We start from the raw sequence: 114,351 nt of genomic DNA, 5'->3' as shown, positions 1-114,351 counted from the left end.
GTATATTCTAAAGCACACACAGGTGTTCTGTGAACTGCAGTATCAGTAGCTGACACAAGGCCACTCCAAGGGTTTGATGAAATCTAACGAAGGATACAAAGGGAAGCGAGGCGGGGACTTTCAAGGCCTAGGCGCACGTGCGCTTGCCACGCACACTATCACTTCCCAGTGGTCCTCCCGCAGGCTGCGCATTAGAGAACGCGTTGGCTGTTTGTGGCACCGCAAGGCCACCGTACGGCACCAAAGGTACGGCATTCCAGCAAGTGGAACCCGAAAGCCTGACAATAGGTGTGATGGATGACCCTACACCTGCCCTGCCGCGCCGAACCGCTGCCAGGAGCTGGCCGGCGTCACTCGACCCTCCGCGGGTTTAGAGAGAGGCGGCGCGGCGGCGTCTCCCTCACGTGACCGGGCTCGACGGCATAGAGCGCGTCACGCTCCGCCCTGAGCTCGGGTCGGTCAAGGTCTGCGCCTGCGCCGGCTCGCTGGCTCGCGGGCTCGCGAGCTCGCCGACCTGCAGGCGGGCCGTAACCGGGCGTGAAGCCGGGCGCCCGCGGCGATGGGTGAGTACAGGAAGCGGCCGAGAGGAAAGCACGGGGCTCCCCCGGCCTCCGCGTGGAGTGAGTGGAAGCACGAAGGAGGGTCTGAGGAGGCCGCCTGCACGGCCCTCTGGCGCGGCCGTTGAGGACTCACCCGCCCCCTCCGCGCGCGCGCAGTGCGCCCCCCCGGTGCGCCCCGCCGTTCCCGCGCGCGCCATCCCGGGTGGGACCTGCAGGGCCCAGTTCTTGCCTCCCAGCTCTGCCGCCCGCTGCCGGGCTTCGCTGGGCCGGGGGCGCCGTCCGACTGCCGGAACGAGCCTTTCCGGCGGAGGAGGCAGTGCGTTCATTTGGGCGCGCCCCGGGAAGGAAGGTGCCTCGCGCCTCGAGAGCGGGGCGGGGAGGGGCCGGGCTTTGCCTGCGGCCCGGGAGAGCGGCGTTGGAACCGCGGAAGGGCGCCTGCCCTCTCGGGGTCTGGGATTCCGGGACCCCTGGCTCCGTTGAATGTCCGGGACGGAAGGGGCTTGGTCGACCCCGTCCGCCACCATCCCCTCCCCCTTACTACAGACCGGGGAAATGGACGCCTGGAGAGCGGTTAAGTTCAGCCACACAGTCAGTCAGACAATGGTTATTCTGCGACACCATGTTGCTTCGCGTTGTGGGAAACTCGGTGGTACAGTGCTTTTTTCGGAGATGCGGGGGGCATTGTTGTTAATTGAAAATCTCTGTACCAATTATTTAGTGTTAAGCTTATCTAGGTGGAGCGTGTCGATGCCTCAGCTATATTTACCCTTTTTTTTTTTTTTTTTTGCTCCTTAGAGCTGTACACGTCTGGTCTTAATCCCCACCTTCTGTTTCTCTACCTGCAAGCTGTGAAACAGAAAACCTTAAATAACTGTGTAGTGCCCTTGCTAGTCTGAGCTTCCTCTGACCTTGTTTCGAAGGGATTCCATAAAATCAAAAGGTGCTAGGACCGGTCAGATCCGCTAGTGGTTCCAGAGCACAGGTCAGGCACTTTGGATCTGGAGTCACCTTGAGTGCATCTCGGGGAAAGATCACAAGCTGTTACCTTTAAGAGGAGTGGACTTGTCTGGTCTCTCCTTTGGTAGATTAAAGTAAGCCCAGAGAAATGGATTTTTAAATTGTAGACATTGCTTTGTATTTATAGTAGTAAGATAGTGTCCTTACTAGGACTAGAACCCAGTTTAATCTTGTCCTGAATGCTGACTCAGACCTGCTGACTTGTGGGAGTTAACATCCTTTGAGAATTACAATTGCTTTCTCCCCAGTTTTTGCACAGAGACCTTTGTGATGGATCACATCTCGGTCTTATCCACGTGGGCTATAAATTACAGTGAGCATTTAGACCTTACACTGTTTTCTTACGCCACAGAAGTTTGATTGACTCTTGGAGTTGCTTGAAAGTCAGCGTAATTAACTTTGCTTCCTAATGTTAACATAGGTTGAGTGTTTTAGGTAGCAAACAAATGTAAAGTTATGGTAGATAAATTTTGCAATAAACTGCAAAGAATTATCCATGTTAAAGAATTTAAATATAGAGGAAAGTTTAGCAAAGAAATTTAGTCATGTTCACAGAATAAACATGAAAAATTTTAAAGTCCACTGCTACAGAATACTGTGCACACTAGCCTTTGTTCTCTTGCCAAATTAAGAACCTATTCACACGATCCTGGTGTGTAGGACAAAATGAGGGGGAAAGCTTTAAATCTGTGAAGTCTGGAAAGGTTTCATTACATTCCTTTTTTCTATGTCCCGGCCTCTTTTTAAAAATCTGAGACCCTAAATGTACACTAATGTTCTTTAAATTTCTTAGAATAGTTCAGTACAGCGGTCAATAAATGACTGGCTAACTTCTGTTAGCCACAGTTTTCTATCTGTTTAATAACAGACCCAAAGAGTCATGACAAAACTAGTTGAAGTAACTTTAATTTGCAAAATTTTGGAAAGTAACGCAAGTGCCATTCCAGTAAAACTTAAAAGTGAACATGGACAAAATTTTGTTGTTCAAGTGTTTAAGTAACTTGGTTTGTGTTATCAAGGAACATATATTGTTAAACAGCTGGTAGGTAGTGACTTTATAATTTAAAATATATTGTTATGTGTTTAGTAGGTAAAAATGAAACTTTTTTACATTCATAAATTGTCACAACGTGTGTTATGGTATAATAACACATACATCTGGATACTTCTGTTGATTTTAACATTTAGTCCTGAAACTGAAGAAGAGCAAAGCATTACATAAAGTATTTCTATGCTAAGTTGTTTTTTTTTTTTTTTTTTTTTTTTTTTTTTTTTTTTGCGGTAGGCGGGCCTCTCACTGTTGTGGCCTCTCCCCTTGCGGAGCACAGGCTCCGGACACGCAGGCTCAGCAGCCACGGCTCACAGGCCCAGCCGCTCCGCGGCATGTGGGATCCTCCCAGACCGGGGCACGAACCCGTGTCCCCTGCATCGGCAGGCGGACTCTCAACCACTGCGCCACCAGGGAAGCCCTGCTAAGTTGTTTTTAACTGTTGGTTAATCTTAGATTGGCAAGTATAGTACTGATGAGAGTTTAAACTCCTGTCTGGCAGCTAAAATGATAAGAAGTAAGTATGTAGAAGACTGATTAATAATTATCAAACTTTGTACCCTGGGGAACTTCTCAAGCATTTATAAAACAATTTTTCTTAAAATGCCATTGATTCCTTTCACTGGTTAACAGCACAAAATGTAACAGACAGAATGTCTGTTTTAAACAAATTAAAAAGCTGTGGGGTTTTTTTTTTGTTTGTTTTTTCAATTCTCCCTAAGTCAGACTTATGCATACCCACAAAAGCTGTGTGTGAAGGACAGCTGTCATACATAAGGAGTTGTTGCTGAATTAAGGGAAACAGCTGTTGAAAGGGGAGTTAGCACAATTAGTCAGCAACAGGTTAACAAGTTTAAAAATTGAGTCTTCAGATGCTCCTTGGCGCAATGCTCATACTACATGAAGTACTTCAGGTGTTGAGGAAGTCTATACAGCTTTTAGGAAAAACGCTTTCCTAGAAAAGCACGTCAAAACAATGGGATCAGCAGGTTAGGGAGGTCCCACCTAGATATCAGAGCTACAGCTTCTCATATCTGTGCTGGAAAATCCTATTTTTCCTGGATGGACTAAAAGTTCAGAACAAAACAGGGACATTTTTAACATTTCTTTCTTTCTTCATTTTAAGATCTCAGTTTCTTTCCCCCTCACCCTGTATTTCAGCATGATCTAGCAGAAAGATGGCTGCTTTTAGAAGTGGCTATTTTATTTTTCTTTCTGGGGTGAGACTATTATGGAGCCTGGATACTTCAGGCTCATATGCATCCATGACCAGTGTCCTGCTGTGGTCAAAAAACTTAGCAATGGACTTGGTGAACTTGGCTGCCTGCTGCTGCTTTGTTCTGCCACTGATGAAGGTCAACCTCAAGGTGTATTTGTCATCAAACCTTTTAAGACTGGAGGCCAGTTGCCAGATATCAGGGTCCATCCCTGCAGGATCTTTCCTGTGGGCCACGAGAAAGATGCTCTTCCCCTGAGCGTAAATTAAGGATATGCTGCGATGTACGAAGCCTAAACAGGCTTGGACTCTGGAAAGGGTGCATATCACCCCAGGTCAAAGCCACTGGGGTGAAGAAACACAAGATGGTACAGATGGTAAGGTGACTGCCAATTAGACCAAAACTCTCCATGGAATGTCTTAAAAAGTAATAGTCAAGGTTTTGCTTAAAGCAAAATATATAGCCTTAAACACTCAAATTATGAAACAAAGAATAAATAAAAATAAGAAATTTCCCTTCAATAAATTAGAAGAAAATAAACCCAGACAAAGCAGGAGAAATGAGATGATAAAGAGGAAAAAGAAATTTAAAAACTGAAAAATAGTAAAATTGGTAAATTTAAGAACTGGTTCTTTGCTGGGATGAGAGGAATGTGAATTAGGTAAACTGACTACCCTGCTCAAGAAAAAAGTGAATATCGGCACACAAGATTAGAAGTGTTTTTTTAAAACAGCAAGTGCTTTATAAGACTATATAAACAAACCAGACTTTTTTTTTTTTTTTTAAGGAACTCCAGTTATCAAAGTTGACTCCAGAAGAGAGAACCTAACAGACCTAACAATGGAAGAAATTGAGAAAGTTATCAAAAAGCTACCATCCCCCAAAACACCAGTCCCAGATGGTGTTTCAGGTGAATTCTTTTAACTTTCAAGAAAAAGATAATTATAAGATTTAAATTGTTCACCAGCTTAAAGAAGGAAAAATGACAGATTTCTTTTACAAAGCCAGTGGAACATTGACACCTGAACTTGACATGAAGATAGTACTGAAATTGGAAACTTGGTATGTTATGAATAGTGATGTGAAATTTTAAAATTTTTAAATAAAATGTTAGCAAACTGTATTTAATGACACATTAAAGGAATATTTCACTGTGGCCAAGTGGGATTCACCTCCATATTGCAAGGGTGAGAAATACACTAATGTATACACCAAATGAATACATCAGAAAAGAACAATAATAATAGTTTATCCTTGTTGAGCCACCTGCTGTGCTGTAGACTACTTTCCTGGGTGCTTCACATGTATTAATTCAGTTAATTGGCCGACCTATGAGGTAGGTAACATTCTTATTTTATAAACGAGGAAACTAAGCCACAGAGACATTGAGTAACTTGCTGGAGGTCACACAATAGATGTGTAGTGGAGCCAGAATTTGAACCCAGGCAATTAACTATCTGTTAAATGTTACACTGGCTCTGTTTCCAGTATCCGTATGATCTTCTCAGTAGCTTCCTAAAAGCATCTGACCAAAGTTCAAAATAGATTCCTGACTTAGTGGCAGTGGAAAGGGGTGGAGGTGGTAGTAAAACAGGAATCAATGTACATCCCTCCCGTATTTGGAAATTCTAAGAGACCCTTATTATCAGTTGACCATTAGTACTAGAAAAATGGAATCCATTTTTAATGGGAAACACAATTTCCTAGTAAATAACAGGGGACAGGGGCTTCAATTATAATTGCAGATATACTGATTCTTAGCATGAATGCAGAATGAAGTTTTGGGAGTTATAGTGTAATTTGTCAGATGAAATTATGATAGCACTGGGAAGACATGCTCCACTTCATGTTTGCAGAACAATCCTAAAGATGGGCAGGGATAGATGGCAAACAGGAAATATTACTTGAGAGGGAACAAATTTTATATGGGCCAGTTGATCAGTGAATATTTTTGTGTCATGATGACTTGTTTCCCTCTGTAAACTTGAAACTGCTAGGACTTGGATTATGAACACTCAGATGACGAGAACTTCCTCCTCAAACCAAAAGCCAGTGTCATGCTTCACAGTTAATCCCTGTGGAGTTGTCACAGATGTCAAAGTATAAGGATGTTTACTATTACCATAATTTAATTATGTTCAGGAGGTATATGCCAATCCAATAAGAAGAAAGAAAGATGCATACTATAATGGAGAAGGCAAAATTATTTGTGATATATAGTAGAAACAAGCAAATCCACCAAAAAACTGAGAAATACAGGACTATTGGCTGCTTCTAACTTTAATACACAGGAATTGGTAGCTTTTTCATATGCAGACAAGAAGCAGTTAGAAAATTAATTGGAAGAAAACAACCCTTTCATAATAGGGACCGAAAAGGTAAAATACCTTTCAAGGTCTATATGAAAAAAAATTTTTAATGCTAAGGTTTGTAAAAAGAAACAAGTAAACAGGAAGATATCACATCCTTGTAAAGTAGGGTACAATTTTTTTTTTAAGGTTCAATTTTGAAAAAGTGACAGTACTTTAAATTTATAAAGTCAATTCTGCTATCAAATACCAAGATTTTGGGGAGGAATATGACAAAAATACACTAAAGTTTACCTGGAAAAGTGTAAGAGCCTGGAAAACTGATGATTCTGACAAGAGTAAAAGGGAAAGCCCTACTAGTTGATGAAATCTATTCTGATGCTACAGCAGGTTAAAATCAGTTGGACCTAGAGAAGAAATACAAGGCTACTGTGGAACAGAGTGGAGTGCAGAAATAAATGCAGATGCTTGTGAGTATTTAGATGATGCTAACCCGTGAGGAAAAGAAGGCTCATCAGTCAGTTTCTAGGCAATCTCTTATCTTTGCTTCATTCCTTATACTGAAATTCCAGAGAAATTAAAATACAGATGGTAAATGAAACCATAGAAGTTGTAGAAGGAAGCATGGATTACTTGTTTATAATTTTAGAATAATGAAGGCCTTCTATGAAGGACAGAAAACCTAGAAGCCAAGATCAATAGATTTCATATCCATATTAGGAACTTCAGCATCACAAAAATGATACAAAGTAGGGAAAGTATATGCCACAACTTGATTAATATAACTAGGATTGATTTTCTTCATGCACAAAGAAATTTTCCAAATCAACAAGGAAAAAAACAAAGTGCCTACAGAAAAATGGATAATGTGAAATTTTACAGTACTAAAAATTCAAATGGTCAATAAAAATGAAAAATGCTGAATTGTATGTATGTATGTATGTATGTATGTATGTATGTCTGCGTTGGGTCTTCATTGCTGCGCCTGGGCTTTCTACAGTTGTGGCGAGCGGGGGCCACTCTTCGCTGCAGTGCATGGGCCTCTCACTGCAGTGGCTTCTCTTGTTGCGGAGCACGGTCTCTAGGTGCACGAGCTTCAGCAGTTATGGCTCGCAGGCTCCAGAGCGCAGGCTCAGTAGTTGTGGTGCGCACGGCTTAGCTGCTCCGCGGCATGTGGGAACTTCCCGGACCAGGGCTCGAACCTGTGTCCCCCGCATTTGCAGGCAGATTCTTAACCACTGTGCCACCAGGGAAGCCCCAGAAATTACTGTTTAATACCTGGTGCTGGAAATGGTAGGGCAACTGGGACTGGCATACACTTAATGGAAATATAAATCACAGTAAGTTTTCTGGGGGCAATTGGCTGTAGCTATCAAAATGTATTCCTGGGCTTCCCTGGTGGCGCAGTGGTTAAGAATCCTCCTGCCAATTCAGGGGACACAGGTTTGAGCCCTGGTCCGGGAAGTTCCCACATGCCGCGGAGCAGCTAAGCCCGTGAGGCACAACTACTGGGCCTGTGTGCCACAACTAGTGAAGCCTGCGCACCTAGAGCCCATGCTCCACAACAAGAAAAGCCACTGCAGTGAGAAGCCCGCACACCGCAACAAAGAGTAGCCCCCCCTTGCCGCAACTAGAGAAAGCTTGCATGCAGCAACGAAGACCCAATGCAGCCAAAAATAAATAAATAAATAAAATGTATTACTGTTTGAGCCAGCATCCATTCTAAAGATTTACCCTACAGATAAGCTTGTGAGAGTTCACCAGGTGTAGGTACAGAGTTGCCCATTGCAGCATTGTTTAAAAGGAAAAAAGGAAAAAACAAAAACAGTGACCATAAATAGGAGACAGAGTAAATTACATGTAATATATCCATTCAGTAGAATACTAGGTAACCATTCAAAACGTTGTGATATCTGCTGTTATTAGCAGGTTTTTAAGCACATTGCTGTATACCTTTTTCACTTAGTAGTGTGTTCTTTTTGTGTATTTTTTAAATGATGGTTAGGTTGGTGAGGATGGGATGGAGTGTGTGACTAGAGTCGGGCTTACTAGTAAGGAGCCTTTGGCAGTAGTCAGGCAGGAGATGAAGAGGACCTGGGTTGGGACAGTGAGCCTGGAGGAGAGGATGTATGTGTACTTAATTAATTTACAATTTTTCTCTTAAAAAAATACATCTTTTTTAAATGTCTTTTTTTATTTTATTGAAGCATGGTTGATTTACAGTGTTGTGTTCATTTCTGCTGTACAGCATAGTGATTCAGTTATACATATATGCATTCTTTTTCATATTCTTTTCCATTATGGTTTATCACAGGATATTGAATATAGTTCCCTGTACCATAGAGTAGGACCTTGTTGTTTATCCATTCTCTATATAATAATTTGCATCTGCTAATCCTAAACACCCACTGCATCCCTCTCCCAACCCACTTCCCCTTGGCAACCATAAGTCTGTTCTCTATGTCTGTGAGTCTGTTTCTATTTGGTAGATAAGTTCAAGTTCATTTGTATCATATTTTAGATTCCACGTATAAGTGATACCAAATGGTATTTGTCTTTCTCTTTCTCTTTCTGACTTGCTTCACTTAGTTTGATAATCTCTAGAGTCATCCACGTTGCTGCATATTTCTTTTTTTTTTTTTTTAATTATTTTTGGCTGCGTTGGGTCTTTGCTGCTGCGCACGGGCTTTCTCTAGTTGCAGTGAGCGGGGGCTACTCTTCGTTGCGGTTTGTGGGCTTCTCATTGCGGTGGCTTCTCTTGTTGCAGAGCGTGGGCTTAGTTGCTCCATGGCATGTGGGATCTTCCTGGACCAGGGCTCAAACCCGTATCCCCTGCATTGGCAGGCGGATTCTTTGTTTTTTTTTTTTAATATAAATTTATTTATTTTATTTTATTTTTGGCTGCATTGGGTCTTCGTTGCTGCACGCGGGCTTTTCTCGTTGCTGCGAGTGGGGGCTACTCTTCGTTGTGGTGCACAGGCTTCTCGTGGTGGCTTCTTGTTGGGAGCACGGGCTCTAGGCGTGTGGGCTTCATTAGTTGTGGCTTGCGGGCTCAGTAGTTGTGGCGCACAGGCTTAGTTTCTCCACGGCTTGTGGGATCTTCCTGGACCAGGGCTCAAACCTGTGTCTCCTGCATTGGCAGGTGGATTCTTAACCACTGTGCCACCAGGGAATGGCAGGCAGATTCTTAACCACTATGCCACCAGGGAAGTCCTGTTCTATTAAGTGTATTTTTAATGTATAAATTTAATGTGTAACTTTTTCTAAAGTAATATACATTTCTTCTGTGAATTTTTGTTTAAATGATTCATTTGTTGTTTTATTGGATCTACGAGCAGCCCAGCTCCAAGTATTCTGGCCTCTTGGTAAAGCATATTGGTGACTTCATAATCTAACTGCTTTAATACCTGCCAAAGTTAGAAATAATTCCTCTCTCTGAGCCGGGCCTTTCTTTGGTTATTTAAATTACAGTGGAACAAATGTTTAGAATGTCAGGGGACAGTTTTTTACTGTCCCTTTATTCCCCATCATGATAGTGCTAAGCAGCGTTTAGAGACAAGTCCCACTCCTCTAGCCTATTCCAAAGGAGAGGTTTATTCAAACGAACACAGAGTTTTGGTGCCCGGGAGTAGTGTGGCTGCCCTGGTGTTGGAGGTGGACAGTGAAAGGATGGGGCTCTGGTGCTGTCTACTTCTACAGGTGTGACCAGGTGACAGCGGGGAGAAGATTCCTGACCCCTTTTATTACCTTCCTTATGGCAGACTTCAGGCCTGCAGTGGTTTCCAGGCATAAGTCTTCTCAACTGAGGGCATGTTTATCTTTTCTAACAGAAATGTGATAGCAAGCCAGTCCAACTACAAACAAAGAGGCATTGGGCTAGAGTGTGCAGATGTTACATTTTCTTCTTAATATAGTCTGTCTTCTGGGAAAAGGGCACACAGATCTAGGTGTAACATGCCTAAGGAAAATAATTTGTTTCTATTAGTTTCACATGAGAAAGGAAAAAAATAGTACATAGTAGCACCAGAGGGTCTTGGGATCATCCTGAGGGTCTCTGGTAATGCAGGTCCTAGCCTGCTTTTCCATCATCGTCTGCCACCCATCCATCTCACACCCACATTAAGCTCCAGCCAGACACCCTCCTCAGGAATGTGATGCTGCTGCTCCTTTGACACGGGGCCTACACCTTAGCCTGTGCTGCCTTTGGCTAAAATGTGCCTCACCCTTAGGTACATCCAGAGTCCTATTCACCTTTCAGAGCCCTGCCCAGAGGTCACAGACCCCCCTGTCTTTCCCTCCAGACAGCTAATTAATGACCCCTTCCTCTGTGGGGCCTTTATACCTTCTATATATTTCTGTGGTTGCATTTACCACACTGTGGTCCAATTGTTTGCATGTCGTATCTCCCGAGGCCAGCGTGCTTTTATCTCTAATCTCTGAACATTACAGGAGTTGAATAAGTTGGTTGAATTAAAATCTCTTAGTATACTGAGGAGGCCAGTGTAAAAGCAGGCAAAGAAGAAGAAATTCCCAACAAAGGTAAATGAAAGTCTTCTTGATAATGTTATCCTGTAAGTCTGAATGAAGCAAATACAAAAATCAGTACAGTGCTCACTGTGTCCCCAGAACAGCAGTGGGACCTGGTGCACTGTACTCTTTAGCTGACTTCTGCCTCAGTGTGCAGGGTGGGTGGCATTGGCCCGTTATAACTGTGGAAGCAGCCTCAGAGAGGTACAGCAATTTGCCTTTGTTCACTTGGGAACTTTGTCACATCCTTCTGTCACTGTTGGCCTTGTCCTGATTAGACCTTAGTTTTGTCAGTCTCCAACTTTTGAAAATAGAGTAAATTGAGACAAATTCAACTTGAAAAATATAGAAAAGGAAAATACAGCATTATTATGAAATTAGAAAATGTAAACTACTTATTTTGGCTTTTCTATATGTATATTGATAAAAACAGGATTGTGCCATGTCAATAAAAATATTCTCCTTTATTTTTTCTTCTGTAACACTTTATTGATCAAAAAAAGGACTCACAGCTATCCATTAATACCATTAAAAATTCAAAATTAATATACTGAACCTTAAATATAAATACTCTTATTTTTAGTACCTATATGACATCCCATCAGGTGGCTACATCTTCATGTATGCAGTGTGTCCCTTACTGTTGCGCATTTAATTTTTACTCCATATTTCTGTTAAAAGCATTGTAATTGTCCTATAGTTGAGTCTTTGTGTACCTCTCTTGTTAATAATTCTTTCCCTAGGCTATATTTCTAGAAGGAAAATTAGAGTTGTGTATGTGTGTTCCATATTTTATGTTACATGTGTGTGGCTCCTGCACATATAAGCTCCTCAGGAACTGATGCTTTCTGATTATGTGCCTCACTCTGCTCTGCCTTCACATGATGACATTTCTCTTTAACACCTTTTGTCCTGATGCTTAGCGGTTTACAGCAACGTGTGTGTATGGGGAGGGGGAAAAAAAGGAACTTGTTTTTTGTTTGTTTTTGTCATAAGTCAAAGAGCTAGATGGTTTACCTGACTTATTTTGTTCTTATTTACTTATAATTGAAACTGTGGTTAAAAAAAAAATCAGGGACTTTCCTGGTGGTGCAGTGGTTGGGAGTCCACCTGCCAATGCAGGGGACACGGGTTCGAGCCCTGGGCTGGGAAGATCCGACATGCCATGGAGCAACCAAGCCCGTGCACCACAACTACTGGGCCTGCGCCCTACAGCCCGCGAGGCACAACTACTGATCCCACGCACCACAACTACCGAAGCCCGCGTGCCCTAGAGCCCGTGCTCCACGACAAAAGAAACCACTGCAATGAGAAGCCCACGCACCACAACAAAGAGTAGCCCCCGCTCACTGCAACTAGGAAAAGTCCGCGCACAGCAATGAAGACCCAACACAGCCCCCCTCAAAAATAATAAATAAAAAAATTAATTAAAAATTAAAATTCATAAGATTTACCATCTTAACCAATTTTAAGTGTAAGTTCAGTAACATTAAGTATATTTACATTGTTATAAAACAGATTTCCGGACATTTTTCATCTTGCAGAACTGAAACTATACCCATTAAACAATAACTGTTCCCACCTCCCCCAACCCCTGGTAATAACCGCTATTCATCTCTATGAATTGGACTACTTTAGGTACCTCATATAAGTGGAATTACACTGTATTTGCCATTTTATGACTGGCTTATTTCACTTGTCCTCGGGGTTCATCCATGTTGTAGCATGTGACAGGGTCTCCTTCCTTTTTAAGGCCACATAATACTCTGTTGTATGTACATACCGTGTTTTGTTTATCCATTCGTTCATCAGTGGACACTTGGGCTGCGTTCACCTCTTGGCTATTTGTGCATAGTTCTGCTGTGAACTTGGATGTACAAGTATCTCTTGGAGACCCTACAGTAAATTCTTTTGGACATACACCCAGAAGTGGGATTGGTGATGATATCATATGGTAGTTCTATTGTTAATTTTTTGAAGAACTGCCATACTGTTTTTCCATAGTGGTTGCACCGTTTTGCATCCCCACTAACGCTTGTTCTTTTCTTTTTTTTTTTTTTAATAGTAGCTGTCCTAATGGGTATGAGGTTTTCATTTGCATTTCTCTGATAATAAGTGATGTTGAGCATCTTTTCATATGTCCGTTGGCCATTTGTACATCTTCTTTGGAGAAGTGTCTGTTAAGTCCTTTGCTTGTTTTTAATCAGGTTACAGACGACTGGCAAGGAATGATCTTGCCATTTTAAAAAGCAGTTGTATTCTAGGGGTAGGACCTTGCCTTCATTCCACTCAGTGGGCTAAGCCTGTGTATTTAGGCTTCAAATCTTTTTCAGCATGGTCTGGTATGGCCGTCTGGTACGGCCACTCTTTGTCCCAAGGCAGCCTCCCAAAGTCATTGCCATCTGCGGTATGACAGCAGGAACATGAACTCTGCAGGCAGACTTCATTTCAAGATGCCAGCTCCACCAGTTACTAACTACCTTGGATGAAGATGAGTATTGGTTTTTCCATTTGTAAAACTGGGAAAATAATGTTTACTTTATGGAGGTGTTTTGAGAATTAAATATGTGAAAATTGTGCTTAGTATATACCTGCAGGCCTTCCTTGACCCTGTTCTCGCAGCCTCCACCTCACAAAGTGTATACTCACTGTCCCTTAACCTGTGTTCCCATAGTATATATTTATCATAGAAGGTATTACACTGTGGAGTGATTGTATACCTTGGCAGAGCCTTCTGTTAGATTGCAAGTTCCTTGTCTTTGAATCTCTAGCACTTAGCAGAGGGCCTAGTTTACAGTAGATAGTAAGTGTTAGTGAACAGAATGACTGAATGTATGTCTTGCTATTTTATTTCTCATGAGAAGACTTTGTTTCAGAAGGATAACAGCATGTACCATTATGTAGTGTAGGCATTACATATGAACTAGTCCAGTGGTTCTCAAATTTTTTGGTCTCAGGACCGCTTTACACTTAAAAAATTTTTGTGGACCCCAAAGAGCCTTTATTTATACAGATTAATATTCATGGTCTTAGAAATAAAAACAAAATTTTAAAATATTTATGAATTCACTTTAACAATGATAAACCCATTCATGTTAATATAATCAACACATTTTCATGAAAAATAATTATTTCCCCCCTAAAAAATTAATAAGTATGTTTTACAGTTTTGTAAGTCTGTTTAACGTCTGACTTAAAGGTTGGTGGAGTCTCATATCTACCTCTGCATTTGTTCTGTTGTGATAAGTTGTTTTAGTTGAAGTATATGCAGAAAATCCAGCCTCACATGGATATGTAGTTGGAAAGGGGAGGACCTCCTGGACTGCTGAAAGGGCCTCAGGGCCCTCCAAAAATACTTGAAGAAACACTGATCTAGTTTAAAAGGGGAAAATGTAATAGAGTCCAGAAATTGGAGGAAGGATTAGGGGAAATTTTCATATGTTTAGCACTGTATATAAAGGTTTACCTATTATCATTTTATTACTTATAGGTTAAAAAAATCCTTCCCGAAGAAGATCTTAAGCAACACGATGGATTCAGAAGCTCATGAAAAGAGGCCACCAATCCTAACATCTTCAAAGCAAGATATAGCACCTCATATTGCAAGTGTTAGTGAAATGAAGCATTACTTGTGTGGCTGCTGTGCGGCTTTCAACAATATAGCCATCACATTTCCCATTCAGAAGGTCCTCTTTCGGCAACAGCTGTATGGAATCAAAACCCGGGATGCAGTACTTCAGTTGAGGAGGGATGGGTTTCGAAACTTGTATCGCGGAATCCTTCCCCCTTTAATGCAGAAGACGACTACACTGGCACTTATGTTTGGTCTGTATGAGGATTTATCTTGCCTTCTCCGTAAGCATATCAGTACCCCAGAGTTTGCAACCCGTAGCCTGGCCGCAGTACTTGCAGGAACGACAGAAGCAATTTTCACTCCACTGGAAAGGGTTCAAACATTGCTTCAAGACCACAAGCATCATGACAAATTTACAAACACTTATCAGGCTTTCAAAGCACTGAAATGCCATGGAATTAGAGAGTATTATCGAGGCTTGGTGCCTGTTCTTTTCCGTAACGGATTCAGCAATGTCCTTTTTTTTGGCCTTCGAGGTCCCATCAAGGAGCACCTGCCTACGGCAACAACCCACGGTGCTCATTTGGTCAATGATTTTATCTGCGGGGGCCTGTTGGGGGCCATGTTGGGGATCTTGTTTTTTCCAGTTAATGTTGTAAAAACTCGCATGCAGTCTCAGATTGGTGGGGAATTTCAGTCTTTCCCTAAGGTTTTCCAAAAAATCTGGCTAGAACGGGACAAGAAACTGACAAATCTTTTCAGAGGTGCCCATCTGAATTACCATCGGTCCCTCATCTCTTGGGGCATAATTAATGCGACTTATGAGTTCTTGTTAAAGATTATATGAAATAAATCAGTTAAGTGCCATTAGTCAACTGAGTAGACCTAAGAAGAATGCAGTTTGGCCTTGTTTCTAATTGGCCAAATACAAGTTGGTGTCATAAGTCCAGGGCACAGTGAATTACGGGCAAAGCTGTTTTTCTTAAGCACCAACAAATTCAGAATAAAAGGTTTCAGTAGGAAAATTTAAGGTTTTGGGGGGAGGGTGTTTGTATTTTTTTTAATCATTATCTGAGAACTTTAGGCTAATTGCCTGGTTAATAGCTGTCTATCTGATGGCTTTTGACAAGGAAACTAACAGCCAAGATATATGATTCTTTTTTCCACAAGTCTTCTGTATTGAAGCATAAGTGGCCATGACCAGCCAGAGGAAAGGCTCTTAAGGTCCCATGATTTCTCAGGCTTGCTTCTATTACTCCATTTCTTCTCTGCTTTTGGGAGGAGTTACAAAGGGTAGTTTTTGTTAACTTAAACATATACGTGGTAGGACAAAGGAGCAGAATAGAGAAGAAAAACAGCTTATGTGTAGGTTTTTCATGATAAATTGTTTGTATTCATTTTGAAACTAAGCACCTGTTGGGATGGTCATTATCCAAATTATTTCTCTTTAGACGTGGTAGACTAAAGCAACTAATGATATCTCCCATTTCGCTTTCTAGGGTAGAAAGTTTTCTCTGTATTTCTCAATATGACCTTAAACCTTCCCAAAATATTTTTATATTAATTTCACTATTTTGTTGCCAAAAAATGTGGAGACTTAAATTTTGTTAAAGGTGTCTCATCCCATTAAGAAGGTTCATATTACAGGTATCCCCCACTTCTCCAGAGTTTCCTTTATGCCACTTCGCTTTTACAAAAGACCTACGTTAGTACCTGTTTTCACTAACCAAAAGAAATACGAAGATGATTTTTGCCTTTACAAGAAAAGGTGATTGCTTCCTCACTCTATGCCATTTCGGCTTACAAAAAGTTCCACGGGAATGCGGGGGAAACCTGTAATTGCATTACAGATCCAATTCTGTTTAGCTCAGCTTCTTTGAATTGTTGCCAACTTAGTGAAGAGCTTTGGAGTTTTGGTATTTTTTCCTTTGAGTAGTAGTTTGTCATAGTCAAGTATCCTGTTCTCTTGAAACTCCCTTTAAAAAAACAACAAAATGCTTCCATAAAATTTTATTTTGGAAGTCTATTAATAGGACCTCAGATTTTTTTTTCTGGTTTCTAAGTGTTCTAGGGAAGGGGAAAAAAACTCAGTACTTTTTCCCAGATAAATAAGGCAAAGTGACTCATACACCAATTGAATAACTAATAAAACATACGAGACATCCTAGAAAAGTGGTTTATCAATATTTTAAAACTCCACGTCTGTAAGTATTATGCCGTTAAGGTTACCTTCCAGCATCTGACATGGGGCAGAGCACGTAGGTTTTATTACCAGGCTTCCATCATTCTGGGTAATTGCATGTGAATATGTGCACACGCTGACCAAAATAAAGTCAGGGTCTCAATTGGTAGTTTACTCAGTTTCTGGACAGATAGTCCAAAAAAGATGTTTACCTCTCAATGCAGGGCGGCTGGTCAAATGACAGGAACATCTTCCTTCCAGCTGTGACGGATTAGGAGGCATTATCAAGCATTTGCCAGGCAGTAATGAAGCTCACTAGCTTTACGAAGGCTCTGTTTGACATCGTTGTGCTGGAAATGGCAGTTAATTCTAGAAACCAAGGTGCAGATGTAAGGATTTGAGAAAGCATGAATTTGACCCCAAATAAATGAGAGGAGCATCCTTTGGCCTATGGAATAGAGTCAGGATTTCAAGTGGGTTGAGTTTCAGGAATGAGTGGCAAAGGCACTATGGTGCCTGACCCCCTTGCTCACGTGTGTGTCCAGCACTCCTGGGCATATCTGAGTGCTCAGCATGTGGCCGGTGAGTTAGCCTGGGGTCACACCCTGACCCTGGGAGGAGACTTCACTGGCCTTCAGTTCCAGGGGGCTTCCTTTTGCCTATACACTCCATGTAGGTGATAGAAATCTAAACTCTAAAGCACTTTTGTGAAATACAAGTGAAGTGAGAATTTGAAGGAGGATGCTTCCTTTTCTGCCATCTCAAACGTGGCATTTAAAACAAATATTTTTTAATGGTTTTAACTCATTATATTTTTTTATTTCTTTGTCACTTTTTACAGCTTTTGAAGACCAAACTGCAAATACGTTACCAGGGTTGGTTTTATGTTGTCCTATATTTTCTTAAATTTGACAAAAAACTCAACAGAACTTGTGGTAGCCAACAGCTTTGTCTGAAATTTAAAAGAAGTCAAAATGTGTTATTAGTAAGGAAGAGATTCTAACTATTGTTTTTGCCTCAGTGTGAACTAGTATGGTAATAATTTTGAAAAGGCAAACATGAGTGAATAACTTATCTGCAAAGCTTTAAAAGTGGCCTTTCTGTGGCACAGACAGCTCATGAGCGCAGGGCACTTCTGGTCTTGCCTCCTATACTTCATTCTGATGCCACCAGAAATATGTTATGGATTCTATACTTAACACCCTTAGAGTGGTATGAGCCCTCAGGACTATACTACAGAGTAAACACAACCTCTGTACGGTGGCAAATGTATGTGTCTTTGTTTCATTTGTGGTTGGAGACAAAGTTGATGCTTTAGTCTCAATAGTCAATATTCATCTTTATGGTTGGTTATATAATCACCTGCTATATATTACGAACTGTGCAGTGAGACAGAATTGTGCATATATAATCATCTTTGGAGACCTGAAATTCCCTGGCTTGATTACAGTGGTGATGCTCAGTTATAAGGCTGTACAAACCTTAATAAGAGGATAACGGGTGGTACTGGAGGGCTTCATGGTAAGCCAATCATGTTGACCAACACTTCAGTGTAGATGAAGTACTGTCATGTGAGGGGCATGCAGTCAAGATGGAAGCGAGGTGGGAGATCACATTTAAAGAAAGGGTAAGCACTCAGACTTGGTTTCTTTTAAAATAGTCTTTGTTTTCTCACGTGCTTATAAATGTGTATCAAAGACTTGAATAGGCATTCTCCTTAAATCTGAGGATTTTTAGTTTTTAATGCTGTCCTTTTGCCTAATAGTGAATATTTGCTTGCCTAAATGGCTCCTAAATTGTGGAGAAGTCTACATGTTTCCTTTTTTAAAGTTTCATTATTAAAAGTGGTTGTTTTTGTTTGATATTTTGAGTTTTGTGACTATATGAGTTTAAATGAAATCTGTTAAATGTTTCAGAGTTAACATGTTTCTTTTGGTATTTCTGATTGGAATAAATTTTTTTTTAAGTCCAGTTTTCTGGTCTCTTGTGGCTGGGTTAGGGTTAGTAGCACTTTCCTTTTTGTGGCAGATTAGTCTATTAGTCTTTTTGTTGGTAAAACATTCAGCACACTACTTTGACTATTAGTGACGTCACCTGATAACTTTGTAGGTAGAACAGTTCTTCATTTATCCATTTTGTTTGGTCAAGAGGAGTTCCAGATAAGTTAATTTTCTATATAGGTTAACTACAAAGCATTTTGTTTTTTAAAGGTTGTTGTCAAATGAAATAAACTTTTCCCTACTGAGTATAAACTGTTCTGGTAAGTTCGGTATATCAGTACTTTCTGTTGTAATTATGTACCTTCAGGTCATGCTTACCCCCAGGCTAAATGATCTGGATGTTTGTGCTTTTTGAGTTTTTTATATCTGCTTTTGATTTCATACTGCTTGTTTCTGTTAGGAGACTGAAATCATATTAGCTACACTGTTGGTTTACACATTAAATGATAAGGTGCTTCCTGACTCTAGGGATAGCTGAGGCTGCCTGATGAGGTCCGCCAAGTAAGGGAGCAGTTGTCATATAAAACACTCCTGTTTTAGAAATTTTTTTAGAAATTCAGTATAAAAGTGAATATCCTGAAATCTAGAATTCATTAAAGGGGTTTGACACATCATCTGATGAAATGTCATTGTAACCCTTCGGCAGAGTGAGGGGAGTAGAGAGCATTGCTCTTGGTGTGACGGGGAGGGGCCCGAGGGAGGTCTGCCGTAGCTGCAGTGCCTCCCAGTCTCCAAAGGCTGGTCCCAGCTTAATCCCTTCAGCATCTAGTTTCCAGTGGGGAACTTTTTCTCCAGATGAGTATATGTGATTTTGAAGTAGAAATTGAGGATAAAATAGGATTTATCAAAATTCTCATCTGCCTTCAATCCATTCTTCATATTCCTATCATTTTTCTAGATGAAATGATCCAGGCCCTGTCTCCCTTGTTGTCATCTCCAGCTAAAACTGCCCTGCCCAGCCACTGCCGTGGGGACTTCTGTACTCTCTAGCCTCCCAGCCTTACCCATGTGGAGTCCCGCTGCACTGAACCCTGCTCTCTCCTCTGGTTCACGCAGTAACTCTTACTGAGGCCTTCAGATCTCAGCTCAAACGTCACTTCCTCGGGGAAGCCAGCTCACACTTTAAGGACCAAGTCAGGTTCCCCTCTTACGTATTCTTGTGCTGCCACATTCCTGTGCTGTTTTCATAGCACTTACCTGTTTTAATTATATTGTCATTATTTGATGTCTTTGGCCCTTTTGAATGTCAGCTCCATAAGGCAGGGACTCTGCTCTAGTTTCCACAGTTTCAAGTTCCTGGCACAGTGCCTGACACCTTGTAGATGTCTGACAAATGTTTCTTTAAGAATCAAAAGAGTGAAGGGATGCGCGAGTATTTAGGATCACAGCATTCTGGAATATCCTGACTTTAGTTCCTTGATGGGTCATGGAAGTTGTTTCAGAAACAAATTTTAACACTGCTTGGGCTGCCATAATGAAATACCATAGACTAAATATTTAGGCTTAAACAACAAGACATTTCTCAGTTCCAGACACTGGGAAGTCCAAGATCAAGGTGCTGGCAGATTTGGTTCCTTGTGAGAGACCTCTTCTTGGTGTACAGACTTCTGTGTCTTCACATGGCAGAGAGAGACCCTCTTGACCTCATCTAAACCTAATCACCTCCAGATACCATCACACTGCGGGTCAGGGCTGCAACCTGCAAGCTTGGGGTCGTGGGGGACACAAGCATTCAGCCCATAACATACATGAGCTAAAGGATGAGGCTCTTCTTTGCTCTCCTTCATGTGTAACACTTCGCTATGATTTTTTTTTAATTTTTATTTTATATGGGAGTAGAGTTGATTTACAATGTTGTGTTAGTTTCAGGTGTACAGCAAAGTGATTCAGTTTTACATTCACCTATCCTTTACTCTCAGAAATATCCAGCCAATCTGACACAAGTCTCTGTACTAGTCAGGACTCCAATGTACAGGCTCCATTTTTCTTATTCTTGCACTGTTTGTGAATTGTGGATCTCAGCTGAGTGAAGCTGACCAAGAAGGACAAGAAGAAAGTATTCCTTAAAATAATTAGTGTGTCATTGCTGCTTTGTTACTGTAGAAGTGCCATGAAGGCAGTGGCTTGTTTTGTTTAGAGCAGACCACCTCAGTAGTTGCTTTACCTTTCACCACCATCATTCAGTTCAGGAACCAGTCATTAGTCAGCAGTGGCTTGCTCCTTACAGAGTACACCAAAAAGGGGGAATGCATCTAGTTACATTGAGATGCTATATACCTTTTTGTTTCAGAGATAATAGGGAAAAGAAACTAATTTCTTTCAAGGGTCATCATATCTATAGTAATACGAGGCACCTGGTATATAGCTTTCTCCTTTCCCGTTGGTAAAAAGGAAGCCTCCAAACTTTCCTTACCCCTCTCATACTTCGCTGAAAAAGAGTGATTAAACAAATTTCGAGGTTTTCCTGGCCTCCCCACTTCTCACTCCCCACTGAAAAAGAGCCATAGAGTTTTCAAGACATAATAGGGAAAAGTGGGTATGTAAGGGATCCAGGTACTTTTCATTTGTAATTTGTGTGTAAAATATGAAGGTAACAAGTGAAAAGGAGTTAGGAGGTGAGGGCCTAAACTTGGAGATATAATGGGTGTGATAAGCCTTGAGAAAGCTAAGGCAAAGTCCAAGAAGATTTAAAGCTTTGCTGTTGCTGTTTGGAGGCCTTCAAAACTTCTGCCACTTGTGGTCCAGGAACAGAAAAGCATGGTGTTTTTATGTTTGGAATCAATACTAAATATATTTGAATTATATCAAGTCAAACTAAAGAAGAAAACATCCCTAATTTCAATTTGTACCTTTTATAGTTTCTTTATTTTGTTTAGCAGATTTGCCTTACATCTGCTCAGTACTGTAAAGCTGCCCTTGTAAGGACAAATCATTTCGAGTTTCAAGATTCTAGACTTGTGGACTATACAGAGCATTGGCTGCCTGTGACAGGTAAAACCTTAAATTTCCCTTGATTCCCTACTGGCTCCCAGGCTGGATTAGGTCTCCTGTGGCACGTGATGACTGTCTCAACCCCAGCTCTCTGGCCAAGATGTTTGTGCTGTATCCCTTAAGACAGTGTGAATGCCTTGAGGGCAGGGCTGTCTTTCTGATCTTTGTATCCAAGGACTAGAGGTTCTCATAATACCTATTCAATGAATGACTCATACTCTGATCCCAGATGTTATCTTTATCACTATTCTCCCTGTTTCAGAGACACTGAATTTTTTAGGAATTTATCTTTTAAAGATCATCATGGAGAATACATAATGTCTGATTCCATTTATGTAAAGTTCTAGAAGAGGCAAATCTGTTGGGAAGAAAAACTGGTTAACTCTGGGAAGGGGCATGAAGGAACTTTCTGCCTCTGGGGTAACGGTAGTGATCTATATCTTGATAGGGGTTTGGGTTACACAAGTGTATACATTGGCCTAAACTTATTTAGCAAGCATACTGTTAATATTTGTGCACTTCATTGTATGGAAGTTTTACAACAGAAAAATATTGAACTTTAGTTAATGATATGTATTGCTGAGGAGTTAAAAGGATGGGTACAGATATCTGCAATTTATTCATCAAAATACATCAAAAATTAAGATGGTGGGGCTTCCCTGGTGGCGTAGTGGTTGAGACTCCGTCTGCCGATACAGGGGACACGGGTTCGGGCCCCGGTCCGGGAAGATCCCACATATACCGCGGAGCGGCTGGGCCCGCGAGCCATGGCCGCTGAGCCTGCGCGTCCGGAGCCTGTGCTCCGCAACGGGAGAGGCCACAACAGTGAGAGGCCCGTGTACCGCAAAAAAAAAAAAAAAAAAAAAAATTAAGATGGATTGATGGATGGGTAGAATATTGCATAACTGATAAAACAGGCTTAGTAAAGTGTTGACAGTAGAATCTTGTAAAATTCTTTCATCTTTGCTGTATGTTTGAACATCTCATAATAAACTATTAAGACAAATCATTAGGGTGTTTATCACAATACTTGATGTTGCAATGTATTGAGGGACTCAGTTCAGTTCAGTTCTTTTAATATACTAGTTATTCTAGACTGCCATGAAGTCATAGAATACTACAGAAATACCTGCTAGAGGGGAATACAGGCCTATGGCATATTACTAACTTATCCTTCCCACTAGTCCTAATGACGTGGTGGCCACCTCCTCTCTCTCAAGCCCAGAATACACACCAGATTGTGACAGGGCTGGTGAGTAACATGGTGGCTGATGGACTGATGTTTTTCTTAAGTTGGCCCCAAAAGTGAGTGGTCTACTCACCCCTGAAGTGACCAGGGTAGGGTTCATGATCTTCCCACCAATACTCTGCAACTTTCAACAAAGGCCAGGAAGTCCTTTTATACATACATTTATTATGTACACACACAAAACCTCTTCAGTAATAACTGCCTAAGAATAAATACAATGTATTCAGAACAGATCTGATACTTTGTATTTTACTTTTATAAAGTAATCCTTTTACAATGAAATTTGGATCCTTCATTTTACCCAAAAACTCATCTTTTATAGTGATGGGCTTTTGCAAGTTAATGTAAGCACAGCAGCCTCGTGTACCCATAATTTAAATAGCTTACAAAGGAGACAGCTGTTTCCCCCCAAAAAGGGTTGAAAAGCTGTTCTGAGTTGTCTGTGCTCTGCTTAGAGCTTCTGTTGCTCCTGTTTTGAATTTGTCCGCAGCAGTTGGAAGCTGTTTGGAGCTCACTGTGTTTCTGTTGTGGCTCCTCTCGTGGAGTTAGAAGATAAGGCACACAGCACCAGGTCTGTTCCTGAGAAGGTAAGATGATCTTAGTGTAATTAACTGCTCAGTAACTTAAATACCACTTAAAAATAGGGAAGTCTTAGCTGTTGCTGAAGGAAGATGGTGTAACTGATGGGATGCATGGTTGTCCATCTCTCAAGCTCCAAAGTTAATAGGTTCTCCAAACAGGCTTTCTTTATCTTCACAGAGATCCATGGAACTGTCATCCATGAAGAATCTAAACCCTAACTGCATTTTCTAAATCCCTAGTTCTCAAACTGTGGTCCCCAGACCTACAGCATCAACTGGGAACTGGTTAGAAATGCAGAATGGGGCCTCCCACCCCAGACCTGTGAAATAAGTAGCTCTGGATGTCAACCTAGCAATCTGTTTTAACAGGCCCTCCTGGTGATGCTAATGCCTGCACCACTTTTCATGTTCTCTGCCAGAAGGGAAGGGCCTAGAAGGAAATCTCAGTGAACATGTATTTGTGCTGTTTTAAGTTTGTGGTAATTTGTTACATCAGTAATAGGAAACTGATGTAAATATAAATCGTTAAAATCACTTCCTTTTAAATAAAAAAATCAATTTTTAAATAGTCCAAAATATGTCAATCGTATTTCAGGAATAACTGAAATAGTGATCATTAGTGCTATGGTTAGTTAAGTTAGCTAAAGAATGATTAATTTCTCAAAAAATTAATTTCTCAAAAATCTGAAAGGGATTCACTCTTTTTCTTTTCAGTGACTTCCCAAAAAAGCATCCCAAGTAGGATTGTCATTTTTCTAGTAAATTTAAAATAGTATGGCAAAATGAACCATCAATCACAGTTAAATAACACAAGAAAATGTCATTCTAGGGAACAGTGTGGAAATTAGCATGTTCTAAATTTATCTATATGAGAACCAATCACTGTATACAGCTTGACAAAAATTTATCAACTATGCTTCCTACTGGTATGAATAATTTTCACTGAATAATTTATAAAACTCTACACACGATTCATATCAAACTTGTAAATGACCAGAACATTAGTGAACAGATGTGAATGGTTCAGATCTTAGTAAATGTGTTTTCAGTGCAAAATGCCATTTCTATGTTTGAGAACAGTAGGCTTCAAAAAATGAAGTGTGCATATGCCAGTGGAAGGACAAGGTGAACCCTGGAAGTGCAAGAGGTAATGTAGAACTTTGATTTTTTAAACATCTTATCCTTTTAAAATTTCCTTATACATGTTTTATAATGTACATAATAGATCAGTATAACAATATATATAATTTATAAATGATCAAAATTTGGAGTGTATTCTCTAATTTTTTCTGTTAAGAGTTACATGATCAAAAAAGTTTAGACTATCACTAACAAGAACCACCAAGCCACTGCTTGATTCTAAAAGTGAACAAAATGTAAACAAAAATTTTCAAACTAATGCTAAATGTGAGGTTGTTGTTGTTTTTTCCAGAGGTGGGGTCTCTGACAAGATTAGGGTGTGAACAGGACTTGCACTCCCTTAATCTAGCCCCAGGTGGTCTCCTAATCTTTTTAAAATTTAATTTATTTAATTTTGGCTGCTTTGGTTCTTTGTTGCTGTGTGCGGCTTTCTCTAGTTGTGGCGAGAGAGGGCTACTCTTCGTTGCGTTGCGCAGGGCTTCTCGTTGCAGTGGCTTCTCTTGCGGATCATGGGCTCTAGGCGCGCGGGCTTCAGTAGTTGTGGTGCGTGGGCTCAGTAGTTATGGCCAGAGGGCTCTAGAGCGCAGGCTCAGTAGTTGTGGCGCACGGGCTTAGTTGCTCCGCGGCATGTGGGATCTTCCCAGACCGGAGCTTGAACCCGTGTCCCCTGCATTGGCAGGCAGATTCCTAACCACTGCAATGCAAGTTTGCCATCAACCTTTTAAATAGGTTAACCACACACAAAAAGTGTGGCACCTGTATAGAGGTGTGTGCATGTGAGATGTATTGCCTGGAGTTTTTGATAAAACCCATTTTTCTATCACTAATTCATTTACAACTAAAAAAGTGGCATACAGGTAAATTTGAGACTTTCCTTTTGATAATAATTTCCATTATGTTTGAATGGAAGAAATTCTTACGAATTGTGTTCAGGGTATAAATTTCGGTACACTCTCATTTTGCACTGAGACTTAACTGTGTCTTTGTACAATGTGTGATAATTTAACCATTTATTTTATTTTATTTTTTAACCATATATTTTAATAACTACTGACAGTTTAATGGCATCAAAAATACTCTTAAGTCTATCTGGATTTTCACTTTTTTTTCCCCTCTGCACTCTTCTTTTTTCTTAAAAGCATGAAAGACCCTTGTGCAACTACAGAGCCTTTGTTTTTGCTTCCCTGTACTTTGGTACATTGCTTCTCCTTAATCTAGCAGCATCCTTAGCTTGTAGTATTTTACTTAGTGGCAACTGAAAAAAATCACTAGCTTGGGCTTTAACTGGGAACTATTATCCAGAAGGTTATTATGAACCTGTCAGGAAGGTGGTGAGCAACCAAAAGAGCTGTCTCACAGACTGTGCACCCAGAGCTCACCCAGCCCATTAGAAACTAAGCAGGCTTGGTTATCTCACGTCCCAGCTCATAACAGATGAACACAGCACATTAGAAGGAAGTGGGGAGCCTGTTAGAGGCAGGTATATTGATAGTGTGGTAGGAGACCACTATATAAGCAAAACAAACTGCTTAGCAGATACAAAATTTTTTAAATTAAAAAAAAAAACAAAAACCACACCAGGAATCTGAGGCAAATGATTATATATACCTCAAGGCTGAGGGAATCGCTTTATAATAATTAATATCAATTTGTTATAGCCCTTTACAACTTATGAATTATTTTACATACATCAGAGCTCATTAGATATTTGTAATAACACATGAATATAACTTTTACTCTCATCATGAATAAGTGAATTGTACTGAGCATGCTGTTTAGGAAGGCGGGTAGGTATACTGACATATCTGAAAGACTTGCATCAAAAATAATTACAAGTTTTAAATTTTGGCACTTAAGATATATGCATTAATTATCCCAACATTAATATATATGCTTTCCTTCATGACCAACACTGTGTTACTGAATTTTCATAGCTCTCAGTGACTGCTGGTCATTAAATGGGGATGATTGTCATCAGTAAGTTATCAGACCATTTCTCCTGTTAAACACAAGCTTAACAGATTCTTATGGATGCCAACACCATATATTCTAATATGGGAAACACTAGGCTCCTAAAAGAGTCTCAGAGTGTTTTTCCTATATTGCACTTTCTAGAAAACAGCCTTAACAATGATATGATGTGATCTTGGTTCTAGACATAGGAGTGAGGAATATGTGATTTACCTTTACCATCTTGTTTTCCTAAAATTTTTGGTATAGCCTCTTCTTGGGGATGTAACAAGGAGAAAAAAAATATACATGCTCTTTGGGCTTCTGAGAAAAAAGACCACAGACATTTTCAAAAGATAAAAATAGAGGTCTCTTCTGCATCAGCCACTTCATTTTCACAACTGAAAATAAGGAACTGCGGTATATTTGATGTTTTTAAACTCATTCAACATAGCTTTGCCATAAATATACTGTTCTGCAGAAAGCTTTTTAAAACAGATGTATAATTTATACTATACTTACCAACAATTATATTATCAATTATAATACATTTACCAATTATCATTAAAAATGACTAAATAAAACTTTAGAGTTAAAAACACCAAATTAGATTTTATACACTAAGTGAAATGGGACCTTGAAATTTTAAGTGTAATCTCCAATAGTATGGCATTCCTAATGCCCTTTAATTCCTTGATTAATATCCCCTGATGACTTTCTAATCATGACAATACCTCAGAGAGGACAAAGGTTTTGTTGAGTTTGCTATTTTTAATTCTCATCTGTGAGGCTCTGTTTTTGTATAAGGCTATTAATCCTCCATTTTTCTTTATTTTATAGCTACTTACCCTACATGAGGGTTTTTAGTTAGGAACGGACCGTATGTGTGCCCTGCAGTTTATGGCATTAATTCTAATGGAAATTGTCTATCTTGTAAATATTCTTTTGCATGGTGCAGAAAATGAGACAGCTCTGAAATAAACAACTTCCAGAGGGTGTTAAAATAATTAACAGGCCAGTTTACCATCCTTTACAAACTAAAGGGCAAAATGGTAGAGTAAGCAAGCACAGGCTTGGAACTCAAACAAACACTGAGTTTGAATCTCAGTGCTGCCACCCCATCCATGCCAGCTCTGTGACTTATGGCAAATCAACCTTTCTGACCCCCCATTTCCCCCAAAGTACATTGGTGCTCATGCCACCTACCTTGCAGTTTTTGTGAGAGTTAGTAGTAAAGTATGTACATTATTTGACACGATAGATATTCTAGAATCATAGACTGAAATTTATTAGAGTTGGGCAACATTTGGGCCCAGCATCTGACATGGAGCGCTCTCCCAAGGAGATGCAATATATGGAAACTTCTTTTGATTATCAATACAACCATCGTACTTGGTAGCTTATTTTTAATGTCAACATTAGGTGTTTTTGTCTCTTTATTTTCTCTTAAATATGTGTTTTTAAGAAAGTTTATGGCAAACCTGTGTTTTCATTGTGGGTACTTTTCTTGATGACTAAAAAATTTCCAATTTTTTTTTAACATCCATGGTAAGAAAGATCTAATTTTTAAAATTTGTCCTAGAGCCAACATTATCCAAGTGAGATGTAACCTCTGTACGTGTGTGAATGGCTGTCTGGCAGGTTCTACAAAAAGTGTCATTTTTATTCATGTATTTGGGTTGCTTAAACATTTCTATAAGATTTAAAACACTTTTCTTCTTATGGCTGGAATTCTCAGCATTGATACTCCCATGTCTTCCTTTTTCAGTCTACTGGCCAGTTTAAAGGTATTCACAATAGTACAACTTAAAGGCAAAAAAAGTGTTCATAAGTCACTGTTTTAACAGCCAGCATAATACAGTAGAAATTGCCCTGAGCAAGGAATTAAGACTTGAATTCAAGTCCTGGCTCTGCCACTAATTTTGCAGGATGACTTTAGGCAAGTCACTTAACTTCTCTCATTCATCTAATAACGAGATTGAGTCCATTTTAAGTTATTTTCTACCTCTAAAATTGCTTTTATTTGCTTATTTTTTTTAATAATCAAAACACCTTCTGGGAGTTGTGTTAAGCACCTGATGGGTACAGAAATATTTACTGATGTTTAAGGTAGTAATATTTGAAGCTGTGATCCAGGAACCACCTGAATACAGATTACTTGGGGTTCGTGTTAAAAATACAGATTCCTGTCCTCTCCCTGTCTGAATCAGAACCTCCTAAGGTGAGGGCCAGGTTTCTCTATTTTTCACAAGCTCCCCAGTGGTTATAATGCACCCTAATGTTTGAGAACCACTGGCCTAAGAGAATGTGTTCTAAGAGGGAAAAAGCTAGCATGTGGCTCAAATTACTCCAGCCTCTGGCAAATCTCTTCTAAGGATAGTCCCATTCAAAGTGGAGGAGACTAGAAAAAAGCTGCTTACTTCAGCAGAGTAGTCAGCCTTATGCCTGGCCCCTGCATGATGCTTTCTACTTGCTGTGTTCCATAACAAAACATAACAAAAGGTCTTAGTCACGACACCGAAGTCACGGACCACCACAGTTATGACAACAGCTTGAAAACAATCACAGTTCTCCCTTCATTAATGGTAAGAGCTGAGCTCAAGGATGATCAGAAAAACACAACGTCTTTACTCTCGATTTTCCCTCCACCTGTCATCCTCTGTGATTCAAATAATCTGACAGAGGAAACAGAAAATCTAAGCCACATTGTTCTCATCACTCTGTGGCCAGATAGAGAGTATAATCTAATAAATAAATCCTCTTCTATACAATAGAAATGACCAAAGCCCATTCCTTCTCCTCTTTTCCTTTCTAATGCTGTTGACAGGAACAAAATACCAAGTAAGGACACATGCTACAGATTTAAAAATTCGTACAAATAAACTACAAAGAGGTGGTAATTTTTTTTCTAGAATTTCACAACAAAATCCCTCTCACAGTAAAAAATATGTATAACTTTAACAGGAAACTTAAAAGACATTTTGCTGCAAAACTATAACAGTTGTAAGAATAATGCCATTATCTGTGCTCATTATAGAGAAACAACAGCAACTTTAAAAGGCCAAGTATACTGGTAAGATGAAATTTCTTTTCAACAACCAGTATGCCAACATCAAACTTCTGGGTTTTATTCAACACTAGCATCACGAGTTTCTCCTAATCCAACCAAAACTCCTGCCAAATGTCCACAAAATTCACACCAAAATCAAAAAACAGAAAAGAGAATTAAAAGAAAGAAACTTGACAAGAGCTACCATGCAAAACAACCAGCAGAACTGGAGTTCAGTGGCACAGATCAGCAGGAGCCTAGGAATGCTGCAAAAGATGGTGCTGCCTGGAGTCCAACTTGGCGATGCCCCTGTGATGCTGGACGACCAAGTACTCAGGTCACAGGTGTGTTCATGGACCCATAAGAACTAGGATCTTGACCCAAACTTTTAAGATCTTCTAAAAAGAAAATACTTCACCTAAATTGAAGTAATATATAATTCAAACACCAGAAGAGTTCCTTATTTGATGTAAGTTGTGCCTAAAACTTTGGCTGATACAAAGAAACCCGTCCACTAAGGCACCCAGAGGCGATCTGACAATGTGTTGGAGAGAACTTTGTCGTCAGTACCACATCATTATGAGAGTACAGAGAACGGATCACCCGCAGGGGACTGGCTTCTTTGGGCAAACAGTCAATAAGTTCACTGCACTGTTTGTCAAATCCCAACAAGCGAATCCCGTAGCCATGTGGGGAAGAAATCATTCGCCCATCAGGGCTGAAGCAAAGTTCTTTGATATAACCCCTGCCTACATTGGCTTCTTCAATGTAATGAGTCAGTCGTAGAGAACAGCGAGGTGAGACTGGTCGCACGGGGGCTCCTTCTTGGAATTCATAGACACAAGTCCACTAGAGGGAGAGAAGAGAGACAAATCATAGAGCCTCATAAATGGAGTATAACCTTTAAAAATTGTGAATAACTATACTGTCACCTGTAACTTATATAAAATATTGTACAGCAACTATATTTCAACTAATTAAAAAACAAAAAGTTACAGAGTCCCAAACAGTGCTACAGATAGTCTTTTTTAAAAAAAAAACTCCACAGAATGCCAAAGCTTCAGAATTGTTGCAAGAAATCATTCAGATGAATGCTACCCCTCTCCCAACTAACAAAACTTGTAGGTCCCATACTGTCTTATCGACATTCATACCAAGGTTATTCTGTACTATGACACTTTAAAGCCTTTTATTCCCTGAGGCCACTGTGACTTCTGAAGTAATAATTCCCTTTTCTGAGAGTAACAAGAATCTTGATATTTTAGGGTTAAGACATCTAAGCCCTAGAATACCTCTCCTCCTAAACACTTCAAAGACTCTAGAGCTAGTGACTAGCTAGCTAGCTCTGGAAAGACTCCTGCTTTCCAGAGTAAGGAGAATCATAAGGTCATATAAAATCTTTTCCCCTAGTTATCAGTTCAGTCCCTTCCTTTCCCAAAGCTTTCCCTGGTTTTTAAAAAGAGAAAATCATAATACTCCATTGGCTTTTATAGCAAAACCTCCCATTTAGCCAGCTTAGCTCAGTCCTATATTTACTATATAAGGGGTTTTTTACAATGGGATGAAGGAGGCAAGAATTAAGCTGGGCTCAGTCTGAGCTGATGACTCCTTTAAAGTACTTCCTGCTTGACACACACAGGCCAGAGAGGAGGAAGGATTTTGAAGGGATAAAGACACCATGAGCACACATGGCAATGGCAGTTTGTTCAGTCAGCCCCACTGAAGGTGGGGTGCTGCTGCCCATACCTCCTGATCATCAGTGTTGCTTGAGCACCGAAGAAGAGTGGCCCAGCCTTTTGGGTGCAGCTGTAACGACGTGATGCAATTTCCACGGTCTCTCTCACCAGGAACTTCAGGGGTTAAGACTTCAAGACTGTTTCGTGGTGAAATTCCTGAGATATGAGAAAATTAGGATGTGGAATTTGTATTATCAAAGGACTAAGGTAGCTCATCAAAGCTTTGATTTCTGGCAGCCACCCTCATGCCTTTATTCCTTTATCTGCCCCTTATGCTACCACATGTAAAAAACCATGGTGCCCCTCAACGTTTGGGGTATGTGTCTTTGGGGTGGGTATGAGGGAAGGGGTATGATAGAACTAAAGAATCCAAGTTCCTGCAGCAGGAATCAACAATAACCTAACGCCAAGGCGTTAAAGCTGACTAGGAATCCTTTTGATTTGGATCTACATCTCAAGTTATGTGACATGAAAGGAATCTGGAAAAGTAAAAGACAACAATTCTCATCTCAGAAGACCTGATGCTCTCTAGTCCAGAGAAGGAAATACCTGGAAGCCATGAGGACTGCCTTTATATAGATGAAAGATGGGTGCAAGGAGCAGGACTTATGGCCCCCAAGGACAGTACTCTAAACAACAAATCAATGTATAATTTTGGAGGTAAGAGAGGACAACTCACACAAAGACATGTCAAAACAAGGGGTGGGAGATACTGCCAATTGTACATATTCCTGGTACTCTGCTATGGCCCATCATTTCTTTCTACCTGGCCCCCAATGAAACTGAATGCTGTAGTGAGCCATTGTTACAAATGGAAGTATGTCATATCCGTCAAGTATGTGGAGAACCACTTTCATACACATTGTAAGGAAGCAGCTTAGAAATTATCAAGAGAAATATTTCAACACTTCTCTGCCTATAGGAGTTGCTTTAAAAATAATGAGCTGCCTCTGTCAGACCCTTTGTGAATTATTTTGCACTTAGATGTGTTATCTTCTTTTAAAAGCTTCCCTTTAGATTACTGCAGCATTGACAGAAACCTGTGACGATCTAAATTACATTCTCACAACCAAATTATACCTAAATAATTATTTCACATGTGATTGAACCTTAACAATTTTAGAAAAAAAAACCTATTTCAAGAATTTTGAAAATCTATAACAAAAGCAGAAAAGAAACCCATTCTGAATAAGTAAGCAGTGGTTTTTGAGCTCTGCTCCTTGGAGGTTGCTCAAGAGCTGGCAAAAGGGGGAAACCATACAGGGCCAGGGTGGAGATGGGGTAGGGAAGACTGGAGGGTCAAGTGCCTCCTTAATTTTACTTGAACCAAAGTTACTTCACTTTTATTTGTGCTACATCCCTAAGAATCCACAGGAGGAATGTTACATATGTGGGCATAAATCTCTAAGAGGAGGAATATTTAACCTTAAAATGAGACATTGTAGTCTTCAACATCCAGAGGACAGGATGGTGGATAGTCTATAGGTTTAGGTTAGGAAGGTCTCTCAAACCATTCTTGGAAGTAGTCAGGCAAAGTAATCAAGAATGCATTTATTGAGCACTTACCAGATGAGGCCACCCAGGGAAAACACTAATTAGAAGTCTAAGTATAGTCCTGCCTCTAAATATCTAGGTAGGAGATATGCTTATATCCAAAAGCTGACCGAAAATTACAAAAATATATATATATGGCCATCAGTCCATCAAGAGGAGAACAAACAAAAAGTGCTGTAAGAGCGTAGATGTGAATTAGTACGGAGAGGGATGATGAGTGAAATTTGCATACGTAGAATTAAGGGGTGGATAGAACAGATTGAGCAGCTAGTTCTCCCAGATTGGCTGGGGAAAAACTGGCAAAAGTAGAGTGGGGCCAGATTATAGCTCTTTATCCCACAACCCCTCTGAGGCTGCCAGGCATTGCTGAGATAAGGAAATGGCAAAGCAAAAAGCCTGCTGGGCTGGAACCAGGCAACTTTCACAAGCACCTGATAAACTCATCCCTTTATATTTACATAGCACTATCACATGCAATAGTCTCATTTAATTTCTATAACAACCTTGATTGGAGTCTATATTTCCCAACCATTCCCTCTCCAAACTAGACCAAACTAAATCCAGAAAATAAAACTAAAGTTCAAATTCCAACAAAAATGTAAACCCAAGATATTCAACCCTAGAGACTGGTTAGCTTTTGGGGGGTTTGTTTTTTGGGTTTTTTGGCCATACTGTGTGGCATGCGGGATCTTAGTTCCCCAACCAGGGATTGAACCCATGCCCCCTGCAGTGGAAGTGCTAAGTCCTAACCACTAGACTGCCAGGGAATTCCCTGGTTAGCTTTTTGAAAATGTTACTGAGGAGCAAGGAATAGCCTCATCTCTATTGGCTTTTATTTTTAAGGATTAAAATCAAACCAAAAAATGCTATTTTAGAATATATATTCAAGATTATGAAATCCAACTTTTGACCTACCTTCTCTTTGTGAGGCTCGTGACATGTGTTTCTCAGAAGATGAATTAGAATCACTATGATGAGAAGGTGAACCAGAAACTCTAGGGCCAGATGAACTCGACAAAGTGGTAAGATCTTGAAAATACAAAACGTTCCGACAGTAAAGCTAGCAAAACTCTGGTAGTGTCTCTTAACTTTTTAATCATCTACTTGAACCATATTGTTAAAGTTCATCTGAAACATGGTAAGTACATATCCACCTAAAAGTGTCCTATAAAAAAGACTGAGGTGGGCAAGATAGCTCTTTGGAATGTCCAATCTAAGGCCTAGTCCCTTTCTAAAACCCTTTTTACATCAATGACTTCCTTAAGTGAAATAAAAATGAAAAACCAAATAAACATAGGAACAGCTTAGGTTTCCCATCATTTCTGTAGTGAAATGGAACAAGAAAATTCAGCAAGAATGAAAACTGAGCTGTTCAGCCTGTTTTATGTTAGAATGGCATCCAAACAACAGGTCCATGACCGAGAACATGAACAGATCCTTCTTAAAGCATACCAACAACTTCTATCATTACTGAAATTATGTGAATACCATCTTTGAAATGCAATACAAACTTAACATTGAAATCTGGGAAAATAAAATGAATATCAGATAGGTGAGTCTGATGTATCACTCCAAATAGCAGTCTCTATTTCACACTTTTCTTGTGGCCACACATTTCTGTGGGGACTTCTTATTAATCTAATTTCTTTGGATGGTATTAAGTATCAGAATTACCTTTAGAAGACAGAAAACCTTCCTGGTTTTTAAGCAAAACATGCCAATTTAGACCTTCTAAATCACTACTTCTCACTAAGCTCACTAAACTAAAGTTGATTATTAATGTTTAACCTAAAAATCTGAAATGAAAAGGACTATACTTGCATATTAATGAAATCCCTTGCTTGCAAACAAGTTGGTAAAACTTAAATTTCTACTTTTAGCAGTGAAATTAGGCAACTGCAATACAATGAGGCCTGCACATTCCCAAAGGAGTCTTCAGAAGTGGCCCCATGCATAGAGAAAGATTCCAACCATTTGAAGTTGATTTTAAACCACAATTTATGAACATTATGTTTTCCAAATGCTTAAGTATTTTTTTTCTGAGTTCTTGTTCATAAACACAATATTATAACTAATGAGTATGTTCCTATATCAGCCCTCTTCTTCCTAAAGGTAGATATAATATAGTCTCTATCACGTAATATAGTACAAAGTTTTCCTGAGCCCCCATTTCGCTTAAGTCCAATGGAATTGGCAACAGGAAAAGGAACAGGGCTTTAGCAAGAGGATGTTTATAGGTCATGAGATAAGATGGCACCAACTACCTATGTCTGGACATCTGAAAGTCTAGGATGCAATACAGACTTAAAATTAAAACTCTATATTGACTATAACTTAACAGCTCTGCTGGGTTCCAGGAAAACTTTAAAAAGATTGACAGTACTTTCGGCCATCACTAATTTTTGAGATAATGATGATCTACAAATACTGATGAAGACTTTCTGGCTAGCAGAGGGCTAAAAAAATTTTTTTTGGAGTTAGAAGTTATTCTTCCTAGATCATTTGTGATACAGAGGAACAAATTAATACTATGTCAGAGATACATGTAGATCATTATACTTCCTTGGGAAAAAAGCTATTACTGAGCTTTCCAAAGAATATCTTTTAACTTTCTTCCCTTCTTTCTGCTGTCATTCTCAGAATAGAAACATATACCATCCCCATGTCTGAGATTATTTAGAAAAAACTTTAATCAAAAAAGGAAAGCTTACCTGAACTCGATGTTGTTCTTCTTGCTCTCAAAATGGGATAGCTGCCTACTTCTAAAGACTTGGTTAAGTCAAGATCATGCAAAATCAAGAGATATCCAGAGGACGTTGAGATCAACATTTTGGAACAATCTGGTGTTAATCTCATTCGCATGAGAAAACGTGTGTGAAAGAATTTCTTATGTGGACACCCATCTTCTGTACACCTACAAAAGAAATCAAACCAACAAAACCTAGAGTTATCATGAATATAAGCATTCAGTGATAGTCATATTTTTGCCCTTCAAACTAGAATTTACACTTGATGTACACTCAGACTTATACACATGAAAAGATTTTGCTCACCATTCCTTCCATCTCTTAACTTTTTTTTGAAGATTGTTTCTTTCTGAAGTATATTAAATAAAATTTTGTTGAGATAAACTCACTTTTTATTGTTCTGAAAATCTTCATTTCACTCTTTGATTAAAGGGTTAGCTGAGCCTATAACTTTAGGTTGATAGTTATTTCTTTCTGAATATTGAGGATAATATTCCAGTGAGTTCTGGCTTCTATTGCTGCTATTTTTAAGTCTACTATCAGTCGAATTGTTACTTTGGATAATTTTTTTTCCTTTGGTTGATCTTCTTGTTTTGGAGTATTGCAGTTTCACTATGACGTGTAAATTTGGATTTCTTTTCATTTATCTTCATTGGGATTCATTTGACTTTCTAAATCTTAAGCTTCATATTATTTATATATTCTGGAAAATTTTCCATCATTATTCCAATATTGCCTCTCACCTATTTTCTCTATTCTTTTGGAGCTCTAGATAGATATTTGAAACATTCCCATTTGACTCTCCTTGTCTAATAACTTCTCTTTCATGTTTTCTATCTCCTCATTTGCATATGTTGCCATCTTGGTAATTTTTCAATATCTTTCTTAATCTGTTTTTTAAGCTGTGTCTGCTACTTGTTTTTATAAACTTCAATAGTTCTATTTCCTTACTTTAAGTTCTATTTGGCTCTATTTCAAATCTATATGATCTTTTGAATAGATTTTTTTTTTTTTTTTTTTGCGGTAGGCGGGCCTCTCACTGTTGTGGCCTCTCCTGTTGCGGAGCACAGGCTCCGGACACGCAGGCTCAGCGGCCATGGCTCACGGGCCTAGGTGCTTTGCGGTATGTGGGATCTTCCCAGACCGGGGCACGAACCCGTGTCCCCTGCATCAGCAGGCGGACTCTCAACCACTGCGCCACCAGGGAAGCCCTTTTGAATAGATTTTTATTCCTTGCCTATGTTTTTTAGTCCCCATTTTATTTCTTTTTATTAATTATTTTTAAAACTGTGAACTTTGTCATCCCTACAGAAAAGTACATAAATAAGACAAATGTAGAGTTTAAAGAAAAATGAACAGCTGTGATTCATCACCCATGTTAAGAGGTAGAACAATACCAGTACTTTAAAAGTCCCCTCTGTTTCTCTCTTCTGTAGCATCCTTCAGTCAGCATGCAGTGCTTCAAGCATGCAATAACTTTTCTTATCTCTCTGAGGATATTTATAGGTTTTTAAAATTTTAAGTTTTCTTCTCCCTATGTAGTCTCTACTTTTTCCAAGATATCTCCCCATTTGTGTAAGTCTTTTCATAGAAACTTTTGTCAAATGTCTGATTATGTTTGGCTGTCTGCTCATAATTAAGAGTGGGGAACTAAAAAGCTGACTGGGAACTCTGAGTGCAAGGGTAGGCTTGAGCTTCACTAAATAGGGTGAAGCCATTTTTTGAGGAACTCCTAATGTCAGTACCTTTAGTTCATTAACCGAAAGAACTTGTGAGGATCTCTAGATTCAATATTCAGTGTGCATATGGTCACTCAATCCCCCTGATTTTGGTAAGGTACCCAAGCCTTCAAACTGTGTCTGGTATCCTTTAATACAGATATCCTCTATTTTACCTCTTTAGAGAATAAAATTCAAAATTCCTGCTGAAATGCGAGGAGGTAAATAGCCCAGCAGTATGGATTCAGGGAGGAGATATAAGTTCTTAAATATCTTTCATTTGAATCCTTATTTTAGCTACCCTTTCTGTTACAGAGTACCGAGAGTTGCCAGTTACTGTGATTTTTGAGGATTTTGTATAAATATTCTTAAGTTCTTAACTTTTTCCCACTGCCAGTTTAGGATTCAGCTTTCTTGTACTTACTAATAAGTAAGTTTGAGTTGCTGAGTCGGTTGCCACTCATCTTCCTGCCTTCCAGATTTTAAAACTTTATTGTCATTCCTTCCTTTCCTATTTCCCCATCTTATGAGTTTATATTCTTCATTTTAAAATTTGCTTATATTTAATTTTAGAGCAATCTTCTCATCCATAGATTCTATTTAGGTCTTATGATAACTTAAATGAAACTTTACAGTTTTCTCCATAATGGTTATACAGATTTTCTGTTCCAATTTATTCCTGTGTACCAACTAAATTTTTTTTTTTCTTTTTTTTTTTGCGGTAAGCGGGCCTCTCACTGTTGTGGCCTCTCCCGTTGCGGAGCACAGGCTCTGGACACGCAGGCTCAGCAGCCATGGCTCACGGACCGAGCCGCTCCGCGGCATGTGGGATCTTCCCGGACCAGGGCACGAACCCATGTCCCCTGCATCGGCAGGCGGACTCTCAACCACTGCGCCACCAGGGAAGCCCCCAACTAAATTTTTTTAAGAGCACTTATTCATTCATTCAATCATTTATTTATTTTATTTGGCTGCGCCACACGGCATGCGTTATCTTAGTTCCCCCACCAGGGATCGAACCTGTGCCCCCTGCAGTGGAGTCATGGAGTCTTAACCACTGGACCACCAGGGAAGTCCCCAACTAAAATTTTTAATTACTAAAAACTGTGTACCTAAAAAAAATTTAAATTGTTTGTAGTGATGTATAGGAACACTACTGATTTTTACATTTTGATCTTATATCTAACAATCCTAGTTAACGCTGATTAATTCTGATAATCTGTCAGTAGAATTTCTAGGGTTTTCTATATAGACCCTAGGTGTCTAAAAACTGTGGCCTATGGGCAAAATCTGGCTCACTGCCTGTTTTTACATAAAAAGTTTGTTGGAACATAGCCATACCCATTCATGCATTGTCTATGGCTGCTCAGAGACAATATAACACACAAAGCCTAAACTATTTATTACACAGTCCTTTATAGAAAGTTTGCCAGCCCCTGATACAGACAATCATATCATCTGAGAATGATATTGTTTCATTTTTTCCTTTCCAATCCTTATATATTCCAATCCTTATTTATTTTACTGCACCAACTAGGACCCTGCCTCCCTCCAACCCAAAACAATAGTGAACAGCAGTAGTAATAGCAAGCATGGGGCTTCCCTGGTGGCGCAGTGGTTGAGAGTCTGCCTGCTGATGCAGGGGACACAGGTTCGTGCCCCGGTCCGGGAAGATCCCACATGCCGTGGAGCGGCTGGGCCCGTGAGCCACGGCCGCTGAGCCTGCACATCCAGAGCCTGTGCTCCGCAACGGGAGAGGCCACAACGAGAGGCCCGTGTACGCAAAAAAAAAAAAAAAAAAAAAAAAAAAATAGCAAGCATGTTCTCCTTCCTGATTTTATAGAGAAAACTTCTAAAGTTTCACCATTTAAAAATGTGCTATAGGTTTTTAGTGCCTACTTTTGATCAGTTTCCTTCTGTCTAGTCATCAATGCAATCCAATTTTAGAACATTTTCATCACTCTAAAAAATCACTCTTGCCCAAAGAGCAGTCATTCCCTTTCCTACTCCCAGCCACAGATAACCACTAATCTACTTCCTGCCTATTGCTGACATTTCATATAAATAGAATCATACAATAAGTTGTCTTTTGGTTTGGCTTTTTCACTTAACTTTTTTGAGTTTCAGCCATATTGCAGCACGTAATAGTACTTTGTTCCTTTTCAGTACCACATAGTATTCTATTGTATAGATATACCACATTTTGTTCATCCTTTTACCAGTTGATAAGTATTTGGATTGGTTCTATTTTTTTGCTATTATGAATAACACTATTATAAGCATTCTTTGTGTGGACATATATATATTCATTTCTCTTGGGTAGATATCTAGAAGTGGAATTGCTGGGTCATATGGCAACTCTATGTTTAACATTTTAAGAAGCTGCCAAACTGTTTTCTAAAATGGCTGTACCATTTTATATTCCTACCAGCAATATATGAAGTTCCAGTTTCTCCATATTCTTGCCAATATTTGTTGCTGTCTTTTTTGTTAAAGCCATCTTATCAGATGTGAAGTGGTATCTCATTTTGGTTTTAATTTGCATTTCCCTTAAGACTAATGATGTCAAACATCTTTTCAGGTGCTTATTAATGATTTGTGTATCACCCTTGGTGAAATGTCTATGTCAATATCTCGCCCATTTTTAAATTGGGTTATCTGAATACATGTAAATGAGTTAGAAGAATTCTTTATTCTGGACACAAATCCTTTAGCAGATGTGATTTACAAATATACCCATCCTGTAGTTTTTCTTTTCACTTTCATTTGTTGAATAGACTATCCTTTCCTGAACTACTGAATTACTTTAGTACCTTTACTGAAAATCAGCTGATCATAAATATAAGGGTTGATTTCTGGACTCAATTCTGTTCCCTTAATTTATATTAGACGTCTATCCTATGCCAGTACCACACTGTCTTGATTACTATGGCTTTGTAGAAATTTCTGAAATCAGGAAGTGTGAGTCTTCCAATTTGTCCAAAAAAAAGGCAGCTGGAATTTTGATAGGGGTTGCCTTGAATCCATAGATTAATTTGGAGAGAACTGCCATCTTAATGATATTGAGTCTTTCAATCCATGAGCATGGAATGGTCTCTCCATTCATTTGTATCTTCTTACATTTCTTACAGCAATGTTTTAGTTTTCAGCGTACAAATCTTGTACTTCTTTTGTTAAATTCATTCCTAGGTATTTTATTGTTTTTTAATGCTATTAGTGGAATTTTTTCCTTCATTTTTGGACTGTTCATTGCTTATGAATAGAAATACAATTGATTTTTATATATTAATCTAGTATATTTTATGACCTTGCTGAACTTATTAGTTCTAGTAGTTTTGTGAATTCAAGATTTTTTTTTTTTTTTTTGCGGTACGCCGGCCTCTCACTGTTGTGGCCTCGCCCGTTGCGGAGCACAGGCTCCGGACGCGCAGGCTCAGCAGCCATGGCTCACGGGCCTAGCCGCGCCGCGGCATGTGAGATCTTCCCAGACCGGGGCACGAACCTGTGTCCCCTGCATCGGCAGGCGGACTCTCAACCACTGCGCCACCAGGGAAGCCCCAAGATTTTTGATATATAACATCATATCTTCTACATATGAAGATAGTTTTACTTCTTTCTTTCCAATCTAGATGCCTGTTATTTTTCTTGTCTGTACTTCCAGTGCAGTTGTACTTCCAATACAATGTTGTATAAAAGTGGTGAGAGCAGACATCCTTGCCTTGTTCCCAGTCTTAGGGGGGATGTATTTAGTCTTTCAACATTAAGTATGATTTTAACTGTAGGTTTTTCATAGCTGTCCTTTATCAGGTTGAGGAAGTTCCCTATTATTCCTAGTTTTATCACAAATGGGTGTTGGATTTTGTCAAGTGCTTTTTCTGACTTTATTGAGATGATCATATATATGGGCTTTGACCTTTATTAATGTGATGTATTACATTGATTTTTACATGTTAAACCAACCCTATCTATATAGCTGGAATAAATTCCACTTGGTTGTGACATATAATCCTTTATATATGTTGCTAGGTTTGATTTGCTAATATTTTGTTGAGGACTTTTATCATATTTTTGGGAGAGGGATATTGGTCTGTAGTTTTCTATTCTTAATGTTTGTCTGGTTTGGTATCAGAGTAATACTAGCCTCATAAAATGAGTTGGGAAGTGCTCTCCCCTCCTCTATTTACTGTAAAAGTTTGTGAAGGATTAATATTATTTATTCTCTAAATGTTTAGTAAAATTCACCAGTGAAGCGTTTTGGACCTGGGCTTTTCATTGTGGGAAGATTTTAAAATTCAATTTTAAACCAATTCAATTCCTTTACTTGCTGTGTAGGTCAGTAGGTCTATAGATTTTCTACTTGCTCTTGAGTCAGTTTAAGTAATTTGTGATTCTGTAGATATTTGTTTATGTAAATTGATTTGTTGCCATAGAGTTGTTCATTGTATTCTTTTGTAATCCTTTTATTTTTTTATAAGGTTGGTAATGATATCCCTTCTTTTTTTTTTTTTTTTTTTTGCGGTACGCGGGCGTCTCGCTGTTGTGGTCTCTCCCGTTGCGGAGCACAGGCTCCGGACGAGCAGGCTCAGCGACCATGGCTCACGGGCCCAGCCGCTCCGCAGCATGTGGGATCCTCCCGGACCGGGGCACGAACCCGTGTCCCCTGCGTCGGCAGGCGGACTCTCAACCACTGCGCCACCAGGGAAGCCCGGTCATGATATTTTGATTAATATCTTACAGGATCCAGTTTCCCTTTTTTAGAATATCCGCATCTACATTCATAGTACAGACTGACCTTTCATTTTGAGTTTGTGTATCAAGGTCATACCTAAGGTAAGAATTCCATTTTTCTGGAATCTGAACAGTTTAATAAGATTGGAATGTTCTGTTTCTTGTAATATTTGGTAGAAGTCACCTGTAAAATTGAAAGGCTGCTGTTTTATTAGTAGATAGGTTTTTTAAAAAATATATTTATTTACTTATTTGGTGGTGCCGGGTCTTCGTTGCTGTGTGCGGGATCTTCATTGCAGCATGCGGGCTCTTTTCTTTCTTTTATTTTTAAAAAATCTTTTATTATTATTATTAATTTATTTATTTAGGCTGTGCTGGGTCTTAGTTGCAACATACGGACTTCTTAGTTGCCACACATATGTGGGATCTAGTTCTCCAACCAGGGATCGAACTCAGGCCCCCTACATGGGAGTGTGGACCACCAGGGAAGTCCCAGTAGATAGGTTTTAATTGATTTTTTTTCATTTCTCTAATAGCTAAGGCAGAAGTGACATTCAAAATATTTAAATAACCAGCCCTGCATGAAAACTAGCCAGAGCTGATGCAGGTGGCAGTGCTGGAACTGGATACTGCGATTAGTCTGCTATGTAAGGGGGGCTTCAGCTACTAGATCATAGGGAGAGATCTTGAGGAAAGTATCTCTTGAAGAGGTGCCACAGTACCCAGAAGGTGCCAGGATATGACACATGGGGATGATTCATGACAGTGACTATTTATCAGTTAGTATGGAAGAAGTTCAATCTTTTAACAACCTTTTCAGCTGAACCAGTGCGTAATGGTTAAATATCAGTCCTGGTAATAAGTCTATTTCAGGTTTCCTGTTTCTTCCTTGATCAGTTTTGCATAGGTGTATTTTTTTGTGTAAACTATTTCATCAAAGTTTTCAAGTATATTGGCAAAAGGTGATCTTATTATCTTACTCTATATTTTTTATTGTCTTCTTTCTCATTGCTAAGATTGTGTCCTCTCTTTTTTTCTTAATGTATCTTATCAGAGAAGAGCAGGCTTTTAAAAAATCTTTATTGTTTTTCATTTTCTATTTCATTAATTTCTGCTTTTTTAGAAAAAGATATTTATCATTTCCATACATCTACTTTCATCAGGTTTACCCTTTCTTATCTTTTTCAGACTTTTTGAGTAAGATGTTTAGTTCATTAATTTTTAGTCTATCTATCTCCTGATTTCACTATGATTTTTTTCTTTGATCCGTGAATTATTTAGGAAGTAAGTTTATAAGTCTCCAAACCTGGGAATTTTTATTTACCTGTGGTTCATTAAACTGTACTGGGATCAGGGAAAATGGTTTATGTGATAACAATTCTTTGATATTGGTTGAGACTTACTTCGTAGTCCAGAACATGCTCAATTTTTGTACATGTTCAAACATTGCTTTAGAGGATGTATTCACTATTTGGGAGCAGAATTCTATATATGCCTACTAAATCAAGCTTATTAATAATATTAAAATCTTCTATAGACTTAATAGTTTTTTGGTCTATTTTATCTATTAGTAAATGAGAGAATGATGTTAATATTTTCCACTGAGATGGAGATTCTCACTTTTTTCTTGTCTGTCTGTTTTTGCTTTTTGTGGTTTGAGGCTATGTTATTAGGTACACACAATATAAGAATTTTTATGTTCTAGTGAAATAAAGCTTCTAATATAGTACCTTTTTAAAATCACTAATAATGCTGTATGCCTTAAACTCTATTTTGTCTGCTATTAATGTAGATATAACTATTTTTCTTTGATTTGTATTTATCTTTTATTTTTTCCCATCACTTTACTTTCAAACTTTCTGTGTTTGTATGTTTTAGGTATACTCCTTATGAAGAACACAGAGTTTGTTTCTGTTTTTTAATCCTAGTACTATCTAATAACTGGTTACATTAGTCCATATATACTTATTCTAATTGTTGATATTCGATTATCTGCCTGTTATATTCTTGTGCTTCCTAATTTACCTGTTTTTTTAAAAAAATGATTATCCCCCCTTCTTCTCTGCCTCTATTGGATTGATTGTATTTTTTAGCTTTTATCCTTCTACTTGGAAGTTATTTATATTCCTATTCAAATTTCATTTCTAAACTAAAAAATAATTAGTCCTAAATTTAAACAGGCACGCTTGTCTTAGTTTAAAGATAATCAGTAGCTCTATGCTTTGCTCAAACAATATGAATAACTAGAAATCTTTAAGAATATCCCCCTAGTTTTACATATGAGCTCTAAAAAGAATATTTCAGAAACATTCCTGGTGTATTACTGTATTGTCATTTTACCAAAGCTAGCAACAGGAATATTATAATTATTTCCCAAACTTCAATTCTTTCAATTCTCTATCAGGAGATATTCTACTGAAGTGTTTCACAACACAGGCATTAGTGACATTTTAGATGGGATGACTGGTCCCCTGTGCAAACTGTCCCATGCACTGCAGAATGTTTAGAAACTCTGATCCCTGCTGACTAAATGCCAGTAGAAATCCTCCTCTTCTCCTGTAGTGACAACTAAAACTGCACCACACATTATTTCCAAACATTCCCCTAAGGATCAGTACCACTCCAACTGAGAAACCACTGTTTTAATGCATGAAAAAAGTGCCAAAATTACAAAACAGATTTAGAATTGAAGGACCAAAGAGTGAAAAACATTTCAGTTCCACAAAGGAAATAATAACAAAAATATTTTTCCTTAAATTCAGGAAACTCGTCTTATAAACCAGTTTTCATCATTAACTATATTACTTGGTCTCCTTTCCACATAATTTTCTCCAAGTTTTTTAGTCACAATATGTGACTAAGTGCAAGGAACAAAAGATGGAATCACTTTCTGATTGTTTCTTCCCAAAGCCAGTTTCTTTCTCCTAAAGAGATATGAGAGCTAAGACAGAACACTGAATTTGTTTACCATCTTAAAAACATTTTTTTGTTGTTCATAATCCTAGCATGATCTCCTATTCACAAACCTGTTGGTGTCCCAAATAATGACATTTCCATCAAATCCTGACGTTACTAAGAGTCTTGTATTAGTATCATATTCGATGTTCTTCACCCAGCTAGTGTGACCATGTAAAGTGCATACTTTGCTGTTCAGTTTTCTCAGATCCCACAGTGCTATTGTAGTGTCATCAGAGCAGGTAGCAAACAGCCGGTTATCAAGAAATCTACAAAGCAGAAAAGAAAAACTAGTTCATTTAATCTCTTATTAAAGAAAAACTGAGAAGCAGTCTCTGTATTAGGAATCAAGAAAACAAATCAAAAAAGGACCACAAACTCACTGTTATAAACCCAGTGATTCTAATATATAATAAATAGTATAATTCACATAACCGCAGAGAAGGATACTATGATTTAGTGAGGGCCATGTTGCAATTTTATCTGTTTTACATTATTGATTTTTACTCAAAACTAGAAATAGGGGTGGGTGTTTAGAGAACAGTGCTAGAGAAAACGAATTTTAGAATCTGTATAGGAAACACAAATGGTGAGAGACAATTTAATAGGAGACAAAGGAGATTTTGAATACTTAATTGCAAGTGAAACATGTTAAGCATAAAGTGTTCAAAATTATGAGAAATATTTACTCTGCTACCAATAACATCTCTATTTAGAGTACATTTCTCTTTAGAATACATTTACATACAAAAATTGCTACTAAAGTGCCATAATTTTTAATCTATTAATTCAAAGCCATTCCCCAAATAATCTCACTTCTAGGACAACCAAGAAGAAATGGAAAAATTCTTAAAAAGGTACAGTTTCCCAAGACTGAACCAGGAAGAAGTAGAAAATATGAACAGATCAATTACCAGCAATGAAATTGAATCAGTACTTTAAAAACTCCCCACAGGGAATTCCCTGGCAGTCCAATGGTTAGGACTCTGCGCTTTCACTGCCGAGGGCCCAGATTCAATCCCTGGTCTGGGAACTAAGATCCTGAAAGCTGTGTGGTGCAGCCAAATAAATAGATAAATAAATTTTTTAAAAATTAAAAAATAAAAATAGGGCTTCCCTGGTGGCACAGTGGTTAAGAATCTGCCTGCCAACGCAGAGGACATGGATTCGAGCCCTGGTCCAGGAAGATCCTGCATGCCGTGGAACAACTAAGCCCGTGCGCCACAACTACTGAGCCCACATGCCACAACTACTGAAGCCCATGCACCTATAGAGCCTGTGCTCCACAACAAAAGAAGTCACCTCAATAAGAAGCCCATGCACCACAACGAAGAGTAGCCCCCTCTTGCCACAACTAGAGAAAGCCTGCATGCAGCAACGAAGACCCAACGCAGCCCAAAAATAAATTAAAAAAAAAAAAAACAAGGACCCTGTGCTACTCTATAGCACAGGGAAATCTACTCAGTACTCTGTAATAACTATATGGGAAAAGACTCTGAAAAAGAATACATATATATATACATACATATATATATATATAAAACTAAATCACTTTGCTCTACACCTGAAGCTAACAAAACACTGTAAATCAACTATACTCCAATATAAAATAAATTTTTTTTAATTTAAAAAAATAAAAAAAATGACTTAGGGTGGGAAGCTGTTGTTACTTAGTGATTATATATATTTCAAAATAATTTTATGGCTATGCATAAATTAGTTTGTAAACTACATTAATAAGTTAATAAGATTTTTTTAAAAAACTTAAAAGCTTTTGTACAGCAAAGGAAACTATTGACAAAATAGTTTGAAAAGACAACCTACTGAATGGGAGAAGATACTGCAAATGATACAACTGATAAAAGGTTAATATCCAAAATATATAAACAGCTTATACAACTCAACATCAAAAAATACTAACAACCCATCTTTTAATTTTTAATTTTTCCAAAGAGAAAATGCAGATGGCCAAAAGGCACATGAAAAGATTAAAAAACCACAATGAGGTATCACCTCACACCTGTCAGAATGGCTATTATCAAAAAGAACACAAATATCAAATGTTGGTGGGTATGAGGAGAAAAAGGAACCCTCATACACTGCTGGTGTGAATGTAAATGGGTACAGGCACTGTGGAAAACAATATAGAGGTTTCTCAGAAACTAAAAATAGAACTACCATATGACCCGGCAATTCCACTCCTGGGTATATATCTGAAAAAAACAAAAACACTCATTCAAAAAGATACATGCACTCCAATGTTTATAGCAGCATTATTTACAATTGCCATGGTATGAAATCAACTTATGTGTCCATCAACAGATGAATGGATAAAGAAGATGTGTTATATATATATACAATCAAATACTACTCAGCCATAAAAAGGAATGAAACTTTGCCATTTGCAGCAACATGGATGGACTTAGAGGGCATTATGCTAAGTGAAATAAGTCAGAGAAAGACAAATACTATATGATACCACTTTTATGTAGAATCTAAAAAATACAACAAACTAGTGAATAAAACAAAAAAGAAGGCAGACAGATATAGAGAATAAACAAGTGGTTACCAGTGGGGAGAGGGAAGCAGGGAGGGGCAGGAGAGGGGTAGGAGGCAGGAAAAAAATGGGGTTATTATGGGATTATATGAAATCATCTGTGTGAAACTTTTGAAAATTGTAAAGCACTACAGAACTTTAAAAAATCTTTCATTCAGTAAAAAAAGAGAAAACATACCATCATTTTTTATCTATTCAAAAGCATTCCCCAAATAATCTCACTTAGCAACATTTTATTAGGACCAGTCAAGAGTTTTCCAAGGCAATAGAAATAAAAGCAAAACTACATAAATGGGACCTAATCAAACTTATAAGCTTTTGCACAGCAAAGGAAACCATAAACCAAATGAAAAGACAACCTATGGACTGGGAGAAAATACCTGCAAACGATGTGACCTCCAAGGGCTTAATTTCCAAAATATACAAACAGCTTGTATAACTCAATAACAAAAAAACAAACAACCCAATCAAAAAATGGGCAGAAGACCTAAATAGGCATTTCTCCAAAGAAGACATACAGATGGCCAATAGGCACATGAAAAGATGTTCAACATTGCTAATTATAAGAGAAATGCAAATCAAAACTACGATGAGGTATCACCTTACAAAATGGCTATCATTAAAAAGTATACAAATAATGCTGGAGAGGGTGTGGAGAAAAGGGAACCCTCCTACACTGTTGGTGGGAATGTAAATTGGTATATCCACTATGGAAAACAGTATGGAGGTTCCTTAAAAAACTAAAAATAGAATTGCCATATGATCCAGCAATCCCAACTCCTGGGAATATATCAGGAAACTCTAATTGAAAAAAAGACATGTACCCCAATGTTCATTGCAGCACTATTACAATAGCTAAGACATGGAAGCAACCTAAATGTCCATGGACAGATGAACAGATAAAGAAGACGTGATATATATGTACAAAGGAATACTACTCAGCCATAAAAAAGAATGAAATAATGCCATTTGCAATAATAACATGGATGGACCTAGAGATTATCATACTAAGTGAAATAAGACAGAGAAAGACAAATATGGTATGATATCACTTATATGTGGAATCTAAAAGATGAACTTATTTATAAAACAGAAACAGACTCACAGCCCTAGAAAACAAACTTATGGTTACAAAGGGGGAAAGGGGGGTGGATGAACTAGGAGTTTGGGATTAGCAGATACAAACTACTATATAGAAAATAGATAAACAACAAGGTCCTACTGTATAGCACAGTAGGAAACAGTAGGGAACTATATTCAATATGTTGTAATAAACCATAATGGAGAGAATGTGAAAAAATATATATATATAACTGAATCACTTTGCTGTATATCAGAAAATAACACAACATTGTAAATCAACTATACTTCTATAAAAACAGAAACAAAATAGACAATTAAAATACTCTATAATTCAGATTTTTAATTATTTTACAGTAATTTCTCAATCCTTAGAATATATTTTATACAAACACTTAAAAAATAATAACCTACCTATCACATTTTAATTTCTGCTTAATTCAACATTAGGATGCTTTCTCTAACATATTCTTTTATATATAACTACCTAATCTCTCACAGAAGAATTCTGGAGTTTCTTCTAAGATATATATATATAATTATTTTGAATTATTATTATTTAGAATTATATATAATTATTTTGTCTCAGAAATCAATCTCAATATCCACAACACCATAATGGCCTTCCTGAAACTAACACGATTTTAAAATCCCAGGCTTTTGTACAGGCTGTTTCTGCTACCTGAAACCACATCCTCCCTACCTCTTGACCTGGATAACACTTGCTTTCTTTTTAATAGTCAGCTATCATCCCTTCCAGGAAGGCTTCTCTCTCTATCCAGCCTGGGCCAGATTTACCGATCTTCTAATTTCCCAAAGCACTCTACAGTTCTATGGTAATACTTAATGTTACAGTGTAAGGAATAAATTTACAAGGCTATAAACTCCTTGAAGGCAGGGGAAACCTGTCTGCATAATCCATGATTAGATCTGCAGTACCCAACACACACAGTCCCACTCACAAATATTTATTAAATGAATGAGTAAGATAGAAGTTCACTGCCTAGTGGAGAAGACATTATAAATACAGTTATACAAAATGTGTGGGGAGTAAGCAAAGAAAAGAGGATGTTTAGGACAGGTTTCATGGTGGTGTCATTTGAACTGACTTAAAAAAAAATGAGCAGGAACACCCTAAGTGGCCAAGGGGTAAGCAAAGGTACAAAGGTGTGTATGGGGATGGTGTACTCTGAGAGGCAACAGCAGTTAGAAGCGTTGTGTGTGGAAAAGTAGAGACAAGTAGAGAATATATCATGGTATTATTCTATAGTGATTCCCAATAACTATTTCTTAATTAAAAATACATGCCCATTGAAAATATTTTTTAAATGGAAAAAAATCCACCACCAAAAATAACCACTGTAATTGATATTTAGCCTAATTCATGTATTTCAAGCCTAATATTATTTCATAACTATTTTGCCATGTCATTAAAGATTTATTGACAAAATAATTCTTAATGGCTGAATAGCGTTCACCGTATGAGTGAACCATAATCTTTTCTCTTTTTTAATCTAAATTGCAATTTTTGGATGTTTAGATTGCTGCCAATTTATTACTATTCAAAACACTATGATGAATATGCTAACAGCCAGATATTAATCACATTCCTAGTTATTTTTCTAAATACATTTCCAGAAAAATGTATTGTTAAGTAAAAAGGGATTTTTTAAAAAGGTAAGGCTTTTGATACATATAGACAAATTGTCCTCAAAAGAACATACCAGTATCTAGTTCTACCAGCGGTTACGAGAGTGTCCGCTTCTCCAAACCCTTCCCACAGAGGTATTTTTTAATACCTGTGCTAAGTGCTAGGAAAAAATATCTTGTTTTAAGTTGAAACTTATTTTTAGTAAAGTTGAACTTTTTTCATATTAATTGGAAGATTATATTTCTTTGGGGAATTGCTATTCATGTTCCTTGCTGATTTTCCTCTTGCAATATTATTTTCATTATTGAGTTACAAAATATGACTAATATCCTTCAGTTTTTCAAATACAATATGTTGAATATGTTTTCCACATATTTCTATCTTTAAATGTCGTTCACATGTTTTCTTACCATATCAAAATTTAATTATTATATTGTCAAATCCATTTTTTCCCCTTAGAGTTTTACCTTTACTGATGAAGCTTTTTTTGTTTGTTTGTTTTTGTTTTTTTTTTTTTGCGGTACGCGGGCCTCTCACTGTTGTGGCCTCTCCCGTTGCGGAGCACAGGCTCCGGACGCGCAGGCTCAGCGGCCATGGCTCACGGGCCCAGCCGCTCCGCGGCATGTGGGATCCTCCTGGACTGGGGCACGAACCCGTGTCCCCTGCATCGGCAGGCGGACTCTCAACCACTGCGCCACCAGGGAAGCCCTGATGAGGCTTTTAAAAGTAAAAATATTTCAATGACTTCCACACTTGACAGGAATTATACGATTTAAAAAAATACAAAATAACAAAGGCTACTGGAAAGTCAAGTCAAACTTTTAAAATAAATTGATCATCATAGAAACATCTTCATATATTTGAAAAATTTAGGGAAAAAAAACACTAAGCTATCTTATTTCGTACAGAAAATAATGCACATATGGATTCAAAACCCCAATGGGATTATATTGCTGTAGGCCGCAGTGGTCCACCCTGAAGGGTTTTAAGCAAGAAAGTGACATGATTGGTTAAGACTTTGAGAAGGATCTCTGAGCTGGCTAGGTTCCAAAACTATATTCATAAAAAATAAAGTGAGGGATTGGTTTAAAAATTTTTGTCAGTAAGGCCACTGAAAAAAATTACTATTGTTGCATGGATATTTTACTATCAGTAATGCAGAAAATATAATCATGGAACAAAAGTTAATAATTTTTAATTGAATGTTTAATGAAAAATTCAATACTTAGACTTTGGTTTTCTCATTTTTGCCCCAAAGTATTACCTGTTAAAAATTTTGGTACTGGAGAATCATTGGTAAAGAGAGTAGATAAATTATAGAAAATTAAGAATGTAGACTAGGAGACCAGTTAAAGCACCCTCAACAATTCTTATCCCAAAGTAAGCAGACACAGAAAGTGTAAAGCGGTAGATAAGTCTTGGAGATCTGGCCCAATCCTCTCAAATTAAAACTTAGTCTACCTAATAAGTTAATAATTATAAAGTATTTTTAACTACATGGTCTATAATAAATAAGAGACACTCCTTCACACACACTGAAATCTATGAGTTTCTGAATTACAGAACTTTTCCATATGTCTCCATTAAACTCCAATATATGACAGCTCTGGATAAATTGAGGTCTTCATTATCAGAGGATGATTGGTAAAGGATAACAGCAATTGAAATTGACTTTTCTTAAAACAGGTACCAACATTTCATTGTACAAGGGAAAGAAAGTGTATATTAAAAAAAAAAACAACTAAAAATCATCAAAAAAGGCCTTTTTAAATTTATTTAACTATATGCAAATTCTCAGAACAAGAATAAATTAAATGTTTGGGTTTTTTGCATAATCTTTCCAATGAAATTATGAAGCAGAATATGACATCCTTACTTCATATCTGAATTCTGTACTATAATAAAAAGAGGGCCATTTCTGTATAACATTCAAGGTCTTTATCAATTTTCCTAAAGGCCTTTCCTTAGTCCTGTGGGATATTCACATAATTCTTTGAAGTTTCTATCATGTCATCATTTCTGTCGTTCCCTTTTCTCTAATTGATAACTGGTCGCACTCTATCAGATCCTCATTTGCCAATGATTTTGACCAGTTCTCTAACATCACTCTCAAGGCCTCGCAAAATTTTACATCTTTTGCAAGATCAGAAATTTCATGTTCCCCATGATAAGCACTGCACCTACATTATATTGTTTGAAATATAACAATCAGGAAAAGACCAACAAAGACAGTGGGAGGGAAAAGCAGATCCTGGAATATTTAAATGGGTTCTAATTTTTTAACTGCCATATCACTAAGTAAATATTCTTAGGATAACCTTAGTTCCCCCTCTATCCTCATAACTGGGGGACCTTGATTATTAAATGGACTCTTAAACCTTCATACAGAGTCCTCATGAATGAGAAGTAATGCTGTATATTGGGCTTAAGAATTTAAATTACATATTTTTCCCTTACTTTCATATGAAGCAACAGAAAATACTCTCCACAACTATCAATATTTTTATTTTACAATATAAGCAAACCTCAAAACTAAGAAATGAACTAGAAGACATTACTAAGTATGTGGAAAATGACTATCTAGAACCAAACCAGAAAATGCATGTCCAAATCTCTGAACAGTACAGTGAGGTGGTCTAATGGAACTGAGTATGAATTCCAGCTCTACCACTTCCTATAAAAAGACCCTGGGGAAATCTCTTTATCTGAGTTGCAGTTTCTTCATTCCTTAAAATGGGTACAATATCTGTCTCACATCGGGATACTGTGAGGATTAAACAATATAATGTATCAAAAAGTGCTTCACAAAAGGTTTGGCACATGGTAAGCACTCAAAAAATTAATAAGTAATACACAATTAATTAAGCTCATGCCAGAGGACCCTTCAGATCCTTACTCAAAACACTTAAGTGATATGTACTTCTAAATAGCTTCAAAATCTGTTTTTCTAACAGATAAGAAGCAAATTCAAATTTGTAGGTGTGGGGTACACTAGGGCAGGCACATTGATAGCAGCAAATGAGAACTGACATTGAAAAAGAACACAAATTCTAATAGCAAATTAGTCAGAGGTCATTTTGAGTAGGGGCAAACAACTTGACATGTCTTTTTGAGATAAGAAATTTTTAAATTGTAAAATATTAGAAACATAAAGAAAATTATGAAGAATATAACAAACATCTGTGATACCCACCACCCAGCTTTATCAAATTTTAACATTTGGTTATATTTCAGATATTTTTGGAACATTACAAACACAATTGAAGACCCCTGTATATCCCTCCCCAATCCCATTCCCCTCCCTCCCTCTCCAGAGGGAACCACTATCCAAAATTTGTTTGTCACTCCCCTAGCAAGTTTTTAATACTATGAATTCATAAGTATGTATCCGTAAGTAATTTACAGTTTTGTTTTGCATTCAACTTATTCTGTAAATATTTAATGAGCACCCCACTATATGGCACAGTTTTAGGTGCTGGGGATACAGCAGAGAACAAACAAATACATGCCTTCATCAAGTTTATGTTTTATTTTTGAATTTTATATAAATGGTATCACACTGTACAGCTCATTCTACAATTTGCTTTTCTGGCTCGACCCTGAATTTCTGATATATCTCAGATGCTGATGCTTCTAGTTCATTTATTTTAACTGATGTATAGTATTCCATCGTATGAGTAAACAAGTCATTTATCTTCCTCTTTTGTTTTATGTTTTGTTTTTTTGGCCACGAGGCATGTGGGATCTTAGCTTCCCGACCAGGGATTGAACCTGCACCCCCTGCCTTGGAAGGCAAAGTCTTAACCACTGGACTGCCAGGGAAGTCCCTTATCTACCTCTTGATGGAGATTTGTTTTCAACTTCTATTACTAACGATGCTGTAATGAACCTTCTTTACACATTTCCTTGTTCACATGTGCTTTAATTTCTTTTAAACAATCGATCTTCAATTTTACCAGATATTGCTAAATTGCTCAAAATAATTTTACCAATTTATATTCCATCAATAATGTCTAAGAGTTTTCTATTTCTCAGCATCTTTGTCAATATTTGATATTTCTTCATTGTTATTTTTATTTGCATTTCCATAACTAGTAAGCTTGAAAATCTTTCCAAATTTATTGCTCATTTTATTTTCTCTTATGTGAGTCTCTGCCTATTTTGCTCTAAGGTAATTGTTTCATATATTCTGGATACTAATCCTTTTTTTGGCTATGTACATTGAAAATATCTTCTCCCACCAGCTTATAGCTTACCTTCTCACACTGTTATGTCTTTGGTTATAATGAAGTTTTAAATTTTAATGCAGTTGAATTTATCAGTCCTCAATGGTTTATACTTTTTGTGTCTTAAAAAAAAATCCTTTCTTGTACTTAGAACATAAATATTCTATATTTCTTCTAAAAAGGTTTGCTTTCATAATTACGTCTTTAACTGGCAGTTATTTTTAGTTATGGTATGAGATAGAAATCTAATTTCATTTTCTTTTTTCATACATATAACAAATTCTCTTTTCCATTTTCCCCCACTGGTTTATAATTCCCCTGCTGTCATATATAATATTTTCATATATGCATGGGTCTGTTTCTGGAAGTTCTATTCCATTCCATAGGTCAATTAATCTATCCCTGTCCTAAGACAACGTCTGATATCTGGAGGGGTGAGTACTCCTACAATATCAGTCTTCCTCAAAATTTTCTCAGACATTCTTGCCACTTTGCTGTTCAATATGAACTTTTAAATCAAGTTAAAAAAAAACATTCTGTTGGGATTTTGATTAAAACTGCACTAAATTCATAGATTAATTTGGGAAGAACTGACTTCTTTATAATACTTAGTTTTCTCCTTCAGAGAAGATTTGCGTTTCTTTTTGCAGTACCTGACAGCCCTGCCAAGCTGGATCCAATTTAAAATTGCTGGCTGGAGGGTTTTGTACCATATGGCAGTGTGAAGGCTGCATGAAGGCTGGCTTGTGGTTAGAAATACAGAGATTTTCTGACATCCCTCTACCCAATGCCACAGTCTAGATGAACAAGGTGGTTTATTTCTAGATCACCTTTATGCTGAAATTGTAGCCCTTTGGAGTCCCCAGCCTTATGCAGAGTTTTCTACTAGACTCCTCACCTTGAACTGGACATAGAATTAACTCTCCTGTCCTTTGTACTCCTCACACCTGTCAAAACAGAAACTCAAGAGTCACAGGCATTTGGCAGATGCCTTTAGGGTGAAAGCCAGCTGAGTACGTGTTTACTTCTTTGCATTCCTGCTTCATTTTTGGCCCTAGGATTCCTTTCTTTCTTATCAGTTCAACTCTACATTAAAAAAATATTTTAAAAAATTTATCCAGCATTTCTATTTTTAGTAGAAAGGCTGTTCAAGGTGTTTACAATCTTCTACAACCTAATTTTTATCTGCTTGATTTACCAGTTTTGGACAGAACTGTATTAAAATCTCTTAATATGATTATAGACATGTAATTCATTATTATTCTGTTTTTGCTTTCTTAATTTCAAGTTATATACAACCTCATGATTATGATATCTTCTTGGTGGATTTTTCTTTTTATTAATATTTACTGTTGCACTTTCCTTATTAAAACCTTTGGTCTGGAGAAGTCAGGGAAGGTGGCGAAAGAGTAAGACGCGGAGATCACCTTCCTCCCCACAGATACATCATAAATATATCTACATGTGGAACAACTCCTACAGAACACCTACTGAACGCTGGCATAAGACCTCAGACCTCCCAAAAGGCAAGAAACTCCCCACATACCTGGGTAGGGCAAAAGAAAAAAGAATAAACAGAAACAAAAGAATAGGGATGGGACCTGCACCAGTGGGAGGGAGCTGTGAAGGAGGAAAGGTTTCCACACACTAGGAAGCGGGTGGCGGAGGGGGTAAGCTTCGGAGCCGTGGAGGAGAGCACAACAACAGGGGTGCGGAGAGGAAAGCGGAGAGATTCCCGCACAGAGGCTCGGTGCTGATCGGCACTCACCAGCCCGAGAGGCTCGTCTGCTCACCCACCAGGGCGGGCGGGGCTGGGAGCTGAGGCTCGGGCTTTGGTCGGACAGAGAGAGGACTGAGGTTGGCGGCGTGAACACAGCCTGCAGGGGGTTAGTGCACCACGGCTAGCCAGGAGGGAGTCGGGAGAAAAGTCTGGACCTGCCGAAGAGGCAAGAGACTTTTCCTTCCCTCTTTGTTTCCTGGTGCGCGAGGAGAGGGGATTAAGAGCGCTGCTTAAAGGAGCTCCACAGCCGCGGCTAACAGCGCGGACCCCAGAGACGGGCATGAGACGCTAAGGCTGCTGCTGCCGCCACCAAGAAGCCTGTGTGCGAGCACAGGTCACTATCCACACCTCCCTTCCGGGAGCCTGTGCAGCCCGCCACTGCCAGGGGTCCCATGATCCAGGGACAACTTCCCCGGGAGAACGCACGGCGGGCCTCAGGCTGCTGCAACGTCACGCCGGCCTCTGCCTCCGCAGGCTCACCCCGCACTCCGTACCCCTCCCTCCCCCCGGCCTGAGTGAACCAGAGCTCCCGAATCAGTGGCTCCTTTAACCCCGTCCTGTCTGAGCGAAGAACAGACGCCCTGCAGCCACCTACACACAGAGGCGGGGCCAAATCCAAAGCTGAACCCCAGGAGCTGTGCGAACAAAGAGAAAGGGAAATCTCTCCCAGCAGCCTCAGGAGCAGTGGATTAAATCTCCACGATCAGGGCTTCCCTGGTGGCGCAGTGGTTGAGAGCCTGCCTGCCGATGCAGGGGACGTGGGTTCGTGCCCCGGTCCGCGAAGATCCCACATGCCGCGGAGTGGCTGGGCCCGTGAGCCATGGCTGCTGGGCCTGCATGTCCGGAGCCTGTGCTCCACAACGGGAGAGGCCACAACAGTGAGAGGCCCACGTACCGCAAAAAAAAAAAAAAAAAAAAAAAAAAAAAAAAAAAAAAAAAAAAATCTCCACAATCAACTTGATGTACCCTGCATCTGTGGAATACCTGAATAGACAACGAATCATCCCAAATTGAGGAGGTGGACTTTGAGAGCAAGATTTATTATTTTTTCCCCTTTTCCTCTTTTTGTGAGTGTGTATGTATATGCTTCTGTGTGAGATTTTGTCTGTATAGCTTTGCTTTCACCATTTGTCCTAGGGTTCTCTCCATCCTTTTTTTTTTTACTTAAAAAAATTTTTTCTTAATAATTATTTTTTATTTTAATAACTTTATCTTACTTTATTTTATTTTATTTTATTTTATCCTCTTTCTTTCTTCCTTCCTCCCTCCCACCCTCCCTCTCTCTTTCTTTCTTTCTACTTTTTCTCCCTTTTATTCTGAGCCCTGTGGATGAAAGCCTCTTCGTGCTGCAGCCAGGAGTCAGTGCTGTCCCTCTGAGGTGGGAGAGCCAACATCAGGACACTGGTCCACAAGAGACCTCCCAGTTCCACGTAATATCAAAGGGCAAAAATCTCCCAGAGATCTCCATCTCAACACCAACACCCAGCTTCACTCGACAACCAGCAAGCTACAGTGCTGGACACCCTATGCCAAACAACTAGCAAGACAGGAACACAACCTCCACCCATTAGTGGAGAGGCTGCCTAAAATCATAAGTCCACAGACACCCCCAAAACACACCACCAGACGTGGACCTGCCCACCAGAAAGACAAGATCCAGCCTCATCCACCAGAACACAGGCACTAGTTCCCCCCACCAGGAAGCCTACACAACCTACTGAACCAACTTTAGCTACTGGGGACAGACACCAAAAACAACGGGAACTACAAACCTGCAGCCTGCAAAAAGGAGACCCCAAACACAGTAAGATAAGCAAAATGAGAAGACAGAAAAACACACAGCAGATGAAGGAGCAAGATAAAAACCCACCAGACCTAACAAATGAAGAGGAAATAGGCAGTCTACATGAAAAAGAATTCAGAATAATGATAGTAAAGATGATCCAAAATCTTGGAAATAGAATAGAGAAAATGCAAGAAACATTTAACAAGGACCTAGAAGAACTAAAGATGAAACAAGCAACGATGAAGAACACAATAAATGAAATAAAAAATACTCTAGAAGGGATCAATAGCAGAATAACTGAGGCAGAAGAACGGATAAGTGACATGGAAGATAAAATAGTGGAAATAACTACTGCAGAGCAGAATAAAGAAAAAAGAATGAAAAGAATTGAGGACAGTCTCAGAGACCTCTGGGACAACATTAAATGCACCAACATTAAAATTATAGGGGTTCCAGAAGAAGAAGAGAAAAAGAAAGGGAATGAGAAAATATCTGAAGAGATTATAGTTGAAAACTTCCCTAATATGGGAAAGGAAATAGTTAATCAAGTCCAGGAAGCACAGAGAGCTCCATACAGGATAAATCCAAGGAGAAACACGCCAAGACACATATTAATCAAACTGTCAAAAATTAAATACAAAGAAAATATATTAAAAGCAGCAAGGGAAAAACAATAAATAACACACAAGGGAATCCCCATAAGGTTAACAGCTGATCTTTCAGCAGAAACTCTGCCAGCCCAAAGGGACTGGCAGGACATATTTAAAGTGATAAAGGAGAAAAACCTGCAACCAAGATTACTCTACCCAGCAAGGATCTCATGCACATTTGATGGAGAAATTAAGACCTTTACAGACAAGCAAAAGCTGAGAGAGTTCAGCACCACCAAATCAGCTTTACAACAAATGCTAAAGGAACTTCTCTAGGCAAGAAACACAACAGAAGGAAAAGACCTACAATAACAAACCCAAAACAATTAAGAAAATGGGAATAGGAACATACATATCGATAATTACCTTGAATGTAAATGGATTAAATGCTCCCACCAAAAGACACAGACTGGTTGAATGGATACAAAAACAAGACCCATATATATGCTGTCTACAAGAGACCCACTTCAGACCTAGAGACACATACAGACTGAAAGTGAGGGGATGGAAAAAGATATTCCATGCAAATGGAAACCAAAAGAAAGCTGAAGTAGCAATTCTCATATCAGACAAAATAGACTTTAAAATAAAGACTGTTAGAAGAGACAAAGAAGGACACTACATAATGATCAAGGGATCGATCCAAGAAGATATAACAATTATAAATATTTATGCACCCAACATAGGAGCACCTCAATACATAAGGCAAATACTAACAGCCATAAAAAGGGAAATCGACAGTAACACGTTCATAGAAGGGGACTTTAACACCCCACTTTCACCAATGGACAGATCATCCAAAATGAAAATAAATAAGGAAACACAAGCTTTAAATGATAAATTAAACAAGATGGACTTAATCAATATTTATAGGACATTTCATCCAAAAACAGAATACACATTTTTCCCAAGTGCTCATGGAACATTCTCCAGGATAGATCATATCTTGGGTCACAAATCAAGCCTTGGTAAATTTAAGAAAATTGAAATTGTATCAAGTATCTTTTCCGACTACAACGCTATAAGACTAGATATCAATTACAGGAAAAGATCTGTAAAAAATACAAACACATGGAGTCTAAACAATACACTACTTAATAACGAAGTGATCACTGAAGGAACCAAAGAGGAAATCAAAAAATACCTAGAAACAAATGACAATGGAGACACGATGACCCAAAACCTATGGGATGCAGCAAAAACAGTTCTAAGAGGGAAGTTTATAGCAATACAATCCTACCTTAAGAAACAGGAGGGCTTCCCTGGTGGCGCAGTGGTTGAGAGTCCGCCAGCTGATGCAGGGGACACGGGTTCGCGCCCCACTCCGGGAAGATCCCACATGCCGCGGAGCAGCTGGGCCCGTGAGCCATGGCCGCTGAGCCTGCGCGTCCGGAGCCTGTGCTCCGCAACGGGAGAGGCCACAACAGTGAGTGGCCCGCGTACCACAAAAAAAAAAAAAAAAAAAAAAAAGGAAACATCTTGAATAAACAACCTAACCTTGCACCTAAAGCAATTAGAGAAGGAAGAACAAAAAAACCCCAAAGTTAGCAGAAGGAAAGAAATCATAAAGATCAGATCAGAAATAAAAAGAAATGAAGGAAACGATAGCAAAGATCAATAAAACTAAAACCTGGTTCTTTAAGAAGATAAACAAAATTGATAAACCATTAGCCAGACTCACCAAGAAAAAAAGGGAGAAGACTCAAATCAATAGAATTAGAAATGAAAAAGGAGAAGTAACAACTGACACTGCAGAAATACAAAAGATCATGAGAGATTACTACAAGCAACTCTACGACAATAAAATGGACAACCTGGAGGAAATGGACAAATTCTTAGAAATGCACAACCTGCCAAGACTGAATCAGGAAGAAATAGAAAATATGAACAGACCAATCACAAGTAATGAAATTGAAACTGGGATTAAAAATCTTCCAACAAACAAAAGCTCAGGGCCAGATGGCTTCACAGGCGAATTCTATCAAACATTTAGAGAAGAGCTAACACCTATCCTTCTCAAACTCTTCCAAAATATAGCAGAGGAAAACTCCCAAACTCATTCTACGAGGCCACCATCACCCTGATACCAAAACCAGACAAGGATGTCACAAAGAAAGAAAACTACAGGCCAATATCACTGATGAACATAGATGCAAAAATCCTGAACAAAATGCTAGCAAACAGAATCCAACAGCACATTAAAAGGATCATACACCATGATCAAGTGGGGATTATCCCAGGAATGCAAGGATTCTTCAATATACGCATATCAATCAATGTGATACACCATATTAACAAATTGAAGAAGAAAAACCATATGGTCATCTCAATAGATGCAGAGAAAGCTTTCGACAAAATTCAACACCCATTTATGATAAAAACCCTCCAGAAAGTAGGCATAGAGGGAACTTTCCTCAACATAATAAAGGCCATATGTGACAAACCCACAGCCAACATCGTCCTCAATGGTGAAAAACTGAAAGCATTTCCGCAAAGATCAGGAACAAGACAAGGCTGCCCACTCTCACCACTCTTATTCAACATAGTTTTGGAAGTTTTAGCCACAGCAATCAGAGAAGAAAAGGAAATAAAAGGAATCCAAATTGGAAAAGAAGTAGTAAAGCTGTCACTGTTTGCAGATCACATGATACTATACATAGAGAATCCTAAAGATGCTACCAGAAAACTACTAGAGCTAATCAATGAATTTGGTAAAGTAGCAGGATACAAAATTAGTGCACAGAAATCTCTGGCATTCCTGTACACTAATGATGAAAAATCTGAAAGTGAAATCAAGAAAACACTCCCATTTACCATTGCAACAAAAAGAATAAAATATCTAGGAATAAACCTACCTAAGGAGACAAAAGACCTGTATGCAGAAAATTATAAGACACTGATGAAAGAAATTAAAGATGATACAAAGAGATGGAGAGATATACCATGTTCTTGGATTGGAAGAATCAACATTGTGAAAATGACTCTACTACCCAAAGCCATCTACAGATTCAATGCAATCCCTATCAAATTACCACTGGCATTCTTCACAGAACTAGAGCAAAAAATTTCACAATTTGTATGGAAACACAAAAGACCCCGAATAACCAAAGCAATCTTGAAAATGAAAAACGGAGCTGGAGGAATCAGGCTCCCTGACTTCAGACTATACTACAAAGCTACAGTAATCAAGACAGTATGGTACTGGCACAAAAACAGAAATATAGATCAATGGAACAGGATAGAAAGCCCAGAGATAAACCCACGCACATGTGGTCACCTTATCTTTGATAAAGGAGGCAAGAATATACAATGGAGAAAAGACAGCCTCTTCAATAAGTGGTGCTGGGAAAACTGGACAGCTACATGTAAAAGTATGAAATTAGAACACTCCCTAACACCATACACAAAAATAAGCTCAAAATGGATTAAAGACCTAAATGTAAGGCCAGAAACTATCAAACTCTTAGAGGAGAACATAGGCAGAACACTCTATGACATAAATCACAGCAAGATCCTTTTTGACTCACCTCCTAGAGAAATGGAAATAAAAACAAAAATAAACAAATGGGACCTAATGAAACTTCAAAGCTTTTGCACAGCAAAGGAAACCATAAACAAGACCAAAAGACAACCCTCAGAATGGGAGAAAATATTTGCAAATGAAGCAACTGACAAAGGATTAATCTCCAAAATTTACAAGCAGCTCATGCAGCTCAATATCAAAAAAACAAACAACCCAATCCAAAAATGGGCAGAAGACCTAAATAGACATTTCTCCAAAGAAGATATACAGACTGCCAACAAACACATGAAAGAATGCTCAACATCATTAATCATTAGGGAAATGCAAATCAAAACTACAATGAGATATCATCTCATACCGGTCAGAATGGCCATCATCAAAAAATCTAGAAACAATAAATGCTGGAGAGGGTGTGGAGAAAAGGGAACACTCTTGCACTGCTGGTGGGAATGTGAACTGCTACAGCCACTATGGAGAACAGTATGGAGGTTCCTTAAAAAACTACAAATAGAACTACCATATGACCCAGCAATCCCACTACTGGGCATATACTCTGAGAAAACCATAATTCAAAAAGAGTCATGTACCACAAAGTTCACTGCGGCTCTATTTACAATACCCAGGAGATGGAAACAACCTAAGTGTCCATCGACAGATGAATGGATAAAGAAGATGTGGCACATATATACAATGGAATATTACTCAGCCATAAAAGGAAACAAAATTGACTTATTTGTAGTGAGGTGGATGGACCTAGAGTCTGTCACACAGAGTGAAGTAAGTCAGAAAGAGAAAGACAAATACCGTATGCTAACACATATATATGGAATCTAAGAAAGAAAAAAAATGTCATGAAGAACCTAGGGGTAAGACAGGAATAAAGACACATACCTACTAGAGAATGGACTTGAGGATATGGGGAGGGGGAAGGGTAAGCTGTGACAAAGTGAGAGAGTGGCATGGACATATATACACTACCAAACGAAAAAGAGATAGTGGGAAGCAGCCGCATAGCACAGGGAGATCAGCTCAGTGCTTTGTGACCACCTAGAGGGGTGGGATAGGGAGGGTGGGAGGGAGGGAGACGCAAGAGGGAAGAGATATGGGAACATACGTATATGTATAACTGATTCACTTTGTTATAAAGCAGAAACTAACACACCACTGTAAAGCAATTATACTCCAATAAAGATGTCAAAAAATAATAATAAATACAAAAAACCTTTGGTCTTATATCTGTACAATAATGATAAGCTACATCAGTTTTCTTTACCCATTTCTGGGTAGTTTTATTTTTGGTATCTCCATAAAGAGTATATACGTGATTTTGTTTTTTATTCAAATTGCTATCTCTGCGCCTTTTAATAAAGAAGATCGATCCATTTATATTTACTGTGAACTATTAATATATTTGGAACTATTTCTACTTCTTGTTTTCTATTTATCCTTCCTTTCTTTTGCTTATTTTTTTTTACTTGTTTAAGCTTTCCTTTCTTTTACTGAACTGATCAAGTTTTCAATATTCTCTGCCACCCACCTTTGCTGGTTTGGAAGCTATAAACCATAGTTTTATTATTTTATTTTAGTTTTTTTCATCATATATATTTAATTATAGATTGTTCTGAAAGAGTCTGAAATTAGTTAATATTTCTATCCTCTTCTTGAACATGATGTGGACCTTAAATGTTATGCCTTCCCACTGAACAAAACTCACCCACACGTACAACCTATTTGTTGTTACCATCCAGAGCTACAATGTGCAATTTGGTAGCCATTAGCTACATGTGGCTAATGAGCCCTTAATATGTGGCCAGTCTGCATTGAGATGTGCTCTAAGTGTAATATATACACTGGATTTTGAAGATTTAGCATGAAAAAATGAAAGTATCAATAAAATATCTCAGTATTTTTTATACTGATTGCATGTTGAAATGATAACATTTTAGGCATACTGGAGTAAATAAAATATATTATTAAAAATTAATTTCATGTCTTTTTTTAAACGTGACTACTAGATAATTTTTAATTTAAAATTATAATTGTATTGGATAGTGCTAATCTAGAGTTTTGGTTTCAACTTTGTTTTAAATGCACCCTCCCCCACAAAAATCCTAAATTATTATCTTTCTGCTATTAATAATTAACAATTACAATTTCACTGAATCAAAATTCTTTATTCTAGAATAACAATTTACCTGGATATGAAATGGTATTAAACATTACTTTGTCTTAGTATTTAAGATATTACTTCTTTTTCTCCTAGCATCAACTGTTGTTGATAAGAAACTAGTCAGTTTAATTATCGTACTTCTGAAGGTAATCTGGCCTCTAACTTTGGTGGCTTTTAAGATTTTCTCTTTATCTGATATTCTAGAATTTCACTACAACCTGTCTAGATGTAGCTTTATCTTTGTTTAACCCACTTGATTCTAGAGTTTACTTTTGATTCAAGGATTCAGGTCCTTCTTCAATGCTGAAAATTCTCAGCCTTTGTGTCTTCAAAATTTAGTTCTCCTCCAATCTCTGCAACTTCTTTCTTCTGTAACTGAGATATTATACATCTCAATCAATCTCTGGGTGAATTTTTTAGTAATATTTCCTAACCCATTAATTCTCTCATCAGTGGTGCAAAGGGTAACGTTTATCCCGTTTTATTAAGTTTTTTAATATACCAACTATATTTTTAATTTACAAAAGTTCTAGTTGGTTTTTTTCCACATTAACCTATTTTTTTCATAATTTTGAACTCTCTATTAATGGGAAGTATCCCTTAATTTATTTCTTTGAGCATCCTAAAAATGCTTTAAAGTTTCTTCCAATCAATGGAATACTATGCAGCCGTTAAAAAGAATAAAATCATCCCATGGGTACAAATATGGAATGATCTTAAATATGTCATTAAGTGAAAAAGCCAACATATATAATAGTATGTGCAGAATGCTACCACTTATATAAAAGTTTATGTATATGTGTGTACATATGCTTGTACATGCATGAACTATCTCAGAAAGGATAGCAAGAAACTGGTAATAGTGGTTGCCTCTGGGGAGGGGAACTGGGTGGCTAGGGGAAAGAGGTGGGAGACAGACTTACTTTTCACTGTTTACCCTTTTGTACCTTTGAATTTTGTACCACGTGCATGTATTACCTAGTCAAAAAAAATAAATAAAATAATTCATTTTTTAAAATAAAGTCTTTGTTGGACTACTCCAAAAAATTAATTTAATCCAGAGAAAATACCTGTTCTAGTTGCTGGTTTTGTTATGATATTAATATTAGATATCTTCATGAGTTTGGGAATTTTGGTTATAGGCTTATTTTGAGCAAGAAAGATTTAAAACTTTTTTCTCTCTCTTTCTTCCTACTTAATGGCTTTATAGTTGCCCCCACTTGGATTTCTGGAACCAAATCCACTACTAGGCCTCATAATGACATTAAGGCCTCCAGTTTCATGATAATATTGGAGCTATCACATATATACCTTCAGTCACCGACTCAACAATGGCTTCATTCAATTCCTGGTCATGAGGCTGTATCTTTATCATCTAAAACCTACAGCCCCAGGTAATTAATAGCTTTTTCCTTTTTTCAGCCTCATTCCAAGTAAACCCCTGGCTTCATATAATAATTCTGGCTCTGGTTCCTGCCTCACGTCAAACACTTCTAGCATTTTTGATTCCTGACAGGAGCTAAACAGTAGTGTCAGTGCCTGACTGAAAACCCAGTGGGCTTATGGTTTCAACCCTGTAACAGCTTTGTGTCTGTGTTCCGGTCTGGCCATAATGGCCACAAAGATGTTTATGTTGTTTCAGAGCCTGGCTGTATCTTTTGTACTATTTATTCTATTGTTCTATATGTTTGGAGCTAGAGGTTACATCAAAATTCAATATGTCACCTTGACTAGAAGTAATTTCCTCATTTATTTTTTTTTGAACATTAAAAGTAATCATTATGAAAGTCATATAATCTCATTATATAAAGTTTAGAAAATAGAAAATTACTCATAATCCATTCATTCTAACACATCCACTGTAAGCATTTAAAAATATTTCCTTCTAATCTTTTTCTTCTGCATCATGTCATATTTATATGATTTTTATGATTTTAACCTGTACTATTGCAAGCATTTGTCCATGCTGATATGTAGTCTCTGTAACCATCATTTTAATGATTGCATATTAGTCCACCAAGCTATTCAACTGTTACTTACTTCCCACATTATTGAGAATTTAAGGAGCTTCCAACAATGCTATAAAGAAGTTTTTCTGTGCATATGTGTTTTTTTCCCTCAATAGTATGAATTTGGGGGCTGGTGGTGAGAGAGGCTAAGCAATGGGACTGCCCAAAAGCATTACAGGACTATCATAATACATGGCTGAGATTCATAATGATGACCCTAATACACAAGGAGAAAAGGTGAGATCATATGGAAGTGAAAATGCATTTCAGAAAGATTCCAATCCAAAATGGTTAACAGTAAGTTTTGTAATTAAAGGGATAAGTTTCACAATTCCAAATGTGTATCACCTAGTACTGCTGGACAAGGCATTATAAATTTTCATTAACTTCCAAAACAGAATATTTTGGGTCACATTAATAAAGTTCACTTTTTCACTACAATACTAACCTTATATTATTTACACAGTCTTCATGAGCTTCAGAAAGTGTTTTTATGTGCTTTGAAGATATAGGATCAAAAAGCAGAACTTCAGTCTGTTCACAAGCAACTGTCAGCACTGACCTGGAAGCAAATGACACATTTCTCTCATTTAGTTTTTTAGCATTCTCTGGTTATTGATATTCAACTATTTATAACTACACAAGTTATAGATGAATAACTTCTTTTTGTCCACATTAGTAGCAGATATTTAAAAGACTGACACTACTCACTGTTGAAAGTAGTAGTAGGAAATGGTACTCTCATACATTATGGTGAAGTGTAAACTGGTGCGGCTTGTGTGGAGAGTACCAGTATCTATCAAAATTTTAAACATGCATACCTTTTGACTCAGCAATTTTTTTCTGGGAATTCAATCTAAAGAAATAATCATTTCTAAATACAAAGAAGCACATTTAAAGATATGCTGCATTGTAGGGAGAAATTGAAAGTGACCTAAATGTACATAAAAGAAGGAATGGTTGATTATATAAGCCATAGTATATAATACTTTACAATATAGTACAACATTTAAAAAGAAAGGGATAACTTTATGTGGATATGAAGAACTCTAAAACATATTTTTAAATGAGAAAAGCTGGTTGCAGAAAAACATGCACAAATGAGGCAACTTAGGAAAAAAATCATATACAACTAAATTAGGTATTTCTTCATCAGTATCTATTAAAATGCACTGAAAAGGTCTAGCATATACCCTACCAAACCAGTTTGACATAGTCAAACTTAACCTTTTCCTTTATGGATTTTTAGTATTATCTCTTGTTTCACCCCTTTCCTATTACAAAGTTGTATTTTTATAAACCTTTTATAAACCCCATTTTGATTTCTGAAAGTCTATTGTCATTTATTTATTTTGCCTTCGTTTTCTGTAGGTGCTGATCTTTGAGATTCAGACCTAGCAAATGAAATCCTGAGTCTTTGAAAGTTCAGGTCTTCTCAATTTATAGTTCCAATAACAAATGGTATTTTTACACTTTAAGATGAAAGTGCATAAGATGGAATTTTAAATGACCAAATTTTTCTACTCGGAACAAACTTTTTAGATAAAGTGGAGAGGGAAAAAAAATCTACTAAATTGAAATTTTTCCCATATGTAGTATTCATGAAATTATCCTTTAAAGAGTGTCTGCATAAACCCTTTTGTGAGGTATCTGGATTTCAAAAGTTTACTAATATGTTAAGGATTTTTGTAGGATTTTTGTGCTAGTTGACCATCATGAGTAAAAGTATTCAAATGAATATATGTAATTTTAGAAGATGTATAAATAATTTCTTTTTGTTGGTCAGAGGAGTCATGAAATGAAATTTTCTCCTTTTTGTGCATAAAAGTAATGAATCAATGATTCTGGGAGAGTCTTAATCTTAAACATTGTACATAAGAGACCTATTAAAAAAAAGAGACCTATAAAACTGACAGTCTTTTTTTTTTTAATTAATTAATTTTATTTATTTTTGGCTGTGTTGGGTCTTTGTTGCTGTGCGCGGGCCTTCTCTAGTTGCGGTGAGCGGGGGCTACTCTTCGTTGCGGTGCGCAGTCTTCTCATTGCGGTGGCTTCTCTTGTTGCAGAGCACGGGCTCTAGGCACGTGGGCTTCAGTAGTTGTGGCTTGCGAGCTCAGTAGTTCTGGCTCGCGGGCTCTAGAGCACAGGCTCAGAGGTTGTGGTGCATGGGCTTAGCTGCTCCGCGGCACGTGGGATCTTCCTGGACCAGGGCTTGAACTTGTGTCCCCTGCATTGGCAGGCAGATTGCTAACCACTCTACCACCAGGGAAACCCCATTTTTTTTGTTTTAATACCAAAAAATCTATTACAATAGATTACAATCTATTTTTCTACATGGCATGATTTGTAACTTTTTAAAATGGATGTCATTTGTCCCAACATCAAAGCCTATACTTTTCCAAATGCCATCTTTATCATATACAAGTTTTTTGGGGGGACTCTATATTCTAGTCTATGCAATACCACCACACTGTTTTAATTTCTAAAAGGTTTGACAAGTGGCAAAGCAAGCCCTCATTGCCCCAATAAACATTTTTTGGGGGTGCTAATGTCATACTTTCTCTTTCAAATGAATTTTAGATATAGCATTATCAGGTACTACTAAAAAATCTTGTTGGTATTTTTATTGGGATGCAGTAACTTTACAAATTAATTTGGTAGAATTTATATCATACAGTATTGAATCATCCCATCAGTAATATGCATAGTTTCCCACATATTCAAGATTTTCTTAGCAAGAGTATTGTAACAATCTTTGGACCTTTGAACATCCTTATACATTTAGAATTGACTTAGGAAGTTATGTACACACACACCCACAGACACACAGATCCACCTGTGGATTTTAATTGAGATTGTAATAAATCTAAAGAAAAGTTTGCATAGAATTGACATCTTGACAATATGGAGTCTTCCAATCCTTGAACATGTCATATCTCCATTTACAACAGAGATTTTCTCGATATGGGTCATGCCTATCTTTTGTTATATCTATTCCTGGGTACTTGACATTTTTTTTTTTTTATTTATTTTTTATTTTTTATTTTTTTTAAACTTTATATGGGAAATCACTCCTTAGACATTGTACAGGACACTTTTTTTTTTTTTTTAGAAGATGTTGGGGGTAGGAGTTTATTAATTAATTAATTTTTTTTTTGCTGTGTTGGGTCTTCGTTTCTGTGCGAGGACTTTCTCCAGTTGCGGCAAGCGGGGGCCACTCTTCATCGCGGTGCGCGGGCCTCTCACTATCGCGGCCTCTCCCGTTGCGGAGCACAGGCTCCAGACGCACAGGCTCAGTAGTTGTGGCTCACGGGCCCAGTTGCTCCGTGGCATGTGGGATCCTCCCAGACCAGGGCTCGAACCCGTGTCCCCTGCATTAGCAGGCAGATTCTCAACCACTGCGCCACCAGGGAAGCCCGACATTTTTTTTTTTTGATGCTTTTGTAAATGTTCTTTTTAAAATTGTTTCATTTGTTGCTGGTGTACAAAAGAGCAACTGATTTTTAAAATATTTATTATCAATCCTGCTACTTTATTTAATACTTTATCATAGGTTATTTTAGGTTCTCTTTGTCAATAATCATATCTATAAACAGTTGCTTTGTTCTTTTTTTAAATATAAATTTATTTATTTTTGGCTGCATTGGGTCTTTGTTGCTGCGCACAGGCTTTTCTCTAGCTGTGGTATGTGGGGGCTACTCTTCGTTGTGGTGCGTGGGCTCCTCATTGTGGTGGCTTCTCTTGTTGTAAAGCATAGGCTCTAGGCACATGGGCTTCAGTAGTTGTGGCTTATGGGCTCCACAGCGCAGGCTCAGTACTTGTGGTGCAGGGGCTTAGTTGCTCTGAGGCATATGCAATCTTCCCGGACCAGGGCTCGAACTCATGTCCCCTTCATTGGCAGGCAGATTCTTAACCACTGTGCCACCAGGGAAGTCCCTGCTTTGTTCTTTTTAATACTTTTTTTCCTTGTTGCACTGGCTAGGACTTTCAGTACAATGTTGAATAGAAATGTTAATATAGCGTGCACTCTTATCTTGTTCCTTATCTTCAACAATACATTTACCATTTCATCATTAAGCACAATGTTTGCTGTAGGGTTTACTTGTTTTGGTAGATTCCTATTATTGGATTAAGGAAATTAATTCTCTTCTACTTCAAATCTGCTGAGTGTTTTTTCCCATTAATATACATTAAAGTATATAAAACATTTTCTAACACTTATTGAAATTATCCTATAGTTTTCTTTTTAATATGTTAATGTAGTGATTTACATTAATTTATTTTCTAATGTCAAATCAATCTTTCATTTCTACCATATTGCTAAATTCAGTTGGCTAAAATGGTGGGTTCACATCTCTGGCTACCCTCCATTTGCAGATCTTGGCCCTGAAATTTCCTCATTGCCTCAATTCTCTAATCCCTTCAAACATAACTTTTTATATCTTACATTAGATATTTATGTTTTTCTCTAGCTTTTCTAATTATTCTCAGTTGGAGGGTTGGTCCAAATCATCTACTCCGCTACTTCTGGAAAGCTACAATCTCTACATCTTGTATCAGAAATTATGTCCCCCTTTCATTCTGAATGTTGTTTATTTGGGTATTCTCTTGATCAATTTAATGAGTGTTTTTCGTTATTCTTTGTCTTTTCGAAGACAGATTTTTGAGTATTTCTACTTAATTTTTAGAATATCAGTAATTTTACTCTTTATTGCTCTATTTCTTTCCTTTTACTTTCTTCAGATTTACTTTACTATAACTTCACTATTTTTACTATTTCTTGAGGTGGATACTTAGCTAACTAATTTTCCTTGTTTTCCTATCTAGTTTATTAAAGATTATAGTTTTCCTACTAAGTGAGGATTTACTTATATCCCACAACTTTTGCAACGTGGTACTTTCATTATCATTTAGTTCTAAATATTTCTAATTTCCATTATCATTTCTACTTTGACTTATGAGTTATTTATAAATGTTTCTTAACTTGAAAATACATGAGGTTTTTCTAGTTATCTTTTTTTTTTTTTTGTGGTACGCGGGCCTCTCACTGTTGTGGCCTCTACCGTTGCAGAGCACAGGCTCCGGACGTGCAGGCTCAGTGGCCATGGCTCATGGGCCCAGCCGCTCCGCGGCATGTGGGATCTTCCCGGATCGGGGCACGAACCCATGTCCCCTGCATCGGCAGGCGGATTCTCAACCACTGCACCACCAGGGAAGCCCTCTAGTTATCTTTTAGTTACTAATTTCTAGCAATCACATTATACTGAGAAACTACTTAATGATAATTTTTTGAAATATGTGGCCTTACAGGAGAGCAATTTTTAAATCATCTTTGTATGTTTGCAAAAAAAAACCATGAGGCAGCTGTTACATATAGTCAAATGTGATATTCAAAAAATATTAAATATTCAATAGTAATATAAGTTAACATGAACAAAAATTTTAAAACATTAAAAAATTAAACTAACCTATAGGTTATAAAAATGCTTGCCAAGTGGTATTAGTTCTAACTCAAATTGTTCATCAAATTATTCTAGTAATTCCCAAACATTTATTAATTTTTGGAAATTGTAGCCATAATCGTTTTTTTGACCCAGATGCCTTTGTCTGAACCATGAACTGCCACAGGAAACTGCATAAAGCCCCTCCAAGAATTTCCACATTAAATAGGTAGTCATTTACATAAAACACACTTATGGTTACCGAAGGGGAAAGGGAAGGAGGGAAGGATAAATAAGGAGTATGGGATTGACAGATACGAAAAACAGAATAAGCAACAAGAATTTACTATATAGCACAGGGAATTATATTTAATATATTTTAACAACCTATAATGAAAAAAAATCTGAAAAAAATATAACTGAATCACTTTTCTGTATACCTGAAACTAACACAATATTGTATATCAACTATACTTCAATTTTAAAAACTTCCTCATAAATAGGTAGTCATCAAGTAACCTGTAGACTTGATAAGTAAAAAAAATCACTCTTAATAGCAACAGAATTGTTAATGGGAGCTGAATTCTCTTTTCAGCTTTTGCTGCAGTTAACAGTAAGTATATTAAAAAATTTTTGGCCCTTATAATGCTTGCTGTTAATTTTTATATTCAATTATATAACTAAGTCACAAAATAATTTATTGATACATCATATTTAATGATATCAAACCTAATCCCTCAGCTCAAATGAGACATAATGTAATAGAGCAGTTAACAGCATAAACCAGAATACAAATCGTTTGTGTTTCATGACCTTTCAGCTTCTCAGTTCTCTCAACTAAATGTTTCTGGTAAAGAGACTACTTATGTTGGCAGTCAAGTTCATTAATAGAGTGTTATTAATGTCCATGGTGGGCATGTATTCAGTGGCTTTTGGCAAACTTATCCCACTAAATAAAGGTGAAATTCAGTAAGAATGATAAAATTAGGGAAGTATATCCCAGGAGTCATTCATCCATAAACCATCCTCATAGACCTCATTCATCTGCCATGGATTGTATCCTGCAATGGGCATGCACACTTTGCCAAGAGAATTAATGTTTGGATGGTGCCTGCAGTAGTGCCATTACTCTCATCTGACTGCTCTTTTCATCTCTCTGGATCTCCCCAGAGGCTGCAGTTCCCACAAATGACCATGTGAGAATGACTGGGAGAGTGTGTGAGAAAGGCAGGCAGCCCCACACTAAGGGGAGCCAAATGGTCACTCAGCATTTGCCTATGGATTTTTTTTGGGTGGGGGAGGATACCTGGCATGGGGAGAAGAGCTTAGAGTGGATGCTAAAGCTCTTTAGTAAGATGTTTCTTGGCAGCTTGCTGTGCCAGTTCTTAAATCTTTAGTTGCTATATAATGGGTTACTCTGAGAGATCCTATGGAAGGTGCTTAAGCACTAGGAAGGCACTCGGTGAGCTTGGGGCAGTAACTAACTACTCAGCCACCATGGATATATATTAATATTTTAACAACTGGTACAGGTGAACCAATGTGTACTAGCTGAATATCAGGCCTGAATGCAGTATTCTATACATGCCCTTTAGAGCAAGATTTTATTTTAAGTGGTGCTGTTTCTATCTTGTGTACCCTTATGTTTGTGTCTGCCTGCTTAATTGAGGTATGCTATGATGTGTATTAAGATCATCCCCTATGATGATAAATTTTTCTCTTTTCTCCTTGAAGTTATCAATTTTTGATGTATATAAATTTTAAAAACTCAATTTCAGAACTGTTTTATCTTCCAGGTGAATTGAGCTATTATCATTATGAAGTAACCTTCTATCTCTAGTAATTTTTTGCCTTAAAGCCTATTTTGTATATTAATATAGCTCACCAGCTTTCTTTTGTTTAGAATGTGTTTGATATGTCTTTCTCTATCCTTCTAGAATGTGTTTGATATATCCTCTCTATTCTATGTACAAGAAGTACTAGTACTTCTATATTATAATTAGTAATATTTGGATTTATTTTCAGCCATTCTTTGTGCTTTTTGTTATACCTTTTCTACTTTTTTCTCCTTTCCCTTTCTTGACTTCTTTTGGAATTTTTTCTTCTCATTCCAAAATATTTTCTTCTACTAGTCTGGAAATAATATATTTACTTGTCTTTTGGTGGTACGCACACATTAAAGCCTTAAGTTAATATATCACAATTCTCCCTCAAAAAAAAGAAGAAAGGAATTTAGAGCATCCCTTCATAGTTTATATGCTATTGTTGTCTACTATTTTAGCTACATCTTTGTTAATCCCAAAAGAGAAAATCAGATTTAATTTTACATAGAAATTTTCCACTTCCTTTGTTCTTCATTCCTTCTAATATCTCTGACCTTACAGTTGTGATTGGGTGCATATGTATTTTATTTCATCTTTGTTCTTGACAACAAAGAACCTATCTTTGCTAGGTACAGACATCTAGATTGGCAGTTTTTTCCAGCATAGTAAAAAATAATCACAACTGTCCTCTAATTTACATGATTATTGATGACTAATTGGCTTTCACTCACATAGTTACTCCTTTGAAGGTTTTTTTCTCTAGCTTTTATAATTTTAGATTTGTTGTCCTGCAGTTTCACTACATGGCTAGGGAGAATTCCTGCTTGGGGTGTGCTGGGCTTCTCAAATCATGGTTTGGTACCTTTCTTCAATTCTGGAAAGCTCTCAGCTATTATTGCTTCAAGTTTGTTTTACCCTATTATCTATCTCATTTTCTTTAGGAACTGACCAAGTATACGATATGCACTTTCTCTCTACGCCTCATGTCACTAAGCCTCCTTCATATTTTCAGTCTCTGTCTCTCTTGTCTGCATTTTGGATAACTTCTTCACTTCTATTTTCCAATACTTCCAATAATTTTCTCTACAGCAGTGCCTAATGTGTTCTCATAGAGGATAGCCTAAGAAAGTCCCATATTAACTAATCTATTAACATCATATTTCCTTTTTCAAAATGTCATTTTAGGAGTTGACAGATTTATATTGACAGTGTTGCTATTGCTTAAAACATTTTTGGAATTCTTTAGAAATTACCTTCTAGTCCATGTATCCTTTTTTTTTTTTTTTTTAAGTGCCAAATTCTAGTCTGGTCTCTATCAAATTCACAATTTTAATTTTTACCTTCTGTATCACCTCTTCTTTCTGTACTGAGAAGTCCTTGTGACAGTGGTTACGGTATCCAGTAAGCTGATTTAACTCATATATGACTGAAGGATATGAGAAATCATTTCATTTAACACAGTGTGTCATTTTATATAAAACCATTTTAAGTCCTATAAAAATGTGAGGTATATTAGATGTAGTCAAAAGACTAAAAAATTAAAACACTGAACCATTTTCACCTACCACCTTGACATAAATGAAAAAGTATGGCAATGTGCAATATTGGCAAGGGTATGGGAGGACAAGCACTTTCATATAGGACTGATAGGAATAAGAATTGGTACAGTCTTCACAGAGGGCAATTTAATAATAGGTATCCAAAATCTTCATAACCTTTGACTCATTCTAGGGACTTACCATAAGGGCATACATAAATCTAAAATGTTTGTTTTGAGAGAGTTTATTTAAACTAATGAAAAATTTTAAATAATGTTGTAGAAATATATTCATTAACATAAATAATTTGCAATGTATTATATGAAAAAAAGCAGGCTAAAAAATAGTTTATTCTATCTTTATGTTAAAATAAACATACACAGGGAGTTCCCTGGTGGTCCAGTGGTTAGGACTTGGCACTTTCACTGCCATGGCCTGGGTTCAATCCCTGGTCAGGGAGCTAAGATACCACAAGCTGCAGAGCATGACCCAAAAAAAAAAAAAATTTTTTTTTAAATAAATAAAATAAATATACACAAGGAAAAAATTCCTTAGATAGCCATTCAATCTCTGGGATCATAAATGATATTTAGTTTCTTTTAGTTCAGTTACTGCCTATGTTTTCTAAAGTACATATTAATTGCATAATTACACATTATCAAATTATTTTAAGTACTAGAGTACCTAACCACCTTTTATAAAAATGTTACTATAGGAAAATGTAGCCCAGATTCATACAAGAACTATCAGTAATATACTCCTCATTCTAATAGCACTGGCAATGAGAATTCCTTCTTCATAACTCATTCTATCCCTCTCACCCTCTACCTAAAATCTCACCTCCAAAGAGTAGAAACAGCTACTTCTGAAGGCCAGAGATTGGGAGGAGAGGAACTGGGACATGCTGAAAAGAGGAACTGAAGGGTTATGAGGAATAGACTCCTGGTATTTTGGGAGAAGCTTTAGGAGTAGGGCTTGAGGAAGGAAGTGGGGAGAGGAGGTTCCATGGATAAACTTCAGCAAAATAGTTTCTCCCCTCACCAATTTTCTCTGTATTCAGGTGCACAGTCACTGTTACAAGTCAACTGCTATAGGGAGAAACCCCAGAGATCCCAGAACTGAGTCTGATTAAGAAAAAGCATTTGCAACAGTGAAAGGAAACAGGGTGTACTTGCTCAGTGATTCCAGATTCTGTTGCTTTGCTCCTTTGTTAGCACATTTTATGTCTTTCTTCAGCACAATTTTTTACTTTGTTCACCTATCTTCTTTCAGCTTCTCTAACATGATATGCTGCTCCTCCAACCACAGGTCCTTTGACATACCAGTTCCTCCATCTAAAGTATTTCTATCCCCTTCCAAACACTATCTTGACTAATTTATCTTCTACTCATTTTTCCAATCTAGGTCAAGTGTCACTTTCTCAGGGAAACCTTGAAAACTCTAGTCCACAACAGATCCTTTCAAGCCTGTATCACAATTTGTAAATATACATTAAGAAATTATTTAGTATGGTTATTAATGTCTAGTTGAACCAATAGGTTCCAAGACCAATGAAAGCGGTGCCATTAGCTGGTTTGCTCACCACTGCCACCTCTGCCTCTGGAGCACAGCAAGTGCTCAACAAATATTGGGTTGGCCAAAAGGTTGTTCAGCTTTTTCTGTAAAATGGCTCTAGTAGCCCTTAGGTGTCTTTAACTTCATTCAAAACAATTTTGTTAGATTGTATGTGACAGCTATCATATCAGTGTGCATTTTTAAAAAACTTATCAAAATTGGTGAATTTTTGTGTAGCCATTTTATTATTGAAGATGGAAGAAAAAAAGCAACATTTTCGGCATATTATGCTTTATTATTTCAAGAAAGGTAAAAACACAACTGAAATGCAAAAAAAGATTTGTGCAGCGTATGGAGAAGGCGCTGTGACTGATCAAACGTGTCAAAAGTGGTTTGTGAAGTTTCATGCTGGAGATTTCTTGCTGGACGATGTTCCATGGTTGGGTGGATCAGTTGAAGTTGATGACGATCAAATTAAGACATTAATTGAGAACAGTCAACGTTATACCATGCGGGAGATAGCCGACATACTCAAAATATCCAAATCAAGCACTGAAAATCATTTACACCGGCTTGGTTATATGAATCGCTTTGATGTTTGGGTTCCACATAAGTTAAGCAAAAAAACCTTCTTCACCGTATTTCTGCATGCGATTCTCTACTTAAACGTAATGAAAACATTCCATTTTAAAAACAAATTGTGACGGGCAATGAAAAGTGTATACTATACAATAATGTGGAACGGAAGAGATTGTGAGGCAAGTGAAATGAACCACCACCAACCACACCAAAGGCTGGTCTGCATCCGAAGAAGGTGATGTCGTGTATATGGTGGGATTGGAAGGGAGTCCTCTATTATGAGCTCCTTCCAAAAAAACCAAATGATTAATTCCAACAAGTACTGCTCCCAGTTAGACCAACTGTAAGCATCACTCGACGAAAAGTGTCCAGAATTAGTCAACAGAAAATGCATAATCTTCCATCAGGAAAACGCAAGACTGCATGTTTCTTTAATGGCCAGGCAAAAACTGTTAACAGCTTGGCTGGGAAGTTCTGATTCATCCGCCGTTTTCACCAGATATTGCAGCTTCAGATTTCCATTTATTTAGGTCTTTAAAAAATTCTCTTAATGGAAAAAATTTCAATTCCCTGGAAGACTGTAAAAGGTACCTGGAACAGTTTTTTTTGCTCAAAAAGATAAAAAGTTTTGGGAAGATGGAATTATGAAGTTGCCTGAAAAATGGCAGAAGATAGTGGAACAAAAGGATGACTATGTTGTTCAATAAAGATCTTGGTGAAAACAGAAGGCACTTTTTGGCCAACCCAATATTTGCTGAACGAGGGAGGGAACGAATGAATGAATGAATGAACAGCTAAGCAAATGACTAAGAATCCAGAGGCCTTGATGGGGTAAGAGTTGTATTATCTATGTCCGCTCATGGTGGAACCATGTGTAAATTTTTTCTTTTGATTGCTGTTGAACTTGTTCCTGTACTCACAAAACAAAGTTTAAAAAAATATATAGGGCTTCCCTGGTGGCGTAGTGGTTGAGAGTCTGCCTGTCGATGCAGGGGACATGGGTTCGTGCCCCGGTCCGGGAGGATCCCACATGCCACGGAGTGGCTAGGTCCGTAAGCCATGGCCGCTGAGCCTACGCGTCCAGAGACTGTGCTCCGCAACGGGAGAGGCCACAACAGTGAGAGGCCCGCGTACCACACACACACACACACAAAATATATATATATATACATATATATATATACATATACACACACACACACATATATATATGTATGTATGTGTGTGTGTGTGTATGTATATATATATATATATATATATATATCACTTTAAGCCTCCCGCTCCAGCTCCATGGCCCGGTCAGCTCCCTCCCGCCCTCCCCTGCAGCCCTCCGCACCCCCCCCACCACACACACACAGAGCAGCTGCAGGCAGCCGCTGCCTTTGGAGGCTAAGTCATCACTAGAGAGTGGGAAAGGCAGCAGCAGCAGAGAATCCAAACCTCAAAGGTGGTATCACAAAGTAGCTTTTCTCCAATTTGGGGGCTCAGAGGGGCACCATCATGAGCGATGTTACCACTGTGAAAGAAGGTTGGGTTCAGAAGAGGGGAGAATATATAAAAAACTGGAGGCCAAGATATTTCCTTTTGAAGACAGATGGCTCATTCATAGGACATAAAGAGAAACCCCAAGATGTGGATTTACCTTATCCCCTCAACAACTTTTCAGTAGCAAAATGCCAGTTAATGAAAACAGAACGACCAAAGCCAAACACATTTATTATCAGATGTCTCCAGTGGACCACTGTTAATAGAGAGAACATTTCATGTAGATAGTCCAGAGGAAAGGGAAGAATGGACAGAAGCTACCCAGGCTGTAGCAGACAGACTCCAGAGGCAAGAAGAGGAGAGAGTGAATTGTAGTACAACTTCACAAATTGATAATATAGGAGAGAGAGAGATGGATGCTTCTACAACCCGTCATAAAAGAAAGGTAGAAAACAACATCTTACTCCCCTCCTCAGCACAACATTTATATGTGTGGAAGAAATATGTTAACAACTGCCATTTGCAAAAAGTGTTAGCCAATTATCTTATGATATGCTATTATATTGGTGTGGATGGTTTTTAATCAGGTGAATCTTAAACCTGTCATTGTTTAAAACCAAATAATTGAAACATCACTTTATTTCAGTGTTTCAGCAATTAGCACTGAATGTTCAAAGGGCTTGTTAGGAAGTTGTGAATGATGTGCCGTCATACTACTTTATATAATTTGCATTTTTCCCTTATTGTTTTAATACTATTTTAGAAACTTAGAAATAAAGTGTTTTCCCTAATGATATGGTCCTTTTCTATTTACCATTCTATGTTCTCCTGAAAGCAGAAGCTGAAATGGCTCTGGTGTACTTCATGCTTGGTGCCCCAGCCTCACTAATATCAGCAGGAAAGCGAATAATCTTGGAAGTTATAGCTTTTTATTTTAGTAGCTGCTTCTGAGCCAATGAGGGAAACAGATTTTTTCTTCCCTCAGTGCTCCAGAATAATAAGCGCCAATTTATATATTTATGAGAATTGTAAAATGTTTTTCATTGCTACAGAAAATTGAAAGCAACTCCCTATTGAAAAAGTGGTATTTTAAGATTAACGGTACAAATATTCAAAATAGATGAACACGCCATATTTAATGTTAGAATATATTTGTTATAATAGATTTTAAATTAATCTTCAGGTAGGAAAATGCTAATTCTTAAGGTAATTATACACGTAATTTGGTATTAGTACAGTGATTAAGAACTCTGGAGTTAGACTGCCTGAGTTCAAATCCTCTTTTTCCTATGTGCTAACCATGTGAACTTGGTGAGCTTTACAGTTACAACTTAGATTTAGTTAATCGTCCTTTCCTTACCTGAAATTTCTATTCTAATTAGAATAATACTCTATACTTAATCTTGGCCAAATTTCTGAGAACCCTGTACGTCTTCCTTGAAGACTAATCCTCTATCTGTTAGTTGAATTGTATCCCTCTTTTCTCTTGAGTCACCTCAACTACGCTCTGCCCTTGTTCCTCAGTTACTGCAAAGAGAAAAACACAATCTAGCTTTACCCACCTTCTCAGAGAGAAAAAAGCTTCTTTTGCTCATGTATGTGCACATGTACACAATTAATTTGAAATTTGACTGCGCTCATAACTTTAACGTCATATCCTGATTATTCTCACCCGTTGAGTAATAAACAACCTCGTTCAGTAAAAAATATATATATATATACATACATACATATATCACTTTGAAATTTCTCCATAGCCCAAAGTAAACCAAGGCCAAACATGAAATTTTAGTCAGCCAGGAGAAAGGCTGGATACCCTTAACAGAAGAATGTAGTCTAGCCTGGAACTTCACAGATGTCCCACATCACAACATACCTCTCTGCAGTGTCTTACTATCTTACTGGAGCAAAGGAACGACGGACCGCGCACTTGTCCCCTCAGGGCAAGTCAGCACAGGGAACAGGGTCTGCAGGCTCCGTACCCTTGACCAAGCTTAGGTGGGAAAAATACAAGCCTAGTGTGACAGGGCAAGAACGGGCATTTATTCAAAGTGTACTTATTGAGCATCTACGGTGTGCCAGCAAACCCTAGCTCTGGACTGGCTCTGACAGACCTGTCGGGGGGCTTCTGGCACCTCTCCTTCACAGAGCGCCGGTCCTGAAGGGGAGCAAACCAGTCCCGGGCTCGCCTACCTCCAAGGGCCGGACGGAGCCTGCAATAGCGACAGAGCGCTTCATAAAGAGCCAGGGGCACGAAGGCCGGCCGCCCCAAACGGACTCGCAAACCCCGGTCCGGGCCGAGCGAGCGGGCCCCGTGCAGCCGCCCACCGGCAGCCGCGCCACGCGGAGACGGGTCCCCGCCCTCCGAGGGGCCGCACTTACCCGTCGGGCGAGTACTCGAGGTTGAAGACGGCCCCATGGGTGCGGGTGCTGAGGTACACCGAGTCCGCGGGATGGATGGAACCATAGAGGTTAGTCATGGTACGGAAATTGTCTCGCGCCGGATCCACGAACACCCCGCGGCCCAGGCTGCGCTCTCTCAGCCACCCGAACAGCCGGGCGCCAGGGCCGCCCAGGCGGGCGCTGAGGCAGTGCCGGCCTCGGCTCCCGGCCCTGCAGTCAGGCCCAGGTTGCCGGCGCGGTGGGGAGGGCGGTGACTGCTCTTCCTGGGCGGAAGTGGTTGAGGACTTTAGAGCTCCGGGCGGCCGGAGCTCCCCCGCGCGCCCAGCCTGGGGCTGCGAAGGGGCGCAGGGGCGGCGAGGGCTCCCGCAGGGCGACGGGGGAGGGGCTGCGTCAGCCCCCTGCTGTAGCGACGGGGGCGAAGAAGGGAGCGGCCCGGCAGCTGCCTCCTGTCTCGCGTCGGGTGCCGGCTCCTCAGCCCCGGCTCCGGCCGCCCTGTCCCCTCCGGGGCTACCGGGCCCGAAGGGAAACATGACCAACGCACCGACCCCCGGCTCCTGGCTGCTGCCCCGCCCGCCGACACCTCGGCACTCCCGCCCCAACCGCCACTTCCGGCGTGCGGCGGCCTCACCCCACCGGCTGGGAAACCCAAACCGCCTGTCGGCCATCATCCGCTGGGGACCAAGAAAGCGCGGACACCGCCCGACTGTGGGTACCGCGTCCCGGAGGGTTGGCGGTCTGGAGCGACTAGGTGCGTGGGCGCGCAACTGAGGATGCCCAGGGTCTGGGCTGCATGGAGTAACGTTAGCATCTGGGCACCGCTTGCGACATTATCAGTATGTGGTTGTCAGTGACCAGACTGTGTCCTTGGGGATGACAGGGCCTGACTAGTCAGTCCAAGAGGCTGGGTATGATTATGTACTGTTTACATAATCATCTCTACACTGAGACCAGCGAAGGTAAGAAATGACCATATTATGGGCTGCTCATGCATAGTAAGTAGCATGGTGTACTGCCTACACAGCCTGGGAATCTAGGGACTCGGGTTAACTTCTGCACTAAAAAGCCCTGGTTTGTACAGTGCCTGGAAAATGGGGCTTACTGGTGCGCTGGAGCTCTGCCCAACTCCCAGCTACTTGACCTACTAGGTCAAGACTTTATCAAGGCCAAAGCCTTCCTCTCTGCAGGAAGGAACATATATCCAGTCAGGAGTCACTGAGGGGAGCTGAAGACCTGAATTAATTCAGCCTTACAAGCAATAGAGCCCACCATCAGTCCTGCTTACCTCTGCCAAGCAGCGTATGGAGGGCATAACAGATGCAAGGCCCTTCAGCACTGCTGTTGAAGATAAATACATAGGACTTGTTTGCAGAAAAAGATTAACGAACTGGTGTGTTTCTTGGGGGAGGGAAGGAGAGTCTTCAATGAAGGGAAGCCTGAGGTATAAGAAGAGGTAGGTATAAGAACTGACAACCCTTCTAGGCCTTGATCAAGACCTGAGTTATAGAAAGCTCCCATTTGGTGACTGTTTAGCATAGTCTGAAAGATCTCAGAAGTAAAGGAATGAGATTCAGAGAGGGCTGAACATTCAGCAGTTCTTCCCACCAGCAAAGTTAGTAGTTATTCAACTCTCCTGCCCATGAGCTGACTGAAAAATGGCAAGAAGCAAGTGTCCAGTGTTCAGAGAAGATCCAGGCAGCCATTACTCTGGAGATATTCCCCATGTTAGGGGTAGAGGTCTGTTTTATAATTAACAAATAATGTCCCTTAGTGACCTACAACTTCTGGCTGCAACAAATACTTAATAAAGGCCCTCTACTTGATTCCCGAGTTATGGCCAATGGCTAAAATTATTTTGGTGTATAAAACCTTGACCATGATATATTCACCAATGTTATTAACTTTCTCAATAAGTAAAATAAAACTCAATTTTTTTCCTTTTTTTTTCTTTTTTATGCCCCTGCCTCCTCCCCTCAAAAGTCAGTTTTAAAAGGTTACATATTCCAAGGTATTTAAGATATAGTTCCAACAGAAAAACACAAGCTCTGCAACAAGAGTTGTGCTGTCTCAAGATAACGAGGTTTCACAGTTCAGGCAAAATTAACTCACTATCGCCTTCAAACTGATTAAGAACTATTCCCTGGCAGTTTAGAGAATCTAAAGAAGTCAAATGGAAACAAAGACATTTTGTAGGTTTGCATGTACCTCTATCAGATAATGAAAATGACTCCTGAAAAGTTAAGACAGCCACACACTTAAGGCAGTGTTGGTTGTAACATGCAGAACGAGTCGCTTAGTAATGTCAGGGTCGGTTTTTTCTTACACTTCTGCTTAAAATATGAGCACCCTCTTGTTCCAAATAATTTTTACTAAAACCTAAAATAAGGCTAAACTACATAAGGACTAAAATTCTATTGAGATGACCATGATTTAAACAAAGACCACCGGAGGTTAATGGAGAAGGCACTAAAGATAGAACAACTTGGTGCCTGCTTCTATTTACCCACTGCCTTTCAGAGCCTTTATATACCACCATGTTAACACAGAACTGATTTCAAACCACAGTCTAGGGCTTCCCTGGTGGCACAGTGGTTGAGAGTCCAGAGCCTGTGCTCCGCAACGGGAGAGGCCACAACAGTGAGAGGCCCGCGAACCCCCCCCCCCAAAAAAAAAAACACCACAGTCTATATAGACCAATTTCTATGTAACACTATTTTTAAAAGCTAAAATATGTTCAACTTCAATTCCTGAAATTCACAGATATCAGTTCATCAGAAATGCCTAAAGCATCTTTTGTCCCTGATGTTCCTTTCAGATCACAACAAAAGTAAAAAAGTAAAAGGTTTCCCCGAGGCCCAGATATCACATGTCCCTTAGGATCTATCTCATCAAGCAGGCAGGGAACAAATTTATTTACTTTCTTCCCTATCCATTGACTAAACACTTAAAAAAATTACTTCCCAACTGGTGTCTTATAATGCAATGTGCTGGAAATGTAAACACTGGCCTTTCTGTTCAGGCTTTTATACTTTGGGAGCAGCAGGTTCACTCCTGATGTCTTTGACATCATTGGTTCTGCCCATCAAATAGAATTCTTTGTTGGGAACAAGATTGAAAAAATGAGCAAGGCAGTTGGACATGGCATAAAAAGCTGAAATTGCAGGTATATCCCAGGTATCTTCTTGGTTGAATCCATGCACCTCGAGCTTTTTGAAATGGTCATCTGTTATGATATCAGCTCGGGAAATAGCAAGTGCAAATTCCAGCATTGCCTTTTCCTGGGCAAGGAGGTCAGACTTTCTCCAGTTCACACAGACCTGCAAGAAAACACACAGTTAGAAGCAGAATCTCTGTCCATCACAATACAGCTAATAAAACACAAGGCCTAACAAAATAAGTGTTAATGAAAAAACCCAAGATTAGAGTAAAGAGGCAAAGTCAGGCCAAAATAAACTTTCCAGACAGGTAAGTATCTTGGTCAAGTTCAATATAATGCAAACCTGGAACTCTAGCTCTGCTGGGAAATCTTCTTTGCTCACTCCAACTACTTCTTTCTCCTCTAAACACCCATTGCATCAAAAACCTCAGAAGCAAGACGCAGAGACTCTTCATACATAAGGACCCCCAAATACCAACCTTTTTGTATGAGAAAAGTGAAGCTTAGATAATTATCCCTTTGTCCCCACTTAATCCTAAATGACACAATATTTGTAAAATTAATAGCTGATACTTAAGCAATGAATATGTGTTAAGCATGTACTCAATGCTTCATATTCACTATCTCATATAATTCTTATAAAAATCCTAGGAAGCAATGCTTTTTATCACTCCCCATTTTATTGTCAAAGAAACTGAAGCTCAGAGAGGTCACACACTTCACCAAGGTCACACAGCTAGAGAGTGACAGTGCTGGGATATGAATCCAAATGTATCTGATCCCAATGACTATACTAATAATCATTACCCTTGCTGAAGCAAAGTACTGGAAACCATTAACCACCTAAAAATAGGAAGAATAGTTCAGCAAACCATGGTGTGACAGTATGTCCTATGGTCATTAGGGAGACAATGCTTGAGAGACTGATCCTGGATGAGCAAAGGTCTGGCGAGTAGGCAGGAGGATCTCTGCAGGGAAAAGGGGATGATGCACCTATCTCGTTTAGCTTCTGGCTGGCAACAGAGGCCTTCAGGGAACAATTTTCAAGGTTTCCACTCAGGTGGCGTCAGGAGGGAAGGCTGGGGGATAGGAAGACTGAATCTGAAAGTGAAATTAAGAAAACGCTCCCATTTACCATTGCAACAAAAAGAATAAAAAATCTAGGAATAGGGGCTTCCCTGGTGGCACAGTGGTTGAGAGTCTGCCTGCCGATGCAGGGGACACAGGTTCGTGCCCCGGTCTGGGAAGATCCCACATGCCGCGGAGCGGCTAGGCCCGTGAGCCATGGCCGCTAAGTCTGTGCTCCGCAATGGGAGAGGCCATGACAGTGAGAGGCCCACGTACCGAAAAAAAAAAATAAACTAGGAATAAACCTACCTAAGGAGACAAAAGACCTGTATGCAGAAAATTATAAGACACTGATGAAAGAAATTAATGACACAAATTGATGGAGAGATACACCATGTTCTTGGATTGGAAGAATCAACATTGTGAAAATGACTCTACTACCCAAAGCCATCTACAGATTCAATGCAATCCCTATCAAATTACCACTGGCATTCTTCACAGAACTAGAGCAAAAAATTTCACAATTTGTATGGAAACACAAAAGACCCCGAATAACCAAAGCAATCTTGAAAATGAAAAACGGAGCTGGAGGAATCAGGCTCCCTGACTTCAGACTATACTACAAAGCTACAGTAATCAAGGCAGTATGTTACTGGCACAAAAACAGAAATATAGATCAATGGAACAGGATAGAAAGCCCAGAGATAAACCCACGCACATGTGGTCACCTTATCTTTGATAAAGGAGGCAAGAATATACAATGGAGAAAAGACAGCCTCTTCAATAAGTGGTGCTGGGAAAACTGGACAGCTACAGGTAAAAGTATGAAATTAGAACACTCCCTAACACCATACACAAAAATAAGCTCAAAATGGATTAAAGACCTAAATGTAAGGCCAGAAACTATCAAACTCTTAGAGGAGAACATAGGCAGAACACTCTATGACATAAATCACAGCAAGATCCTTTTTGACTCACCTCCTAGAGAAATGGAAATAAAAACAAAAATAAACAAATGGGACCTAATGAAACTTCAAAGCTTTTGCACAGCAAAGGAAACCATAAACAAGACCAAAAGACAACCCTCAGAATGGGAGAAAATATTTGCAAATGAAGCAACTGACAAAGGATTAATCTCCAAAATTTACAAGCAGCTCATGCAGCTCAATATCAAAAAAACAAACAAACCAATCCAAAAATGGGCAGAAGACCTAAATAGACATTTCTCCAAAGAAGATATACAGACTGCCAACAAACACATGAAAGAATGCTCAACATCATTAATCATTAGGGAAATGCAAATCAAAACTACAATGAGATATCATCTCATACCTGTCAGAATGGCCATCATCAAAAAATCTAGAAACAATAAATGCTGGAGAGGGTGTGGAGAAAAGGGAACACTCTTGCACTGTTTGTGGGAATGTAAATTGATACAGCCACTATGGAAAACAGTATGCAGCTTCCTTAAAAAACTAAAAATAGAACTACCATATGACCCAGCAATCCCACTACTGGGCATATACTCTGAGAAAACCATAATTCAAAAAGTCATGTACCAAAATGTTCACTGCAGCTCTATTTACAATAGCCAGGACATGGAAGCAACCTAAGTATCCATCAACAGATGAGTGGATAAAGAAGATGTGGCACATATATACAATGGAATATTACTCAGCCATAAAAAGAAACGAAATTGAGTTATTTGTAGTGAGGTGGGTGGACCTACAGTCTGTCATACAGAGTGGAGTAAGTCAGAAAGAGAAAAACAAATACCATATGCTAACACATATATATGGAATCTAAGGGAAAAAAAAGGTCATGAAGAACCTAGGGGCAAGACGGGAATAAAGACATAGACCTACTAGAGAATGGACTTGAGGATATGCGGAGGGGGAAGGGTAAGCTGTGACAAAGTGAGAGAGTGGCATGGACATATATACACTACCAAATGTAAAATAGAGAGCTAGTGGGAAGCAGCCGCATAGCACAGGGAGATCAGCTCGGTGCTTTGTGACCACCTAGGGGGGTGGGATAGGGAGGGTGGGAGGGAGGGAGATGCAAGAGGGAAGAGATATGGGAACATATGTATATATATATAACTGATTCACTTTGTTATAAAGCAGAAACTAACACACCATTGTAAAGCAATTATACTCCAATAAAGATGTTAAAAAAAAAAGAAGAAGCCACAATGAGAAGCCTGCCACACCACAACGAAGAGTAACCCTCGCTCACCGCAACTAGAGAAAGCCTGCGCGCAGCAACGAAGACCCAACGCAGCCAAAAATAAATAGATAAATAAATAAATTTATAAAAAGAAAATCAGCATGCAGTTCATTTGTAATTTTTAGAATCCAATGAACTAAAAAAATTTAAAGATTCATTCAAATACTACTTCCTTCAGGACACCTATCTTTTTTTTTTTTTTTGCGGTGCGCGGGCCTCTCACTGCTGTGGCCTCTCCCGTTGTGGAGCACAGGCTCCAGACGCGCAGGCTCAGTGGCCACGGCTCACGGGCCCAGCCACTCCGTGGCATGTGGGATCTTCCCGCACCAGGGCACGAACCCATGTCCCCTGCATCGGCAGGCGGACTCTCAACCACTGCGCCACCAGGGAAGCCCAGGACACCTATCTTGACTCCTACCTTCCTCCCACATAGAGGCAATCATTTCATCCTTTGTATTCTCAGGGCTGACACCCTAATCAGGTTGTTACAGACACCGTAACACTTGGTATTTTCACGTGGTGACAGTGAACTCCCCCAGGGCATGGACGGTGATTCAGCTGAATTTCTGGCTCAGAGCAAAAGCTCAATTAGTCTTGTTGATAGAAAGTTACAGACTTCACCGGTCAACAAAGAAAAGGAACCGAGAGATACCACTTTTCCAACTTCTCAAGTAGCATAGATTTCTAAAGAGGAAGTTTTGGGAAAGAGTCCAGAAGGCCGTGGTCCGGCCCAAACTCTGCGAAGGGCAATTCGGTCATTTCCCCGAGGGAAATACTGAGAAATGGTAAGGTGTATCCCAGAGGCAGTCGAGGGCAGCACCGTCCCTGCTGCACTGGCTCCAGGCCGTCAAGTCCCCCAAACAAGAAGCGGTCCTAATCCACCCGGGCGGATCTCCTGGGAAGACCCCACGCTCTGGCCGAAAGGAAGGCGCGGCCTCGACGCTGGAAGGCGCGCCGCCCGACTGCACTGGCCCGGGCCTTATCTGCATTCCCCAGTCGCAGCGGCCACTTTCACACCAAGAAAAGGCTGCACACGGCGTTCCGAAACGCGAACTTCGCAACCGCTGCCCAATCGGACCCCAACACCGCACCGGCGCGCTGCCTTAGTCCGGGTCCGCGGCTCGGAGACGGTCTCTGCACACTTGCTTGCGGTCTTGGCTTCCAGCCACTTGCACGTGGACGGACCTCTGCATCCCCGGGCCTGCCCGCCACCCCGGCCTCGGCCATACGCGCTCACTCACCATCGGCAGCACGCCGCCAAGGCGGCAAAGCACTGACACGGCGGCACGCGGCGTGAAGGCCAGGTGGCCTTCCCACGTGCCCAGCCCTCTGGGCCCGACGCGCAGGGCACCGCCTGCGAGATGCTTTCAACCCAACCCCTCCAGGCCTGAGCTTCAGGTCTCAGGTGACTACTCTTCTCAAGGCCTCTGGTATCATCTGTGGACTTGGGAATGAGCCAGACGGATGCCCACGTGCTGCCCGCACAGAAGTGCCCTTGATAGGCCTCCTCAGCCAGGTTTGGGCCGAGTTTCTGACAGAGACTCCTCTATTGACGTGGGGGTGCCTGAGGGACAATCCAGGGACCATTTCCTGACCCCTCACTCTGGCCCAGACCCGACGTCACTGAGTACCATACAGGCATGGCCTTGGGTCAGCCGCGATCAAGGTAGTCATGGTCACCGAATACCTGCTGGATCCAGACCCTCTCGAACTGGGTTGGAGTGGGGAGGAGAGAAAAAGAATCTGTGCCATCCCTTCTGCAAAGGTAACCGACCAAGAACAGCTCCTGCGATAATCTGACTGCAAAACAACAAAAGTTACACTTCAGTTGGCCTCTATTATCTTATTCAGTTGGCTCAGCAGCATCTTACAGAATTTCGAGGGTATGTTAGAGATCATCTGTCTTAAACATCCTAAAAATCTAAAAATTAAGGTTGGAAACAGATACCTCAGAGATGGGCAGAAGAAATGGAGGACAGCTAAAAGCCATCAGTCAGAGCCAAGCCCTTCCAGTCCCCAGGAGCTCCGACTCCTACTGGATTATCTGACCGAGTGCTAATTGGAGGTGCCAGTTGACAGATGAAACTGTGATTTCGAGTGAGAGCCCTGAAAGTCAGAAGGGCAGACCTGACGTGCTATTGATTTGCAATTCAGCTGCTTCTCACATAGGCAACTAAAGCGTGCTCCAGCGACAGCAGCAGCAAGGATTTAACTGCAGTTACTGATTTTCCCAGGCCATGTAGGGGTAGCTCAATTATGTGGAAATATGCATGTGATATGTATATATTTGCGGAGAAAAAAAAAAGCCTAGGAAGAAACGCACACCAAAATGTTAACATTCATTCATTCACCAGGTGTTATCTATTTCGTGCCAGAACCTGCGCTACCAAAAATTAGAACTAGCTGACAGCCTAGCAAGGGAGACAAACGGGGCGGCAAGACTAACACGTTTCATTTTCTTCTGATTCTTCCCTGTGTCTTCCACAATGTGAAAAGATACAAGTTTCCCACTGAAAAAGAAAATACTTTTCCTGGCAAAAGGTCAGCAGTCCTTCTGAGGCCGGAGTCAGAAGAGAGAGCCAACTCCTGAAGGCCCTCTGCTAACTTGGTTCCCACGGAAAGAAAAGTGGCGCCGTCTTGTATCCCACTGTGCGATCCGAGACACCGGAAGTGGAGGCTCCGCGACTGACTCAAGCTGCGCGTTTCTCCTGCGGACCTGCAGACAGACTGCAGGACAGGCGGCCGGCTAAAGACACAATCACGGCCACCTTGAAGGAACCCGCCGGCCCAGAACTACCCAGCTTCACAACAGGTTCAAGTCCCGCAGGCCTGTGCTGCCGGAAACGGAAAGCCTGGGGCGGTCTGGCGATTGGACGCGGAGCCAGAAACCGGAAACTGTGTGGTGACGCTCGCTATGGCTGAGGTGGCGGCTGTTGTTGCGGAATCCCTGGCGGGCTACAGGGCTCGGGCGGCGCGTGCGGTGCTAGAGCAAGTGGTGCTCCCGGGTGAGGAGCTGCTGCTGCCTGAACAGGAGGACGGAGAAGGCCCAGGAGGTACAGGGGAGCGACCGCTGCGCCTGAACGCCGGGGCGCGCTCCCGGGGGCGCGTGGTGTGCGGCCCGGGCTTGCGGCGCTGCGGCGACCGGCTGCTGGTCACCAAGTGCGGCCGCCTCCGTCACAAGGAGCCCGGCAGTGGCAACGGCGGTGGCATTTACTGGGTGGACTCGCAGCAGAAGCGGGTGAGCTGGGACTCCAGAGGAGTTGTACGGCCGGGAGAGGGCTGGGAATACTCTTCGGAAGAAGCACGGAAGGGGCCCTGGAGCCCTCCTCTGTTAAGGCTAGCCAAGAGCCGCCGTAGTCCTGTGCTTACCTCTGCACCTCCTTTAGAGGTACCGTGAACAACTGGAACGTGGCCCGAGACGGGCGACCAGGAGAGAAAGGAGTCTGGGAATCTTGGGGATAAGGGCTGTGAGACATGGTTATTGTCTTCAAAACCCCATAGGTCAGGGAGCAGAAGACTTGCCTTTCGGGGTCCCAAAGAGCCAGGCTTAATTAATAGATGTCACAGGGAGCTCAATTTCTCTTAGAATAAATAAGAACTCTCACATAGGAAAAAATTGTCTGACAATGGAATGGCTTTCCTTGGTTGTAAGGACCCCGTGTCACTGGACTCATATGCAAACAGAAGCTAGGGAGTTTCTGATAAGAATACAGAAGAGGTAGGTGATAGTGACTTAAATGAACAGACTGTTAGAAGCTGGAACTCCGAGAGTTTATCATGTGATTGTTTTTCTTTTACTGAAAGTGACATAATCAAGTTTGTTGTAAGATTTTTATCGATTTATAAACATGGATTTCAAAATATTTTCTAAATATTTACAATGACAAACATAAAGTAACCACTAAGGACTTGCTGAAGATGTCTTAAAAATGATTGTCATTTGTGGTTGTGCTCTCATTGTGTTTTCTTTTGTAGTATGTCCCAGTGAAAGGAGACCATGTGATTGGCATAGTGACAGCTAAGTCTGGAGATATATTCAAACTGGATGTTGGAGGGAGTGAGCCAGCTTCTTTGTCTTACTTGTCATTTGAAGGTGCAACTAAAAGAAACAGACCAAATGTGCAGGTAATGACAGGACCTTTGGTTTCAAAAGTAAGAGAAATATCCGTTCCCTAAACACTCAAATATCCAGAAGGCTACCGGAATGATCCTGTTTCCCTAGTTGTATAGGATGATCTCGAAGGATCTGTGTAATCACCCCAGGCTTCAAGAGTTCCTTCAGATGCTCCAGCTCTGGGACCAGAACCACATACTTATTTTACATTTGCTATGTTGTTGGATGTTTTCATCTCTACTGAGTTGGAAGGTTATATGTGTTCTGTTATTTGTTATGTCCATATACACCAGACAAGGAAGTAAGCCATAGGCTCAGAGAGGAGGGAGAGAAGAGTGGTGGAAATTGCCATATCAGCCATCCATCTATCTTGGATGTGGGTCCCAGGACTGGCATTTCACAGCTTCAGTCACATCACTGTTTGCCAACAATCCCTTTTTGCAGCCGACAGAGGAGCAGTCTTGTTACCTCAAGTTTCAATTTGGGCTTTTCAGGTAGCATGGCCATACTCTTCCTGTCCATCCAAGCAAGCCAGAAATTTGGTGGTTTCTTTGCCCTTTCTCACTCATCTCTCTTGTGTCTTTAGTTGCTTTATCTTACTGATCCTTTTTGAGTTTCTCTGATCTTCCACATCCACCCCTTTATTTGACTTTGCAGGTTCAGGCCTTAGCTATCCCTTGATTGGATTTAGTCACTGACCTCCTTAGTAAAGCCTGCCTGTACACTTTTGCCCCACCCTTTTTTTTTTTTTTTTTTTTTTTTAATAAATTTATTTATTTATTTTTGGCTGTGTTGGGTCTTCGTTTCTGTGCGAGGGCTTTCTCTAGTTGCGGCGAGCAGGGGCCACTCTTCATCGCGGTGCGTGGGCCTCTTACTGTAGCGGCCTCTCTTGTTGCGGAGCACAGGCTCCAGATGCACAGGCTCAGTAGTTGTGGCTCACGGGCCTAGTTGCTCCGCGGCATGTGGGATCTTCCCAGACCAGGGCTCGAACCCGTGTCCCCTGCATTAGCAGGCAGATTCTCAACCACTGCGCCACCAGGGAAGCCCTGCCCCACCTTTTAAGAGCTGACAGCCTCACACACCCCTTTCTCAAAAAAAAAAAAAAAAAGTTCTTCAAAGCCTACATGTTTCCTTGGCATTATGCTCCAGAGGTCTTCCCTCATCTGTAATTATATCCTCCATGTGGCCCTGCCTGAACCACACCAAACTATTTAAGAGCACTACTGAATTCATAATTTCCTGCCCTTGTACCTTTGCTCATGCGGTTTCTTCTGCTTGGATTACTCTTTCCCCTTCTTAGCCTGTGGAATACATGCTTATCTTTCAAGACCCAGGCTGAGCACCACCACCTCCATAAAAACATCACTAATTTTCAGTCACTTTTCTTATTTACTAGATTCAGCCTTGAATGAAGTTTGTTGTTTATATGTACATCCCTACTGCTCTCCAAAACCAAATGCTTCTAAAGGCAGAGAATGTTTTGTTCCTCTAGTTCTTTGTGGAACTAACAATGCTAGGTACTTAACAGAACAAGTTTACTCTCCCATCTCCTTAGTTTTGTCATTTTGAAGTTCAACTCTTTGAGGTTTTTAAAGTAAAATTTTTTTAAAATTTATTTATTGATATTTATTTTTGGCTACGTTGGGTCTTCATTGACGCTTGCAGGCTTTCTAGTTGTGGCGAGTGGGGGCTACTCTTCGTTGTGGTGTGCAGGCTTCTCATTGCGGTGGCTTCTCTTGCTGCAGAGCACGGGCTCTAGGCGCGCGGGCTTCAGTAGTTGTGGCACGCGGGCTCTAGAGCACAGGCTCAGTAGTTGTGGTGCATGGGCTTAGTTGCTCCGTGGCATGTGGGATCTTCCCAGACCAGGGCTCGAACGCATGTCCCCTGCATTGGCAGGTGGATTCTTAACCACTGCACCACCAGGGAAGCCCCTAAAGTAAATCTTGCATGGAGAAATGTCACTGAATTACCAATGTTCCATTTTGCTTTGAATAATTTGCATGCCAGGGGTTTCTGTAATTCTTTAAAGCAGTGCTGTGTAATAGAATTTTTTGTGATGATGCTAATGTTTTACATATGCACTGACTATTATGGTAGCCATTAGCCACACATGGCTGCTGAGCATTTGAAATGTGGCTAATGCAACTGAGAAAGTGAATTTTAAATATATAGTTTTAATTAATTTAAATGTAAGTTTACATAACTACATGTGGGTAGTGGCTACTATATTTTACAGTGTAACCCCAGAGGGTATTCTCTGGCTTTTTTTTTGGTTTTTAAATCAATTATTTATTTATTTATTTTTGGTTGCGTTGGGTCTTCGTTGCTGTGCGCCGGCTTCCTCTAGTTGCGGCGAGCGGGGGCTACGCTTCGTTGCGCTTTGTGGGCTTCTCATTGCGGTTGCTTCTCTTGTTGCGGAGCACGGGCTCTAGGCTCGCGGGCTTCAATAGTTGTGGCACAGGGGTTCTAGAGCGCAGGCTCAGTAGTTGTAGCACATGGGCTTAGTTGCTCCGCGGCATGTAGGACCTTCCTGGCCCAGGGCTCAAACCCATGTCCCCTGCATTGGCAGGCGGATTCTTAACCACTGTGTCACCAGGGAAGTCCTATTCTCTGGCTTTGAGATGGCTCCCAGTCTGGGGATTTTTTTGGTGGGGTAAGGGTGGGGGTACATACGTTAAATTTTGCCTTCTTTTAAGGCACAACTCCAGAGTGACTGTGAGAATCCTGAAGCGTAGTCAGTCATTTAGCCACAGAACTGCAGGTGGCTGGCATTGCTGCCTATGGAAAAGAACCAACAGCAGCACCTATAGCATGGTTTGCTGAGAGGAAATGAACTGTTTTTTAATTATCATTGTAGGTTGGAGATCTCATCTATGGCCAGTTTGTGGTTGCTAATAAAGATATGGAACCAGAGATGGTCTGTATTGACAGCTGTGGACGAGCCAATGGAATGGGTGTGATTGGACAGGATGGTCTGCTTTTTAAAGTGACTTTGGGCTTAATTAGAAGGTAAGTCCTGATGCCTTCTGGCTTGCCTGTTGTCTTTTATATTATACCTTCTTAGAAAGCTGACTTATCTGTGGGATTTAGGTTCTTCATAACAATGGCTATAGCTCCTCAAAGTTAAAAATCAGTATCCATTTTAGCACAGTTGTAAACTTATGCATTTAGTCCCATCCTCTCAATGTGAATACATCAAATTCCGATGTATTTGGCGTTATAGTTTCTGTGTTGATACGGAGTCTGGATTTCTCTGCTGGAAGGTTGGTTGTTCCTTACAGCTGATATACTGAGACCAAATGTGAAAACTGGCCTTCCCCCACTTCTTAGTCACTTGTATACAGGTGCAATTTACTGTTGTACAAAATCATCAAACTTCTCTTATAATGGAAGCCAAATGAAGGTAGGCTGACATGATCCTCAAGCTTATACAGACATTCACAGAAAGCTCCTTCTTTTCTGTCCTGGTAGATTTAATAGTTCTCAGAAGCAGACTCTCTTTGTTAAGTTTAGACCTTTACCTACCCAAAGCTATGCCCTATTAAAGGGCTTTACTCCTAGAGCCGCTGAGGTTCAGAGCTATCTTGCATATCTCTTTGCTACCTATTCTGCAGATCTGCAGAATTAGTTCAAGACATTAAAGAAGTATGTTATTAACCAAGCAGCACCTTTATGTTTTGAAAGAGTCAACACTTTAAGTATTGAATTTAATACCAAGGAATAACTTACATGGTCAGGAAAACAAGGTTAAAGTGTTCTCTTAGCACCACAGACAATAAAAAAGCTACAGTTTGAAAGTCTAGAATTAAGGTGCTCTGACAATGTGGAGGAAGAACTTTATACATTTTTTGTAAAGTTGGTGACATAGGGAGTTTGATTTCTTTGGAGAGGATAGTCCACCGTTGTGACCTGTGGTAAGCTTCTTGGAAGAAAGAGGGCAGCAGATGTTGTCATGTGCCTTGTTCTTGGGATGATGCTGGTGGAGCTCTGAATGACTGTGGAGAACTGTTCAGAAAAGGAGACTTCTAAAGGAAAATCAGGTCACACCCTGCCACTTTATTGTTTCATTTTCTTTCTCTTCCTCACCAGGCTGCTAGCTCCAGACTGTGAAATCCTACAAGAAGTGGGAAAACTCTACCCACTGGAGATAGTATTTGGAATGAATGGAAGAATATGGGTTAAGGCAAAAACCATTCAGCAGACTTTGATTTTGGCAAACATTTTAGAAGCTTGTGAACACATGACAGCAGATCAAAGAAAACAGATCTTCTCCAGATTGGCAGAAAGTTGATCTATGTGGGCTTTTTTATGGGTCAGTTGAGCCAAGAGACTCTGGGTTTCCCTGGGGGGAATGTTTCTCAGATGAACCTCTCCCCATTAAATCTTCAGAAGACAAGATGTCTTACTAGAGTCCTAAATAAAATATTTTTATTAAAAAGTTACTGGCTGCCACTCATGTTCTTGTGGGTGAGACAAATCATTATAAAGTAATGATGTAGTTTTTTGTATTTTACAATAAAGTTTACGAAAAGTTACTATTATGGTTCATTTGATGTTAACTCCCTTAGTTTTGCTAGAGTGCAGCTTCTGTAATAAACTGGAAGTGAGCATTAAAATAACAGGTACTTTCTAATGATAGTAAAACATGTTCACCAAAGAAAATGTAGACTACGTAGAAAATATAAAGCAAACAAAAACCACCTGTAATCCTATTGTTTAATGGGTGAGTATGTAACAGCTAACAATTATTGTGTGCTTACCATGTATCAAGTATTGTTCCAAAAATGTTCTGCATGGATTAATTCATTTAGTCTTAGTAACTGCAAAGACACTTAACCTCCCAGTTGAAGAAACTGAGGCACAGACTTTAACTTGGCCTACATTCTCAACTACTATTTGTGAATGTATATTTTTCAAATTAGAACTACAGGATTATACTTTATATACTACTTTGTTATATACGTTGCTTCAAACAACATTTAATATATTTCTTTCATGACTGCTATTAAAAATTCAATAGTTGTACAATATTTCATTTTCACGTTACAGGATATCTTGGACATGTCTAGTTTTTTGTTGTTCTGTAGATAATACAATGATTAGGATCTCTGATTCCAAGTCTACCCAAATCTTAACTTTGTTAGGATCATTTCCAGGAAGCCAAACAAAAAACTACCTGCCTGGGTTTTGAAAAAATAATAGAGGTTTGTGATGGAGAGGAAATTTGCATTTTAAAGCAAAGCCTTTAAAGGTGAAAATGAAGCCTGACAGATGATCCAGGCCAGTGGTTCTGGGGTCAGAGACCTCCCTGAGAATATATATGATAAGAGTTACAGACCCTGAAGCCTATCTATAGGAGGTCCCTTTTGGATGACAGAGATTATAGAACTCATTCAGTATGTTGATAAAGACCAAGCAGCATTATGTATTCCTGAAGATGTTTCCTGAAGACTGGGCCATTTTAAAGTAGTAAACTGATACAATTTATCAAGTGATCATAGCTCTTGAGGGAATAAATTGTGAAGGGGAGGGGACAGCACAGAAGTAACCTTTTGGCTCTTTTTATACATTTTCTGGATTTGCTAGCAGCTTAGTTATCAAGTTTACTAACCCAAACTGGCCAGAGTAACTGAAGCAACTCTACCTGACTAGGACATGAGAAAAGATCACTGAGATTTAGGTTACCTAACATGCTTGTGTCAGATGCAATGTATTTTCTGGCTTTCTTCAAGTTAGACTTATCAATACTGTGTTTTTGCTTCTCATTTTGACCTGTTAATCACAACTATATATGAAGAATCTAGTTTGTACAAGGCTCAGAAGGATACAAAGATACTCCCACAAATTGTTAGGAGGCTACTTGTTCAGAAGAGAGAAGCCCTCCACACTCATACTCAGAATAGGGGAGACAGAGTAGGAGCCATAGATGGAAAAAAGTGCTATGGGGGGCTTAAAGCAGGGCTAGGTTAGGAAAGGCTGATCCTGCAAAGCCTATGTACAACATATTACTTGAGTTGGGGAAAATCAGCATGATCGAGATGGCTGGAGAAAGTCATACAACTTTATGATGCCCGTGTAGTGAAAATTAGACTCAATAGTATAATACCTACTTGATTATTTAAGCTATCTCTAAAGAGTAGGTATTTCACAAATAGATGTACAGAACATGAATGAACACATCCAAAGCCATGTAGTTTTAGGGCTAATTCATTATTATGTAAACTTTTTAGTCAACACGTATCTGGGCACTTCCTGTGAGCCAGGCACTATGGGAGATACAAAAGAGCATAAAATATGGTCACTGTTAGTAACTCCTATCCCAGTGAAGAGCCAAGATGTCAAGTAAAGGCAAATGAGTACCACCACCATCCTCTGATCTGTTCTTTGGTCAAGGCAACTCCAGCAACTTCACCTCCTGCAGCTGCAATCTTAGGCTGTCCATCATTCCACTGAGTTCTGAAGAGTATAGCCTTTTCTGGAACAAACTCCTTTCTTCAATGCTTCAGGCCAGTTTTGAGTCTCAAAGTAAGTGGACAGGATATCAAACACTGTTAGAAAGGTAAACAGAAAACATAGTGACCATACAGAAGAAAAAGAGAACTAGTAAATGACTAATGAGGAAAAAAGTGTTCTGGAATATTTTATTCAACAAACTTACTCTACCACACATGGTACTAGATCCTGGGGAGACAGAGGCAAAGACACAGGCCCTGCTTACCTACAAGGACCTCAGCCTACACTGAGAGATACAGGCCTGTGAATGGACAATGCTACAACAGAGAGAAACACAGTACAGTGGGAACAAAACAGGCCCTGACGTGGCCTGGGATGTGGAGGGGAGCAGCCAAGATGCCTGTGAACTGAATCCTGAAGGACAAATAGGAATTCACTGTTCAATGATAGATTGAAGGCATGGCATTCTAGGACAAGGGAATAATTTCAACTATCTTTAACATAGTTGGGAACCAGGAAGAAAATGAAAACTGCCTCTGAGAGGCCAGAATACGTGTCACAAAGTACATACAATAAAGTCCAAGCACATCAGTCACAGGGGAGACTGCTTCAAGGGCCGTTTATACTGAAACACAACTCAGAGAAGCAGCAGCAGAACTAATACACGTTAAGCATGGGCCATGTGAGCAGTACCTTGATTGATGGCCAGTATCTCTGAATGATAGTTTTTCCCATTCTGGCATCTGACCATGTATTCCTGGATTGGTAAGCGAGCAGTCTTGACAGAGTGTTCTTGGGCCTTTTGAAATGTCACCTTCTGTAAATCACAAATATTTTTCTTATAAAAATAATACACGGGCCTCCCTGGTGGCGCAGTGGTTGAGAGTCCGCCTGCCGATGCAGGGGATACGGGTTCGTGCCCCGGTCCGGGAGGATCCCATATGCCGCGGAGCGGCTGGGCCCGTGGGCCATGGCCGCTGGGCCTGCGCGTCCGGGGCCTGTGCTCCGCAACGGGAGAGGCCACAACAGTGAGAGGCCCACGTACCGCAAAAAAAAAATAATAATAATAATAATAATAATAATACACAAAGATAGTCTTATTGTAATATGCAGAGCAAACTGTAAGAATCCTCATGTACCACCATCCCAATTTCCATCTGTAATTAAATGATAAGTGTATTAAAATTAAGTAGCCTATAGTAGAATGGGAGAAAATGTAGATAAGGAAAAATGGCTTGTGCAGCAACACCTCACTTACTTGGGATTCATTTATCTGCTGGCTTCCACTCACTACTACCTACAACCATGAAGGAAATAAGTAAAAAGAGGCACATCTGCAGCCACAATCTGCATCCAAAAATCCAAGCCGTCTAATCAATGAGAACACTCCTGGCCCTAACTCAGTAAGACCCAATTCTGGACCTCTGGAGTTTTCAGTCATAGCCAATTGGTAGCAGCAAATGAGAAATAAGGGAGACAGGATTCGAGTCAGGTATACCACCAGCAACAAGACAGCGTTAAGGTATGACAGCGTATAGTCCAATGAAAAGGAAAGGCTCTGAAAACTACAAAAAGGCGGCAGAACTCAAAAAATCCAACAATCTGAGGCCATTTAGTGTCAGTACAGTAACTAATGTCCCTTTAAAGATGTCCCTGAGTCATGGACCGAAGTTTAAATTATACTCACTACCTTGTAAGAAGCTCTGGGAAGGTCATCTACTTATTTGTGATTTCGGGATTAAAGGTTTAGATTACTGAGAAAATTAGCATACTCAGGTTTGGAAGGGACCTCGGTAGTTAACTATTCCACTCCAACCAACCACCCAATGTTTGTCTATCCTCTACGAACTTTCTCCCAGGTGGCCTCTGGCTTTAAATGGACAACCCTTGTGACAGGGAGTTCATGCATCCTGGGGTAACCCATTTCAATTTTGATAGTAGCAGTTAACAGGAAATCTTCTTGATAGTGAGGCAAATTTTCTATTTTCCCTGAGACTTCCAGTCATCTGTCCTAGTTCTGTTCCCCCAGGGCCACACCAGGCAAGTAAAATGGCCCTTCCACAGGACAGCCATTCAGACACTTGAAGGCAGGGATCATGCCCTATGAATCCTCTCATCTCCAGACTGACAACCTCAGTTCTGTTGACTTTTCCTTGACTACGATTTAGTTTTGAGTCCCTTCATTATTCAGGTCAACCTCTTCTGAACTTGTTCTAGCTTGTCAATGTCTTTTCATTTACTGGCCCATATTGACTGGCCACTGTATGGTCTAACCAACTGGAACAGTGTGAAGCAGGCCTAGCACCTTCTTTGTTCTGACACTGGACTACCTGCCTCTCAGATTCACATGAAACACAATTCCAAAAGAGGACGTCCAAAAATGTTTTAAGTGATGCAATTCAGATGGGATAAAGGTACAGCTACTCAAAGGACTTCTTTGAAGGATAACACTCCTTTGCATATATGAGCTATGATTATGTTTTAAGTCTATTCCTTTATAATCACTTTGAACTGAAGTACAGAATTCAAAGTTAGTAGGAAACTTGGATGCTGCCCTGAAGGAGTTTATAGTCTAGTTTCTGTTCTTTGAACATTTAAAGATAAAATGACTCCCCTTGAAGAAATCTTCTTCTTAGCATATTTCTGTGAAGAAGCCAAACTCTTAAGTAACAACTAAACACATCTTTGTGCCAGTTATTTTCAGTTTAAATGTTGGTGGAAAATAAAAAGAGGACAGTGTGTTAAATTTGCGCATCTATAGATCATACACTGCTCACTGGCCCTCTAGAATTGTCTGCTTCAAAAAAGGGGATGTCACTCTGCTGTGGAAGACTGTATTTGGTTGTTATGTCTCTTTAATCTCTTTTAACCTTAAATAGCCCCCATGACTACTTCAGTTTTCATTACATTGACTTTTTTTGAAAGTCTGGTCCAGGTGTCTTGTAGAATGTCTCACATCCTGGATCTGTTTATGATTAAATTCAGTTTAAACATTTTCTAATAAGAATACTTCACAGGTGAGATTCCACCACATCAGGAGGCACATGTCACTATTGGTGATTCTAAGTTTGATCATTTGTTAAGATGGTGACCTCCAGATCACTTTATTGTAATGGTACACTTTTGTGGGCTGGTACTTCGAGACCACTTGGAATAGTCAGTTCCCTCACAACCGTTCGTTCAGTCAATTCCCTGAATCAATGACTACACTGAGAGTGACAAAATGATGATTTCTCAATTCTATTATGCATTTCTCATTTATTAACTGGCATTCTTTAGAGCTCTCCCCTCCCCCCACCTGCTGCCCATTTTTTAGATGATCACTATGGAGTCATGGAACTCTTTTTTAGAATAAATGCAATTCAGTTAAGTATCATTTGTGTCAAATATGTGTATGTATCTCATATATAAATGAAAAAATACACTCACATATATGAAAAATATATATATATAAAATATACCCATAAACACATACTTGTGTGATCACAGACTATATCAAGAGGGATACACAAGAAAAGCATGGTTGCCTCATGCAGCAGGTACTAGGTGACAAGGATGAGAGGTAGACTTACTTTTCACTGTGCTCCTTTTTATACATTTTAACCATTATATCATTATTTATTAACTATGCAATATGCTAAATATTAAAAAATTATCTCAACAAATATTTGTATAATAGAAACGTATTTCAAAACTCCAATTATTCCAATAAAATTCCAATTCAACAAAAGAAATCTGGACAGTCCTACTAAGGTAGAGATTATGGGATAAGACTCTGTCAACAGGGAAGATGGCCTAAGAAGGAACAAACTGCTCTTTCACAAAGAACAAACAGCTGGTAAGAATGCTGAGTCAGGGCTTCCCTGGTGGCGCAGTGGTTGAGAGTCTGCCTGCCAATGCAGGGGACACGGGTTCGAGCCCTGGTCTGGGAAGATCCCACATGCCGCGGAGCAACTGGGCCCGTGAGCCACAATTACTGAGCCTGCGCGTCTGGAGCCTGTGCTCCGCAACAAGAGAGGCCGCGATAGTGAGAGGCCCACGCGCGCACTGCGATGAAGAGTGGCCCCCGCTTGCCACAACTAGAGAAAGCCCTCACGCAAAAACGAAGACCCAACACAGCCATAAATAAACAAATTAATTTTTAAAAAATATTTAAAAATAAAAGAATGCTGAGTCAAAGCTTCCTTGGTCAAGATCAGAGTCATCTTTGCAGAACTGAAGAGAGGAGAGAAGAAAGGAGTTCAATAATGGTTATTTATGTAATTACCAAATACTTCCCATTCCAGTCCCTGACTGGATTCTGTCAGGTCAGTGCTGCTGACACTGCTGATGAGAAGAGAGGGAAGTTGGCAAGTAGGAGGGCCAACCTAGGCAGAATAGGCTCCTACTTCCTATTGCCTCTGAGTTTTTAGGCCTTTTGGCCTAAGATTATGACAGGGCAAGGATTTCTTTCTCTAAAAGAAAGCGCCACTTTTCAAAATGCAGTTGTCAGGCCTAAAATGTACACCTACCTTCTGAATGCTTTCGTCCACAAGTCCACCAAGGATGTAAACTTTGTTTAGATCAACATCTTCAAGAGCTAATAAAAAAATGAAGGCCACTGAGGTCAATCTGTTTTATAATTTCTAAATCCAAAGACTGTAAAAGGAAAGAATTATTAATGATAAAAGTAGAAATTTAATGAAATAGAAAACAAAAAGATAGATTTGCTAATTAGATTTGCTAATTCCCTGAAAAGATCAATTAAATGTCAATTAATTAGACATATCTAATCAGATATGCAGACTCAAATCACCATTAGGATTCAGAAAGGAGGCAAAATGTCAAAGGAAGGTAAAATTGAAGAGAATACTGAGATCAACTTACTACCATAAAATTGAACATTATGCAAAATAGATGATTTTCTGGGAAAAAAATATTTATCTAACATCTATCTGAGAAGGGTCAATGTGAGGAGGTGATGAGGAAAACTCACGAGGGTTACCAGGTAACTCACAAGCTCCGGCTGAGGATGGAGACCCTAAATCTGTGCAGCTGTGTGCACATGGCAGGACAAATATGAAGCATTCAGTGAGGTCTCTGTCCATAAGAGGTGTGCAATTAACGTCCATTCCTTTTTTTTCTTGGATACACCTTGGGTGGCTTTAACAAACTCTGACCCCAGGAATAATGAAATAAAGGGCTGGATGCAATGTGCTACATGAATGCATGCAGTAAAGTACATACCATGTTCTGAGTCAGGAGTCAGGTACACAAGGGTTTCCAGAGGAAATAAACTAAAGCAGTCTTCTTCTGTTATGTCTAGCTGAAAAATGTAAACAATCCAATGTAGTGTGAACTAGGTTAAGACACAGCCCACGCTGCAGCAACTAGTTACAGGGCATGTAGTTTCTATCAGGCATGGCTCCGGGTACATCAAGAGGATACATGTCTGACAACCTGTTCTCAGAAAGTGCTCAGGTGGGTAGCGGAAGTAGAAAGGTACAGACATTCGACCCTACAAAATGAGACAGAAAGTGGTATGAGGCCCTAAGAGACATACTGGGAGCATGCCCCAGGACTACAGAGAGGGAATGACAACACCTGGGACAATGTTCTAGCAAAGGGAATGCTGGAACTGGGTTTCTGAAGAGGTGAGATTGACACACGTACAAAAGGAAGAATATTCAAAGTGGAGGGAATCACCTAAGAAAAGCATGAAGACAGGAAAGCAAGGGGACTGAACTATGTGGCTCTTAGAGTGGATCTGTTTGGCTCACATACAGGAATCATAAAACACATACAGAAAAGTAAAGCTGGGAATGGCTGTGTTATAGGAGGGATCGTTAAGGTAACAGCAACCATGACTAACTGTGCAGCACCACACAGGGCGCTTTTCACACTCGGTGCAGCAGAGGACCTCTCTGGAAAAGGCCACACTACCCAGTCTCAGCTACATAATGCAAACACACAAGCGCACTTTTAGTGGCACTTCTTAGGCACTGATCTGGATTCTTGCCTGTATATCAATCACTACATTTAAGAGGTCCTAGGGAAAGTATTGAAAAGTAACTTAGTACTCCCTAAAACTCATCTTAAATCCATATTACTTCCAAAAGGATTCTCTCTCTTTCCCCCAAAATTCATGTTCCCTAATTCTGCACTACTAAGAACAAGAAAGGAATCATGGCATGTCCCTAAAACATTCCTGGTACATAGTCTAGCATACAATACACTGGATACAAAATACAGCCCGAGATACTGGTAATATTAGTTTGCCAATGCAGAGGAAGGATGAAAATTTTAAAACATAAGAACTGATGAGAGGTTCTAAATTTTTAAAGATTGTAATAGTGAAAACATATAACATATACACATAAACATATTTTTTTTACATTGAAATGTGAAAAAGTAAAAAAAATTTACTATTACCCCCTCCAACCTACTTTTCAGATGACAATCCAAATAATATGCAAAATGAGGCTTACCAGATAACTAGAAAATCCATCATTCATCCTCAGACACTCTTCATACAGGGGACTGTCTGTGGTGAATCCAGTGAGGCAGATCCAAAATGGCCTGTCAGCTTTTTTATTTGAACCATACAACCTTCGGATCTGTCCAGCCAGTCTACTTAATTCCTTCGAAGAAGTAAGGATAATTTATGGTAGGAACATGCCCACTCTTTCTAAATTCATTATCAACAAATGGTTACTCAGTAAGTTCACTGAATACTACTCTGGGAAAGCTCATGAATTCAATGGCCCTTTTACTCCAGGAGTGAGTACATGCATGTATGCACGTGTGTTACATCCCATGGTATCACACCTTATAGATGAAAGTTAAGGTAATGATACTAGCCCAGAAAACCAAGACCTCTCCCTCCTTCTGGATCTGCTGATATGTATGTATATATAAATATATACATATATATATGTAAAATTTTTCTTTTAGCCTTTACCTAAAATCTTACCATGTGGGCTTCCCTGGTGGCACAGTGGTTACGAATCCGCCTGCCAATGCAGGGGACATGGGTTCAAGCCCTGGTCAGGGAAGATCCCACATGCCGTGGAGCAACTAAGCCCGTGTGCCACAACTACTGAGCCTGCGCTCTAGATCCTGTGAGCCACAACTACTGAATCCCAGGCCTAGAGCCCGTGCTCCGCAACAAGAGAAGCCACTGCAATGAGAAGCCGCGCACTGCAATGAAGAGTAGCCCCCACTCACTGCAACTAGAGAAAGCCCGTGCCCAGCAACAAAGACCCAATGCAGCCAAAAATAAATAAATAAAATAAATAAATTTATATATAAAAAAAAATCTTACCATGTGATGGTTACTGCTTATCAAAAAGAGATTAGATTACTGTGCAGACGTTTGTATACTCCATCAATTAAACTTGGCACCTTCTCCCTAACTTCAGGAGCTGTCATAGGTTTGGAAGTTTTAACTTTCCATTCTGATTTATTAGAGATATCACCCGTATAGAAAGGTACTTTCACAATCTGGCCTGATTTGGTTCAGTACAGGAAAAAAAAAAAAAAAAGCTTTGGATTTGATTTAATCTGATATCTCAATTAATATAAACATTAGAAAATTCTTAGTTGACCTTTTCAGAGGGCTATAGTTAGAGGTTCCATGGAAGAATCCCAGATCCTAATTTCTCTGAAAAACATGCAAACACTAGCATGTATAACAGAGACGTTGGAAAACACAGATTTCTTTTGTGGTGTAAGGCCTAAAATCAAGGCCCAATATTGTGTGCCGCTTTGATATCTGGTGAAAATGAGAGGCCTTGAATGGCCTAACTGCAAGCTCCCTTCCCAATTCTGCTCCCATGGATAAGGTTCACTAGCTAAACAATTTTTTTTTTTTTTAATCAAAGGGATTCCTTTGATAAAGGGTTCCTGCTATCCCTGAGTAATGGGTTTCAATTCTCTGCCAGCCCATGGAATTATTACAGCAAACCAATCACATCTTCCTGTAGGAATCTAATTTCTTGATACTACAAAACTTACCCCCCACGGCCCCTGGTTGTTCATTCTGTTCCCGAGTGCAATCCCATGTGGCCCTGCATGATGTCCAGTGTCATCCTCCCCTCGGGCTGAGTATATGTGACCAATAAACTGCTATCGATATTATCTGTCCAGTGTCGAGTGTTGTGTGTTCAGCCATCCCCAGAATCACAGGGTGAAAAATCCCTCCTTCACCGACAGGGTAAATGGCGGCTTTATAAAACACACACATTGTAGAAAGACCTCCCACCAGGTAATCTCCCCACAACATGCAACCAGGCAAATATTCCTCTCCCCAGCAGAAGGCCAAAGATTTCATCTCTGGAGAATTAAACCTGAAAGGCTCCATCTAGACTGGGGATACCATAAGCAAAGAGGAAAAGGCAGTGGGCTCAAAACAGAAGATAAAGGAAAAAATTTTAAACTAAACCATATGTCTATTCTCTTCCTGATTCTTTACAACAGCCATCTCAGAACTTAGTAGCCATGTGTAGAAAACTAAACACATTTGCTGGTTTACCAGAGAATCATAGAAGCTGGAGCTGGTCATGTTCTTTGTGAAAGCTGTTCCCACCTGGACCTCCCTCAGGTGAGCAGGAATTCAAAGTTCATTGGATGTTTTACCTTCTTAGACATGTGGTGGGTCATACTCAAATCAATACAGAGTCTTGGTCCTGAGTGTTTGGCTTCCAAAAGTCTTTCCTTGGTTAAGGATCTCAGAAAACGTTTGCTGTGCTGGGGGTAGATGCCTAGAGTAGAAATATCAGAAAGGAATAAACATGGAAAAACTGAAAAATGTTATTCAGTAAGAAATAAATCTCCCCAGCCAGGTGAGTAGTTTTTGCATATGAAGAGAAACTGGAAGCTCATGCAAGGTATTCATTCATTAGGCAATTTAGGTATAGCAGAACGGTGAAATGAGTGCTCTGGAGCACACTGCTGGATATAAATAAGAGTTCAGTTTGTTCATTTATTACCTATATGATCTTGGGCACGTTATTTAATTTCTTTGAGCCTCAATCCCTTCACCTAGAAAATGAGGATAATAAAAGTACTTACCCTTATGGTAATCCATGTAAAATTCTTAGCACTGAACCTAGCACACAGTACTGAATAAACATTGGCTGTTGCTGGTATCATTCTTTCTACTTCTGAGCTTATAAACACACACATGCACTAGACCGCTTATATTTGAAAGGCAGCCTCAAATGTTGCTCTCTTTGATACTTTGATTCCCAACAAAATAGGCTAATAGGCCCTATCTCCCAGATGTTTGTTTTACTTAAAAACACTATCCCTACTCTCCTAGGTACAGGCAGATACCAGTTTGCTAAGAAATAAATATAATTACACCAGCAATCTGATTTATTGTTACCTGAATTTTCTACACGGTTGGCTTTTCTTCTTTCTTTCTCTTGTTTTCTTTTACTCTTCTTTGCTGCAACTATCTTTTCCCAGTGTCTCTGTTTTCTTTGGACATTTTTCTTATGTTATCCAGAAAACAAAATTGTTTGAGAACTTCATAAGCACCAAAAAGGAAAATGAATATTAGAAATAGTTACTTAATTATTTTTTATATTTAAAGTTAGGAGAGAAAAAGGGTATTAGTCTTAAAAACAAAAATGGAAGGGAAAAGATATGGGCACATATGTATATGTATAATTGATTCACTTTGTTATAAAGCAGAAACGAACACACCATTGTAAAGCAATTATACTCCAATAAAGATGTTAAAAAAAAAAAGGACTAGATTGTGTTTAGAGAAAGCAGAACCCCAGAAAAGAGATGTGACATGCCCAAGGTCACAGTAAATTTATTAGGGACAGGGTTGAGATTTCCTGACCCTTCTGAGGTGTACAAAAATTCCCCTTAACTTTACTTACTTTTTCTATGACTCAAATGGAACTGAAACCTTAAACCAGGAAACTCATCCCTGGGAATACACCTAACTCATTCCCAGTCTTTTTTTTTTTTTTTTTTTTTTACCAATATCTATCCTTAGAACAGGGGTCTCTGGAACATTCCGTCATCTCAAAGCCCATGACCATAAACAATCCACTCCACTCACCGAGTGCCACACTGCATTGCTTGTAGGCAGGGTCATCTCCTCTCGATGCTCACATTCCACGTCAATCTGTAGAAGCTGGAAGCTTTCAGAGATGCCATCTTCACCTGTGTCCTCTAGGGTGACTTCTTGCTCCTGCAGCACGTGTGACTCTGTTTTCTGAGCGCTCCCTTCTAACTTCCAGTCCATGTGCTTAGTCCTCTGTCCTTTTCACCCAGATTAGGAAAAGGCACAATTATGTGAGACATTACATTATTTAACTTGCAGAGGTATTTCCCTATATCCAAATGACAAACAGGGTTACTGCGTTACTGAAGGAGTAGAAGTGTGTAAAATACTAACACAGATTAACTGAACTGAGAAAAGCATGTGTGTCTTCTAGAGAAATAAGCCAGCACAGAAACCTTTCAGCAGTAAGGAAGCCAAATTCACTTCTTAGAAGACAAGCACAACTCCTGACAACCCCAAGAAATCAATGATTATTCACTGCTGCAGTGACACAGATAATGAGTTCATTTACTGTATTCTTTGAAATGCATGTATGAGTTGAGGGCGAGACAGAGATGGCAAAATCCACCTATCCCATTATGTTTCTGTTTATTTTCAAAACCATTCCTTTAGCAAATATTTACTGAGCACCTACTCTATGCAAAGTCCTGTACTAGAAACATCCTGGGAGGTTTAGAGCTAGCCAAAAATTATGGTAAAGAGCGGCCTAAAACCAACCAAGAATTCTAGGTTGCACAAATTCCCTCCCCCAACTCAGTATCATTGCAGCAGAAAGCCACAGTCATAGTGGAAACGGCTAATATCCATCAGAAGTGCCGAGGCAGAAAAATATGAAGAACCATTGTTACAACACACTTAACTAATGTAATAATTTCCAAGTGGTGTTCAAAATCCTTGAGGAAGATATGACTAAGAAGTGTTCTAGTCTACAGCTAAGTGTCACAAAGAATGGTATAACCATTGCTCATGGCTGCTCCTCTGAGCCTAGTGTGCTACCTACATATTGGGAAAAGTGTATCGTTGAAAAATAAATCTATGTAATATGATCCATGCACATGGTAAAAAGACTTAGTTGTAAGAAAAGTAATGATCAGGGCTTCCCTGGTGGCGCAGCGGTTGAGGGTCCACCTGCCGATGCAGGGGACATGGGTTCGTGCCCCGGTGCGGGAGGATCCCACATGCCGCGGAGCAGCTGGGCCCGTGAACCATGGCCGCTGAGCCTGCGCGTCCGGAGCCTGTGCTCCGCAGTGGGAGAGGCCGCAGCAGTGAGAGGCCCGCGTACGGCAATAAAAAAAAAAAAAAAAAAAAAAAAGTAATGATCAATTCTCTGACCCCTTCCACCTCTGGGGGGGGCGCGGCGGCAACGCTTGTTAACCAGGTGTTTTTAGTTCTGGTAATTTACTCCTTAACCTGAAATCATATGCTTCCACCATTACTTCCTGATTCATCAACTTTCCCTATGAAACACTAAAATTCAAGTCACTTTAATTAGCCCCTTTTATTTTTAGCTCTTCTCTTAGTTACCTTGACCTTTAAATTCTTTTGAGGTATAATTTATACACAATAAAATGCCAAGATTTTAAAGGGTGTAGCTCAACAAGTTTGTGGGTCAGGAGGGATGGTGGGGGGAGGTTTGAAGGGGTTGGAAGTGAGGGATGGGAATATACAAGCTCAATGAGTTTTTGACAAGTGCGTAGGGCCTGTATTACCCACACCCCATCAAGATATAGAACATTTCCATCACTCCAGGAAGTTCCCTTCCTTCTGCACTTTCCAAGTCAATCTCCATCCCATTCTCACTGCTTTCCAAAAGCAATCATTGCTCTTTTTTCTATAACCATAGATTAGCTGTGCCTTATGGTATTTAAATGGACTCAAATAGTGTGTACTCTTTTGAACTTGGCATCTTGCCTCACAACTTGTTTTTGAGATTCATATATATTGCTTCATGTATCGGTAGCTTGTTCCTTTTTATTGCTGAGCAGTATTCCACATATGAATATACCACAATTTGTTTATTCTCCTGTTGATAGACATTTGAGATTTTTCCAGTTTATGGCTTTTACGAATAAAGCGGCCAAGAAATTCTCATACAAGCGTTTTTGTGGACATATGTTTTCGTATCTGTTGGCTAAGTACTAACAGAATTGCTGGGTCATAGGATGGGTGCTATTTAACTCGTAAGAAACTGCCATCAATTTCCCAGAATGATTGTAACATTACACACTGCTGCAGTCAGCAGTCTGTGAGAGTTCCAGCTGGTCTGCATCATCCCCAACATCTGCTGTTGTCAGGGTTCTTAATTTTAACCATTTTTGTGTAGTGGAACCTCACTGTTTTAATTTGCATTTGTTTGATTATTAATGATATTGAGCTTTTTTTCATGCAACTTATTGGTAATTCATGATATATCTCTGTGAGATACCTGTTCAAGTTGATGACATTGAAATTAAAATGGAGTAATAGTTCAAGAATACAAAAATGGGGATGGGTGGCCATTGAAGATCTGGTCTCAGGCACGTCTGCATCACTGAGAACTTGAACTTTCTCTGAACTGTACCACACCCAAGGACACCATCAGTCATACTCAGAACAACACCGGCCAGCTGCAATATTACGGTCTCAAGGTCTCCCCTTGTAACTATGCAACCATTTCAGACCCCAACCAATCCTTACTTAATAAGCACCCATACTTCTTGCCAGCTCCAATTATAATTCTTGATAAATAACTCATGTAACTAACTGTAACCTTGAAGTTTTTGCCTTTATAAGCTTGCCCCATTTTGTAGCCTGGAGGAACACAATTCAAGTGCTTCTTGAATCTGTGTCTCCCATGCTGTAGTCCTCAATGTGGCTGGAATAAAACTCTCTTCTATTCCTATTATAGACTGTTTACTGATTATTTGTCTGGACACTTACAATGGCCTATATTGATAAATTAATGATCATCCATTGTTCTCTGCACTATCTGGTCTACTTGCTGTTGCTGTTCCTTAAACATACCAAGGATATTCCCACCTTAGGGCCTTTGCACTTGCTGGTCTTTCTACCTCAATCCTCTTCCCCTAGATAATTATATGACTACCTTCCTCACTTCATTCAGATTCTCATTATCCAACATGGCACACGTTTTACTTATTTTTTTTGTCTGAACTTTCCCCTTCCTATAATGTAAGCAAGTGTTCTGTTTGCTTCGTTCACTACATCCTCAGTGCCTGGCAACGGGCTTCGTACATAAAAGACGCTCCATAAAGACTTGCTGAATTAATAAATCCTCCACTCCACCATCTCTGCGTTGACAGAGGCCTCAGAACTTTTTTCTAACCCAAGTCCCACCTGATGAGCATATCCCTAGGCGCGAAGTGATGGAGGCTTCTCTCATCTCCTCATTCTAAGTTTTAGCCACCAAAGCCGGCTCCACTCCTCGGTCACCTTCAGCACTAGAACACCCTGACCCCAATCTCGAGTGTACCCCGCGTGCAGGCCCAGTCTGGTCCATAAGCTGCGAGTACGACGAGAAGCAGGAAGGAAGAGCGCCAAGAAGGTGGGGGACATGAGGCCACACGACTGCTGGGCGGGCGCCTGCTCCCCAGGCGTCTGCCCTGCCCGCGAACGAGGCGACACTCCCAGGACGGACCCCCAGCCCCCAACCCTGCCGGCAACGAGGCCCCGGCGTACCTGAACCCGCCACCTCACGCAGCAGCAGAGAAACCCACCAAGCCCCGCCTCCGACTTCATTTCCGGTTCCTGCCCCTCCCCGAGTAGCATTCTGGGAGTTGTCGTTTTCAGCCTAGCGGCTGTGTGTTCCGCGAAGACTTGGGCTTCGGCTGTCGTGCCCACGGTAGTACTAAGGAGCTGCGTCCCGCCAGAAGGTTGCCGCGCCTCACTGAGCCTCCGTTTCCTCGCATGTTAGCTGGGCATACAATCCCAGCCGCTCGCCGACCGCACAGGGCTGCTGCAGGTGACAGGCGCTTTGATGGCTGTCAAGGGCTGGACACGGCGAAGGTGGGCTGAAACCAGACTCGAACCACCCCTCATCTCGCAACCTGGGGGCCTTGCCTTCCCCTGGTCTCCCTGGGCTTCCCCACAACCAGAAGAGCCCACGAGCTGACATAGTTCCCCTCACCACTAGCTGGCCATCCAGGATCATAACAGATATCCCAGCTTGGGCAGGTCACAAATGAGTCTAGCCTCTGGCCACTCTCCCTCCTCTTTCTCGCCTCACAGATCCACGGGGAAACTTGAGTCTCAGAGACCTGAAGCGACTTGTCCAAGCCTTGGCCTGATAAAAGCTATCAACCACTCTTCCCTTTATTCCTGCGGTCCTAGGGGTCTCACGCTTTCGAGAGACCCTACCATGAATGAGCCTGAAATACCTCCTGCCCAAGAAACCACAGCCTTGTTGGATCCGTCCTTGGCCTCACGGTTTCCCCTCAGGACTTTTCTTTCCACAGCTTCTCCAGCACCTCCCACCCCTTCCCCAGTCCATGCTTTAACCCATCCTTTATAATCTGCTACTGGAGCAACTTGTAAAATACGAAAACTAAACATGCTTTCTTCCTCAAAGGGCTTTTTCGGAAACCCAGCTGTCTTCTCTGCTCAGAAGCTGGCCTTGGCTTTCCACTCAGCAGGACTTGCAAAGTGGCTCAGATGGTCTTCAGTTGCTCCCACCACACCTGCCAGTCCCTGCACCTTGCACTCAGCTGTACCGAATACCTTTCCTCCCTCCCTGCCACTGCTCTGGTGTCTCTTCACTTTTCAATGAGCTCATGAAGCTCATTCAAAAGTGGGGCTTTTCCCCACAGAAAAGGCCACCTAGCTGGTATCACTGCTCAGCCCCCTCCGGCCTCCATCCATTTGCCGAATGATTATGTGTCTCCCTTACTCCAAACCCCTCAGTGGTTTCCCATTGTAATTGGATGTAAAATCTAACCTCCCCAAGGCCTTGCATGGCCTGGTTCCTGGCTGGTTCATCCTGGTTCATCTATCACTCTTCCTCCAGCTTGCTGTGTTCCAGTCGCACCCATCTTCTTGAAATGCTTTAAACACAACAAAAGGCTTTGCAGTTACTGTTCCCTTTTCTCTCACTTTTTACATGGCTGGCTCCTTCTTACCCTTTAAGATTCTGCTTAAACCTTCCCTCTTCAGAGAGGCCTTTACTGACCACCCCGCCCCCCCCCAGGGAAGATTGGCTCATCCCAGCCCCATCTTGGCACACTTCGTTTTCTTTATTTCAATCTTCACCTATCAGTAATCTTTTTTTTTTCCCTATGTCTTCCCTGCTGATTATAAGTTCCTTGAGGGGACTTACATCTATCATGTTAGTGATTGTATTCCCTGTGCCAATGCACAGTAAATATTTGTCAACAGGATAAACAAGTGATTTTTCTCCCTTCTTGAGAAAAACTTACCTTCCTATCTACCAAAATCAGGACCTGACACACAATAGCTACTCAATCAATACTTCTTTTTTTTTTTTTTAAAAAGACTTTATTTTTATAAATTTATTTATTTATTTTTGGCTGTGTTGAGTCTTCCTTGCTGCGTGTGGGTTTTCTCTAGTTGCAGCGAGCAGGGGCTACTCTTCCTTGCGGTGTGCAGGCTTCTCATTGTGGTGGCTTCTCTTGTTGCGGAGCACGGGCTCTAGGCGCGTGGGCTTCAGTAGTTGTGGCACACAGGCTCAGTAGTTGTGGCTCATGTGCTCTAGAGCACAGGCTCAGTAGTTGTGGTGCACGGGCTTAGTTGCCCCGTGGCACGTGGGATCTTCCCAGATCAGGGCTCGAAGCCATGTCCCCCGCATTGGCAGGCGGACTCTTAACCACTGCGCCACCAGGGAAGTCCCCAATCAACACTTCTTGACATACTAGTTCTAATTAATGCTGCCTCCTACAGGAAGCCTTCCCTGATCACCACTGCCCCCAACACCCCCCAATTACTTCTCTCCTTTGAGCTCTTACAGCACCTTATCTGTTCTCTTTGGTGGTCCTGAGGACACCATGCCTTACGTAGGTCTCTATCTCTACATGTCATCTTACCTCTTGGACCAGGAGCCCTTGCAGATAAGATTCTCACCCAACTATTTACATCCATAATCCTACATCAGGCACCCTGGCATGGGTGTACCGTAAATGTTTGTTTAAAGAAATAAATCCGCCAATATGATGGTGGGTGGAAAAATGA

At 39.8% G+C, this 114,351-nt stretch overlaps 4 protein-coding genes and 1 long non-coding RNA gene across 9 annotated transcripts; 2 read left to right on the top strand and 3 right to left on the bottom strand.

Moving 5' to 3' along the window:
* The first annotated feature begins 240 nt into the window (after positions 1-240).
* SLC25A51 (solute carrier family 25 member 51) lies at positions 241-18,405 on the top strand. Of its 3 annotated transcripts, none has more exons than XM_081238417.1 (3): positions 241-563; positions 4,630-4,904; positions 14,169-18,405. In XM_081238417.1, the coding sequence occupies exons 2-3, from the start codon at positions 4,825-4,827 to the stop codon at positions 15,097-15,099; spliced, it is 1,011 nt and encodes a 336-aa protein (XP_081094543.1). In that variant the 5' UTR covers positions 241-563; positions 4,630-4,824; the 3' UTR covers positions 15,100-18,405. The 3 variants fall into 3 exon arrangements, with proteins under 3 accessions (XP_081094543.1, XP_081094542.1, XP_081094544.1); XM_081238416.1 differs by lacking the exon at positions 241-563 and adding an exon at positions 822-1,130; XM_081238418.1 differs by lacking the exon at positions 241-563 and adding an exon at positions 836-1,130 and having other exon boundaries at positions 4,630-4,752.
* Positions 18,406-22,821: 4,416 nt separating this feature from the next.
* On the bottom strand, positions 22,822-81,675 carry DCAF10 (DDB1 and CUL4 associated factor 10). Of its 2 annotated transcripts, XM_081238408.1 has the most exons (7): positions 81,067-81,675; positions 66,713-66,826; positions 44,904-45,101; positions 35,396-35,598; positions 33,600-33,713; positions 31,141-31,286; positions 22,822-30,243 (listed from the first exon to the last, which is right to left on the bottom strand). In XM_081238408.1, exons 1-7 carry the CDS (start codon positions 81,615-81,617, stop codon positions 29,875-29,877), a joined length of 1,695 nt encoding a protein of 564 aa, XP_081094534.1. In that variant the 5' UTR covers positions 81,618-81,675; the 3' UTR covers positions 22,822-29,874. The 2 variants fall into 2 exon arrangements, with proteins under 2 accessions (XP_081094534.1, XP_081094535.1); XM_081238409.1 differs by lacking the exon at positions 66,713-66,826.
* A 2,091-nt stretch (positions 81,676-83,766) lies between these two features.
* LOC308619529 lies at positions 83,767-90,371 on the bottom strand. The gene is made up of 3 exons (XR_014016200.1): positions 89,487-90,371; positions 89,226-89,338; positions 83,767-84,401 (listed from the first exon to the last, which is right to left on the bottom strand). It is a non-coding gene; the product is annotated as an uncharacterized lncRNA (long non-coding RNA).
* A 68-nt stretch (positions 90,372-90,439) lies between these two features.
* Positions 90,440-96,090, top strand: EXOSC3 (exosome component 3). The gene is made up of 4 exons (XM_081238420.1): positions 90,440-90,776; positions 91,514-91,663; positions 94,510-94,661; positions 95,742-96,090. Exons 1-4 carry the CDS (start codon positions 90,453-90,455, stop codon positions 95,941-95,943), a joined length of 828 nt encoding a protein of 275 aa, XP_081094546.1. The 5' UTR covers positions 90,440-90,452; the 3' UTR covers positions 95,944-96,090.
* A 264-nt stretch (positions 96,091-96,354) lies between these two features.
* Positions 96,355-111,899, bottom strand: TRMT10B (tRNA methyltransferase 10B). Of its 2 annotated transcripts, none has more exons than XM_081238415.1 (9): positions 111,850-111,899; positions 108,166-108,368; positions 107,473-107,581; positions 106,722-106,846; positions 104,573-104,725; positions 103,332-103,410; positions 102,617-102,684; positions 98,799-98,922; positions 96,355-98,200 (listed from the first exon to the last, which is right to left on the bottom strand). In XM_081238415.1, exons 2-9 carry the CDS (start codon positions 108,349-108,351, stop codon positions 98,094-98,096), a joined length of 951 nt encoding a protein of 316 aa, XP_081094541.1. In that variant the 5' UTR covers positions 108,352-108,368; positions 111,850-111,899; the 3' UTR covers positions 96,355-98,093. The 2 variants fall into 2 exon arrangements, with proteins under 2 accessions (XP_081094541.1, XP_081094540.1); XM_081238414.1 differs by lacking the exon at positions 111,850-111,899 and adding an exon at positions 111,508-111,774.
* Positions 111,900-114,351: the final 2,452 nt, after the last annotated feature.

Source organism: Mesoplodon bidens, assembly GCF_964165515.1.
Source record: "Mesoplodon bidens genome assembly, chromosome: 6".
Classification (NCBI taxonomy): domain Eukaryota; kingdom Metazoa; phylum Chordata; class Mammalia; order Artiodactyla; family Ziphiidae; genus Mesoplodon; species Mesoplodon bidens.
This window is presented reverse-complemented; position numbering and strand designations above follow the sequence as displayed.

Coding starts and splice junctions, on each gene's coding strand:
- EXOSC3 (XM_081238420.1), top strand. CDS start 90,453: ATGGCTGAGGTGGCGGCTGTTGTTGCGGAATCCCTGGCGGGCTACAGG. Junction 91,664..94,509: donor GAAACAGACCAAATGTGCAG/GTAATGACAGGA, acceptor TTATCATTGTAG/GTTGGAGATCTCATCTATGG. Junction 94,662..95,741: donor ACTTTGGGCTTAATTAGAAG/GTAAGTCCTGAT, acceptor CTTCCTCACCAG/GCTGCTAGCTCCAGACTGTG.
- DCAF10 (XM_081238408.1), bottom strand. CDS start 81,617: ATGTTTCCCTTCGGGCCCGGTAGCCCCGGAGGGGACAGGGCGGCCGGA. Junction 35,599..44,903: donor ATTATTTGGGACACCAACAG/GTTTGTGAATAG, acceptor TTTCTTTTGTAG/GTGTACAGAAGATGGGTGTC. Junction 31,287..33,599: donor ACGAGCCTCACAAAGAGAAG/GTAGGTCAAAAG, acceptor CTCATATCTCAG/GAATTTCACCACGAAACAGT.
- TRMT10B (XM_081238414.1), bottom strand. CDS start 111,553: ATGAGAGAAGCCTCCATCACTTCGCGCCTAGGGATATGCTCATCAG. Junction 98,923..102,616: donor TGGACGAAAGCATTCAGAAG/GTAGGTGTACAT, acceptor TGTGATTTACAG/AAGGTGACATTTCAAAAGGC. Junction 98,201..98,798: donor GATACTGGCCATCAATCAAG/GTACTGCTCACA, acceptor CCTTTCTAACAG/TGTTTGATATCCTGTCCACT.
- SLC25A51 (XM_081238417.1), top strand. CDS start 4,825: ATGACAGATTTCTTTTACAAAGCCAGTGGAACATTGACACCTGAACTT. Junction 4,905..14,168: donor GTACTGAAATTGGAAACTTG/GTATGTTATGAA, acceptor TATTACTTATAG/GTTAAAAAAATCCTTCCCGA.